At 42.7% G+C, this 144,179-nt stretch overlaps 4 protein-coding genes across 4 annotated transcripts; 3 read left to right on the forward strand and 1 right to left on the reverse strand.

Annotated features, from left to right (window-relative positions):
* The first annotated feature begins 19,247 nt into the window (after positions 1-19,247).
* On the forward strand, positions 19,248-25,839 carry spon2b (spondin 2b, extracellular matrix protein). The gene is made up of 6 exons (XM_062393179.1): positions 19,248-19,405; positions 20,322-20,585; positions 20,719-20,942; positions 21,381-21,572; positions 21,677-21,863; positions 24,768-25,839. The coding sequence occupies exons 2-6, from the start codon at positions 20,351-20,353 to the stop codon at positions 24,944-24,946; spliced, it is 1,017 nt and encodes a 338-aa protein (XP_062249163.1). The 5' UTR covers positions 19,248-19,405; positions 20,322-20,350; the 3' UTR covers positions 24,947-25,839.
* A 2,717-nt stretch (positions 25,840-28,556) lies between these two features.
* si:ch211-255i20.3 (transmembrane emp24 domain-containing protein 11) lies at positions 28,557-31,105 on the forward strand. Its single transcript, XM_062393747.1, has 5 exons — positions 28,557-28,867; positions 29,295-29,386; positions 29,537-29,662; positions 30,280-30,426; positions 30,520-31,105. Exons 1-5 carry the CDS (start codon positions 28,738-28,740, stop codon positions 30,667-30,669), a joined length of 645 nt encoding a protein of 214 aa, XP_062249731.1. The 5' UTR covers positions 28,557-28,737; the 3' UTR covers positions 30,670-31,105.
* A 687-nt stretch (positions 31,106-31,792) lies between these two features.
* Positions 31,793-37,031, forward strand: LOC133959314 (probable E3 SUMO-protein ligase RNF212). Its single transcript, XM_062394433.1, has 12 exons — positions 31,793-31,901; positions 32,658-32,719; positions 32,862-32,936; positions 33,066-33,122; positions 33,223-33,281; positions 33,380-33,439; positions 34,289-34,353; positions 34,554-34,614; positions 35,349-35,415; positions 35,588-35,642; positions 36,542-36,611; positions 36,902-37,031. Exons 1-12 carry the CDS (start codon positions 31,793-31,795, stop codon positions 37,029-37,031), a joined length of 870 nt encoding a protein of 289 aa, XP_062250417.1.
* Positions 37,032-44,351: 7,320 nt separating this feature from the next.
* On the reverse strand, positions 44,352-111,323 carry fgfrl1a (fibroblast growth factor receptor like 1a). Its single transcript, XM_062394202.1, has 8 exons — positions 110,907-111,323; positions 109,109-109,217; positions 85,534-85,806; positions 56,940-57,017; positions 53,113-53,400; positions 49,729-49,901; positions 49,451-49,631; positions 44,352-49,081 (listed from the first exon to the last, which is right to left on the reverse strand). Exons 2-8 carry the CDS (start codon positions 109,167-109,169, stop codon positions 48,645-48,647), a joined length of 1,491 nt encoding a protein of 496 aa, XP_062250186.1. The 5' UTR covers positions 109,170-109,217; positions 110,907-111,323; the 3' UTR covers positions 44,352-48,644.
* Between the last annotated feature and the right edge of the window lie 32,856 nt (positions 111,324-144,179).

Consider the following 144,179-nt stretch of genomic DNA (forward strand, 5'->3'; position numbering starts at 1 on the left):
TCTTGTGGCAGTGATGCAGACACTGTCCAGCACACAGGGGGTCACTGACTGGTCAAATCGTAAATCTAGTGTCATCGAATCAGACCTCATCCAATAAATACAAAATACATTGTATAAAATACTAGTAATCAAGGTATACAATATAAGGTAATAACTGCCCTTGCTTGTGAGGGGTGTGGAGCTGGATATAAAACACAGTGGTTTAAAGGTGAATCTGCTAGAATCCAAAACACTAAAATCTAGCCTGAATTGGACTGAACAAACGAGCAGTTACATAACTGTGCTTCGTATTGAATTCCATGCGTGGAAATCGATGTGGTCTGATTCTAGTTAGAACAGTAAAAGTTGAGTATAAACAGAAAAAATGATTTATGCAGCTTGTACACCGGAGTTTCCAGAGGCCTGGTCTCACACTTTCATGGTTCTTGTCACAGCACTCCTGCAGATCTCTGACATCAGATGCTCTGTGGAGGACAGATGTCCCAGATCTGAGCCGAGGGTTCCATCGGGACATAGTGTTACCATATGACTTCAGAAACCCTGACAAATTCATAACAGTTTTATACCCAGAGCGTATTTAACACCTGGACAGCGTTGCTCTGTGAAAACAACTGCAGACCATACGTTTACTCTTGTTATGTTGATATGTTTGCTCCAGTGCTGTCCAGCACACTGCACTCAAGATGTTATTTCCGGAGTTTGCCTTTCCACATATGATTCAGGCGAAGGGTGGAACAGCATGCAGACGGGAGGACAGGATGTATAAATTATGTTTTTGTTTACAGAATAAAATTGTCCATTGAGTGTTAGAATGATTCTCAACATGCCCACTCGCTTGATGGAAAAATGTTCAGGCATTTTAGCCATAGAGAATTAACTAGAGATGAAGCCTCAGTAAATATAAATTAAATTATACAATACATAAAAATCTGACAGAGCATAAATATTTAAAATCTATTCAGTGGTTAGAAGATGACATTTTGAGAGGCAGGAGCTTAATCTATTAGCTATGATTCTTCTGTGGAATTGGCTGTAAACCTCATCTTGAACCGACCACAGCCGACTTCAGACATTGGACATGGAGAGACTTCTACTACATCTCCTCCTCCTCGTCTTTATTTTTCTCTATCTCTGTTTTGCTCCCCGCACACACTCAAATCTCTCAGTTGCACTCGTTGTCCCTTCCGCTTTCCTCCTTCCACCTCTGGTTCCTCCATTCAGGGTTACAGCCACTGGAACACACTCGCCAGCAGCTGGAAACTCAAGATAGTTTAATCTAAATCTCAGGAAGCAGGATGGGACCCAGATGGAGTCGAAAAAATATATATCGGTAGAAACAGGTAGAGGGCGAGTTTTATTCAGTTTAGCGTGGAGGCCTCCAAAGGGCACCTTGCAAAGAGAAAGATACTTTTTCAGTTTGACTGTCAACGGACACAACTGTAAAGGTTGGAGACGTTTGTTGAACCCTGAATGTTCGGCGGTCACATCTTCCATTGTGAATCTCCATTGAGCTCGAAGATTTAAGAGATGCTGGCTTGTTAGGAGAAGAGGAAAATTTTGGGGAATAGCTGAGTGACTAACGCTTTCCGCTCCATCAGGAAATGCCTTCAAGCTGCCCCTGGGCTTCACACTTAGCATTAATCCGTGTTATAGCATCATACGCTTTAACAGGGTTCAAGTGGAAGAGTGACGCCTCCTGTCCTTGTTAAACCTTTGGCAGCCGGACAAGACAGAGCGAGCCATGAAAAGAACAGGAGACGACTCCAAAATGAAGCAGTACGTGCAAATCGACAAGTACCCACAAAAGATTTGATGGATGTTCAGGGTGCTGTTGCTCTGATCCACCTGTCTTTGCCTGGCCACTTACGAGATGCTTGCAAACATGAATGTAGACACAAATATTCAAATCTTGTTTGTCTTACTGGGTGAGCTAATAACCAGTGACGGAGAAAGTTCCTTCAAGTTAAAGTAAACCGCAACACACACACACACACAAAAAAGTTATTATATATTATGGCTGATTTAAGGTTGATTTTTTGATGCATTTTTCTTGAGTCTTAATGACTATGTAAAGTTTACTTATCCATACACACCCACTCTCACTCACACACTGCCAGCACCAACATCAGGAGAAATTTTGGGATTAGTGTCTTGCCCAAGGATTCTTCGGTATGCAAACAGTAGGAGTTTGGAATCGAACTACAAACCTACAAGTGAGTGGACGACACGCTCTACCGCCAGCCCAGAATTTTCAAAACATTTGTGTTTAGTTTAATATTGATTTAGTGACTTCACATAAATACACAACTCTAACTTCAGTAGCTCAAATCAGCAACATGGGTCTTTTCACTGTCTAGGTGTTGCTTTCTGCTTTTGTATTTCAGTCTGTTGCATCTGAATCAGTGCCCGAAGGTCTATGGAGGATTTCCCCCAGTTCCAGTAAATTCTTCCAGCGGGGACCACAGCCAGGAGCTGTCTCTGCCCACTCTTTTTGTCATAAATATAATAAATATAATTTTTAAATATAAAATAAATATTTCACCATGTCATTCAAGTTTTAGGCCTTGTTGAAAGTTGAGCATGGGACAGAGAAGTGAGTTCAGGAGGAATGTCCAGATGAACTGGTCGATGATGGACGTGTCGGAAACGGGTGGATTTTAGCATATCCTCTTTGCATCTCCCTTTACTGTCCCTCCGCTCTTCTCGCCTTTCCCCTCACATCTCCTCTCACCTCTCTGTGGTTTCTTCTTCATACATTTCCTCTCTTCCGCTCTCCTCTTCCCTCGACTAGGGCACAGTCCAAATAAACCCTCACAGAAGATGATTATCCACAAAAATGTGTTGGAAGACATTTGACGTCCTAATATTATCGCGTGATCTCCCCAGCTGAGAGATCACGCGATTTTCTTGACAACAACACACAGACACACAGACACTGGTGTCAACTCATATCACCAAAAACTCTCTAGACATCTTTGTTGGTGTCTTCTACGCGTGTCAATGGTTGTGCACCAGTAGATCGACTTCTCCTGGATTTCTACTGACATTCTACTTGGAGAACAGACGCAGAAGCTGTGGAGCGTCTCACTCTGACATTTGCCTTCACACATAAACGTCCTCTGGTGAAAATAGGGTTCAGTGCATGTCTGAAAACAGCTATAATGTTTCATATAGGGCTCTTCCACCTTGCCAGGAAAAATATTAACAACACCAGACACGCGCTTGTAAATGTCAGCTACTGCTTGAAAGGTGCTACCTCCATCGGCTGTTTTGGAAGGACACCATCATTCTGCATGTGGCAAGCAGAAATTGTGCTATTTGGTCTCAATTAATTCCTTTTTTACTAAATCTACTGGCCATGCCTTTTTCACATGTACAGAAAATGGTTTGTGGAACTAAAAGACGAGAGGTAGCTTGTAAATCCCTATTCCTTTGACCTCAGACTACTTTTACCAGTTCCCAAGTTAAAAGTATGAAGATGCAGTTCAAGGCTCCTGCTAGATTTTGTCCATTTTGTCCACAAGATATCTAAACCCTTTGACTGCAGCTGTCAAGCACGATGCCAAACACGCAGAGGTTTGTTGACGCTATGCCAATGAAAGCCAGTTTCTTGGGTTTTAACAAGGCACAAAGACTGGGCTCTACCTCCTTCACTGGATCTGTTAAAGACGATTATACTGTTATCACTGGCATAATGGGTTTTATGAGACCAATAATAATGATGGAAGACTGGCTTTGCAGTAGTTTATATGAAAAATAAAGAGACAGTTGGATGGGGCCTTCGCTGCTGGAGAAACCGCGAGGAGTCAAATGAGAGGATTATGAGAAAGACAGCTAAAGACACAAACAGAAAAGGAGGGAGAAAAGATGGAGAGAAGGAAGCAGGACGCAGAGTATGAGAGAGAGAAAATGGTGAACCGCGATTTGATGAGGTGACAAATACCCCTCTACTTAAACACTGTTGTGTTATTGAAGCGCAGCACATTAACCTGAAATCAGCTTTTTTCAATTATTCTGTTTACATTTTTTCAAAGTGAGTCCAGGTCATGTTTTCGCATTTCCTCCCCTGAAGCGTATTGGTGTGTTTTGTGTTTCCCATATAAGTCTGTGAAAGATGCTGACCCAGTTTCCGCAGCCAGGTTTCTGGGGTTTTCTGTTTAGTTTTCCTTCCCAAGTGAGTCTGCGGTAGGAGGAGCTGACAATCGACAGATGCCGTGTGGTTTGTATAAACACACACACACACGCACACAAACACAATGACAAAAACACACATTGTTGTAGCACTACATGCACACATACATACACATGCATACATCAATTAAGGGGGGGAACATAATATTTTTTGTTGCAAATATTCAAAAAGTATTTGTTTGTCTGCACAGCGTCAATGTCCTGCTGCTGTCTGAAAAGTGATTTAACTAATGATGTGAAAAGAGGGTCGACCTAAAACGCTCCTCACTGTAGGAGCTGCTGCTACCTGACCTCTGACCTCTGTGTGGACTGCTCCTTTCCCTGTGTTTCAATGGCAGGGATGCAGGAGCCTGCCAAACGTTTAACATATAGAGAAGTTTAATTTGGCGCCAGCAGCCACGACACAAAGTCTGCAAGCAGATTTTTACAAGCAAACAGGAGCCATGAAGCAGAGTCAAGGCCAATTTATTCATCTACACCGAATCCACTGCGTAGTCTCAGCCTGACATAGCTTTGTTTTCTTACATTTGGCAATGCAGACACACCAGTGGGGTGATTGTTGTTTATTCTAACAGAAAGAGGTAAATAGTAAATTCCTCCAATCAATTGAGTTAATAGTTTGAGCCTCTACACAATATGTGACAGAACTATTTTAGTTTACTATACAATAACTTTGAGCTGGTGGGTAAACTTAAAAACACGTAATGACAGTGTGGCTAAAATAAGGAAATTTCATCTAGCACAATGTCGTGCACCGCTCCTATGGAGTACCACAATGAGAGTGGTGAGGTGAAGCAGGTAGAGGGCGAGTCTTTGTAAAGAAGGGTCCACCAAAAGTGAAGGAAGGTCCAGAAACTCAAAGCTCAAACTATACAGAGTACAATATTAAATATTGTAAAGTTCTATTTAACTTTGTTACACATATTACTGCTGTACAATTGGCACTGTCAGTATAGCATGATTGATCAATGTCACTCAGTAGCTATATAAGCACATACAACTCTCCTTTTACACCATCTACTGAATATTCTGACAACATCAGAAAACTCTGGAGTCAGATCTTCAGCTTATCTGCTCATAAAAAGCAGTCAGAGTCGGCTGGGGGGGGTATCACAACTTTATATGAGGTTTAAAGACCTTTCAGATTCTCATTTCACATATTAGCCTCAAAACAAGAGCCTGTTTTTAAAGATTTTCTCCCCAAACCACAGAATCCTTGTTCAACTTTATCCCAAATGAGATATTTCCAAGAAACATTTAACCTCTGCAAAATCACCCGGTTTTGTTTTAACAAATCAAGGGTAGATTTCTTCTAGGAACCGAGAATAAATTCAGATGACAGGGCAGGGCTTCATTCTGTCAGAGATTAATAACAGACTGTTTTCCAAGGCGACTCCTTCACATGACTTAGAGCGTGGAGGCCATAGAGATGAGTTTAAATATAATACACACAGGGATATACAAACCAGACAGACAGGCGTACAGCCAGGATGATTGGTGGCATGCCAGTAATTGCAGGGACCAAAGATTATGCATTTATCCTGCAACTAATGTTAGGCCAGTGTAAAAAATTTCAAAACCAGTTGGATATTGAGCCAAACACCAAACTGGACCTGAGTCACACTTGACCCAGAAGATGAATAGAACATGATGAGTCGGAGAGCCAACGAACTAGACGGATTGAAATCCCAAATGTTGCTGTATGAGCACAGTTTTTGTTTATCGTGTAGCAGACAGCTCGTCGGACGTGAGTGGCTCCGTTTAGTGGTGTTATATGTTTGTTAAGGTCACATTGTTTCATGTCCAGTCCATGCATTTCAATACTTAAGGAAAAGTAGATCTATCTATGACAACCCAGACCATATTGGCTGTAAATTGTGTGAAAGCTAAAGCAGCAGTAGATATTCATCATAAGAGACAATCTGCCAGAACAAGTGCAGCTAATAACCAGAAGTTTCCAGCAGCCTTGCGGCTCTGCAGGCCAGATGTACATATCCTCTTCAGTGTAAAGTGAGGACAGTGTTATCTGAAAGCATGTTTTTCTATCTTTCTATCTCGGTTAGACTTCTGTTCGTTCGAGACTGTAGAGTAGACAGAGATTGTGATCCTTTACAAAGTTGCAAATAATTGCATAGCATCTTTGTGAATGAGTTTTAATCTAGTATCCCTGGACTTTCCATGAGAATAAGCTCAATAATAAGCCCCACTAACTGAGGGACTGTGTTGGTTACACGTCATTGACTTTGCAGAGTTGCTGCCTGTAGAGTTAAACAAACTTAGATGTTGTGTTTTGCAGTGGACAACGCTCTGTAGTTGGCAAACACAAAGTTTATAAATAAAGAACGAAAGCACGTCACTGCAATGCAAGGATGGATGAGATGTTTGCATGAATGTGACACTGAGATTGAACTGAAACTGTCAAATTAAAAACATCAGCTGAGGAGATTGTTTGCACAATTTGTGCAGCTAAATTCCTCCATCAACTCGCAGAACATGCAATCTTAATGAAACCATATCAATGCCTGATTCACGCTGAACCCTGATTTTAACCAGGAACTCAAAGATGCCTTTTTGCCTCATTCCAACCGGGCTTGGACCCCATGAGGTCGACTGGTCCTGACGAGACTGGTGTTTATGCTGGAAAAGGTCCTAAGGAGGTAACAAAAATAGGTACACACACACATACCTCTCCATTGATGGGAGACAGTGGGATGCAAACTACATCGCACAGCATCATTTGCATTGTTAGACATATACTGTAGATAGAATCTGTACACCTAATATGAGCAAACAGCTGCTACTCAAAGATCCTCACCATGTGCGGCGCTGCACCGACTTCTGTCTTCATTAACCTCCCAGCGTGGCTGAGGCCGACGCAGAGAGACAGACACACGGGTACAGACACCGAGGTGATGAGTCTTCCTCTCAATCACACCCCCCCACCTTGGCTGTCAGAGTTCTGGTCGCAGTCCGCACATCCATCATCATTATTTCATTAAACGGGAAACCCGAGACAGCGGCTGGCAAAGTCATTTACACCGAATATTGTGCAGTAACTTTGCACACCTATGAAAACAAAGTGCTGGGCTTATTACCCTGTCACAGGAAACCAGTGGTAGGAAGAAACGGATTATGGTGTTACAGTAATCTCATTAAAGATAATAACTTATCCTATTGCAACCTTTCACAAATTTGACTTACATAATAAGAGTCCGTTTTTGACTTGAATTTTTGTTTGACTTTGGGAACGATGACGCATACGTGATATCATTTTACACTGTGAACGTCACATAGCTTTCGATCCTTTGAGATAAAGAATTGTTTCAACATTGCATAATATATAAAGCCTGTAGAAATCCTGTGGAATAATAACCATCTGCAGTGATTTACACTTTTCATACAGGAACACCAGGGTGGTTCAGGAACCGACATTAATATCCCAATTGACCAGTGTGGGTGATGGGTCTCCAAAGATAACACAGACAAATTTGTTTTAGTCTGATGGTAAGTGTATTAAGCCAGAGCGGAAAAACATTATTTCTTATATTTCAGTTAAAAAACTAAGAAGCGTATGAGGGCTAATATACTGCGCGTTGTTGCACTCACTTTGAACTAAGTTTCCCAAATTGCAACATAAATGAAGGCGAATGCTTCTTTGGCACAAAAATGTCTCAGTGGTAGATAAAAAGTTACACATGACATTTGCCAGAACCAACTCTTGCATTGCAGCAGCCAATAAAATGAGAATGAAGTGTTGGCTCAGTTTTTTGGGGGCATTTAAAACGAAGAGGAAACTTTTCATGTGATCACGACAGCAAAACACAACCTGGTCTGCTCCTATTAATCTATGTTAATATGTATAAAGCCTGACAAACTTATCATCTATACAAATAAAAAGAACCAATGCATTATAGTGTATAGTACATTCCATGAGGTATGCAAAATGATTACTCTCTCAGCATTCAAAAGCCTATTTAAGTGAAATGAGGTATAACTGGTATTTGGCAGCAGACACCGACACGACAATTTCAAATTTGGACCTGAGTAGAATGTTAAGGATATTTATTGTCTTTACAGCTGATCCTTAAAAGGGTCAACCGGGGGCTGGAACCAATCCCAACTGGCAAGGGGCAAAAGGCGGGGCACACCCTAGATACACACAAACACACACACACACACACAAGCCCAAGCACGCAGGCACACGCACTCAAAGTCCATATTTTGTGTCTAGTTAAAACAATTTAAAAGCTACAAGATCTTGCTTTCAGCTGTTTTCAGGGGACAGACCCTAAAATGAAATCTATGCTTGAGCCACAGGGGCAAATAATAGTTTTTCCCAATGTATGAATTGTCAAAAGGCTAAAAAATCCTCCTTCCTCCCACCCGTTGAAATCCTTCATGACAGAAGGAGATTAACTGGGCTGAGCTGAGTGAGGGATCCCAGGTTTGTGGATACACCTGTTCAGCCAGGTTCATCAAGACATTTAGTGTAATGGTCTGTCCTTAAAGAACTCAGTATTTCTGGACAGGAGAGCAGGGTTACCTAACAGATCCTCAGAGACGGACAGTTAATCCCTGAACGGAGAGACACCAGAAACACAAGATGATGTTCCTGGCTGGATCATGAAGAGGCGGTGAAAGCCGATGAGGGGTGCGTGTGTGTGTGTGTGGGTCAGAGGCCACCTCTGGGAAATCAGACTTAAAACAAATCTATTGTTCAATTGGGGGGAAGCAGATTTTTATGGTTATGATAGGGAAACCAAGGACTTTATACATTTGGTGTGTGCATGTATGGTTGGCTAGTTGAGTTTTAAAATGGGGGAGCAAAGTTGGAATGGGACTAGGGGGGGTTCTCTCCCAGAAAAACATAACCTTTTGGATGAAGTCTAGTCACTAATCTAGATAGTTTGATTCAGTGTCCAATGGAAACCAAGAACAGTAAAAACAAATAACCGTGTGGATCAGGACAGGAAATTATTATTTCATGAATTGCTATTTCATATATAACAAGGACAAAACACTATTTAAGAAGGTTAAAACTGAGGGTTGTAACTCTCAATCGTCACAAGGGCGGTTTTGGATGAATGAACAGCTATTATGTCACTCCAGCTGTTTTCTTTTACAAGCTAATCAAGACATAACTTAGCGGAGCATTTCTCAAATGAAGGATTTTTAAATCGACAACTCGAAAGGTCACTTTAGCTCATCATGACATAACATGAGGTCGAGACCTTCCTGCGCGAACATCGTTCAGAGTGAACTTGCACCTCTTGATTTCCGCTGTATGAGAACATCAGAGAATGATCATAATAATGAAAGCACTGCACAGAGTGTCTGGATGAGAGAGGAGATACATCCTCATATTTGAAAATGCCATGTCCTGCTGCTCTGATCAATAGGCGACAGGTTGGACTGCAAATCAAAGGGTGTTCCAAAAATGAGTTATTTTTTTGTTACTTGTTTTTGTTAGTTGCTGAAATAATTGATCTATAAGCTGCTCAAATATAAACACAAGTTGACTTTATTATAAATAGTGAATAAGTGGATTTGATGCGTTTGCTAACCCTGACCCTATATATCGCTTTTAATTAAGTCTCTAATGTCTTGTCCTGCAATAACGCATTAAAGAATTAATTTTGATGAGACTTCACGAGTGTGTATGAATTTTTCTTCAGTACAATTCCCCTGCCACATAATAAGAAAAACAGAAAGTCTATAAATTATTCTTTGTGCAGACATCTGGTCTATTATCTAACCACATCTACGCTAAACGCTTTTGTATGTGTCCTTGCATTTTCATTCATCCTGTTCTTTATTCATTGGTGCAGTCGTGTCGCCGTGACTGTATGAACAGTGCACGATATCCACTGCTTTGCATGCACGGTTCTGTGCAGAATGTCATCTCAACAGTGGGTTGATCCCAGCGACTTCAACAGGCCATAAATCATGCTTTAAATTACAGAGGTAACTGGCCACAGTTTCATACGCCACAGTGGGGATTCAAAACAAAGCGTCACTGTTTAACTATCATTATGCAACCCCCCCCCCCCCCCCCCCCCAGTTGTGTGGAAAGCTTGTATAGTCAGTTTGGCTTTTGTTTCATTTTCACCTTGACTTTGACTGTGATATCATCCCCCAGCATGCCGAGGGAGTGATATGACCTTTGGGTCTGAGAAAGCCATTCGAAGCCTGTAGTGGATATTTTTTTATAATCCGTTGGCGTCACCTGGAAACGGGAACAGTTTTTCTCTGTCTCCTGCCCTGTAAAAGCAATCCATCTTGACAAGCCATTCAGTGTATTGTTGAGTCTTAAAATCCAATGTTGTAAAAGCAAGGGAGGCAAAAAACCTACCAGAAAGCAAACTGGCTTGTTTCAACATATCGTATGTAACAATTCTTCATTCAAATGTTGAAAAACGACAAGCCCTATGTTATAGGTTTTGTTGACCCAGAGATTGTGCATATTTTATTTAAGGTAAAGGAATGTTTCAGTTTGTGGTAAAAGACTTGTGGCGAAGGTCAAACACAGTAACTAGCCAGTCAGCTTGAAAGGATCACGCTGATCACGTGGTTTCTCCTTCGCTGCATAACTTGAATAAACTTGATTTCATCACCTCATATATGAACATGATTTACACCGAGAGACACTCCAGGTAACTTCAGGTAAGTTTTAATTGGCGATGATGGTGAGGAGAAAAACTCCCATGATCCCACACTGCTTCCCAACATCATCAAGTGAGGTCTTTATTGTTTTGATTAAAATACCCTTTGAGAGACCCGTGACACATTCTAGGTTTACATCCAAAACTTCCCTTTTTTTAAATGAAACAAAAAATAGATTTGGGGAGGGGGGGTTAAAAGGGTACTTCCCCAGAGATCTAAGATTATTTTAGTTTTTTTGACTCCAGTGATAATTTAATAGTAAATAGTAAATCAGCTGTATCCAGGCCTGACAGCTGGACAGACTTCTGTCAAGCAGATTCTTCTTGCCCTCCATCGCTCAAAGACGTTCCAACAATCACAAGTCAAGGAACAGAGGACATCACATTGGCCGGTTTTTCAGTTATGGGTATCCTCAGTGTCAAGTATTTTATTTAATATCCCAATTAGGGGAAAGATCGAGGGACCAATGTGCACTGTAACTCTCTTGCTATGAAATGTCCAATTGTGATTGTGTTTAAATCTCCATCTAAGAAAAAAAAAAAGATCTCTGAACACATGCTGTTCAGCTTTATTAGATGCTGACGTAACTGAGCAGCTCCACTGCTGTGTTCGAAATATGAACTCCCTCTTTGTGAGCTGTACACTTTTCCATTTTCTATGATAACCACAGATGTTCTGTTTTTAAAGCTGTCTTCATTCCCATTTATATTGACTCTTTATCACTGATGTGGAATCTACTCATTTGTTCACCTGTTGAATGTGTCATGTGACAAAGTAAAGCTCTTATTTTTTTAACTAAACTGTAAAATAAGGCCTTCTATCTCTAACCATGAATCTGCAATGGCACAATATCCTTGTATATCCGCATCCAGTATAACAAATATAATATACATATGAACAAAAACTGGTGTCAGATGTGATATAATCCCCCACAAGCATGAATATAATGATAAAACTAAACATTTTCAAATACACAGAGAGAGAATCACATAAAGAGATTGACTGATATGTCTCTTCTGGCTGTTTGCCAGTTCGCGTCACGGTCCGAACGCAGCATGCAGAGGTTACGTGTCACAGCAAGCATCATGGTTACCGTCAAGACAAGAAAAATGGATGTGGAAGGTTGCACAGTCCCAGAGAAAAGGATTAACAATATTATTGTCTTTAAGAAGTGAAAGATAAGCCAGTGTGCACAGTTTGTGGGGACTCACTGTAAGTAGAAAAACAAACAACAAGCTTGAAACGTGCTATCTGGAGGCCTGCAGGAACAAAGCACTTTGATAAACCTAATGTTCTTTGGCAGTTTTAATGTCCAAGATTAGATGAGAAAAAATCCTTACAGAGCCTCAGCCCTGACTGCAAATATCCCACTGACACCTCTTAAATCAGTGCATCAACATATGGTACAAAATTAATAAATGGAAACCCCCGGAGCCCAAATGGAACTTCAATATCCTATCAGTGCTGCTGATCCACATTTTCTCATGGGGGCTTTTTTTTTTTTATTGAAGGAGATTCTATTTTAAATTTGAATTTGCATATTTCATACAAACAGTGCCCTGGTTGTGGTTATGAAACTATTCAGGCATATTTATTGATGTTGTGGAATTGTCTGGACACTGACGCACATATGCACTGGTGTGTATCCAGCAGTGAGATTTATTGGCACAGCCTGTCACGATGTTTTGGTTCAAGAGCCCCGTCTGTCTGGGCACTGCTCAACTCGCCGGAGATGTGAGATCTACTCAGCGGGACTCGCAGTGCTTCAGATCCTGAGCCAGCAGGGTAACCTGTCCGTCAGACAGTCTCCATTCAAACAAACTGTTTACATGTTGGATTTCCGCAACAAACATGAGCCTGCATTTACAAAACAGACAAACACGCATACAATGATAGGTGCTGAAGGTTTGAGTGCTAGCTTTAATTGTTAGAAATAAAAATGTATCGTTGCTGTGATTCTATCTCTAAATGCATCCTAGTTCTGTTAAAAAAACTTTTCCTCCTGAGATATCAAACTGTATTGCAGTGAATCTTTCTTTTGGGACAAGCTGATGTGTTGATCACACTTGTTCAGAGAGAGAGAGACACAACAATCAAGTTTTTGAGTCTTGAATTGCAGCAATGTGCAAAGGCTTCAAACTGTAGGACTACAAGTGGCCAACAGGATGAAAACAAGCCAGACTTTAATTGGGATTTAACGTCCCACGCTGAAATGCTAAAACACTTCATTACAATGTGTCAGAGCCGCAGCCTCAGGTCTTAACTGCTGCTCCCACCTCCTCCCACCTCCTGCCTCAGACATGTCAACAAATCACACACGGAGAAAACAGAAATCAGCCTTTTGCAGGTCATCTCCCTTCTCCTGTGGAAATACGTTATGGTACTTTAGCAATCTGACAAAATTGGACCACAGCGTGTTGTGTCTAGATCATCTCATATTTCAAGTGAAAACTTCGAGGAGTGAAACCTGCGCCGAGGCAGAGAGCTACTGTGTTGGAAAACCGAGCTTCCATTTCGTGTTTTTTTTTCTTTCATTTTCCCATTTTTCTGCAGCGAAGGGGGCCCAGTAAATCATGTCCTTTATACCTCCGGCCGGGGGTTCACCGCCTCACCGCAGGGTGGGAGGACAGCATGATGGGAAAAACATGATGGGATCTCACTTTAGCGGGTCAGAGAGAGAGAGAGAGAGAGAGAGAGAGGGTCAAACCAGAATGAGGGGCTGTGAAGCAGGTAGGAGGAGCTGTCAATACTAAACAAGACAGATTGGGAGAGGATAGGGGGTAAAATACTGAAATATGGTCAGACTGAAAAAGAGAAATAAAAAAGAGGAATATGAAGATATAAAGCTGCTGTAAATGCAATAAAAAACAGACTTCCTATTTCAAAACCTGTTTCAGCGACCAGCAAGGTAACTTCATCCTACCAAAGGACAGAAACATAGAGTGAGCAGTAATAAATTAAGAGTAAATAAATAAACACACACTGGTCGTGGCTTAGTCACTGCAAGTAGGAAACGAGAAAAGGATTCAGTTGCATATAGTGTTTGATAAAATTCCAATTTACTTTCTTTAGAAGCATTTTTTAGGAGAAAATAAAACAATAAGCATCTGGACTCCTCCTCCAACTTTAACTGATCTCACATCTTACGATTCCCGTCCATGGAAGATAATTTATTAAAGCAAAGGAAAAAAAATTCTGACTATTGTGGGACGAATCAAGTAATTTTAAGATATCAACTCAGGAAATTGATGTATTATGTTTTATAGATTAATCCATCTAGTAAATAATCAATTGACAGATTAAGAGAATAAATGTTATAGTTGCAGCTTGTAAAAATCAAATACAAACTGTTTTCTATTGAAACACACAGGGTTTTTGCTGTGCAACATTGTAAAACAATAGTCCACGTGCCACTAACCTAATGTTTTCACAATTCGTCACCGAGGAGAAGTTGAAAGCTTGATTAAGTGAGTGTTGCTGAAAATGCTGAGTAATTGTATTTTGTCAGCGTATAATCCCACCACACCAAGAGAAAACAAGTCTTTACAGAGGGAGAGAGGTGAGGCCCGAGGTGAAAGGCACAGGTGCAGGCCTGAGCTGAGCTGCTGCATGCCTGCTGATTAGGTCTACTAACAACTCAGTCAGCAGATGGAGCAGGAGGAGCTGTGACACATAGACTCTGTAAACTCCCTCTCTGGGTTATAACTCAGTCAATTCTGAACCAACAAGCCCTGTTCAGACCTGATGTTAGCATCCGTCCTGATTGATCCACTCACAGAAGGACAGTATATCTCGGTCTGTTCACACCAGGCACTAAAATGCATCCTCCTGTCACCACTTGTGATCGGATCTCACTTTCCCGCTCTTCATGCAAATAAACATAGAATCTCTGTATGACGAGATTATCGGCCTGTATTACGAAGCGCGCTCAACAGACCCTGGATACCTTTCCCTAATCCGGCTTGACTTAACCTAACAAATGCAGTCAGGCTAAACGCTCACACAAAGCTGGAGTTAAGCGTCCCTACTCGCGCTCGCACAGAAAAGGGGCGTTTACTGCACATGACCAAACACTGACACGGGCAAGTTCTACTGTACAAACACGTCATCCAGGCTAAACTAAACACAGCTACAGCTGCTTAATGCAGGAAGGACAGCTGGTAAAAGCAACTCTGACTGTGTCAATGTGTAAGTTCCGGAGCCCCTGGTGACATTTGGGCGAAACTATATTACGTGACCACGACATCATAACATGTGGGAAAGAGATCAATAATCGTGGCATATGAGATATGATTCTGTTCTCTGGTAACAAGACCTCTGGAACTGAACTGAAGGAGCCTCTTGGAGGAGAGATGAAACGTTTCACTTAACCACATGATGTTGCCTCTTTGTTGAGCTTTAGTTTCTCTGCACAGGCCCACACTGACACGCTGTTGTGGAAACGTTTGCAATAGTATTCAATAAAAACATAAGGACCTATTTTCATTCGCCATGGCAGACGGAACGTGACTGTGCATTTGGTATTTTGGCGACTTGATGTGCCTGGTGCATCTGGAAACAGGGATTGAGATTTGGGGCGAGGGTTGAGTTAACCAACCAGACATTGTTTTAAACTGTTGAAAAGTGTTAGTTTTAGAGTAATCCAATTATAGCTTTCTGCACAAATACAGGTTTGCTTATTTCAATTTAGTAATATTTTGATGCTGCTAATTCGCCAAGTTGTCTCAATTTGATTTGAGCGGGGGTTTCCAAGGTCAGAATTTGAAACTTAAGAAAGAAATATAATAACATCAGGAAAGATTCATGGGGGAAATTATTAGCCATCCTGCCACAGTAGTTAATTTTCCCAAAGCAAAATCTGGCAAAGCTTTTGGCCACTCAAAACTAAACGGCCGTGATAGCTTACTCAGCATTGTTACAACTCCTGCCTCTCACTTGCGTATGACCCCTCTCTGTCACTTGGAGTTACCCACGTATAAATCTGCATTGCAGGGCTTTTCAAAAAAATCTTTCTTCTACAACCGAACAATGTAATCCAGGTGTCAACCGCTCGGCCAATCGCTACGACGTGAGGACGAGTGAGCGGGAGCGAGAACAGCCAACTCAGCAGCAGCGATTTCCTAATGTTGAATTTATATGCATGATGTTTTAATACTCTGCGGTCACCTAATACCCTGGACCAGCGCTGTTCATCCACATTTCTCAGATATAAATTCGCTTTTGTCTCGACATCTAATATTGGCTTGTCTGGCTGCGGTGGGTTTTGATGATTGATGACACAAACAAAGTGAGTTAGAATACCAGCCGTCTGTAACTGTGGAGTCCAACAGAAGAACTCAAATAAAGTATCATCACAGAGTTGAGGAAGGTCACACCGATTTATATGAGTGAAAATCTGTGTAACCAACATTTACAGGAGCAAATATTAAGTTTTATACGGTTGAAACCAGCTGTAACCTCACAGTTGACCGGGGAAAATATTTCATTATCACAGAACTAAGACGCAGACCCGCAACCGCAGAGGCAAGAGAGAAGGTCGCGCCAAACCTGGAGAGATCCATGTGTTGCATGCTGTACAATATCACCACGGGCCTGCAGCTTCCATTGGCGGAGACACGTGCACACAAATTCACCTACAATTTATCAAGAAATGTGCAAATGAATGCACACAGATTGCTCCCATACAGAGGAGTAAATTATTTCCAGTAATCTGGGGGTAATTTCTGCTGTAACAAGGCCCTGGGGGGTTTGTTGAGTGGAACTTGGGGGAGAGAACAGAGTGAAAAAGATTGAATGCCAAGACCAGGTGTCGACAGGAAGTGTGTGTTTGTGTGTAAGTGTAGAAAGAAAGTGACTGATTTATGATAAATGACTTGACTTCTGTCTTTTGCTTTACCTACCGAGCAATTACACAACTGCGTTGGAGGCTTCAACAGAAACGCTGCAGTATTCACTTTGATTGGGGTGACGTCAATGTGTTGCCGAAAAATAAACAGACAGAGAACAGACCTGTTGATGGTCACGATTACATCTTACCAGCAACATTATTAACTCCACAAAGGAGGTTATGTTTCACCACTGGCCATTGCATTGTTCGGTTTGTTTGTTTGTCGTCAGGATAACACACAAAGCACCGAATGGATTTCCAAACTTTGTGGAAGGACAGGACAGGGGCCAAGAATGAACCCTTTGAATTTCAGTGCCTATCAGATTTCTGTAAACACTGCAAAATAGGGTGTTCTTATTGACATTTTCACAGATTTCCCAGGGAATTATTTTGTGTATCTTGATGACATATTATGGGAGCATTTATCTATGATTGTGTGCAATTTGGCGGCAGCTTGATTGAATTTAAAGGAACGGTTGGGCCTTGACCAGGATATGTGCACCATTGGTTCCCATTCTAGTATAAAACTGACGCATTCCACTGCAGTTTCAATCTCTAGGTTGAAGGTCAGTTTTCCAGTGCTCTCTTTCTTTCTCACCCTTACCACAGTAAACACAAATCACATGACTGCTTTCAGGACTGTTCACTCTTTGGACAGCTCAGCGACAATGGACAGTGATTATGATTAATGAATCGTCAAAGACCCGCTGGCAGTGTGAGTGCTGCAGCAGATACGCTGCTGGTTTGGACACACAAGGCCATGCAAGCCACGACAGGTCAGAGAGGTACCCGACACGCAACGCAGGCAATGTGTTCAGGCCGTCAGTGTTAGTTCCTGACCTGTATTATCTTTGACCCTCTTCCCCCTTGGTATTTACGGCTTCCTTTCAAGCAACAGAAGACTGACTATTTTCCTACGCAAGAACCAATCAGCTCAGACCATACCAGATTGTTTTTAAATCAGGACCTCGGTCAGTTTATTTGTCATATGCTGAAAACACGAGGCAAAATTAGGCCAGGGTGCCGAGAGCAACACAGGTGGGAAACAATACAACAACACTATTGGAGGCCATGTGTATCTGTCTCTACATCAACAATTCCAATGAGTGGATGACTGTGTGATACCATCAACAGCTCCAGTGCAAGAAAGTAAGTCAATTCTAAAGGAAGATTTTTTTTTCATTAAGCTCAAACTCATTCAAGCCACATTGGTTCCTCTTCTTCCTTCTCTTATTCTGCTCTACTACCCTCCACCAAACTGTACAGCTCTGTTCTGTGTGCAGAAATTATGAAGGTGGCAATAAGTTAATTTTTCTTGTAAATGTCACGAACTGAAAGCAGACTGGACTCCAGTGTTAAGTTTGTGTTTGTAAGAAACGTGACCATGTGGAAATCATTAGATGTGGGCTGATTCAGCGCACTGGCAAATTTGTGTGTGTGTGCACGTGAGTGTGTGGAGTGACGTCTACCACCTCCAGGTTCAGAAAGTCAAACACTACACCAGAAGGGGACATGCATACAGGCGAGTACGAATAAACCTTCATTTAACTATGTTTTTTTTTGTTCAACATTTCTGATTATACATCTGCTTGAAATGGTTTGGACCCTTTTTTTAGACAAGTGCTATGGCGCTCAAAAGAAGATAAACATAAAGTCCTGCTTGGAATATTTGAAGGATGTGAGTTTGATCCTTATAAAGCCGGTGAATTATAAATTCTAAAACCCAATGTCAAAAGCAGTGAAGAGGGAATTTGTTGGAAGAGCTTGTTGCTGAGGATAACATGCAAGTGGTACAGTGTCTGGTTTAAATCCTGTCTGTTGGTACCAGTAGCATGAAAACCAGTCTGAACTCCTAAGAGACACAAGCAGGAGGCTCTGTCATGGAAAACTATGAATGCTACCATGAAGTTCTAGTGCACTTTTATGATTTCTTCTGCAAATTGTTCCTTCCACAACCGACTAAGTGGACTGAAAGAATCCAAGTTCATGCAACACATCTTAAATACCCTGACATAAAAAAAAAAAACTTTGTGAAGCTGCAAGATTTCTACTTAGCCCTGACTCACTGGAACCAAACACACTATTTCTTCATAACTTAAAATCTTTACTTCCTAAACAAAGCCAAAGCCTTGAGTTTTGCAAATTTACTGTGTCCTGCAAAATAAAACTTCTTACATGAGTTACAATATCTGCAGTGGGACGAGGTCTAGTCGCTCAGTTCCAATTCAAAAAACTTAACCAAGAGACATTGAGAAAATTCTGCACAGGACAACTGGCTGTGAATCCAGCACTGCTGAACACATAAGTCAGTTAATGGGGTATTTAAAAAAGAGTAGGGGAGAGGAGGAGGAGGAGGAGAGTGGTGGACGAAGAGCCAAAGTCAAAGGGGATGAAGGGGGCAGATAGTGAGGCTGAGAGGAAGAGTTAAGAAAGTTGAGGAGGGGCAGGGAGCGAGATGAAGAAAGGGGGAGACAAAGAGGAGGAGGGGGGGGGGGGACCTCCTGAAAGACATAAATAGGCGAAAGAGAGGTTGGAACTTTGCAGTCACTCTTCCAGACAGCCACATCCACCACTCTCCTCTCCCCTTCTCTTCACCTCCACCAGCTCCACCTCTCCTCTCATCTGCTGCATCCCTTCATTCCTCTGGACCCCTGAGCAAATTCAGTGAGTAGTTTCTGCACCACACCAACAGCACAGAGATTCTGTGTGACTGTTGTAGGACAGGAGGCTGCCAAGCTTGCATGTAACAGTGGATCTTAATGCGTTCACACACCATGTAACAGCTCTCGTGGCATTAAACAATAGTTAAGAAAAGATTTGTCCATAAACAGAAAGTCTGCTCGTTTACAAACTGCATGACACTGATGTAATTCATATGCAATTCTTTAAGATAACATTTATCTCAGTGCTTATGTTTGTCATGTACACGTACAAAATTTAAATGTATTAGCATTAAAATCATACTGCAAAGAGAGAGAGAGACAGAGATAGAGAAGAACCACACCAGTGAAGAGTTACTGAACCAGTTCATGGAGGTCGCAAGATGAGTCACCAAGTGACTGCAGGATAGTGAGGATGATGTATGAGGTATCCAGCATTAGGAAAGGCAGCTGGCTGAGCTTCATTCTCTGTGAGGCAGAACTGCAGAGCTCATCAGGTTGCAACAACAACAACATCTCACTGTGTTTTAATTAAGGCCAGATCACCCCGCCTATCAACCAAGCATTGTTTAACTCGAGTTTACAAGAGGAAAACACTGGAAGCTAAACAGTGGAAGGACTGAGAAACATCTCTTCTGACTCACACGCCCCACAGAGATGGTGCAGCCACACACTTTGCCATTTTCTCAAATTCTCATTTCATTTGGCCATGTATCTGATCCTCCAGGAAAATGAGAGACCTCACAGAAGAGTGATTTCCTCTTGGATCAGAGCAACAGCAGAGCAAAGAGAATTAAAACATACATATATTGTAATCTATTCGGTCCTTTCCCCTCATTTGCAGCTCGATGACTCAGCTTTCAAAAATACTGCTGACTGTTCTCCTGACATTAGTATTCCCTTTAATGTTTCTCATCCAGGTCCTTCATCCTCCCCGGCGCTCATTACCATGGACACCACAAGGAACATCCTCTCCATTGCTGCGGCGTTCTCCCATCTGGTCGTCATACTGCTGACACTGGGCCAAGGCTTTCAGGCAATGCCTGTTCCTACCGATGTCCCCATGTGCACGGCCTCTGAACCGGCCCAGTACAGACTAACGTTCACCGGCAAATGGTCCCGGGCTGCTTTCCCTAAGCAGTATCCTGTCTACCGACCCCCTGCACAGTGGTCAAACCTTATTGGTAAATGCAGAATGGAATGTTTCTATTTACAGATCAATAGAAATGTAGAAATGTTTCTTAATGACCCATAACCCCGACTATTGCAGACTTGAGCCCTCCTCTGATCCTTTCCTCTCCTCCTCTCTGCTCCCAGGCTTGACCCACAGCACCGACTACCACATGTGGCAGCGTAATGACTTTGCCAGCAATGGAGTGAGGGAGTTTGCGGAGAAAGGCGAGGCCTGGACGCTCATGAAGGAAGTTGAGGCGGCCGGCGAGCGCATCCAAAGTGTTTATGGGATCCTGTCGGCTCCTGCTGTTGTGGGAGGAACGGGCCAGATGAGCACTGAGTTTGAGGTCTTCGCCAGGCACTCCTATGTGAGTTACTCAACACCTGGTTGCCTTCGGGTCTGGAGCCGGGCTTCAGGCCGTCAGAGGCCTTCTGCTGATAGGTCAATATATAGAACAAGGCCTGGGTCAGAGGAATTGTTGCCATTCCTGACAGTAATTACTACTGGGGTTGAACTTGAGCTGTCTGAGTACTTGTGTATTTGCCCTTGTGAACCATATTGTGAGGTTATTTCCATTGAGGATGTCACAACAATAAAACATTTTTTATTACCAAGAGTGATGTTGTCCAAAACTGCTAAAAATTTCAAGTAATAACTTTTCTCTTCTCTTTCCCACACGTCTTTCTTCCCTCTCTCTCCTTATCTCCATATTTCACTCTCCCCCACCCCCATGTCCTCTTCTTTCTCCCTTTTCTCCCTCCACTCTCCATCTTCCTTCCCATGCTTTTTCTTCCTCCATCTGCAGCTGTCGTTTGTCGTGCGCATCGTTCCGAGCCCTGACTGGTTCGTGGGTTTGGACAGTGTTGACCTATGTGATGGCGACCAGTGGAAAGACAATGTGTCTCTAGAGCTTTTCCCATACGATGCAGGTACGGACAGCGGATTCACCTTCTCGTCTCCAAACTATGAAACCATCCCACAGGACAAAATCATACAGGTGGGTAAAACTGAGAAACTGCTTAGTGATGACACCAAAGATCTCTACCAAAACATTTCCATGTAACATCAACTATTCTTCAATATACATTTCCCCCTCCTCAGATCACCTCCTCCTTCCCGAGTCACCCTGCCAACTCCTTTTACTACCCCCGCGTGAAGCACCTCCCTCCCATCGCCAAGGTCACACTGACAAAGATAAAGAAGAACAATCAGATCATCAGCCTGCCTGAGCTGCCCACCGAGACCAACCAACTGCCGACAGGGAACGAGATTGAAGAGGCCCTCATAAGTAAGTCTGAACTACCTTGATTAAAGTGATTAATTGGTTTCGGAAGAGCATCAAAACTGTTAAATCCCTGCCTTAAATAGGGCCGCTATAAAAACTTGCTTTACAAAAGAAATAAAAAAATGTACGGCTGGAGCCAATCTCAGTTCAAATTGGGCAGAAGGACGATACAACCTGGACAAGAGTCAAATAACCATTCACACCTACATTCACAACCAAGGGCAATTTAATGTAATTTACCCATTGGCTTTTATTGTACATGGGCATAAGGATGTGCACACTCAACAACTGAGGGCAATAATGCTAAACAGCTTTACATCCAATACTACACAAATTCCACCTAAAGTGGCCTTCCCCCATTTTATTTCAACTGACTGAATCTTATAATGGAAACGTTAAATTAAAAAAGTAGGTGTTTCGAACTGAGGGTTTACCAGAAAAGTAGGGACTCGGTGTGTGTTGCTGACTCAGATGGACGCATTTGCAAACCATTACAGGCCACACACAAACTCAATTACTTCCAACCAGAAACCAGAGAAGCCTTGTGGGTGCAGGGCATCAAGAAATGCCAGGGGCACATCTGGCTTCCACCGGGGAAAGAAAAAGACAGAGAAAGTGAAAGAGCATTTTAGGAATAATATGTAAAAATTATGTAAAGCAGGATTTAGGTCATGACCAAACATAGGATGCGCACATGTGTGTTTTAACAAGGCCTGGTTCCATGATTTGAAGCTGGATTTACTTAATGTTGCTTCCCAGACTGTTACGTTTTAAGACTCCCTGTTGCACAGATGAGTAGCAACAGTAAAACAGTCTGAATGCAAGAACAAATAGAAAGACAGCTTGGAAAAATAAAGATGAGGAGTGTGTCAAACAAGAGTAAAGCCAACAGTGCGATAGTCTTACAACCTGTGTGTGTGTGGCTGATGTTCTCCAGTGGGACACGTTACCACAGAAAGTCTAAATAAATGACTCAACCGGTAAAACGGAAAATAGGAATCAGATAGCGTGTCAGCCTGGCATTAGCGCTGACATTGCGGTAATCAGATTCAGAGTTCAGAGGGACTGTAAAGGTTTGACTCAGCATCACATGTCTGCTCCCCCGACAACCTGTCTACAAACAACAGAGAGGTGCCAAGGACGTGTTGGGGTTTCCTGCCCTGCTCCCAACTCTCCATCCTTACCCTCCAACTATTCATCCTTCCACTAAACCCCCAGTCTCTGTTACTCCTTCTCCTCGGGGCTTGGAAAACAATTTGAATATTGCACCTCACAAATCGCCTGCTTTAGTTACTCAGCTTTGAGTCTTAAAGCATCTTCTCAAGTTATTCTTCTCCGTCTTTAATGGGCCTGCAAGATGAATGGAGAAGCCAAGATCTGTCTCAACTTGACCTGCATGCTCCACCTCTCCTTCTGAATGTCTGTTCATCGGTGCAGCTTCCGTACATCATTCTGCTTTTCTACTCTTTCACCTCTCACCACCTCTGCGACCCTTATTACCTGTACACAAACTCACAGCAGCTTTGAGGTAGAGGTAGTCTGGTGAGTTCACAATGTCGGAGAAAAGAGAGGTGAAAGCAAGGAAGACAAATTCCAGAAGTTTAAACTTACAAATAAATTGTAACATTGCAATTCAGAAATGAAGTTGTAGTATTATCTTCTAAGAAAGTGGACTGAAAGTGGTTCCTGTCTTCCACAAGAACCAATTGAGTCTCTTTTGGATCATTGTCCACACACGTCTCATCTTCATCATCCTGCCGGATGCCATCAGATTAATTTCAACAACTACCCGGTTCATGGCTCCATTCAGCTTTCCTTTCATAACATGGTTATCATATGATATCATATCGCTGCTACCTCCAAACTTGGTACTTTTAAGGCCTGATGCAGATCCATTTCTCAAATCAGTTATGTGATATTATTGCAAAAAGTCTTCCAGTAACTCACAGGCCATTCCAAATGTTGTCTAGCAAGCTTCTAACATGCTTCATCGTGCCTTTGCATTATAATGGAGTGAGTGTGCATGGAGTGCGTTGCCGATTGATTTCTCTGTGACAACTGTACAGCTCTCTCCAACTCTTTCTGGAGTGTGGCCCTTGGCTCTGTGGCTGTACTTCTGTTGCCCATCATCACTCCCTGGTCACATACTTTGTGAGGAGCTCCTGTGCAAGGCCAATTCATGGTGTGAATTAATGTTCCTACCATTTGTAGATAATGGCCCCAGTGGTTCTTACAGTAACATTTGGGAGTCGTGAAATCTGTCACTCAACCGTGCGTCAAGAGTAACATGCACACTGTAAAGGTCTTGGTTAAGTTATTTTCCTCAACACATCATGAGATGTTCCTTGTGCTAAAGCTCTGTGACAAATAATTTCTAGATGTGTATAAAGACTTGAGTAAGTTTTTCTAAGCAATAACCGAGCCAACGTTGTGAAATCAGTTATACTTGGTTTACTGCTTTTCCTTAGTGTGTTCAATTGACACTTTATGGATTGTAATGTGTGAAATTCAGGAGTTGATACCAATGTCTGGTCACAATTTAATGTGAATTGCTCAATTGGAACGTGAATACTTATTTCCCCTACTGTAACTCCAACAGCACAGCCAATGCCAAGAATCTATAACAAGAAGCAATGGGTCCGTAAAGAGCTGCACACGCAGCAAGCCACAATTTACAGGAATACCCTTTCATTACTGTATTCACTTTTATAAGAGGCAAATACACGTTTATGAGCAGTGGTTTTTCTGCTTATGACTTATTCCACCAGTTTCAAATTCAAATCTGTAAAAAGGAAACACAAATATACACATACAAATGTCAACACCACAAACACAGCACAGTGAAAAATGAAAAATCTAAACCCAGAATGTTGATGTCCCCCCTTTCCCCCCCTTCTGTCTGTGCAGATACCCCTCTGGACTGTGAGGTGTCAGTCTGGTCTCCCTGGGGCTTGTGCAAAGGCAAATGTGGAGAGGCAGGCGTGCAGCACCGCACGAGATACATCCGCATGCACCCTGCCAACAACGGAGCCCCCTGCCCCCTTCTGGAGGGGGAGAGGAAGTGCATCCAGGACAACTGCTTATGACTAGGCCAGGGAAGGCGGGAGAAGAAAGAGAGGAAGGAGAGGAGAGAAAAGAAAGATAGGACGTCCAGGAAAGGCAGGAAGGGACGAAGACGGAGAAACAACAACAAAAGGTCTTCACGTAAGGCATAAACATGAAGAGCCAGAGTCCCTTCTTTCCTCCCTGGCTACAGCCTCTTTCTGTGGAAATGGCAATTGTACAGAGTGACTGTCAAACTGTTCAATTGGAAGACTAGACTGCCAATAAAGTCTCGTCCTCATGTCACATTGACAGATCTGTCAGCACTACAGAGGTGTAGTTTGGCTACTTTTATATAGCCATTAGATACCGATTCAGTTTTGTCAGTTTGTCAAAATTGTCTGGGGAATGAACAACTTTTCTTTATTAACTTACCCATGAACTAAAAACATATTTTCACTTTATAATCAGCTTTGTTTTGACATTTCTGAAGATCACAAACAGTTGTTTGCCTCCCAGCAGCTTTGCTCTGACAGATTTGGAAACAAATCCAAGCAAACAACACGTAAGATCTCAAATCCCTGTATCCGAGAAATACTTAAGAGAAAATCCAACATCGGCTCCTACGCTGAGAAAACATGTTGCTTCAAGTCCCATTAGCTAAGGTAGTACCAGCAGAAAAGTGAGAGAAAGAAAAGCATAATGTTTACAGAGAGACATTGTGGTTATTTTCCTGAACACAAAGGATATATTTATTTACAGGATTTTAACCTGTTGTGTACAGTATATCAAATTTGATGGTAAACATGTGTAGTCCTCCATGTTACTGTTACAGATTATGGTACTTAGTTCAGAACAGAACAATACGTTTGGTATAAAAATATTGAAAATGTACAAAAAAAGACGTTTTTGTCTGAATCAATAAAGTGTAAATACATCTCAAGATAATGTCTCAACTGTTTCTTGAATAAAGAGATTATCTTTGCGATGAAAGGTTGATATTTGCATATTTATTTTAAAACTTCACATGATTCCTACAATGAGAAGTATATTCCTCCATATTATGAACTCAACTCCTTTACTACAGCACATGATTTTTAAATCTGAGACACACATTTGGACTTAATTGCATCCGGGGCTCCCATGGTAATGTTACAAACACTGGGGCTGCAGGATCAAATTCAGTGAACAGAGAAATGATTTCAACTGGATGACCTGGGTTCAGGCCCCAGCGTTGGCTCCAGCTCGTCCTTATGAAGTGTTGGTCATAAAATGGACAAATGTGCACACCAACTATTTAAAAAAAAGTTCCACAAATGTTGATTTAGATCACGAGTCATTAAATCTTATAGAGCTCACTTTGTGCTGTAACGTCCAGCGCAGCACATCCCATGATGCCGCTGGTGTCTCTTTTTAATGGACAGAGCAGACACCAGTTGCATGTAAAGTGACCTCTTTTTTCATATGTGAAACAGATAAAAATCACTTAGGACCCCACCCCCTTTCCCACCAAGCAACGCAGAAACCACACTGCAGATGACAGATTGAATAGCAATAAGAACCAAACATCTGGTGCAAGAGGGAGCTCCTTCCGTTTGGAATAACAAGGGCAGAGGAAAATTACTGAGATAAAGAATCAGGAGACGGGAGAGGAGCAGATCCAGGTTCTGGCTTTTACTCAACAACATTTTCATCAGCTAAGACTTCAGAGTGTGTCCTGAATCTTATGAGATGAAGAATCTCTGGGCGTCCACATCCTCAGAAAAGGGATTTACCATTGTGTCATCCAGGTTGCTCAGAATTAGTCTTGATATGTTCAAGAGAAACATAAACTGCTGAAGTGTCCTCAGAAGGAAACAACATCACACCTGCTTATCCATATAGTAATGTAATTAAACCAGTTATTTGGCATCAGTTATTTGATCTCAGTGACTTTGACCATGGCAAGTCTGCTGGTGCCAGAGAGCCTGGTTTCTGAAACTGCTGAAACAGCAGTTCTTCCAATGCAAACAACTTGTTGATGAGAGAGGTCAGGGAAGAATAGCCAGAGTAGTTTGTGCTGCTGTGGTGAGCAGAAGAGCCCATGTGGTGAGCAGAAGAGCCCATGTATATTTCTGAAGCCACAGTGGGTTCACCAAAAGTAGAGAGCTGAAAACTGGAAAAATGCAACCTGGTCATATGAATATAAATTTCTGCTGACACACACAAAGATGGTGGGATCAGAATTTGCCAGGAACAGCAAAAATGCATGAGCACAACCTGCCTTGGGTCAACAGTTCCGGCTGGTAGTGGTGCAATGGTGTGGAGCAGACTCACCTTGGGTCCCTCAAAACCAATCACTCATCGTTTGAGGGCCATTATCAATCTGAGTATAGCTGCTGACCATGTGCATCCCTTTATGGCCTCAATAAACCATTTTATAAGGGCTCTCCAAGCTGGAGAATGCGCAATGTCACAAATGCAAACGCTCAAACTGGTTTCATGTGCAGCTGATAAATATAAGAAATTATTTTAAAATCGATATACTTTTAAATGATCCGATATAAATTCATAAAAAGGAGGAATCTGCCCCTTAAGATGTGCCTTTTCCTGTGACTGTCCCCATTATACATAAGAACAGCAGCAGCATTTTAGCGAGTTAGGGAGTCGCTTCTATCATCTCAAATCTGTGTCGGAAGACGGAGTGAGACAGAGTTTTACGCTCACACAAACAGGCCCTGGCCCCGCCCACACTCACAGAGTGACAGAGACAGTGAAGGAGCAAACCCCATTAATGTGAAAGAGCCGTAGTGTGCAATTAGTGGAAAAACAGATGCAGCAAAATGTGAAAATATCAGGTTTAAACTACTGCAATGCCACTGCACAATAAGTAGTGCCACTGCTTCAGGGTCAGGCCAGACACAGCGGTTGGTTTCTACAAAGCTGGAGTGTCTCTCCTTTCTTTTATTGGCAGGTACAGTCGCATTCACACTTTCTGTGAAACTACTGAGGTGTGGGAGGAGAGGGAAATCGGACTCTTTGCTTACTTAGGAGATGATAACTTTTGCAGCTGTTAAATACGAGAAGGTTTCATTCTGTGTGTGGGCGTGTTGGGGTTTACGTTATAAGTGACCTGATGTAGGGCAGGCATATGGCAACTATTGGATGTAATGGTCTGGATTACATTTTCCACTCAATTTCTCCTCTGTATTGTAGCAACAGTCACGGTAACACTGGGAATCTCCACTGCTTTATAAGAGGTTAAAAGTTGAACATCGCATTTTCAAAAAGGACAAGAGAATCCTCAAGGAGTAAGAAACTTATTTGTGATGGTGATATTGACATGGTCAGTTAAATGTTCACATTTTCACACACTATAGACGCATGAGAAATGCAAGTTCTTACAATAATATTCTAAATGGTAGATAGTTGCTGTTTAAGGCCAACAAAAACATTGCATCTCCCAGAAAGGTTTATGAATTCCCATGCCATGTCGATGTGACCACACAGAAGTCACTGCTGATTATTCTGTATCTGGTGCAAGTTGCTAGATCCAATCAATAACTTGTCACAGATACGTGGCTATTGGCTCCCAGGTTAACCAGTCACAACCCGACGGGAATGTCTCGTCACACAAAACAGCACCTGTGAATTTCTCACACTCTCTCACACTATACTGCAGCCCTCCACTGTAAATATCTGCCTTAGCAAATGGCTGTTTGGCTGTAGTCCATGAAACAAACCTCAAAACTAGCATTTGCAATACGCTTAAGAGAAAAAAAAGATCAGAGGTACAGGCCAAACATTTGGTCGGTGTCAAGTGTATTGTAATCTAATAGCTCATTGTTTGCTGAAAATGGGTTTTCGAGGCATTGGCTTTCTGCTCCAGTGTTACCTGATGCTGGCCACTGCGATGTATTTTGATCTGGGAGAACAGGAGGAAAAGTGCATCATTGAGGAGATTCCAGAGGACACGCTGGTGACCGGTGAGTCCTGGAGAGGGAATACGCCTCCTGAACTTCAAACAGGAACAACGAATGTGGAATTATGTTTTAATAGGTGTATTGTGAAGTTCAATGTGAATATTGAATCACACACAACTGTTACATGCACATCATGAAAACAGATTTCTTCCTCAACAATAACATTTGACATAGAAATGTATAAAGTGGAATCAGACCTACAATAAGTGAATAGGTGAAATGTTTCTGTACTTTATTAACATTGTGATGAATGTATATATCGATACAGTCCATTCCCTCATAAAAGTTAAAATCTTGTCCTTGATAGATTAGATTCAACCTTATTGTCATTGCACAGTACAAGTACTTATACAACGAATTGACAACAACTAAGTGTTTGTGCACATATAGTATGTCTAAGCACACATGTGTGAATGTCTCTTACGTTTAGGTTATTTCTTGTTGGAGCCTTGGGATATGAGGTCGCTCCACAACTCCCCCCACTTTGGTGCCACTGTGACAATCAGAGACCCAAACCAGGAGGTACTGAACTCACACTACACTAAAACAAGGATAACGTGCAGCATGGTTTGATTGATAAGAATAATTCATACATATTAATAACCACGTATCCATTTTGTTGACTCGTACCTGAAGAGATGTTGGTCTAACAGCAGGTTTCCTTCTCTCTAGGTTGTGATGACCAAGCGCTTTGGTAAATTTGGTAAATTCACCTTCACAGCTCATGCCTCTGGTCAGCACTACCTTTGCTTCCAAAGCAACTCCACCAGGTTCTCTGTCTTTGCTGGAGAACGACTGGTGAGCTCTGTGGATACACACACACACAATTTAAAAAAGATAAAAGAACATTATACAATGTTGAGTATTTTCTGTGAATTGTGTGCAGATAGACATTAATATGAAATAAAAAATCTGCCTTCCCCCGATTACACGATCACGGTATTCCCTTATTTTTGCCATCATAAATCTGGACCGTAAACAATAAGTCACCAGTCAATTAGTACGGTGGACTAGTGGCAGAAAAACTTCCTGAATGGACACCACTTGGATCCGTCTAAAAATCCAAGAGAATATTGCCTACCCCACTGTCTAGTGCCCCTGAGCAAGGCACCTTACTCCCCCAACATCTGCTCCCCGGGCACTGTACATGGCTGCCCACTGCTATTTGGGATAAATACATGTATCTTAATCTTAATCTTAATAAGGGGTCACAAAAAGACACAGCTTAAATTTAAAAGGTAATAAGCCTAAAACCTCATCAGGAAGCACCATCTTATGTCATGTGACAGTCCAGTAAAAATCTTAAGGTCCTGAAGTGTTCAGAATTTAATTGAAACCTTTTGGGAAAACAGGACATTTTCACAAGAGAGAATAAGAGAATAATATCTTTATCTCTTCCCCACTGTGCTGAACAGAAGCTACATGTGGACGTTCAGATGGGAGAGCACTCGATTGAACCCGTTACTGACAAGACCAAAGACAACATGGAGACACTGGAGAACAGCCTCAGACACCTTGTGAATCAGATGATGTACATCAGCAGACAGCAGGAGTACCAGAGGGTAAATGAGAAGTCTTTTTCTGCAGTATTATCAAAACATCCAGACTCAATGTGTGTTCACCCTCCATCTTTTGTCTCGTCTGCTGCGACTCAGGAGAAAGAGGAGGTGTTTCGACACATCAGTGAGACCACCAACAGGAAAGTGCTGTGGTGGGCCGTGGTGCAGACGTCCATTCTGCTCACAGTCGGTTTCTGGCAGATGAAACGACTCAAGGCATTCTTCATTGCCAAGAAGCTGGTGTGACCTCTGACCCCGTCACCGCTGTACCTGCTGTACAGATCTCCCCCACACATGCTCCAGTGCTTCTAATAACCTGCAGAAAGGACGATTCATGGCCAGAAATACTGTAACAATTAAAAACTCTCCATCTGCCAAACATATGGTCTGATGATTACAGGAAATAGAGTAAAAATTGTGCATGTAAACAATAAATGGATGCAACATGTGGAGAAAATCCATTTATACCTCTATAGGGAATGCATTATAGACATTATTATATATAAATCTCTTTCACCATGTACATGTATAGCATTGTATTATACTTTAGTAAGAGTTCAAGTTTGGACATGTTATAATAATCATGGTTATCTAACTCCTTAATGAGCAAACATACACAATGTTAAAAAACTTAATAACCAGACTTCTGCAATTTCAATAAAGTTTGAACAGCTGTTTTGCATATACGCCTCTTTTCATTTTATTCTCAATAATAACTTACCTCCATCTGAAAGTGTCCTGCAGCCACAGCCATGTCAGGTGAGGCCTTAGCACACAGGCTACGATTAGCTAGCAGCTAAACTGACGTGCTAGCTGCTAGAGGCTAAAGGAGATTTATTATCGATGAGATGCGACCCTGCTTTTCCATCATTCATCGATAGAGAGCAGGTAAGATCATATATAAAACAACTAACTACTGGTGCGGACCTGATAGCATCGCCTCTGTGGAGCCTTATTTACCATTAACATGGGTACGTTAGCATTTAGCTTCCCTACCTACAGAGCTAGCTTGAGCAGTGAAGCTAATACACATGTAATTGACAGTTATAAGGGCCGAGCTGGTGGATAAGTTGCTATGAAGTCTTAATGCACTGTTAGAAAAACAGCATAGCATGTTTAAATGAAGCTTAGTTAACAAGCTCACACATAAACAGTGAGTTCTTCCTCAGCAGGTGTTGTGACAACTTTTGTTCCCCCCTTCAGTTTGCTTCCACCTAAAATGGCGTCTCTCCTCCCAGGTTATGTTCAGGCCCCAGTCAACTGGTTTATGTTTAGACTGGGGTCAGATCTGATTCACTGGTGAAGGTAAGAGATCAGGATTGAAAAGTACAACTATCGAATGCTGCCATTGTGTTCTGCAGGAGTTTCAATGTCTTTCTGGATCTGCTGCAACTGCTGCTTCCTCCCCCCCGGTGCCGACAGGAAATTGGCTCTGACGACATGTGGTCACGTCATCTGCAGTGTGTGTTTCCAGAAAGGTGAGTTGACCTGAGACCCAGTGTGCACGGCCATGTCTGCAGCTCCGTGCAGGTGGAAGCATGATGAGACAGAGACATCTGTTGGGTTGGGAGTGATACTACACATTGGATCCACTCACTTTTACACCAGTATAACTTCAGACAGGAGGGCTCAACTTAACTTTTCCCCAAAGAGCCTTTCTATTTCTTAAAATTTAGATATTTTCCTAGGCCTCTATAGAAATATATTGTCTTAGGATAATCCCCTTGAGATGTATTGTGTCGTTTTCAAAGGGGCTCTCGAACACTTTCAAATGGGAAACAGAGAAGTACAAGGGACAGTATGTAACACAACATTTACAAAAGTGAGGACAGATAGAATAAAAGACTAAATCTATATAAAAAGGAACGACAAGAAATTGTTGCACAGTGGCATCATTACTGAAATCACATTTTTGAATAAGATAAATGATGATGACGGAGACCAAATATTTAAAGGTTAACTTGCTCCAATTAGAGAGCAACGCTATTATACAGAAGAGAGTAGAAGTACTGCTCATCATATCCTTAGATTCAATCTTGGATGTGGTGACTTTCATATTCATAAACCACAAGTCTATTGACCCAGTTTGTCACTGTTAGATTCAGGGGATAAACATTTTAAAACCCCATTTTGTTGGTTATGTACTTGATTCAGTTTCCACAAATCTGCTATTAGCTACCATCCTGCTAAGATTGTGCATTTTATTTATTTGCTTTTTTTAATTTTAATTGCAGGCACACAAGGAAAATGTTTAATATGCAATATCAACTGCCAAGTGTCACCTCTCTCTGACAAAGTAAGCTTCTTTCTTCAAATCCAATTGCGTCATTGTGTGGTTGTGTAGCTGTCTGAGTTGAATAGCATTACACTTAATTGAACAGATGGATATCAATTTAGAACCATGATGTCATTACAGTCGTGTGAAATGTCTGTTTCAGAGCAGCTCGGAGGTTAAAGCCTTGTTTTCTGACGTCAATGTGTTGGCAACCAAGCACTTGACGGAAATCAGCAAAGTTTGTTCATTTTCTCTCTTGTCTCAGTAACTTTTATTAAAGCTGCATCAACATCTTCAACTGGCTGTTTTTGTAGAGTTATATATCTTTATGTATTTTCAGACATGAAAGTGTTTCCTCTCCTCTCAGGTTATAATGTTCCAGGCGAGACATCAGAAGAGACTGTTGACTCACTACCAGCAAAGGGTGAGAGGCATTTCTTCAAATGGCAGATAATGGTAATGACTATATTTTCCTGAGGTGCAGTCCAGCTGTGAGCATCTTTAACCATTTTAATCAATAACAGAATGAGAAATTAGAAGACGCATTGGTCAAGATGAAACAGGAAATGCAGCAGATGACAAAGTAAGTTATAAATACAATTTTATACAGATTTCTAAATTGAATGTGGGTGAAAATGTGGCAGATTTTTAATTTATTTGTAATTTATTTTCCCTTTAAAGGAAGCTGAATGAACAAAGTGCCTACATCGCAAAACTAGAAAACTGTCTTCAGCATCAGAGGTACAGTACATAGAGTAGATATACACACATACTGATCTTCTATTAAAAAAGATAAGTAACTCATGCCATCTGTTTTAAAAATGTATAAATCGATTTAATAGTTTGAGAGCAAACAGATGGTTGCTTGTAAATTTGATCTGTAACCGGTGAGTTGTACTTCTTTAACAGCCACTGTGCAGGGTAATCAACTTGTGTTTTATAGTTCCACAAACAAAACCATCCAGAAAAATGTTCAATTATCCAAGGAGTTTACCTACAAGCATTTGACTGTTGTTTAATTTCCCATATTTAAATTATTTTTAGTCTTCCTTAATTCACCTATGATAATCGTACAATATCAGGAGTCGTAGGGAATGTTCCTGGATCAGTGTTTCTAATTCTTGCAAAATAAACAGATGGAAAAAACAGACAAAATCTGGATCTATGAGGGCAGTAAAAGTTTTGAAGGATTTGGAATTAGATCTTGGAGTTTGGACTTGTTTGATTTGGCATTTTAGTTTAAAAAGTTTACAAAGAGCTGACTGTTATGCTTCACCTCTCACCAGGTGTCACTCTTGGCACATTCACTCCAGTTCGGATTCAGCAAGTCCAAACTGAATGAGTTTAAAGGGAAAGTGGAGTTTTTTTGCAGATGGCCAGAAAAATATATTGTGAACCAATTGTTTTTTTGAACTTCTGGGGAAGGGACCCTCGTTGATGAGTATTCAAAGATGATTTTCACTAAATCATATGTCAGTCCTGCTCAGGTCCTCTTCTGTCATTCAACACTAGCTCCAACTGTGTCTGAGGCATCTGTGACTTTTGTCTTGTTCAAACCGATGATTCAGGGATGTTTCTCTTCTCATCCAGTGTCAGAGCTTCATCAGTGTCTCAAATGAGTCACAGTTCTCATACGCCACATGGACACAATCCAGGTAAGTAATCCCACAGGTTAATGACACACATGCATCAGTCTTTGTGGTATTAATCTTAAACACCCTGAACAGGCAAGTGGTACAAAAAGGTGAAACTTTGATGACCCTGATTCAACTCGGCCAGACTCAATCTTTCACCTAATGTGTCTTCATCGATTATAGTGTAGTAGCTTCTGTATTAATTACATTTTTGCTGTTAGTGTTGCAGATCCCATATAACTCCCCCATCTGCCTCTCACGGCACTCCTCGTCCACGAACGTGTGAGTACTGAACCTCTCATTTTTCACTCCCCCTCTTCATTCTATCAACCCTCGTCTCCTCTGTTCGGCTCTCGACACCTTGTCTGAAGCTCTGTTTTTTTACTCTGCCTTTTTTTTGTCTCTCAGCTCTTTAAGGAGAGAGAATGTAGGAGGTATTTAACAGTGTAAACAAGCTATAACCTGGGTTCAGCCCATGGTGGCTTGTGTTAGCTTAAGCTTCTGTATAGCTTTGCCCTGCCCTTCGTCCATCTACACACACACACCTGAATAAGCTACGGTTTCTTTGGTTTAGTCAGGAATCCCTGTCAGGTCTCCGAGACACCGTTGACACAGGATTAATTGGCTGCCAGAATGTAATGGTATAAATGTTGTTTCATCCGCTGGGACTTAAGGTTTTCTGCTGCGGATATTAATCTTATTTGGAAAATTACCTGCAGGGTGAATTCAACCCATTGCAAAAGATAATGTTGGGCTGGCAAGACTGTTTTTAAACACAGCTCAATGTGATTTGTATAATAGTGATAATTTATTCATTTTATTTGGGTGCCCTTTAAAATACTGCATTAATAAGTATAAGGTGACTTAGATTTCAATTTGAGTTTCACCAAAGCCAAGTTAAGCCACGTGGACTGAAATCCTGCAGATCTTTAGGTTGGATAACAGGAGTTCAGATACCACTGCAGTGTTCAGCCAATAGAACCAAGACTAATGAAGTGTGCCTTCCTGTCGTGTAGCACCGAAAACCTGGAGGTGGATGAGAGAAGCCTGTTCAGGAAGGTAAGTTCAATTATATCGCCAAACGTTGATGTCCATATCTGCTTTTTGTATAATCTCCTGTAACATATAAGCTCTCACACCGCATCTTGGGATTGGATTTATTTCAGTAGTAGTGGAAAAATAAAAAGAACTGACAGGAAGAAGCAAATTAAAAGTCTTGATTTGTGCCGTTTCCCTCTGTCTCTCTATCTTTCAGCCGAAGACTGGACCTCGACTGTCATTAATCAGTCCTCCACAGGCTGAACGCATGGGTAAGCGCTTTGCTCCACCTGTCATAAAAGTGTACTTGTTAACTATAAAGAGAAATGCAGTCTGTGTGTGTTGGCTGTAACTGTGTATCTGTTTTCGCTATTACTCTGTCTCTGGAAAGACTATCTGCTTCTTTTACGTCAATGCAAAGGGCATCGTACCAGTATCGTGTGGATTTGTGGTTTCACTTCCCTCCCCGCTCAATGTGTACACAGGCGTGATATTAATGGCTCGTACTAAATGTACTTTTGAGGAATCATACAGACACGGATTAATCGCACTGTAAACATCTCACAAAATCATCTGGGAGTCCCGACCTTCGTTTGGAGGTTACAGACACGAACACTGACCACCCACAGTGATTAAACTAATGCAGATGTTGTCAGATGTTTTGTTTGGGATTACACAGGCTGAGTTCCTGAGTAAGTCTCTTAAGGGATTTGACCTCAGTTATGGTGGATGAGTTAGGTGACAGCCCTGAAATGCTATTAGCCTCACTCCAAGTGTAGATTCTCACTATATCTGTTGTGTTTCGTTGAGTAAGTATCATTTTGAAGAATACCGCAATTTTTTACCTGCATCAGAATGATTGGGCTATTTAAAGGCTTAGCTGCAGCCATTGCAACATGTGACATTTCTTATTCTACTCTTCACAGCAGAGGTTGAGTACATGTCCCTGTTATGTAACAACCTGTAAGTCTGTGTGAAGGGGAAAATAGGAGCTACTAATTACTCTGAAAGATGATTCACCCATTTATCTTGTCTTCTTGGAGGCTTTTCCAAATAAAACGTGACACATGAGCCGATAAAGACCCCAAAATATGTTTTGTATTTATCAAACCATTTTATTGTATTGTTTGTTATGGATTTATCATCAATCTACTTTGTGTGTCATATTTAGGCTCCGTCTCTCACAGATCATCCAATCAGAACACATTGGCCAACCACTCTGCTCGCTCTGCGACAGTCAGGTGAATAATCTCATAAAATACATTTTTGTGTCTGTCTATTTAATATCTTTAACAAATAATTTAAAAATGATTATGATTCTATTTCCGGATACATCTTAAAAATCATAAAGTTCTGCCTTTCTGTAAATGTGATATGGTAGGAAAGTTAGAAAGTACTAAAATATGAACTAATACAAGCTATTTCTTCTTCATAGGTAATTGAGGGCATTTTTATTTTTAAATCTTCTTTAATAAACCAGTGGGGTTTATCTCTGATTGGTTGATCATGTTGCTCATCTCTCCTCTTCCAGTCGTTTCCAGGGAACACCAGTGACACCAGACCTTTCATACGTCCAGAGCTCAGGATGGACGTCTCCCATCTTCAGACCTCTGTCCTCCTTCAGACACTCCATGTCCTCCCTGGTCGGCCATCCTCCCTAACTAACACACAGACAGAAACTGACATGAAACCTCTAGAGGAAACACACATGGCCACTGACGTGCACAGTACATAGAGGTATGAGAGAGGAATGTCTCTGGCAAATCAGAGCCACCAGCTGATTTGTGGGTTGTTTTTTATGAAGCATGTGAAATCTGACTTATTTAGCTTGAACCTGGGCCACGATGTAACTGTTTATTGATTAATAAATTCAACTTCAGTTTTATTGAATTTTTACTCTTCCAGTCTCCTAATGAATTTAACCTGTAAAATGAAGTTATAAGTCTTTCTTTATGAGTTTAAGTGTAGCTGCAGATATCCTGATGCAGTCACTTCTGTGGTGGTGGCTGGTGTGAAGTCAAAGGTCAAGTTAAACATTCGATTTTTCGTTCTTTAGCTGTTGTTGTAGTAAGAGTGAACTACTTTCAGTAATCCAGCAGAGAGACCTCCAGGCCTAATGTAACAACCTCACAAGATTTTAGCCACAGGCAAAAAATGTTGACGTTATGCTCACTCTGCTCCATCTCTTCGATTTACAGAGTTAAACTGGGATTAAGTTCACAAAAAAACTTTCCTTTACTGGATTCCACAAGGTTTTGCCTTCAGGGCCGACAGGCTGGTGTTGCCTTCAGGAAGCCGTACAGCCAACTACCCTCAACAATAGTTACTGCACTTCTGGCCTGATGCATGTAACCTCAGTAACACGACTCATGATTTCAACCTGACATCTTGTTTCAAAACAAGTGGAGGCAAAGAAAACTGTAGCCGTCTAGAAACATGATATCACCTGAAGTCATCTCGACGGGGAGAAGCCGCTGCGTGGAAGCGGGTGGCGAGGACGGCCTGATGTGTTCAGACAGGTTGACTCGCTCTTTGTGGACCTGCGTGTCTTGCCTCTATTGTCCCTGGTTGTCAGGGTGGTGAATGGCGTCTATTGAAGGGGGCTCAGGTGTGACTGTGGGTGTGTGTGGGTTCTGGGTCTGTGCACGCTATGCTCAGGCACTTACTAGTGTGTGTGTGAGGTTGAAGGGTATTGTACAGAGTCAGGAGGCTTGATCCCCCTCTCTGCTCCAGTGGGATCCAAAGTCGTTTCCTGTTTTTTAAGGTCCACTTAGAGAGAAATGGCTCCCTCGGGCAGACTAAGCTGTCATGGTGTCACACACTGACAGAGAGAGGACTAAATCAGAAAAATCTCTCCAACACACACACGCACACACACCCACACACAAACTGGAGGATCAATTGTGCTGGACAGTAATAATGTGCGTGTTAACACCATGTTTTAGTTCAGCCACAGTTCTGGATACTTTTCTCGCACACAAAGACTTCTCCCTTTCTCTTTGTGTCTTTATCGCTCTCACTTTGCTTTGCACACACACACACACACACAAACACAGACATACACACACACACACATCTCTCTGCATGGCTCCAGGCTGTACAAATGAGTCCTGCCACTTCAGAGAGCTAAAGAAAACTATTCTGATGTCAGTTGTAATTATTCAGCAGCGTATTCCCACAGCTTGTCCCCCCCCCCTCCAATTTCCATCTCCATCTTTCTGTGTGTGTGTGTGTGTGAGAGAGAGGGAGAGAAAGAGAGAAGCTTCTCTCTTAACCTGATCCAGATTTCACACTTTGTCACTCAGTATTTCAGTCTTGTGCCTTTGTTGCTGGAAGTGTAATCCCCTCCAGGCAAGACACGACATGAACTAAATGATTTCACACGAGAGCTATTTGTCTTCTTGAGGTGTGCAGTGAGTCCTTGTGTAGCTCTCCAGTGTCGATGTGTGTAATCTGTGATCCCCATCACCTTCATTGTTTGACTTCAGTGCTAAGAAAACACAGAGGAAGATTAGTGAAGATTTAACATGTTATTTAAAAAAAGCCACAAGGGAGGATTTATTTCTGAATATCATTTAATGAACTCTACGCTTACACCAAACCTTTATTACAACGTTCTGTTAGAACTCACTTCAGTGCAGTTTAGAGAGACACCACCTTTCATAGATCAATTTGTTTTAATGGCTTTCAGGATCCCCCCCCCCCCCCCCCCCCCGTTGGAAGAAAGGTACATAAGGCACATATATTTTTTATATTTCCTTAAATCCTATTTGCCATGCTTAAGAGTCCTAACGTTGTGAATTCAGTTTACACATGTACTGCAGCAGTTGATAAAGGGATTGCTTTGCTCTAATGGTTCAACAGTCTGAAAGTTGTTCCAGTGAATTTGTTAAAGTGGTATAAAACATAGTATGATGCTAGTGTGCTGCTATAACATATTTACTCATCAAAAAAGTAATGTTTAAAGGAACTGCAAATTACAAAATTAAATAAAATACATTTTCTGATTTAATGATAAATGGACTGTATATATAAAATCATACTTGTCTAGTCTTCACAGTGTCACTGAGTGGAGAAACTACTAAATCCAATGCTGTTGCATTAAGAACAGTACTTTATGTTCTCTTCATGATGATATGTAATCATTTTTAACATGTTTTAAAAATGTGTCGTCATCAGTTCAGGGTCAAGGATCAGGGTTGTCAGACTAATCCCCCGGCTTCTCTTGTTCGTCTGTGTCCTTGAGCAAGACACTGAAATCCAAATGACTTCCAGTTGTCAGGCCTTGTAAAATACTTTGCCTGTTAAATGGATTAGAGTTAAAGTTAAAGGGGTGAAGCTCTGTAAGTGCAGGACTCTACTATGAATAACTGATATCATTAATTGGATGGATTGGCCTGTAGGTGGCACTGTAGTCTGTGTCAGTCGTCTATCATGATAACTGCGATATGCATTCCTCCAGTGTGTGTGTGTGTGGGGGGGGGGGGGGGGGGGGTGTTTGTGAAGGTCTTTGGACCCCAGCTGCCTCTGATAGGGATCTACAGGATGAGGAAGGGACGCTCAGGAGGTCACACACACACACACACACACACACAAGCACATGCACATGCAAACGCACACACACACACACACAGAGGCATCCCACATGTGAAGGCAGGCTGTTGCCTTTGAAGGGGCCTGGCCTCCTCCAACTGTCCCATGCATGCTTGAATGATGTCAGCGCGACTGTGGAAAGATTCCTTTCCTTTCATATACACACAAACACACACACTCAGATACACACACGTGTACACACACTACTTCTTTATCACACACTACATCTCTTTTCAAACAAACACACACCAACTTGCCTTTTACTACTCTCCCAAACAAATATATACACACTGTTGCTTGTAAAACACTCTGACTCTGATTTTCTTCCTCTTCTTTTCTTTCGCCTTTACACACTCACAAACACACGCACACACAGACACACACTTGGCAGGATGTGCGGGAAGAAAAAGGGGCCGAAAGACAACACCGAGATTAGGAGGCTTTTGTCACGGCTCTGTGGCAGACTTTAAAGGCCTTGGCTCCCTTCCCATCTGCCAGACTTCTTTCTTTTCTCACCCTGTACGTCCACATCCCTCTCTTTTCATAGTGGTGGTGGGGGGTGAACAAGGGGTGCAGAGGAGAGACAGGAGAAAAGGAGAGAGGGATGGGTGGAAGAAGGATGGAAGCCGCCCGCTGCCCCCTTTTAGCCTCCCTTTACTGTTTTTGTTTTCCTGGCTTTAATGGCGGCTTTGTGGCCGTGTGGAGGACGAGTGGAGAGAGGGAGAGGTATGCAAACAGAGGAGAAGCCTCAATGCCAGCCAGGTGTGTGTGTGTGTGTGTGTGTGTGTGTGTGTGTGTGTGTGTGTGTGTGTGTGTGTGTGTGTGTGTGTGTGTGTGTGTGTGTGTGTGTGTGTGTGTGTGTGTGTGTGTGTGTGTGTGTGTGTGTGACGCGACGCATCTGTGCTTTTGTGTGTGCACCCACGTGCACATGTTGCATATGCACGTCACTAAACAGTCAATCTGTTTTCTCATTCTACTGCGTGCGTGTGGGTGTGTGCGTGTTTGTGTGCGTGTTTGTGTGCGTGTGCGTGTGTGTGTGTGTTTGTGTGTGTGTGTGTGTGTGTCAGAGCCCTTCATGGTCACTGACTCCATTCACCTGGGCGCTTCTTTTCACAGTGAAAAAAGGCGGTTGCCGGTAGAAAAAGCTCTTTGGACAGCTTCTCCTCATCACCAACCACAGCTGCTGTTGACTCAAGCTCACAGGAATCTCCTCCACTGGTTCACACCCTTCAAACCAGCCGACCGCACACTGGACCCCTCCGCAAGCGAGCAAAAGGTCCTGCAAGGCCTCGGCGTCCGAGGGACCAAACATTTGTCCTGGCAGCGCACGAGAGTTTCACAGATAATTGTGACGGCTTCATTTCTCTAACAGAACTTCTGGTAAATGAATGAATTGCTGCTTCGTGCAAGTGCCGCAGTGTTCAGAGAATATGGAGCATTCTTAACTTTCAGCTTCTTGTGTCTGGTATTAAGTGATATTGGTATTTAAAGTTTTTACAATTTAGATTTCTAGTGTTTTCTGAAGCTTTATGTGGAATGATGAGAACAAACAATGACTTAAAGTTAACGAAGGATTCCTCCTGCGTCTCAGCAGCTCAGGAATGTCTTCATTAGATTCAAACACTTCTGCTCAGCCTGTCTGACACTGTCACACACTGGAGGTGAGAAACCTGCACAACCACGAGATTCATTCACAGGAAGATTCACTGAAAACATGTCAAAAGTGCTTTTCTATGTTGTCTAATTCTTTGTAATAACATTGTTAAGCCTCTTCCTCATGTTGAATTCATCAGTCTACAAAAAGACAGCAAACATTTCCTCTGTGTGAAGGATTATTTGTATTAATAAACAGTGTCTGAAGGATTTCAGTACATTCACAGATTTTATTAAAACCAGTAGAAGTCTTTTTACTTGTCTTGCTTTTCTATGTAAAGTGGATTTTTTTAAAAGTGCTTTATATCAAGACAATTTATTATTATTGTCAAAATAAAAAGGTGCATGTTTCAACCAGGCAAGACACCAGATTTCTAAATAGAATTTTTAAGAACCATAGAAAAGTTGAATAAGCAAATGATTAAGGAAGTAATTTGTATTCATTAACACAGTATTCCAATTAACTTAAAGGTTATTTATCAGCCACTCACTTTTCTCTGCGAAATACCTTCTTGAACAATGTCACCATTCTCCCATTAGTCACAGCACATTGGTTTTGCTACAGATTATTTAGATTTTGTTTCTAATTCACTTCAGATGCTCACTTGAGACCTGATACCTGCTCGTGTGTTTCACCGGATCATCTCAGCTCTGGAGCCGAACAGAATCTCCGCCCTGATAAACTTTGTGTTTATTGTTGAGTCACATTTATTGTTTGCTGACGTCTTTACCCGACTTCTCTGGAGAAAGCTCATAATCCCAGTGAAGCTCTCACCTGGTTAAACACAAACACACAGTGGATCAGGAACCCGCGGTGCAGATCACACTAAAGAGTGTTACTTAAAGAAAAAAGGTTGAATTTCCGACTTTTGTTTGAATACACAATTTGTTTTGCTTTTAGGAATTAAAATGACAAAGTGGAAAAAGAAAGGACGGAAGATGTAAGACAACCTTTTCTCTTCCCTTCCTGTTCTGCACATTTCTTTCCCCTTTCATTCGACACTTCCTCGCTCTCCGCTGATCCCCCTCTCCATTTTCTCATCTCCTCTCCTCCGTGCAGAGCAGCAGTGAGATCAACACATCTGTCAGCAGCTCTGTATCATCTCCTCCTCCTCCTCCTCCTCCCTGCTTTTCTTCATCTTTTCCACCTCTCTCCGTCCTCCCCCTTCATCCTCTCCCCCTTCACTCTTCAAGTCAATCAAAATCACAGCAGCACACACACACACACACACAAACACACACACACACACACTCAAAAAGAAAAAGCAGGAAAGGGCTAACCTCAGAGATAAGAAAAGAATGAGAGTTGAATGTCAAGGATGGAAACGACCCAGCGAAGGTTGTTTTTTTTGTCTCACACAATCTCACACTTACAAAAATGTGGAGTGTGATATCGTTCACAGCTTTAATTTCTATATATCACTGGCTCCGCTGTTTATTTATCACCGGTGAAGCTTTCCAGATGCAAGGAAATCCAGAGGTTCCAGGATTTGCTAATCCCCCGGTCGGGTTTTACAGTCATGAGTAACTGTTGACTTTGCAGAAATTTCAAAACCACAAATTCCTGTTAAGGTATTTTCCTTCTTTGTATATTTTCTTTTTTTGTTCTTCTCAGACTTCTTTTTCCTTTCTCTCGCACATTCAATACCCACATTACATTTTTTTGTTTGCAGATGACCTCCCTATTTAGTTCTCTACATAGAAATTGCTTTATACTAAAGAAGGGGTTGGTGGGTGACTTAGATCCAGAGCAGTGACCTCCTGAGTGACAGGTTCTCATGCAGTCTGAATCCCACTGGTCAGAGATAAAGGCCCCAGGAGGCCCCTGAACCAGGATCAGTCTCTAAATCAAGAACCAATCAAGACTAAAGTTTGATCAAGATCATGAGGCCAAAGGTGGATCAGAGGTCACATGATCTGACCGGTGAGACACAACAGAGCTGGTGTGGGTCATCGGGAGAACCAGGAAGTGACCTGAAACGGGATAAGTTGTGAGTTTCAAAATAAAACACGACATAAGGAAACATGCAGAATAAACTTACCTAAAGTGGAGTCTGGTTCTTGTTATGTTTTGTTTGAATTCGTGCAGCAGGTATCCAGGGGGCGGAGTCCTTTTGATGACCTTGGTTGGAAGCTCCCGGCCCTGGTGCTCCCGTGGTTTAAAGGCATGAAGCGAATACCGCAGGTCAGAGTTCACCGGAGTTGAACTCCACGTGAAGCTACTCTGCGTCTCACCTCGCCACAGGATACTAAAGTTCACTCACTAAGGACCTAAAGTATGAACTTTTATGGCCGACAATCAAAACACGCACACTCACCACTGACTACCGATGTTTATCTTCTTATTCTGATCTCATGTCCGGCCTTGCTGCCTTCATCCACCCTTTCCCAGTGCCCCATCATTTCAACAGACTTTTTTTTTTCCTCATAGTCCTCTCCTAAAGTGAGTCACACACACAGAGAGAGAGACACTGGGCCTTCACACCCTCCGTCTGCACGCAACGCTTGTCCATCTGTCATCTCCCTCGACAGACATGTTGACAGGTCGAACGCCGGCTGCAGCCCTCACTATTGAAGGGCTCCAGCTATTTGGGACATTCGCTCAGAGACGCTCCCATGGTGCTGTGGTGTGTTGATCTGCACGCGGCTGGAATCCACGTGTGCGTCTGAATTACAGCCGCGAGGCAGACAGATCTTGGACACCGAGGAAAAGAAGAAGATCGACTCCCAGAGGCTTTAGTTATTTCTTTTAATGGCACCAGTAACGTGATTACAAAGGGAGAAAATCATTTTGTATCCTAAATGACGATGATGGGACTGTACAAGATTGTCGATACAAAGATTATCGATAAACATTTTGTATATTCTGTCGGCATATATAAATACAGTATCTTACAATGACATGAACATGGCCTTCGCTACATAGCTTACATTATGACTATAACACAAAATCCACTCATGCAGTATAATGCCCAATTATATGAAAAATAACAAACATGTTTTGAAGAAAATAAATTAGACGCACACTTGAAGAAGCACAAACCTTTTTGAACGTTGAGACAATTTAGCGTTTACAAAGTTTCATGGGCCGATGTGTTGCTCGAGCTACTTTACGGTCTGAAGCATTTACTCTATAAGCATTTACTAATATTTTATTTTTCACACTAATGCCGGTTCATGTACATACTAGTGGTGTGTGCACGTACACACAGTCTGTTGGCAGTCCCTTAGCTTTGACACATCAAACTCACAGGTTTGAACATGTAACATGAGAACAATGAAAGAAATGAGTGACGTTTTCATCCGTCCAATAACATCTGGGTTTATTTTTATCTTCATTCAAGAGCGTGGACTCCTCAGTACGGGAGCAGGACTAAGGTTCAGATTTGAAATGCAGTAGATGCTGTTAATGTTACCTGTCGTACAGATGATGTCTAGATTATCTGTGGGCTGCATTTACTTTATTAATAAAAAACATATCTGTCAGTACAATCACATCGAGAACTCCACAGGTATCAAACTAATTTTCTTGAGGGCAACTTCAAAACGTACCTGTGAGTATTATTTTAACAAAATGGGCGTATATTTATTAATCCATATTCATACACTTGTACATTTCTCTATTTAAGTTTAAAGATTTATGTGCAAAAATAAATGCTGAAGAAAACGATCCCATGTGCAACCAGGTGATTTCAATAGATCACTTCCTGTCACATGGCTGTTTAAAGTTCTCACTGTTGTACTTCAGACGTCCTGGAGAACGCCTGCTGTTTACTAATTACAGTACAAATATATAAAACTACATAACAAGCCTACAGCTTCTTTCATATTTCACATATATACAGTACATTTCTACATTTCCCCCACTTTTTGTATCTTATTAAAACGTCTCTGCACAGCTGCCTCACTTCTGAGTGAGGGAAACCTGTAACGTAAAACAGCTGAGAGCTGAATCTTATCACAGCGTATCGTTTTACACAGTTTTCATTTAGTGGTCAGATTCACGAACACACAGGAACGAGGAGATGGACACCTGAGAAAGAGCGGGTGGTGTGGATGGCTGTGGACTGTGGGGGTTTGTTCACCTCCACCGAGGACCTTTTTCACTTTTTCATCTAGTTTTGGGACTGTGGTGGCAGATTTTATATTGAGATATGTTTAATGAAAGAAATGACAAGTATATACTTATGATAGGTTTTCTGTGTTTAAGACTGCGAACATGTGGGGGTCAGCTTAGGAGACTCAGATGTGACTTCCTTTGCTCAGATGTGTATTTGCTTGGACAGGGGTCTGAGAAACAGGTTTCCAAACTTGGGGGACTGAGCAGATGCCTGATGACATTGTATTGTGTAACTTTCAAAGGGGTCCTCATTCAGATTGAAGGTGACCAAATCTAAGCCTGGTCACAACAAAGCAGAGAGCTGATTGGATAAACATTCCAACCTGCGTGAGGAGGGGTCTAACTTGTATAAATGAAATGTGATTTCATTGTTCAGGGCTCTTGCTTGAATCTTTCAGTGGTACAAGCAAATTGCCCTCAGCCGCAGCTGAGTAAGAATCAATCATAATTGTTATGCTGTGAAATGTATTAAATATTCTATTACAGGACATTTCCCCCAAATTCCAGGCAAATAATTAATGGATCTTGATGAAAAATATGTATGTATTTATGAGAGTGAGTAATTTGGTGCAGATCCTAACAAGAACCCGGATGTAGTGGAGTTTAAAGATGATTTAGTTTCTGATCTGAAGTGCTGGTCAATCTTAACAAGTTTAAACAAACGACCCAACAACTTCCATTTATCATCACAAATATAATATCCGGCCTCTCCTCCTCAAGCTTTCACTGACCAGTAAAACATCCTCAGATCTCCGTGCACTCATTTCTTTGGTCCTTACAGCTGCTCTTGACCTCAGTGGTGCGTAGAAGTCTCCACTCAGAAAAATAGATGTTTCCAATTTGGCAGATCAGAACTCTGCCGGACACTTGTCCACGAGGAAGAGCGACCTACTCAGTTCACCAAGTTCCATTCATTAAAGAAAGACCCATTAACTGTGCAGCAAACGTTGGAGAGGTCTAGATAGTTCAAATAATGAATTCCTCACTTGGCCTGGAGTAAATATGAAAACTTGGTGGGGTAGGGTAAGGTTTGTTCAATTGGTGGTAAATACGAGTTTATAAGTGAGTAGACGCACAGTGGGTGCTGCCACGGCTCTAAATGTAATGCAAACAAAACTGAAAGTCTATTCAGTTACCAGTTATATTGCATTATTTTACCTTTAAAGTATTTTTAAGGTGTTTCACAATAACACTTACAACTTTAATTCATCAGGGTGATTGAAGGCACTGCAGTTGAAAATTCAATATAGCGAAGAATGCATCTTAAAAAAGTGCAATAAACGTTTAAGGAGGGAAAAATCTATTAAGCTGAGTCAGTTGAGTTCAGGGGAGGATCAGGTATTTCAATGGGTGAACACAAAACCTCTGGCAGTGTCGGAGCTTTGGAATTCAGTAACTATGAAACCATGGTGAGCCATAAAAATCCACATTTTTAGATCTTATTATTTCAAATCTATCAAGGAAGTTTGTAAAGTAAGCGTCAACTCTGCAGACGACTGGATACAAAATGTGCCAGCCATGTTTATGAAATGTGGAGACACTCGATGTAATGACACAGATATTGGTTTTCCACTCAGTTACCAGTTGAAATGCATTATTTTACCCTTGAAGTGTCTTTAAGTGACATTTTCCATGTTATTAATCAGGGTTGACAGGCAGCCCTGCGCTGGGCAGTCTGTCGAGGCCCAAACACAAACAGCTCGACCTGTGAGGTGCCTGAAGAGTTTGCAAGTCTCATCCTCGAGTTAAATAGTTTAAGTCTCTTGTCTTTTTCTCAAGCCCTCTAAACCATATAGCAGATTAACAAGGACCTGTGATTTATCTGCAGAGCCGAGTGTGAGCCGTGAAATCTGGAAGCACTTCTCCGGAGGCAGCGTTTTGACACCGAGGCCTCGCCGATGATCCCTTTGTGCCTATGACACGACGAGAGCCGATATCCCTCAACCCCTCTAGCAAGGCTGCAAGCATCAGACACAAGCCGCTAAGGGAGACAATGCAAACAGGAAATGCCACCATTCTGCAGGAAGTAGAGAAAAGGGGGCGGAAAGGACTTATCCCGAGTCCGGAGAGATCTAATGATTACTTCCGCAGCCCCTGTCGGGAGAGGGGGGGGGGTCCCCGGTTTTATCAGAAATCCCATCGTAGCTGCAGAGAGATTGAAATCAGCTCTTTTCCAGCAGATAGAAGCTGGAACACTTATGAGAACAGCTGTCGGCCTGAAGGAAAACCCGGTGGGCCTGATCTCCGCTGGAGGTGCCGGCTCGGGGGAGTCAGGCTCCAGTCCTGGTTCTTATGGCTCAGTCGGGCCGATATACTCTGAAGTTACGCTATTACATTACACACATGCTATATGTTCTTTATAGATTATCCAGGAACGACGTAGCATGCTAGAAGCCGTATAATCATATTCCACTATATACACGAGTAGCTATATTTGGAGGCTGGTAGTGAACAGTGAGCTGTGTTCATACCGAGGAGGTTGTGGTTGTACTGAAAGAACAGAGGCAGATAAATTGCTGGTTTGCTGTAAAAAAACTGTGAGTTCCCAGTAGCTTCACGAGGCCTTTGAGCAACACGGTGAGAGATTTATACATGTACACAGGAGGTTCCATTCCACAGGAGGCTTGGTTCAAACAGGTTCTTTGGGTTCTTTCTCTGCGATGACGTGGTTCAAAAATAAAGATCTTTGAGTTCTCTCTTTACATTCTTCATCGTTTGTGTCTCGAGTCCACGGCTGCAGCAAAGTGAGGGAGAAATGATCCTGTGATCCTTCCTCACGGTCTCTTTGCTCTCTTCGTGGTTGTTCCGTATAGTCAGCAGTTAGTGTGGACTGTTGGGAGTCTACGTGCACAGGAACGAGAGTTGAAGGCGAAAAAAACACCCAACGCTCGCTGCCGTAGCCTCGCTGCTAACACTGGTAGTGAATGTGCTGGTGCTGGTGCACTTTCCCGTCCACGTGCGAGTGCGTGTGCGTGTGAATATCCGTGTAGATCTTCGGGTAGACCTTCGGAGCCGCCGGGGCCCCCCCCTGAGCCTGGAGCAGCTGCTGATGGGCGACGTAGTCCTCGTACGAAACGGAATCCTTATCCCCGTTGGCCGGCTGGGCGGGCAGCGTCGGGCACGCTCGATCGCGATTGGCCGCCGGTAGACGCTGGGTGGCGGGCAGAGCGGAGGAGGAAGACGGGGAGGAGGAGGAGGAGGAGGAGCAGGTGCGTTTTGATTGGCAGAACCAGAGGAGGGCGGTGCCTAAGATGAAGGCGACGCCTGCGGGTATTCCAATAATGACGGGCCAGGGGAGACCTGGGGAGGTCGCCGTGGGGAGAGAGTTGATTTGGGGCTTCAGATCTGTGAAAGATGAAAATAGGAATTATAAATCTGTTTTGTGTGTTTGTGTGTTTGTTTGTTGAGTGAAGCAGCATGTTGGCAGTCGGGGGAACATTCTGCTTAGCTTATATTTATCACATTTGAGCTCATTTGTTTGCTGTTGTCACCGTTGAGTCTGCAATTCATGATTATTTTCGTTGCCAGCAGCTGATGCTACAGCCAAGAATAACAAATAAACTGTATCCTGCCTTCACATAAGTAAATATGGTTTAAAAAACTAAGTTCACTGCCTCTATTCAAACCCGCTGGTCAACCATCTCCCACTCTGGTGTTTTAAACCAGAGGAATAAATACAGGTTGATGTTAATCTTGTCTGGTTCTTCCTCTGACCTGGTAGCACCGTCAGGTAAGCGCTCCTGAAGCTGTAGCCCATGGTGTTGGCTCCCAGGCAGATGTACATGCCGGCGTCCTCCTCCTTGGCTCTGGTTATCAGCAGCTTGTTGAGGTAAGAGCCATCGGGGCGCGACCACACCTCTCCTGTCGGCAGGACCACAAAGCGATGGTCTCCAACCTTTGAAAGAAAAGCAAACAAATGCATTGATTCATTCACTCAGATTACCAGTAACCTGTTGCAGTGGGGGGGTTTTCTTGGGAGCCGGTGCTCGTACCTCGATGGTGGTGTTGAATTGGTTCTCGTCACCGGGCTCGACTCTTTTAAGCCACTGGATGACCGGCTTGACGTCACTGTGGACTTTACACTGGAAGGACGTGGTTCCTCCGTAGTCCACGGTGGTGTTGACGGGGTGAGTGCCGGTCAGGACGGGTTTAGAGTTGGTACGCTCTGCAGGACACACACACACATACACACACACACACACACACACACAGAAAGAAAGAAAGAAGAATATTAATATCATTTTTCTAGACTGGAGACTGTGCTGCATGTGGAGCCTCTGTCCAGTATTCACAGACACTTCCTGCACTATTGTCCTTAACATGCATCAGAGGGTGAAGAAATACAGGTGGTTCCAAATACCTTTGTCCAGATGGTTGGTAGGTAAACCATCAGAAGCTGTTGTGATTTGTTTGCATTTAGATTAAAGGCTTAATTTATTTCCACTTCTACAAGAAAGCAGTAAATTGAGCAATTTCTTAATCCCCCAAAAAACGCCTGTTCTGTAAATAATTCCTTTGATTTTTCAGTTTCTTCAATAAGATTTCAATAAAATACTGTAAAACTGTAGGTCTCAGTCTCCAGAGTGTTAACTGGAAGAGGCAGATTAATTGTTGTATATTTAAAGTTGTCGATTTCAGCTGCGATCATAATTAAAATCACAGAGAGGAAAGACTACACTCTGTTTACTCAATGCATTTGAACCGAGTGAAACACACTCGGGTGCTGAGAGAATGTGATATGTTTTGAAAGCATTATTTGAACAGTATCTGCTGCATTCAAGCACCACATCCTCCGTCTCAGCTGAAGACACACAAACAGATCCCTTATCTCCAGCTCCGCCTTTTCTTTTCTCAGAATAAACACACCTGCCAGAGGCTTTCAATGGTCTCCTCTTCAGAATCTGTTCATGCAATCTCACGGGAACATAACACGAGAGAATTAACACGATTTCTCTTTTTTTTAGAGGATGAATTCATGAAGCTGGAAAGAACAGTTTCTAAAGTGCCAGGGACTGAAGGAGGAGGAAGAAAGGTGACGGAGAAAAGCTGCAGGTTTAACACTTTGCAGCGCTTGCTTGGTTTTCTTTGTTTGTTGACATTGTTACCATACCCCACATGCAAACAACACGGAGAACTCACTAAGGCAGAGGGGAAAGTAAAAATAAAAAGTTTATGTGAAGACTTTGGCCAATGATTTTTATTTTAAGGTAGGAAATAAATTCTTTAGAACGCGGATTCCCAAACTTGTTCAGCCTCTAACCCTCCAGGTGAAGCTGCCAGAGCCATGTGACTCCCATTATCCTCAGAGTTTGTCGAAACATAGGAAACTAGTTTTTCTCAGTGTTTCCTGTGGTGCTGCAACTGATGCTGTTGTTAATCTTTCAAAGTAAATTTCATGTGGGGATGATGACATTTAATTTTTTAAGGCTTTCTAATTTTTAGTTGATTTCCGGACGTCATCTTGCAGGAATAATTCTGAATGGTGCAGCTGAAAAACCTGCATTTCATTTATCCAATCCAAACATGATATAAATCCTCTCAAAGGATGTGTGTGCTGCTTAACCAGGTGCAAACCCATTCACCACCATCTGATAAGTTATTATATTTAAGAATTCCATGCATGTCGTTCAACTGTAACCTCTCAGGTTTTCTCCTGATCACGTTAGTTATAGTTTTCTCTCTAGCAGCAGTGAATGATTGACAGCTGAGTAGATCTCGACTGATAGAGAAAATATCACATTTGACATAAACGAGCACAAGTGTGTGCATGAATGTCTTTGAGGAGAAGACTACAGCTGTAGTTTAATGTACAGCAGATGTGGTGAGTAAAGTGAGAGTCAGGAGAGTTTGATTCTCTCCACAGAGCTGTAACACACAATAACCTACAGTTCAGCACACACACGCACACACACAAACTTCAACACCAACTCTCCACCAAACACCTCAACATTAAATCAACCAGCGTAAAAGACACTAAAAAAAGTTTTCCAACACGACCTAACACATCGAAAAACACTCACAACTCATCGTAACACATTCTGCTCTGAACACTCTCTTTAGAGTGAGGCTGCAGCTGGTTCATCCAGCTCCACATTCCACTCGCTCCAATGATGTTTATCGACAGAGACTGGTGGAGATCAATACATGCCACTGATGCAAAAGGAGACTTATAAAAACTGTTTAAAAACCTCTATATTTTGACCCTCATGCGCTCGGGGCACACGTCACAGGTTGAGGTCGGGACGGTGGTTCTACGACAGAACCTTGAGCACTTGAGCGTTTAGGATCATAGTTTAACATCGTGCTTGACACAGGAGTCCGGCAGAATCATTGGTTGCTGATAATATTGTCAGATGTGTTTGTTTATATGCGCTGATATGAAAACTGTACTTTTACAGAATAAGGAATGCAGGAAAAACAACAGAAGTGTCATTTCCGCTACGATGTTTGTGAGTCCAAGTCAACACTTTCCATGTGTAGTAATTTGATGGAGTAAGAAAACTGATGACTGACCATCGTCTCTTCAGGTCTTTTTCTCTTCAAACCAGATGGAATTCGAAACTCAGCTCTTTTCTGAGCACAAAGACACATCACTTTGCCAACAAATCATTTCAACGGTTGAAAAGTTAATGATGGGGCTCTCTACCATATGATCTTAGACGTTTTTTACATAATCACTGTATTGTGAGTCAGAATGGAAACAGAACCCTGCCATTAGGTCCGGCCGGCCTCTCTGTCAAACAATAATCTACATCTTGTGTACACAGTTGTGTACAGTATGTTATTGTTTGGGTGAGAGACGCAGAGTATCATGTGCCAGCCGGGACACTCCACAACTCACGCACCACAATTCCAAGAATGTACTTTCCGATGTGTCACGACATGAAGTTACCACATGCTCCACAGCCTTCACAATCTTACACACACATTTTCAGGATGTTTCAATAGTAGAGCTGAAATGATCGACTACACACAATAACCATTTAGCCTGTTATCTGCTTTTAACCTTAGTCACGTGACGTATATGTATGTACATATGTTTAACCTCATTGTGACGTTCAATTGGAGATTTAATTGCATGTAATCAAGATGGAGCTAAGAGTAAGTCACACTTTACGGGTGAGGAAGAACATTTGTGCTTCATGATTTAAAGGAAATTGATATAATGAAGATGTTGGATGGACGCAAATATGTTCATTTAGATCTTTTCAAAAAGGTTTCTGGAGCCTTGGAGATATGAGAGAGTGGACAGGAATATAAATGCGAATATGAATGGACCATTCTATATTTTCAAGTTCTTCTCTCTGAGGTACACAGAGATGGATATTTAATGGACTGACCCAATAAATGATGCACATAAATCACGGTGGACTCACGTATGACTTCCACTTTGTAGGTGGCGTTGATCGCTCCTGCTCGGTTGGAGACGTGGCAGGTGTATTTGCCGCTGTGCTCCGGGGTCAGGTTCTTCAAACTCAGAGTCCACCTCTTCTTCTTCCCGTCTTTTCCCCCGTCTTCTTCCGCCAGCGGCCGACTGTCCTTCAGCCAGACGATGTCGGGCCGAGGGTTCCCGCTGGCCGTGCACTTCAGACGCACCGAGCTGCCCACCGGGCGAGCGATGACACGCTTCCTCATCTTTGCCGGCTGGGTGAAACGTGGACGCACTGAATGATGGAAAGAGGGACACGGGAGGAGAATTGAAACACGGACCACAGATCGTTTAATGGAAACTAAGATTGACAGTTATTAGCTGCTTGGAGCATAAAGTTAGAATATCAACGACAAAAAAAAAGCCCCTCTTTCGACCGCTGAGCTGATGCAGATGCGAAAAAGAGAAGAGAAGAAAAGGAGAGAACAGAGGGAGCAGGAGAAGAAGTATAAACGGTTTAAAGAGAAGTTTTATATTAACAAGCACAGTTCAGTTCTTCAGAGCAGAGAAAGAACAACGACTGGCAAAGGAATTCACGAGATTCTTATTTGACACTTTTATTGGACGTAACAAGCGATCAAAGCTAAATCCTCTGAGGAGGCAGTGACACAATGGGACGGTCCACGCATGTTTCAAGCCTCCTGTGTTTCAGATTATTTAGCTTTTACACTTCCTAGACATTGTTTTTGATATAAGAGACATTAACATATTATTAGCATTTTTTAGAGACATTGCTTTTGTTGACTATTAAAGGTTTTACTCTATTCTTCAATAGCTAACCAATTGTCCACAATTTGCAGCAATAAACAGTTGTTTACTTCCATCGCCAACAAATTCACGACAATAACCACTGATTTGTATTCGGTTCACAAAGACATGGGTGGCATCTGATCGTGGTTGACTGCTGATCATGGACTATGATTACAACAATCCTTCTTGATATACAATATGTCTACTCAGATGCTCGACCATTACTGACAAACATTCCTTCACGTGCTCTCCATTACTCGTGGCATCTATTGCACTTCACTCCGTCCTGGGAGAGGGATCCGTCACATGTGGCTCACTCTGAGGTTTCTACGTTATCCCCCCCCCCCCCTTGTGTAAAAAAAGTCAATACATTTTCCAGTATGTGACCAAAAATGTCCACAGTATGTGACGTCGGCACAAGGTTCCTCTTGGATAGCATGGAGCCAAATAAAAATCACACACAAACACAAATATAGACACAGCAGATTTGTTATTTTCCACTGATCCAGCACCTCTTGGCCCCGGGTTTGTATGCTTCTGCTGCTCATTAAAAAAAGCCACACATTTGAACTTCAAATCCTTCCGCTGTGAAAGCTCACTGTGGAACCCACAGCTATGTAACATCACCGTAAATATCCGCTCTCGACTCTGTGCACAAGTCGCACAAGGCCAGACAGCGACTGGCATCACACACAAACCCTCCTTTCACCCATGCAAACTCTTTCTCTCAAAACACAAAGCCTCCAGTTAACCTCATTCACGCATTCAAGCAACCACATCCGTCCGTACTGTTGCACGACTTGATCCCTTCAAGCCATTCACGGACACATATTCCTCCTCCCAAAGAAATAAAACAGTCAGACAATAACCCCATGCATCTATTCACACACACACACACACACACACACACACACACACACACATCCCTCTCTAAAAGAAGTCCAACAATCAACGAGCAGTGAAAACACATCAAAGAGGGGAAAAGAAACTCTCCAGCAGGGAGGGTGGAAAGGAAATCATTCACAGGAGCGCTTGATTTTTACAGCCCTCATGTTCAAGCCACAGCAGATAGCCATCAACCGGGGCGATAAATCACCCCGAAACTACTGCAGTTGCGTTTGTTTCTTTGGACACAGTTATTATTCCAGCTCTGGGTAAACAAACACAGGGGAAGAGTTATGTGACGGCTGTGTGCGCTCGGGTCCGGAGGTTTAACTACGGCTGCATTGCTCAGCGGAATATCGGTCCGACCCGAAGCTGGGCCGACTGACAGAGAAAACATACCCCAAAGGCTTTTAAGTCTCACCTTTGTCCTGCGTGAGTCTTGAGAAAAGCTACTGGACTACTGCTGAACTGGAGTCAGTGCATCAGTACAACAGAACGCAGCGATTAATAGTTTAATGTTTTGGCAGCGGCTCACTTTGTCTCGACATAAATTCAACTGCACTAGCTTGAAATGAACAGAGATGAGGACGTGAGCAGCCGGAGCAAAGTGAATCTGATCTGAGGTGGATTGGATAAAGATGAGGCTAGCGAAATGCAGTGAGGCGCAATTTAAAATGAGCTGATTTATAACGTCTACGCCGAAACCAAATCAAACAGAGGTAGAGGAGAAAACAGATGGAGAGAGAGAGAGAGAGAGAGAGAGAGAGAGAGAGAGAGAGAGAGAGAGAGAGAGGCAAAGTTCGCATGGGGGTTAAAACACATGCACGGCTGACGGATTGCTGAGAAGCCGACGAAATAAAACGGGAGTGATGGCAGAAAAATTGAGAACAAAGAGAAAAGAGTTAAGACAGAGGGAGGAGAAGCGAAGGCAAACTGAGAAAGTTAAGAGCGAGGAGCGAGGAGAGAGGGGAGAGAGAGGGGAGAGAGAGGGGAGAGAGAGGGGAGGAGGTGAGAGCCAGAGCAGGCGAAAGGGCAGGCTTGTTCTGGGTCTCAGGGGCCACCTCAACGCCACACTTCACAGTGTAAAAATACTACTGACCCTCCGACACGCCGACTTTCATCAGGGTGCCAGGCAGAGATAGAGTGAACCAGAGTGTGTGTGTGTGTGTGAGAGAGAGAGAGAGAGAGAGAGAGAGAGAGAGAGAGAGAGAGAGAGAGAGAGAGAGAGAGAGAGAGAGAGAGAGAGAGAGAGAGAGACACTAGTGATTTCCAACTTTATATTCAGCCACTGAGATTATGGAGATATTAAGGTGAGGTAACTCTGGTTCATGTGGACTTCAGTAGTTGAGGGAAGAGCTTGTGTGGGTCCTTGCCTTAGAAGTGACATCTATACATGTCACCTATACATCTCTTCTGTGCATTTTATGCCAAATATTTGTATTCGCCCAATTCAAGTTCTATTTGTTTGGTTATATTTTTAACATTGTTTTGTCATAAAGGTTTAATAACCATGTCCAGAGATTTATTGACACTTTCTTGACCAATATATCGCTATTGGAAAATGTTGTATTCATAATAGTGGTATAGCTTCAAAAATCCAAATTGAATGGGTTCTAGTTTTGGTCCAATTTTTCAAATCCAATTTTAAAAATCAATATTGGTTGTAATGTATTGATAGCTGAACTTAAGATGGTCGGGTTGATGCCTCTCTCATGGCCGCGTATTAAACATGTACAACTGGACTAATGGCTTCATGGTGATTGAGAGAGAAGAGCACGACAACAAGAGTGGGTTAAATTACACGACAGGGAGAATATCCAGGGACACTTGGTGGGGGGGGGGGGGCACCAAGTCACACCTCACACAAATAGACTCCTCTCCACTCTGTCAGAGTCAATTACCTACGCAAACACCCACCCTGCTGTGTGCACGTGTGTATTTCTGTGTGTGTGTCCATGTGTGTGTGTGTGTGAGGGGGGGGGGGGGGGGGGCGTAGACACCCTCACCTTCTTGGCTCGGACAGTTTGCAAGGTGTTTATTGTTCGGTCTGCTACTGTATAACTTTAAAAGTCACACACTCTCCGCTATCCCAAGTGTCACCTCCTGGCTTCCTTCCTGTATGTGTGAGAGCACCCTTACCCAGTTTCCCAGCAAGCTCCGGGGCGTGTTCGGCGTCGCCATTGGCCGTCCCCGCTCCGCCTCTCGAGCCGGAGTCATCTGGCGAGGAAGACAAAAAAGTTATGAATAAAACGCAGCGTGGAAGGAAGAGTTCTGACGCAGGACGAAGAAATATTCCCTTGATCTTTAATTGTGCTGAATGGTCTTTGATGGGTTGATGATTTCTGCACCCATCTGTTGCTCCAGTGAGCTCACGATAAGCATGAATGATGTGCAACACACAGTTTGAGCTACGCACTGAAGGGTTGACACGAAGCCTCGGGGGTGGACGGGGAGTCAGGAGGAATTTGTCTGTTTTCTATCAGCGGCTGACAGTGGCTTTATACGTAGATGTAGCCGTTTTAATGCAGGGTCACGATGTTGTTCGCTCGCCATCGATTTGAAGAAGTTGCAAATTGGAGGCAGACTGATAGAGGTCAGAGGAGTGGGGACGTAAATACCCCTCGAGTAGGGAATGACAGGTGGATGAGTGGTTAGAAAATCTGACGGAGTGGCGACTGAAGCCTGAGCTTTGGAAAGTATCTGGACCATAAGGTCTGGAAACTGTCCGACCTCACCGAGCCCTTTAGAACCTCGTCTTTCCAGGTTCACCTCTTCGTCTGTGTCTTTTATGGACTCACTTGGACATTTTCCAAACAGTTTACTTGGAGGCTGGCAGGAAAATATCAGGAATTCAATGCATTGGAAGCTAAAGGTCGAAATGTAAAATGTGAAGCAAAGAGCTCATTAGAGCTCCAACTTACTTTGCAGCCAGAAAACTGCTCAACATGCATTTCAAACTTCTCAGTAATAGACCAGAATCACACAACAAAAAATCAAATGACAAATAATATGATACAGTGACTGTGTGGAAAAACGCTGCTGCAAATCACTTGTAATCAAATTCATACAACTCGCTGACTCATGCCTACGAGGAAATATTTTGTCTTAAATGTCTTGAAAGAGAAACAATTATTAGATTTTTTCCAAAATTGCCTACATAGGAAAAACAACTCGATACAGAGAAGAAATTCTGTATTGAAAACCTTCACTCGTCTAAATAATGTTCTCCAGGATCACATTTCTTCTAATCTCAGTTTTGTTGCATCACCATGTATTTCCACTGATTAACAAAAAGATTTAAACATCTGTCTGGACCTTCCTGCTTCATAGGCACCACTCGAAGATGGAACCAATGTATCCGAGGGGCCCTGTAACAGGAAGCTGGGGAGGGCTCATACAGTGCAACGTCAGATCTGTCATAATACATGTGGGGGGGGGTGTGGGGGTTGCAGTTAACTTGGCTTGAACCTGAGACTCCAACCAAAACCTCATGGTGATAGAAATGCAGAGAAACGGACTGGGACCACCTGCAGAAAGCACCGGGAGAGCGTGCGTGTCACTGGAGACGGACCTGCTCATCACGCGTGTTGCAGACGACCACCTGAGAGCTCACAGCGGTTTAATGCGTCACCGTTTGGATGATGGAAAAAAAGACGCATTTGAAATGAAAACACGGAGCACGACCTGCACCGCCGGGGCTGGTATTAATAGCAGGGAGGCCGCGTGGTGAAGGCCCCAAAGTGTGTGTGTGTGTGTGTGTGCGTGAGATATTTATTCCTGAATAGGTGTGTCCGTGCATGTGTGGGTGCGTGCGTCCTGGCGTTATTTAACTACATGGTAACTTGAGGTGCTGGTATTCCCTCCTTCCTGCCACATGCAGGCTGTTCTGAGAAAGGGCAGCGCGTTTGAAGCCAAGGTGCGCGGGGGTCTCATCTGAACGGGGCTACACGGTTTAGAAGCTAGCCCTCCCCCCCCCACACCCAGGAATGGTGTGAGCCTGTAAACCTGATTTGGAAGGGGGGGGACGCGGTTGGACCACTTCCACTGTCCATATACAATGCAGCCAAAAATCCACAGTATCAAAGTATTTTCTAAATTCAAAACATACTATAACCGTCTATGTATTAGCAGCTATATGTGGTGATACAGAGACAAATCAGCCTCATAAAATAATATAAACTACACAAATAGATGAATTTAAAGAGTCAAATTACCAGATAAATGCTTTTGAGATATAGTAAAGATTATATTGGTCCTTGGTCATAAATCCAGAGGGTTTTTTATATTCTTATTTCTTGATATTCAAATGTAGAGCTACTATTTCCACTGAGGAGGAAAACATCTCCAAACATGTTCAGCACCTCACTCTACATGTTCAGAGAAATGTGGCTATAGTTCTGTCTCAGGTTTTCACTGACATTTTCAGATCTGTAATATGAGGCCCGGTGTTGAAGAGGGGCCTCCCACGAAAACCCTAAATGAAACCGACTGCGTTTCAAAGATGAGCGACTGATTTCTACACTCGTAAAAAACTCAACCCAACAGTAGAGACCGCCGGCTCAGTGATGTCCAAACAGAGTTCAGATCAGCTGTTAACACGTGATGTCGCACAGACGACCAGCGGACTCCTCCATTGTCACCTCGGCCGTGACCAGGAGAGGAAGCTTTCATCCAAAGATGTACAGAGAGCGGAGAGAGAGAGGGAGGGAGAGAGGGAGGGAGAGAGAGAGAGAGAGAGATCAACGCGTGTGGTCGGCGCCATTAACACCACGTTCCACTTTGTCACCTCAGACTCCGGCATCAAAAACAAGTTCCTCTATATATACCTTTCTTTTATGTTTGGGATGTGACACCTTTTAAAACCTTCGGCGAGTAAAATAAAAAACAACGCTCGACATCCAGAAAACATGTCCGCCAGCCCGAGTCAGTTTCACACCTCTCTCCTGCTCTGTTATTCCAGTGCACGGTCATGGGGGGTGGGTGGTGGAGTTAATGTTTCACTGTTTGTTTCGTGTTGAACACTCACACGGAGTAGAAAACATATTCCTCCGTCCAGACTTCAGCTGCTTTCAATAAACACGTTTCTTGTTCTGATCCCGTTCCACCTTCTCATGTCCGGCCAGATACTTTGGCTGGAGGTTTTTACGCAGGTTTCACAGCTCTGCTCACAAGAAACATTCGCTAGAAATAGAGTAGTTTTAATTTATATTCATTTTTTGTAGCTGCGGTGCAAGAGGTTGATATTTCACCATCTTAAAGTTTGGCTTAAAACTCTTCTCACAGTTAGAGCTGACTCAGATGAGCCCTGATCCATTCCTTAGTTATGTTGCTATAGACGTATATGGACTGCAGAAGAACTCCCATGATGCACTGAAGCACAGTTTGTGCTTTTCCTCCCTGTCCTCATTCTGCCGTCGTCTACAAAGCTGCAAGAGCTTGTCTTTGCTTTTGTCCCACGTGTACCATCATGTAGTTCTACAGTACTTGGAGAGGATGGGATGTTTTGAATGTGTCCATGCAACACTGGTCATAAAGACAAAGGCAGGAAGAACACACTCACATTTGAGTGCAGATGCAGATTCAGGGATGAATCCATGAAATCTTACTGGAACATTTCCTTTTCTATTTTATATTGCTCTACTATATAAACTAGAACATAATGTGTAGGACTAATGGGCATTGGTGTAGGTTTACACTCCACCGAGTGCCATTTTAATTAAATCTTTAAAACTGAAGTGTTTTTCTCTCTCTCTCTCTTCACACTCATGCTTTGTATCCCTCCCTTTTTCATTTTCTGCCTGTTTTTCTTTCTTTTGTTTTTCATTCCTATCTCTTTTAATCTGCAGCGGGAAGTGGTTCAACAGTGCGCTACATTTCACACATTCACTGGCCGGGTACCCCTCATGTGAGCGAGTGTGTGTGAGTGTGTGTGTGTGTGTGTGTGTGTGTGTGTGTATATTTGTGTAACCCCTTCTTGTATTTGCTTTGAGGTCGGTAGAGAAACAGCAGTGATTGGATCTGAGCACGCTCAGAAATACGAGTCCCGACTGTCCAGTGTGTTACTGTATGTGTTTTCCTAAAGGGTCACGTCCTTCCAGGTTTTGATATAGAGACACTGGATATGTGGACAGAACCTCTCAGTGTGTGTGTTTTTGTTAAAGCTCATGTGTGAGGGGGATTGAGATGTTTCTGACGACTGATGGTTGGAGCCCCGGAGCCAAAACCAGCAGCCCTGACTGGAGACTGACAAACCCAGTAGACTACTGTTGGTTTTACAAACACTGACCAGTGTCTCTACTTCAACATGACATTGTTTGAGCCGTGAATATAGCGGACACACACTTTTAGCCTTAATGGTGACAAAACAAAGTGAACTTTTTTCACTATTGGAGTTTGACGTCGCAAAAATGGATGATTACTGTTTAATTTGGCTTTATCTTGAAATGTGGATTCATAAAACACATTTATAATCTGTTCACAAGAATGTACATCAAACATGACCATTTCTAAATCATCAATTTATACTTAATCAGTGCTGGTAATGATAATCAAGGTATATTTTAGTTAATAATTATTTCATTTATTGGATTATGCTCTCGGTAGAGACCAGATCAATTGAGTCTTTAATGCTTTGACATCTGGTTGCTAATTTTTTAGGCGTTTACTCTTTTCTGCCCGCTTCATCGATTTTGTGTAAGTGTAATAACTATTAGCAGATTTGTCTGCGCACGGTTTAATAATAACTTTTATGAAGAAATAACAATCCCTATCTCTATCCATAGTTTAAAACAATTGTTTTTCAGTTTTTAACCGGTGCATTAAAACTTTTCCAAACATGTGCTGCAGCGTCACTCTATCCTGGGATTATTAGCCAGCACAATGATAATCACTGAATGAGGAGCAACTCCAATTTGAAAAAAGTCCAAGTTCTTTTTTCAAACTTGTGGAAAGATGTGAGAGGAGCCTTTGACCTCTGACAGGACCACACAGACTGCTGATTACTCTTGGGCAGCAGAACAACCTGATAAATACTGACTGTGTGCATGAGACAGATGAACTTTGGAACCCCCCCCCCCCCCTTCTTGGCAGCGCTGCGAGGATCCATCCTCCTCCAAGAACCCATCGACTGCAACAAGCAGCAGAACAAACATCATTTGTCCTTCAGCAGTTGGTTGAACTGTCAGAGCCCCGACCTCCCGACTACAACACACATTACAACTCTGAAAACAACCAAACCACATGTGGCCGGGTCTTTCATGCCTCGTACTCTGGTGATGGAACAGCACGAGAGATGACACATTTTGGAAACTGGCGGGATAAAGAGCGGGACATCCCAACACCTCCCTCCCTCCCTCTCTCTCTCTCTCTCGCTCCCTCTCTTCCTCTCCCTCCTTCTATCTCTCTCTCTCTCTCTCTCTCTGCAAATTGCAACATAACACACAGAGTTATTGTAATGAACGATTAGATTTACAAGCTGTGGCTCCCGATCCAACATGTAATACCGTCGATGCTCTGTGGAAACCTTCTGTCTGCAGAGCGGCTCGTGTTTCACATGCAATTCGCGGCTCCTGTAATCCTCCACGGACAGTAGCTGTTTAATGCAGCTCGGAACAAGCCAAACCACTGATGACAGACTGTGCAGAGCAGGAACCGACACGGATATGAATGTAAAAGTTTTTTTTTTTGTATTAATTTGATTCAGTGAGACCCCACGGCAGAGGAATTAAACGGGGTTATGGTAACAAAACATCTGCAGGATGCTACTCATATTTCAGTGAGTCAAAGAGATATGTAAAAACAGTAAGTTAAGGCTTTAGCAAACCAAACTTAACTCTCAAAATTGTCAAATTTGTAAATGCTCTCTCTCAGGTTTACAACTGGATCAGATGCTCGTATTCTGTGAATGGAGTAGTGTCTCAAACGCTGCTTTCAGACATCCACTGAACTCAAGACGACTCATGGAGTCTCTCCTGCCCGCTCCCAAGAACTCTGGAGAATGATTGAATGAGCCCTCGTGAGAATACAGCAGGAGATTCAGGATTCACCCAGAGCGACTGGTATAGTTCAACTTTCTAAAACCTGACATACAAAAAACTGAAAAAAATTAAAAGAACCCAAATATAAAGAGGAACCATACACATCCAAAGTCAAATCTCTGGAGAAAGTCGAGACCCATTTGTGCGAGCCTTCTCCACAGATCATGTCTGAAAACAGCTTCAGAGGATCTGTCCAAGCGTGAGAAATCCTAAACGTTTAGGGATGAAACCAGAGCAGCTACTGTGTTGAGCTCATGTGTCAACAGATCCATCCAAGAAGAGGCAAACTAGGACATGATGAAGGTCACTGGATACAGCTACAAGCTCAGAGAACTCCACTAAGTGGCTCCTTGAAGTCTTTTCTCAAACTATGTCCAAGGTCAAAAAGGAATCTCTGAGCTCAAGGATGTTGTAATTTGTGGGTAGAACGATTGACTACTCAATTTTAAAAGTAACTGTCTGGAACACTGGCAACGTTTTTCATCATTTATTGAGCAAAGATTCATAAAAATGTAATAATTGCTGCGGTTTACATTACTGCACTTTATTTCGGGTGATCGGCAAATGAAGCAGAGTGAGGAAGGACTCTAAAGAATTTTATAACCATCACGTGCAAAGCTTCTTTTTTTTTTTTTTACATTTGAAAAGGCCTCTCTGATCTCCTCCATGTTTGATGTTTTTGGCCGCGTTGAACCTTCGCATTGTGCGATACAAGTGGTGAACTTTTCAAAAGATTAACTGACAATGAAAATAATCAAAAGTTTCACCCGCGATTTTACTGTGGTTTTAAATTCTCAGGTCCCTACAGGGGAGTCGTTTTCCTGTAACCTTTATGCAAGAGCACACACACTCACACACACACTCACACACACGTCAATGTGATTTACGCTCTCGCCTGTGGAGACGCTGTGCAGCCTTATGGAAACCATTATGACTTGCGCTGCTACACAGTCCTCAATTAACAGCATGAGAGAGAGACATTGAAAGGGGCTGCGACGGAGAAGGAGAGCGAACAAGACGGGATCTGACTCGACTCGGCGCCGAGGTCAAGAGGCAGCAGGAGAGAGATGAAAAGAGCCGAGAGCTGGAGAGAAGAAACGCCCACAGCGCAGGGAGATTTATCATCTGTGACCACGGAACGGACAATCGTACACTACAGTTAACGGCTCCTCGCGACACCACGGTCTAACAGGACGGATTAACAGTTTATACGTGTGTGTGTGTGTGTGTGTGTGTGTGAGTCTGTGTGTGAACCTGGAGTATTTAGTGGGCACCGATCACACTAATGACGTGTGTTTGAGGCGATGACTTTTTCCAGTGACCATAAAATCATTGAATCACAGCTACAGCTACAGCTACACACACACACACACACACACACACACACACACACAGACACAAACACAGACACAAACACAGACACACACACTCAAAACCAATTTCTAAGGTTGAAAATACCTCATAAACATCTTTTGCTCTGAAATGTTTTCTGGAACATTTGATCTCATTACTCTACTTCATTACACACTCACAAACACACAAATACACATACTTGACGGTGTTTTCTGTTCCAGATATTCACCCCCTCCTCCTCCTCCTCCTCCTCCTCCTCCCCCTCCCCCCTTGGCCCCCTTGGACCGGGCCGGGACAACAAACTTTTTACGAGTGCAACTTTACGATGCTATTTACAAATGTGATTACAAGTTGTGGCATTCTGAGCTCGGCCTCTCTGAAATATGATGAACACACGTCAACGTTTGGCCGGGAATTGCTTCCAGCTTTCTGACCTATTTGGTACGAACCTGCATGTGCGAATCAAACACACACACACAGACACACAAACACAGACACACATGCATTTAAGCAGACGGTGTTTCATACCGACATCTGGTTCAGTGTACGTGTGCTGGTTTAGGTAAGAACTAAAAGATAAGGAGAGATTCATGTGGCCAAATCCTCAGTCTTTTATAATGTTCTCTGAAATGTGAAAAACTGACCTTCATGTCTGTTACGTAAGAATAGATGATGCACAATAACCTTCATAACTGAACTATAAAAATATCCAGAATCGTTAGACGATTGCAAAGTGACTGATTTAAAGTAAGTTGGCAACAATATATCTCATTTTCCAGCCAAACATCTTTTCTTCTTCAGATCCTTGGATTCGCTGCTTCTCTGTTTTACATCACATTACACTCACTCTCCTCCAGTGCTGGACTGTTAATGTGCATCGGTATGTTCCCTGACCTTCCCTGAGCTTTTCATCAACTGATGACTGTGCTAACATTTTCGGAATAATAAGAATCCATTATCTTCACTGCTCATCCACTGAGGGTCGCAGGGTGAACTGCAGCCAATTTCAACCGACACTGGGCGAGAGGCGGGGTTCACTCTTGAGAGCGTAACACAGGTTCAACGTATAGAGACAAACAATCATTAACACTCACGTTAACATCTACAGTGAGTTTAGTGTCTCCAACTAAACTAACCTGCATGTCTTTGCACTGTGGGAAGAAGCCAGAGCACACGTAGAAAACACGCAACATGCAAACTACCCAAATAAATACCCACGAGATTCATACCGTCAATGGTAATCACCGCACCGCCATGCAATCCTAACAGTAAGTGGCTCTAGTTGTTCATCGAGTCATTGAACTTATTTATACTTTGCTTTATGGAACAAAATGTGCCACTTTTAATTTACAATTGAATCATGTTGAAGTCAGAAGTCTGACTGTGAAGCCCGGTGTAGCTTTGTCAAAGCAGAATTTGAACTAAGTTAAGTTGAAATTATAAAAAAACGCTTTTAAAGCTTCTTGTCATTCAGGTAAAAAACAAATGTAAAAACTGAGACTTCTATACTTGAGTTCTACTGGAGGACAAAAGCAGCATTTAATATTCGGAGTGATGACTGCCTCTCTTTTTCTGCTGCCAGTGTTTAGTGAGGCAACGTTTCAACCGACAACGTTTTCGCCAGTTTTTTAAAAAAAGACCTTGACAGTCGAAGAAGCAGCCAAATGAAACAATGCTCCCCGGGGCTCTCTCACTTTTTCTTTTTCACTTGCATGCTGAACCCACTCACGGCTTCATTACAAAACGGCTCATAGTTGTTGTTCGATAATTCCGGTCATGTTAGGATGAAGGTCAAAGAGACGGAGACGTTGCCTGGTCATCACAGTGAAGCGCTGACCTCAGAGCGCTCGAGGCTTTTCCTCATCAGCAGCATTATTACTGCTTTCATAACCTCGTGCCCAGCGGCTCGAGCTGCACAGGTTCTGCTTACCGCTGCAGCACAAAACCCAAGCGTGTGTATTCTTAAGTTTGCAGCATTTCGGGACTTATCTAACTCGTAATCCCCTGAACTCCCCCTCGGCTGTCTGTGTTCCCTGCCCGCGGAGGTAAACACTGAGTCTGTCCGTTTCTGCAGTCGAGTCAAACACATCTCTGTTTCACTGCAGACTAAACAAAAACAGTTTCAGGGGGAACCTTTTGTACGCCCGGTGAAGAGAGAACAAGACAAATAAAAAGTGAGTGTGTATGCATCCATTAATGTGTGGATATGTGTGTGTGTGTGTGTGTGTGTGTGTGTGTGTGTGTGTTGGGCTTTAGGGAAATACAGAGCCCTGCTTACACACACACACACCGCAGTTTGATGTTGTGCCATGAATGGGCTCAGCACACTAATTACAGCCACCTGTGTATGTGTGTGTGTGTGTGTGTGTGTGTGTGTGTGTGTTTGAGTGTGTGTGACTGTATGATCGAGAAAAACCTGCTGTTTCCACTCTGTCCACACACACAGGAAAAAATAATGTAGCGTCATACGTTAGAGAAGGTAGAGAGGCTGTTTTCCACTCTTGCGTTAACCCGCAGTGTGTGTGTCTGAGTGTGTGTGCGTGTGTGTGTGTGTGTATCTGGCATGTGTCAGACCTGCTACATTCACTCTGGCCTTGATCATATCTCTCGAACAGGCAGCAGAGTGTCTGAGTTTGTCTTTCAGTCACTCAGCGAGTCCACGAACAAACCGGAAGAAAGTTTGAAAATAAACACACAAGGAAACTCATCTAGTTCGGAACTAAATCCAGATCTTAAACGGAGAGACAATCAGCATCGAGACAGACTGGGCCATTTACCACTTGCTTTCTCACACTTATACACACATTGACACACAAGACAAGAGTCGCTCATTCGACAAAATGCAGCTATGGACGAAAATGATCTTCGGTTGATTTAAAACATTGAAACTAGTTTTTTCCAAGTTGTTCAGTTGAGTTTGTCCCAGAAGTGCAATGAATCATGGGATACGTTGGGCTGTGCAGGGTCCAGCTGGTGGAGCCTCCGCTGCTCGGGGGTGGAAGGATCCATCTGTTGGCTGTATTTGTCGGAGGCCTCGAATTGGAACAGTCTAGTTGCACCTCTGTTCCACAAGTGCAGCCTCCGAACAATGCGGCAAATTGAGACACAGCTTTTACACATTGATAAGAAAACACAGGCGTTTAAATGACATTACTTCGTCCGGCATTTTGTCTTAAGAAGAACATTATTAAAAACCTCCTCAGTGTTTGTTATTGTCAGAAACTCTCGACTCTGCGATGCCCTCTAGTGGATTTATTTCTAGCGTGCCAACATAAGGGATGCATCAAAGTATGTGAGCGGTGACGGTTACATTATTTGAAACAGACGATTCTCTTTTCGAGGGTAAATGCATCATAAATAAAACATACGTCAGCTTGAATGTCTCGTGCAGGATAAAGACAGCAGGTGATCAGTCATACAGCACATACACACAGTGTCCTGGTCGTTTTAAACTGGCGGTTTTATAGAAAAAGAAGGATATACTAGTCCGATCACAGCTCAAACATCTGGCGTTGTTCTGTTTTACTCATCAACAAGGTAATCGTTACGTTTCCTTGAGAGCACGTATGGCTCACGGTGAAGGTCAGGCAGGAAAGAAAAATGCCACTGAGAACAGAAAAGCCCCGTAATGTTCCCAGTTCCCTTCCAGGTAACTCATTTAAGACAGGGAACAGAGTCCTGGCTAAAAGTGCTGAGCAATAAAATCCTGGTCCAGGAAGAAATAGCCACACCCATAAGGCTGAGAATAGTTCCAGACCCCTGGACGTCTATAGATCTATTGTACAGCTGCGGCACACGGCGCTGGTCTCTCTCTTCTCACCCCGACCACATCCTTTTACTTTAATTACTGCATATTTCATTTGTGAGTGACACCATCATCCACAGTGTCCGAGGAGTAAAGCAGCAGAATCAACTCTTCAACACGATCTGCTACTTGTACGACACAGGAGAGACTAACCCGCTGCACGTGAACACAACTGATGAAGAGGAGATTACAGATTTAAATATCACCTATTCATTTCGTCAGGTAACGTGAACATCTGTCATGTCAGTTGATCTCACAGCTGCGTCCGACCAATCTCTGCGCCCAAACACCTCTCAGGCCAACGCCAGGCTGTGATTGGACAGCTGTGCTCAAGTAAGATTAGTAATATCGGGGCTAATTTTCTAGTTTCCTTCCACTAGTAATTCACATATATTTAGTGAATTATGTCTATTACTGGAAGAGAAATCCATATCTTCTTATGATAATGACTTCCTTACTATTTGTTGAACATTGCTACAAAACCCTGAATCTAGAAAAGTTTCCCGAAGGATGAAATGAAACAATATAAAAACCGATCAAGAAAAGTTAGATCCATCATCAATAGCAGCTTTTTTTCGGGCACGTGTAAGTGTGTGAGGAGATTCGTCCTTCAGTCGTCCTTGAGTTAGAAACTAATTACATATCTACTTTCCAGCAGCAGACCCCAGGCCCCTAACCTCACTGCAAGGACGCAGAGGGAAGGAATTTGTTTTCTATCGGGTCAATCAATTATTACATTACCGATTCTGACTCTGAATTCTTTTTTTCAGCTGCTGCCCTGGTGAACTGGTGTCAGGAATAGAGAGAGTTCATCTGTGCCCCATTCAATTTTTCAGATTCAAAACGTGTGATCAACCTGCCACAGCTTTTAAGAGGTGTTAATAAGTGCAGCGTCTAGCAGCACTCCAGCTCTGGTGTATTTGCAGACACTGTGGCCAGGCACGAGCCGTTCACCCCTTGGCATTCGGGTTAAGCTCAACTACAAGGCCTGGGTTTTGTAGTGACATGAAAAATGTTCTGTGAAGATACATCTAGAACCTTTGGCTCCTCCGGCTCCGAACGTGGACTGTGTCCGAGCATAAGACGTCAGCAGAGCGATGAAACACCAAACAGGGAACATGTGGGTTCCACACTCTCTCATAAACGACAGACAGTGATGGACTTTATGAGTTCTGAAAACACACAGTGAGGGATCAGGTTTTTGGGGTTTTGTGTGGTTGTTAATACTTGTCTGGATCAGCGCAAGTTAATTTAGTTGTTTTAAGCCAGGGTATAAAAGTAAAGCAGCCTCCTCTTTCTTCTGCTCTTGCATCATCTTTTCCAGATGCACATGTACGTGTGTGTGTGTGTGTGTGCGTGTGTGTGTCTGTGGAGGGGCATTAATCTTTGCATCTGCGGCGGGTGTGCTCATTCAACGTAGCTGTTTTACATCACTCTTCACACTTCATCGATGGAGCAGCCGGGGTCAAGCGTGCAACACGGACGGAGATTTCCCTAAAATGGAGAGGATGTGGACCGTGCACAGGAATCTGGCAAAGGGACAGCAGCAGCCTTCATCCTCCAGCCGGCAGACTTACGTGATGGAGGGGATGCGTTCAAGGACAGAAATGATTCAGGGGGAATTAGTGAATTACTTCATGTCCGCTTCTCATTGGTGGGGGGGGGGGGCTCGGAGATCACAGAAGTGGAAACACTGCGTGGGTGTCAACATATACTATGAAGGTCACACATGTATACATCTCAATTATCTAAACAGACGTGGTTTTAAAAGGCACATTTTAGAAAACCCATACCTTGTTTTTTTCCACTGTGCTTCATCATGATGTCATTCTGCTTTGCACCTGTTCACCAGGTGTGCATGACTCTATATTCGCCTTAAACCAGTGGTTTCCCAACTGGGGGGGTCCGACCCGTAGAGGCAAGGCTGCGCACAGCTAGGAAAAGCTTGTACAGGTTTCTGAAAGGACTGTCGGATAATGTCCAGGACACGATGAAGCTACAACAAATGTCCCAACTACCAAAACAAAGAAAAGTCAAGGATGGTCAGTCGAGGACAAACTACCGCCAAGTCCCAACAGTCCCCTTCAATCAATCAAGCTGCATCAAATTATACACTCATACACTACGATAAATAAAACAGCTGCTGATTGACACACGCCACTTTTTGCTGTGCCGATGATTTGAGGCCTTTTCTGCAAAATGTCAACTAACAAATCAGCTGTACACAAACTGTGCAATATCATCTACACGGACGTGAAGTGGAAGAACTTTGTGTGGGTGAATCTGGCTCCAAGCACAAGTCAAGCACGTTTGAGTTCGATGTCACGACAGCCATCACTGCCACTGTAAACTACATCAAAACAAGGCCCACCAAGGCCCTCATCTTTTCCACGCCATGCGAGGAAACGGGATCCGATCACACAGCTGTTTCCTCTCAGAGCGAGTCCCGATGGCTGTCGAGTGGTTTGATCCAGGGGGGTTGAGTCGTGGGGTGAGATCAGAACCTTCTTGGAGAAAGATGGGCAATGAACTCGCCCGAAAGATAACAACAACAACAACAACCTCGCAAACCACAGAGACTTGTTAAAAGCTGTAAAATGTGCAATCATTGCTTAACATGTAAGCTCACGCGGTGCACTGTCTGTTTAAGGTGCACCACGTCAGATATATTTAGTAATTCACTCCAACCTCAAACCATCTTGGCTTATTAAAAGAAAATCAAGCCTCATATCCCGAAAATAGCCGCTGTGCCCATCGGTTAGGTATTGCCTGCCTCGCTGCCACGTGAGAGTCCACCGCTCACCAGGAGGCAGAACCGTCACAGTAAATCCTGGTGGATGATGGATGTCGAGGCGTCTCACTAATGCTCGTGGAGCTCATAAATATAATCACTTAACGGCAAATATGTCTGAACAAAAAGCAAAGAGAATAAATCTTCATGGTGCATTCAAAGAGGTTCAAGGTTGTGGGGTTTGATGAAGAAAGCAACAGTTGTATAAATAAGTGTCTTGGTTATGGAGGGGAGATTTAAGTTTGTGTGTGTGTCTGTGTGTGTATGCTGCGTGTGTGTGAGCTGCATGTAACCTTTTCATCTTTATTTTTATATACATCCAAATTTATCATCGTGTCTCTGGGCGTGTCAGTCCCATTCACTGTGCGTGTCAGTGTGTTTCTGCGAATGAGCACATGTCTGAGCGCATTTGCACATATGTACACAATGTGCATCCACATGCATTTCTGTGCATCTGCCGTAATGTGAGGCCGCCGTCTCTTTCATCCAAGTGCCTTTGTGTGTGTGTAATCTTATTGTACCTGTCCGTATGTGTGTGTGTGTGTGTGTGTCCGTCCAGCTGCCGCATGTGTAACTTTAGTAAACATCAAGGCAGCGCTTTGCTTTGCCGAATTAATGAATCTCTCACATCCATCGCCACGCGCCGCCTTTTGAAACATACCGCCGGGCCTCGGCTCGGCACTTTGAACTCTCAATCATTCTCTCCCTCGCGCCCACCCTGCTCTTCCCTGTATCAAATTATACTCCGGTTAAATAGCTACTCATTAGTACTTTAGCAGTTTTCTCCCCGTTTGACCTCCGACATTCCTGAATTCATTTCTGCAGAGGACCATATGTGCGATCGCAGCTGCCGCCGGGTCGCATGGGACGGAGACGACAGGAGGAAGCAGCATTTTTATTCTACTTTATACACTCATCTACTTTATCACTGACTATTTAGCCATCAGACTTATCTGTATTCCCTTTAACAGCTTATACAGCCTGATTCTAATTAACCCTCCTTCTGTTTCTCAATCTGATTTATCGTCCTACTTGTTTTTTAATCTGCTTTAGCTTTCAACCGGTTTAACTTTTTTATATGTTTGTTCTGCACAGAAATACAAGGAATTTATGATTCTGATTCAAATAGATCAAAGTCAATCCAAGTTGTAAGGGACAATACATTCAAATTCAACAAATCAAAAACACAGTTAAATACATTTATAGTAGCAGATTTGTAACAACCAGAGAAACCAGACATTCTACATGGTTGTTTGTCTCTATGTGTTAACCCTGTGACCCTGTGACCCTATCAGTGTGATATATGGATTCGTCCTGAGGCAGGAACTTTATCTAAACATTATAAATTATTTAGCAGCTTCTTTGTGACCCAGGTCTGTGCGGCTCTGCTCAGACTCCACCGGGATCCCTGCTGGAATGTACGAGCGGCCTTAAAACCAGTCGCACTTCAAAGCAGCTCCTGAACCTCTTTGCTGCGATTCTGTCACATGCAAACGCACAAACAAGTGCGAGTGCTTGTTGTGTGCACACACTCGCACGTACGATTAGTTTCTGCATAAATCTGCATACACGCTCACGAGAGTCGACAGGCACCAGACATGCCTGTTGTGTGTTGGCTTTTTCGTGTGTGTGTTGAGAAAATGCGGCCGACCTGTATAACTTCAAAGACGCTGGCAGGCTCTGCTGTGTGAGGCTTCACGCTGACAGACCGTCTTTGATGAACAACTATTTACAACAATGGAAAACCGACCCGCTCATCGTGATGCACCCGCTGTGCAACGTTCCAACATGACTCACCTGGATGGAGGCTTTGTTCAACACGTTTTTTTTGTTGAGATGTTCTTGGATTATTAATAAAGCCACTTTTATCTTACTCACGTCAAATAGTCACGGTTTTGCTCGAGAACATTTCAGCAAGGCAGGTGATTGCATGTGTTCAGTCTTGTAGTACACAGCTGCTCCAGGTTTAGACTCTGAAGCAGTGAAACAGGATGTCTCACACAATATTTGCAGTATGTCCAAGTGGTAGATTTGTCTTTGGATTTTCATAAACCTAACTTTTACCCATAGTTAAAAATACTTATTCTTAGTTTCTAAAATTGTTGCCTTTAAAGACAACACATGGCCAGAGTCTCCGACGGATAGGAAATCAGAAGTACAGTAGGAGGAGAGGAGTTGGCTGACAAGGGGTTTAACTCTGTGGCTTGTTCTCATCGTTTAACGACACGTCTGACAGCAACTACACACCCACCGCTCTCCCTTTCTTTCTTCTTACTTCTGTTTCCACTTGTTGTGAGGGCTTTGGGCTTTTGGGCAAAGACCAAGAGGACACACTCGGCTTGTCACGGCGGCTTACATCAGACGCCTTTTGGCACGGGGCGCTCCGATGTGCAATCAAAGCAACACCGGCGTACAGAAAAATTGTCGTAGATTGTTAGCCTTGAATGAAAGCGGGGGGGGGACAAGCACACAACAGCCCCAAAATCTCTGGGATAGTCAGAAGAGATTTAAAAAGGCGTCAGTGTGAAAGATAAAGAAATAATCAGATGAAGATCTTTCATCTGACAAAATGTAAAATAGTCAGGAGAGAGGAATGTGATGAAGAGATTATGGTCATGGCCACAGTCGTTGTGTGTGTGTGCGTGCGTGTGTGTGTGTGTGTGTATCACTTTTCAGCATGCTGTCACACTGATCAAACTTCAGGGTGATAACGGAGGCGCCACAGAAACATCACGTGTTTACCTAAGAACCGTGGGGGGAAAACTGCACACACACACACACAAACACACACAGACGCACAATCGAGACAACAAAGCAAAAGCATGTTGTGCATGCATTTATGTGAAATATAATGCGGGGGAATGCAGTGATTGTCTACAAGTAAGGACATGCACACACACACACAGACACACACACCTGATGGATCAGTCTGTTGGAGCTCATTTCTGACATAACTACACAAGCATAATATATAATTACATGCAATTTTGATTTATTTCTGTCTGCGGCCATTTTTTGTTTTGTCTCCGTGTTTTTCACCTCAGTTGTTTTTCACCTCAGTTATGTCAAATTATAAAAATACAAGAGATAAAGCGTTTTTAACAAACTTCCTGGAGCAACATGGTGAACGCATAAAAACACCAGTTGAGTCCGACTGCCTCCCACAGCCACATGGCAGGAAAACCCTGAATAGAGGACAAGGTTTATCAAATCCAAATAAAACACTGGCTTTGGGATACAAAGCTGAAACTCTGATAAAGCTTTTGATAAGTGCAGCAAGTTTTTCCATCGCCTGCTGCTCTCTTTTTATTTTTCTGTCTGTATCGTCCCTCTCAGTGCGAGTGGTTTTCCACGCTTGCTCCTTCTCAGTGTGGAGCGAGATTGGAAAAAGCCAGATGCAACTGCAGCGCTCTGAAGAGTGACAAAAGAAGAATGAAGGGGTGGGCGGGTGGGGGGGTGGGGGGGAGCTCGGAGCATAATTCGCTCTTCACATCATCATTAATAGATCAAAGCGGCTGCAGGAGATACAGGGCTTTTTTTTTTTGGTGCTGACACAAAATGCATTCTCAGGCAGAAGGGAAACAAATGAGAGGAGAACAGGAGAGAAAAGAGAGGGAGGAGGGAGGAGGGAGGGAGGGAGGAGGGACGCTGTGTGCCCAAGAACCGGACTTTGGCTTTGATGACAGCACAAGAGTGAAGCGGCAAAAAAAAAGGGGGAGACAAAAGTTTCTAAAACTTCAAAAGGAGCCTTTTTGAAGGTCCCCCCCCCTCTCTCTCTCTTTCTCCTTGATTTTTCCATTCTTTTTTCCCTCGCCCCCCCCTCTCTTCAAACATGTCTTTGCTAATTGCCGGACCCCGCTCTGCCCTCCGCGGGCTCTCCACTGCTCTCAGGGGGGGTCGCTACAGAGGGAAGGCCTAATAGCCAGCTCTGAGTGGGGGGGGACAATGGAGCCTGCAGGGCCAGCGACAAAATCCAGGGCCTAATGAGAAAAGACTCCTTCAGCGAACAAGCAGGTCTGTCACTGGACCGGCCTATTATGAAGAAGGGGGGGGGGGGGGGGGGGGGGGGGGGTTTAGGGAGATGGCGTCTGGGCGTCTTTGAGTTAAGTTATAGATCAGTGATGGGTTAATTGTTTTATACGTGATAAAGAAGTAAAGGAACAGAAGTGAATCAAATAGAAAACAAAAGACGAAATAGGAGTAGAAAGTGTATGTGCGTATGTGTATGTGTGTGTGTGTGTGTGTGTGTGTGTGTGTGTGTGTGTAAGGTTGCATGCTGGTACCTCCTGGGGTAACAATAGTGAACAGGACTAATCCTCCAGACCGTATAATAGCCACTAAGCTGTCTATTCAGAAGTGCACGGCTCCCCTGCTAACTGCTGTGATCAGACACGAATACCCGCACTCACACATCCTTCCCTTCCTTCTTTTAATCATCTATCTATCTATCTATCTATCTATCTATCTATCTATCTATCTATCTATCTATCTATCTATCTATCTATCTAGCCATTATTCACAGCGATTTAACGCTTTTTTTGTTTTTTTTATGTAATATGTTATCTAATCTTCATATAACTCAAATATTTATACTTTGACCATGTTTAGAAACGTCTGTATCCTTGTCAGAATCAATTCAAGACATTGACCTATAACATTCTCTTTTAATTGTCGACCATTCCAGCTGTTCTTCTTTTTCATGAATTCTTTGACACTTAAAACAACAGGAAGACTTTCAAATATTAAGTGAATTCGAAAATGTTTTTGTTTCCTTTCATAGAATTTTTATTTTTTAAAACTGTTTTGTTTTATCCTTTCTGAAGCAGTTTTTAACTTGCTCCAAATACAGTTTATCATCATCATCATCATTAGTTGTAGAAGTAATGATAGTAATCCCCTCTGCTTCTTGCCCCAATCCTATTTTCTCCCTTCTCCTCCCCCTGTCAATCATTTTTTGCATTGTGTGTGTGTGTGTGTGTGTGTCGGTGTGTGTGTGTCGGTGTGTGTGTGTGTGTGCATTGATGAGGTTATAGCGAGGTTAAACCCTCTCTCGTGAGAACGCGGAGTCGTTGGAGTTTTGCGTGAGAGGGACCGGGAGCTACGCAGTGAAGGATGCTGAAGAGCCCTGTTTCCTTTCAGATGGAGGTGGGGGTGAGGATGAGGAGGGTAGTTGTTAAGTGAAGGGCTGCAGGACACGTCTCCATTAAGAGCAGTCCGTGTCTCCTTGAGAGGATTTGTCTTTCATGTCTCTGCTGAACTTTCCCTGCTTGATCATTACCTCAGTCAGTTACATAATCAAACTTCAGCTGACAAGGCTACAGACATTTTCTAGAAATTTCCCCGTAAAATACAAGTTCAATAGTTTTCACAGATAGGTGCAGCACTACCTCTCCCCTCCTTCACTCATCCATATATTTCCACTTCAGTTTTGTCTTTCTTCTCTTAATATCATCAATAATTCTCTCTGCCACGTTCTCCTCAGCTCCTCTTCCACGCGTCCTCTCATCTTTGTGTTGCCGTTGGACTCACACTGAGCAGCTCAGTCTTAATTGCATTAAACAAACTAAGGAACTGAGATACTTTTAAGAAGCCCACAAATATTCCGTTTCCCACAGTGGTACTCGTGTTTCAGGACAGCGTGCGTTTCGCGATGTGAGTAATAGTACACTAAATGACCCGTGTTAAATTCTGCTACATTTGCTACTTGTTATAATTATACTTCTTAGCCCTACGGATGCCCACGATGCCAAAACACACAGAAGTAGAGTTATACCTCATATTAGCTATGGGAGAGTTTCTGTGGAAACGCAGAGTGAAGACGGATTTGACTTTGTGAACAGCTGGTCGATGAAGTTAAAAGGTAATTTCCAGCCTGAAATGAGAATTTAAGAAGGATGGAGGAGACAGAGCGAGGAAAGGTTTGAACGACGGCATGGATGAACTCAAATCAAAATCAAACGGAAAGGTAGAATCAGACATGGACAGTCTCCCCTGTTCCATATCCGGCGTTTCACAGCTAATTTGACTCGTAGCATGACGGCAACACTCGAGTGAGCGGAGCTGGAGGATTTGTTGAGAGGAATGTGAATCTGGGAGATGAGGTGGAGAGAGTTCAAGGCTCAATGAGACAACAGCAATGAAACTGTCGCAAAATCATAAAAAACAACACACACACACACACACACACACACCACTTGTTTGTTTTGTGTTGGATTTCCTCGCTGCCTGGAGAAAAAGGCTTGTTGACTGACAGAAGGCATCTCGCACGGAGGGATGGAGTCAAAGCTAGCGGAGGGTATTTAAGACCCATTAGGGGTCTGTACGAGAGCCTGGCTTGGCATCGAATCAGGAGACGCAGGCCATACTCACTTACTCACTCGACTCACATGCACGTACGCACACATATACAGATGTTAATGGAGCATGAAGGCAGATGGGGGGGGGGGGGGGGCAACGAGGAGCTGAGAGACGCCTTAAGAGAAGAGATCCCTTCGATCAGCCGGTGGAGCGGAGGGGAGACAACAGGAGGCTTGTGAGAGAGGACGAGAGAGTCAGAGTGTGGAAAAGAGAAAGAGACGAAGCGAGTGAGAATATGACAAGCTTCACTTTCTAAACTGTGTACTCGCTTTATACAACAACAATCACTTCCTCTAGCAATTACGTTCGTAGAGTTCCTCCCGCAATCAACAAATTAAACTTAATCCCTGATACGAGCACGGCCGTCTTGCATATTTAGAGCCTGAGTCTGCGACCGGGGGACGGAGACATGGTAGAGAGCACCAGACGATTCATACGGTTGACCAATCGTGAGTCATGTCTCAGTTGTCAATCATGGTGTTTCGCAGCTTGAAACAAATTTAGTCGAAAAAATGTAACACCTTTAAAAAAACATCAAACCCTCTTCGACAAATATCTTTTTAATTTGACTTTTGAGTTTGGACCATGTCCCGTCCACTAACATGAAGGAGGTTTAGCCCTTTATACTGCAGCTAACCACTAGGGGGCAATCGAGATGCTCTGCCTCACTTTTGGATAAAGGACATTTTGTCAATCTGTATTTAGAGTCGATAGTTAACGTTGTGTGTTGCTGCTCCATGTTGCTCAGTGTTGGGCTGTAAATACACCGCACTTTAAACAGACCACCTATCCATCAGTGTGTGCGTGTGTGTGTGTGTGTGTGTGTGTGTGTGTGTGTGTGTGTGTGTACTGTAAAGTCTTTTCTGTCTTTCTTCCGTTAATGGAGCTTCAATAGAGAAACAGCAGATACACCTCTCTTTATCCTTCATCCCCTGTTTTGGCTTCGAATGGGACATCTCATCCTGTTAGGACACAGATTATTATTCTCTCTTCTTTCTTCCCCAGACTTGTTGACGTCTTCGGACAGAAGCCAGGAAAAGAAAAAAACGTGAGAGGCCTTTTTACTCTTTTCTTTCTCCGTGTCTCCATCCTGTCCATCTTCTTTCCGTGTCTTTGCTGGAAGTGAAACGAGGCAGAACGAAAGGATGTGGGACAGACAGCCGTGAAATGGAGGCCAGGGCCCCTGAGGAGTGCGCAATCTTCTGCATGTGTGTGTGTGTGTGTGTGCATCTGTATTTGGTTCACATCTGTCAGTGAGGTGTGTGTGTGTGTGTGTGCGCTGTTTTTCTGTCCGGTCTTGTTGATTTATGTAAAAGATACAGGACATATATCTTTGTGCATCTGAGAGCATTTGTCTCAACAGGACTCAACAACAAGATGGAAAACATCTTTTGAAACTCGACTCCACAGTCGCCCAATGCTATTTCATATTATCACCCTAGCCCACATGCGCACACACACACACATACACACACGCACACATACACACGGACACACAGAGGAGAGGCGGTGGTCTAGTGCCAGAAACTTGGACTACGGGCAGAAGAGGTCTCTTGTTCGACTCCATGGAGAGACAACAAAAGACGAACCTGGATTGATCTGACCAAAAATCCAAGAGGATACTCCCTACCCTGTCTAGTGCCCCTGAGCAAGGCACCTTACTCTCCCAACATCTGCTCCCCAGGCGCTGTACATGGTCGCTCACTGCTCTGTGTGTCCTGCACCAGATGGGTCAAAAGCAGAGGTTGAATTTCTCTACCTGCATGAGTGTGCCTTTGCATGTCTGTGCATGTGTTTGGGACAAATAAATGCATCTTAATCTTCACAGACACACAGACACCAGCATGTTTACATCTCTGCTCACCACTGTGCCACCCTGATTTCCGGAGAGCCAGCTTTGTCTACTTCTCTGTGCGGGCAGCGTGTTGTTGTTACAACAGCAGGACCCACCTGAACCTAACATCTGATACGGAGCCTCAGGGGACGACAGAAAAACAGACCTTACCCTCCATTTAACTGTATCTTTACTTTTTGCAATCCTTGAGAAAATCAATAATAAAGTTTTGTCGAATTTTGCCGGTCATGCAGCATTTACGCCCATTTAAGATTCATACTTCTGCAGAGCCAAAAGTATAACTCTTATTGCTTTAACGCTTGAGAGCACAACAGATGTTTTTTCTTGGACTGAGAAACGTTAAATCAGTGTTTTCCAAACAAGGGCTGTGGATCAAATCACTCTTTAAAACTCTAAAAACACTTTATTTCACTCTTTTCAAAAGAAACACTTTTTGGGCTGCACACCTGTCTGAGGTGCGTTCACTGCACTTACTGAGTAGAAGCTGCTCCAAATTTCACACACTCATAGTTATCTGTTACCTAAATGTGCCCGATTTATTTTCTCCACCAACATCCATGTGAAATTCCCAGAGAAAAATATAAAAGTTTTGTTTCTCACAAAAATCTCAGATAAAAATCTTGGATCCGGCCCCAGATCGGCCCCAAATACTGACACCAGGTTTCATGGAAATCCTCTTCAGCTGCTCTGGTGTGATCATATAGGAAACAACCAACACGAGAACAGGGGTAAAACATAATCCTATTGGAGGACTTAATGAAAGTTTTGACTTTATATACAGTTTATTAGAAAATTTGAATGTTAAAATTGAATAAAATGTCTATTGCTCTTATCCAAGTGGCATAAGAACACAAAGAAACACACGGAGGAAACTTCTTCAGGGATGTTCAGGTCTACTGACAAGCAGGGACCACTCTATCAACTCTCTGGCCCTTTTTAAAAATAACATATTTTTGAATGTTTCTGTATATCAGCCCCCTCAAGAACACAGACAAAAGAAATCCCCACCGAGGCCTCAAACCCTCCACTGAGCACCACCACAACCAGTGAGCTGCAGCTCCACGTTCACTCTATGCATTTCTCAGCCATTAGTGAAAAAAAGTGGTGTGTGTAACCTGAGCAGAGGAATCTGGCAGTAAAAACACTAACTCCACAACACACACACACACACACACACAGACTTATGCACACACACACACATTCAGTAAAACACAGCTGCCCTATGCGTTTATCAGGAGGTGGGTAAGGGTGTGTGTAAGAAAGAGATTGAGTTATTTGAAATAGTTTTGTGCTCCATGCTGACACACACACACCATACACACATACATGCACACACCAGTATGACTCATACTCATTAGGCTGCAAACCTTGGCCACCTCTACATCCTCTCCAGATGAGGCACCAGATATCTCAATTAAAAACTGTGAAATGTGAGAACACGAAAACAGACGTGGAATCAGGACAGAGGGACGGCGGGACAGAGGGACGGAGGGACGGAGACATGATGTGAGCCTGCAACCTGATCGCATGTGTTCGTTTCTGGCCCGGAAGACAGCTGCAGTCTCACACGTGCGGGACAGATAAACAGAGAAAGCATAAACCCGACTGAAGGAGTCATTATGTATCAGTTGCTCAGTGAAAATAAATAATTTACAAATCATTATTCAAACAATATTACGTCTCCGGTTGTGGCCAGTTGTCAGCTGCAGTGGTTAAATGTTTAAATCTCTTGGTGACTTCATAGGTTGTTACGCTGACATTCATTTCCTGGTGACTTTACAAAGTTTTCTTAACCCACTAACCTTCACCAAAACCTGGCTTTACCCTTAGATTTAAACACATTTAGATGAATCACTTCATGATTTATGTTGGGTGGGTGGTGGTGGTGGGGGGGGTTAAAATGACAAGGCCCAACCTAGGTCCCCACAACATGAGGAATATTTAGACCACACACGCACACACAAATATATATTGATGAACATTATCATTCAAACTAAAAATTACATTCTCTTCATTCACATGGACCAAAAGCAAACTCAAATACAAGCACGCACACACACACACACGCACACACACACAGTTACTGTTCACACAGCGACGTACACACGCGCGACTCCAAACCGCTTCCTTCCTTCCCTCTTACGCACGGCTTCCCAACTCATGCTCCAGACACGCTCCCATTGTCATCACATCTGGTTTGAACTATAAATTTTCTATCATTAATCTGGGAGGAGGGAAGCAATTTCAGAATATCACAGAGACCGAGCGGGCAAAGACAGACGGCTTAGAAAAGGGAGAGAGGAAAAAGAAAGAAAGAGAGAGAGAGAGAGAGATCGTAAGGAGGAGAGTGGGAGGAAGAAACAAGAGCTCTGCTGGCGTTCAGCTTTTTGAAGGACTACGAGTTTTCAGGATGAAAAAATACATTTTACGCAGTTTGTTGCTCCCATTAATCTACGCACACCAGTGTATGCATGCACAAGTCCTCAAATCCTCAGATAAACAAGCAACACACACAGGCTATTTACTCACCCATTCATTTGCCAACCCACACATTATAAAAGCAAAAAATACTTCAAGGAATCTTTTAATTTCCCCCCGCTAACAGAAAAACGCCTCTCCATCACTTCCAGCCCCTGGGCAGCCGTACAGCCGGTGTTTCATGGCAATCAGACGCTATGACACCCTTGAAAAATTGGAAACTGAGAAAATATTGATACAAATTAAGACGTGGTCGGGGAAAAACGAGCCGGCCGAGCGAGGGAGGCGGAATGAGGGCGGAGATTGAGTGCTAATAGGAAAAAGGTGTTAAAGAGAGTTTGGGTTAGAAATTGAGAGGGAAAGACAATAAGACGCGGGTGTGGGCTCATTACTGTGAAACGGAGCGGTCGCAGTGTAATTACCGCAGGACCACACAAGAGAGGAGCGGAGAAGCAGGCCAGGAGGAGGAGGAGGAGGAGGAGGAGGAGAGAGGGAGGAAGCTAAACAGTGAAGCAAGCAAGAATAAAACAAGACGATGCTGTCAAAATAACTCTAGAATTTCATCCCGAGCAGATGAGGACAGGCTGTCAGGAGTGCACGCACGCTTTGGACGACAGATTGCTCCAGAAAACACATCTCCACGCTCGCTGCCTCTCAGAGGAGATGCTTCAGCAGGATTCCTGGCTCTCTCAGGGGTCGTCTGTGAAGGGTGGAGCGCGAAGCACCATTTGTGCTGCTGCCCAGGCACCTCAGCACAGGAAGAAAGATCAGTCTGCGTGACTTGACACCCGAGTCACTGAAGCAAAGGAGATCTGTCCTGCTGCTAACTGTCTTCACCTTTCTGCGTGCATTCTTCCTGGCCGGCTACAAGTCACCAAACTCTTTGACTCAAAACTTGAACTTCCTGATTGTGGAAAAATCGACAGCCTTGGCCACTTCATTTCCCAGTTGCTAATAGGCCATGTGAGGACACAAACCCCCATTGAACTGAGCAGTGTTCATAAAAACATCCATTTTAACTCAAGTAACTCCAACACATCTTTCCTTCCATCTACTGTTCTAGTCATTTGTATCATTTTACCCACTTCTGTGAGAATCATAACATGAAACAATCATCTAATCAATCATTGTCTGGCTCATTAAATCACGATTCTACTGAGCTTCCACTTCCAACTTCTCTTCTTTGCTCAGTTCTGTCTCGACTGTTCTGTGGTCCGTCTTCCGGCTTCAATTTTTCTGGGCTTGTTGACATCTACTAACACGAGGTCGACTCTTAAGCATCTACACAATGTGAACTCTGTGCATGTGTTTTTCCTGAAGCTATAGACTATGGTATAATTAGCAAATTTAGATTCTTCATCGTTAAAATGTTTCATAAAAAGTGTGATAGTGAGTTTAAACGTTAATTTTGTCCAAGTTGTCATGTGAGGTTGATTTTCGTTCTTCAATCCAAAACTTTGATCATTCTGCTCAGAGAGAGTTCTTAAAAGGCTCAATTAAATATATTACACCATTGAAAGCTTCAGAACAGTTTGTATGTTCACTTTGAGATCAGATTATTATGTCAACTGCACCTATAGGGACTTTGGTCCAAAATAAACATCTTTAAACATCTTATAAAGCCTCAATTTAAATCTGTTCATGCAGGCTTGAGGTGAAATTAGTTGGTCTCCAGTCAAAGAGAAATCTCTGAGATGAGCCTGACACACCGATGTAGGTTTGCCCAGTCCATTGAATCATGTGCATGTGAGATGTGTGTGTTTGTGTGTGAGAGAGTGGAAAATAGTGAATGAAAGAGAGAGAAGAACAGAAAGAGAGAGGGAGATAGACAGGGAGAGAGACAGGGAGAGAGAGAGCGAGAGAGAGAGAGAGAGAGAGAGAGAGGCAGCAGCTGTCTGCATGGATGACCTCAGCTGCAGCTGTTGCCCCCCCCCTGCCCGGCTGCCCTCTGTATGCCAGCCCGACTTTGAAGTTCAGGTCAGGACCGATACAGCTTTGGATCACATACCGATAATGATTAGTGGAGAACGGACCTGGCAACATGTCAACGTGTTGTGGGAAACTAAATATATTTTTGTGACTGCTGCTGGGATGAGAAACTTCACAGGAACAGAAGGACAAACCGATTTCTTCAGTGCAGTTTAGGTGATATCACATTTGAGACTAAAGTTTAATTAAGTATAATATTATAACAACCTGGAACAAAGACATGTTTATTGATGACTTTGTCTGTAATGTATAAAATCGTTCAGTTTTCTGCAAGATTCACAAATCACTGCAAATATTTTATCTAAATTCCAAGACTGATTTAAACACAGTAAATGATCAACAGTAATTTCGATGCAGAAAGTCGTGGCAGGTCATTTCTGCGTGGGAGCGTTTTACTTGTGCCCGTCTTTGAAGAAGCCGACGACGGGCAGAGAGAGATGCTTTAGTCAGATTCTCTGGACGGCAACGCTGCCGTAATCTCCCTGTTGGCATCTGCTCTACTGACTGAAACCTGACACACACACACACACACACACACACACACACACTCACACACACACACACACACGTCTCCATGACTTCAGACGACATTACATTAACTTATGCACATTTACTGGAAACTTGCTGAGACCTTATTCATAACTGCTCTTTACCACCAACCTGACCTTAAAATGTAATAATTCACGTTATATAGACAACAACATGCGTGATACCGAGACCACACACACACATACACACACACAAAGTGCATGTGCCCAAACACATGGAATGAGAGGGTTGTGTTGCAGCTCCCTCAGACACACACACACACACATGGATACACGCACAGTCACACACACTGACTGTCCTCTCTGGCTATTTTGTTTACAAGCTTGAGAGTTGAGGGAAGCGGCTATTTGAGTCCCGGTTCAGACAGAAACGCACACACACCTGTATTTGAGCAGCAAGGTTGTCATAGTCCACAGGGTCACAGACCCACAACAACCACATAACAACCCAGTGTTTGTACAACTGGAAGAAACACACGCACATGCAAACACCCAGGAGTTCTGACAAGCGCCTGGAAAATGATAACATAGAGAAAAAAAAAAGAACAAAACACAACAATGTCTCTTTCATTGCGACGTCTGAATCGAGCCCACACGCAAAGACATGACATTCCACACTGCACTGACGCGACGTCCAACATACACACACAAACACACACAGCAAAAACACTAGCATCTCTTTTAACAAATGCATCATTCATAATTACACAATCATTGTGGTCACCGACACACACAAGCATAAAAAAAACTCAGACAAAAGCAGAGTTCCATTGTCTGGGGCCCTACACAGGCTTTAGTACAGTATAATGGCCCCGCCAACCTAACCTGGCTAATTATATCCCAGAAAAAACTCACAGGGCAGAGTCAATGGGAGCGAGAGAGCATGTGAAATCCCAAAGAAAGAAAAGAACAAGAAAGAAAGAAAGAAAGAAGACTCCCGTGTAATGAAGGGAAGAAGACGTGAGTTCAGAATATCGAGTGCAGAGTTAAATTAGAGGGGAAGAAGGGAACCGAAAACGAGAGAAATAAAAGAGTGATATACTGGTGAATGTGTGTCATCATCCATAACCACTCGGGAAAAGAAATACACAACTCTGAACTGCTTCTACGTGACACTTTTCTGTTTGATCACAAATCTAACAACTCATTTTTGCCACAGTAATATCATTATGGAATTATTACCAGCCAACACCAGTTCAACTGAGCTAACTGAACGCAGTCATCATTTGAACATTCAGCAAACCCTTGAGCCACCTCCTCCTCCTCCTCCTCCTCCTCCTCCTCCTCCTCCTCCTCCTCCTCCTCCTCCTCCTCCTCCTCCTCCTCCTCCTCCTTCTATTGACTAATACCATTTCCTGCAATCGGTCTGAAAGTCCACACTTTCCAACAAAGTGATTTCCCATTACACTTCCACATCTGTTATTTTGATTTGGATAAAACTGAAAAGTCTGAAGTCATAAGCCTGACCCAGCCAGGAAAGTGTGAAAGCCCCCCCAAAGAGCTTCACAATAAGACACTTACCTATGATGATAAGCGTGTAGTTGATGTTCACGCTGCCGAAGCCGTTGATGGCCTTGCAGACGTAAGTCCCCGCGTCCTCCGTCTCCACCTCTTTGATCCGCAGGCCGTGCTGCAGCACCCGGAACCGCGTCCAGCCGCTGTGGATGTTGCGGCCGTCTTTGGTCCACATGATGAGCGGCGGGGGGTCGCCCTCCACGGGACAGGGCAGCTTCATGGTGCGGCCGATGCGGATGCTCTGACGGTGGGCCACCTCCTCCGACACCCTGGGGGGGCCTGGATGAGAGAAGACGAAAGAGAGAAAAAGAGAGAGAGAGAGACTCATTAGAACTTCTTAACGACTACTCCCACAACAAAGAACCGTACAAATAGGACATGAAACCAACAGGAAACATCCTTTAACCTCATGTGATTTTATAATGGCTGCACTCAAACGTTGACATTTCTACAAAGACAACGATTAAGTCCCGCGGGAGCAAACACTCAGCCGAGCGGTGAGTTCAATATGAACTGAGACGTCGCGTTGAGACATAAGATCAGGAGTGACCTTGACCAATCAGTAGCCGGCCGACGGTGAAACTGCACACTAGAAAAACAAAAGGTGCTGGAGGAGCAGACGGGGTGACTGGAAGAGAGGGAAAGAAAACAGGAGGGAGAGACGGAGAGAAGTAGGGCTGAAGGAGAAAGGAATAGGAATGTAGGGGAAGAGGAGAGGAAGGAAGGTAAGGAGAGAAGAAGGGAGGGAAATGAAGTGGACGAGGAATTTAAGGGAGTATATGTCGGAGGGGAGAAAGGGGAATAAAATATGGCCGAGTAGGAGAGGAGCACAAAGAAAGACAAACAGGAAGAAAGAGAGAGAGAGGGATGTGGGAGTGCAGCGTCTCATTACTGCTTCTGGGTTAAAACAATAGCCTCCAAATATAGTCCTGAAAACACAGAGTGGCCCCGAACAGAGTGTCCCGACTGGCCACAAAGGGCAACTGTGTGTAAATGCATCAGAAAACCAGCGACTCGGGGTCACGTCCTGGAGGTTAAACGTGTGTCACAGGAAGGACAAAGGGAGTGTGATTTGAACAATGTGCCTGATAGAGGCTTATCAGGCTGAACACACAGGCCTGATAAAGACCAGGAACACACGTAAACACATGGCTTGAAACGTACACATCTGAGGTTTGGTTCTTTCTTCTTATCACAGAAAACTAACACAGCCCGATGCCAGGTAGTGTATATGGGGACGTTTGGTTTGTCCTTGTGGACGACTGGTTTAATAAACAGCTGCAGACTGGGAGAGGGGGTTGTTTTGAAGAGGATTGAGCCGGTTTCTGCACGAGGAAGTGAAAGAGAAGTTGAGGTGTGGTTGCAGAAGATGAACAGGTGGTACTACATCCATCCATCCATCCATCCAACAATCCCTCCCTCAATTTCTCAGGCAGGATATTCCAGACATCAATAGTTAAAATCTATAAGGAACCGTTTAAATTTGCCATTTTTAAAACCAGGGAAAGAAATGATATTGCCAGGAAAACTTTTCTGCCATCAGCAAATTGTTTGTCTACTTCATTTCTAGTATCACTTACAGAGGAGCTTCTGGAAATTCTGACAAAGACTTTCACAATAATTCTCTTCAATGTGCAACTGGAGATATTGGAAATAATTTCTATATATATATAATATTGGCTAAATTAATATGATTTTAACAAGGGAAAGAGTTACAGTGGCAGTCTTCATGTGTTTGCTGCTGTTAAACCAGGTCGACACAAAGATGGATGAATGGAGGGATGGATGCAGATGTGAATCAAGGTGAAATGTGTGAAAAACACATTAGTCACATGGAGGTATTCACATCAGTCTCTCCTCCTCCTCTGTCCTCCCTCCATCCTCATCGCTCCTGGACAGATTATTGTGCTTGTTAGGCTGTGTGGTTTTCTCATCAGTGGCCTGACAGCTCACTTGTTCTCATTTGATTTCTTTCTTTCCTCTGCAGCCTGGTTATTAATCCTGCGTCCTCCTGCTGTTCTTTCCCCATTTCTTTCTTTTATGCATCTCCCTGAACACATACATCATTTTTCTTATTTATGTTCCTTTCTACCTATTTTTGTTCATTTTCTTCCGTCTATTTCTTCTCTTCTCGTCCTCAGACGGATTGAAATCTCATTCCCCTGAACTCTCTCTACTCCCCTGCTACCTCTCTCTTTCTTGCCCTTAACCCCTCGTTTCCTCGGCCTCCTCCTGTCCCCTCTCCCCCTGTCATCACTCCCATCGACCTCTCCGCCTCACTCCATTTCACTCTCTTACTCCCCGCTCTCTCTCGTCACACTCGTTCACACCAAATTCTTTGTGCTGTGCCATATTTCCTCTTTTTTTTTTTTTCTTTCTTATTTTCTCAGAGCGTGATTTACTCGTCCCCTGCCCCGGATTTGCACATGCGGAGCCTCAGCTTCCCCCAGAGGATCACAGGGGCAGGACCTCGAACTGAACCTCTCAACTTTCAACAGTTAACCTCTGCTACACTCTCCCTCCTCGCCCGCCTCTCCTCCTCCCCAGTGCTTATCCCCCTCCTCCTGCTTTTTGCACGGTCCATGACCATAGAAATGTCTTTTTGAATCTGTCTCCTGAGGTGAAACCGAAGCGAGTAAAAAAATCTATTCTTCTCTTTCCTGAGACACGAGTGTGAGTTTGTGTGTCTCTGGGTGTGGGGGGGTTGGTGCATGTGTGTAGGTCCTTCAGGACATGTATTATATGTGCAGCTGAATGTTAGTTTACATATGAAAAGTGGCAGAGTTACTTTATTTAGTCAATTTACACTGATTATGTGCCTTTGTGTGCTTCAGCATCTTTGTCCGTTTATCTGTTGGGTTGCCTGCATCTTTGTGTGTGTGTGTTTGTGTGCGTGTGTGTGTGTATAGGGGGGGTAAAGCAAATTGCAAGGCTAGAAAACGTTTGTCTGTTTAGTCCATTTGGGGCTTATGGGCGCTCCTTTGCTTAAAACTGACTTCCCACAACAATAAAAAGTTGTCTCTGCGCCTCCAGATGCTCGCACACATTCCATGCACAGCCTCCCTCTCCCTCCCCTTGATGTAGCAGGGAGTGTGCAATAAGTTAGAGGAGCATACCTAATACTATACAGCTTAATGAGGAAAATACAGCTCGAGTCAGAGATACACTTCTCACACGTGAAGCAGAACCTACCAGCTCTGAACTGAACTCATCATCCTCCTCCAGCTTGGACCGAGGGAGAAAGTCTGAAGGCCAAATAAATCAGTTCATATGCTCTGTGCTCTTTTCACAGCTACACTCACAATGTACTGCTCACTTCATTTCTTCGGACAGATTCGTTTTGGTGCCTGAATTTTCGGGAGAATTGTTTTTATTTTGAAATATTTTATAGAGGACTATTACCGCATAGTATATTATATTGTGTTTTTAACCTTGGAAATAGTAGTTTAACTTAAAACAACTAAAAGTCCACTTTCTAGTTTTAACCATAGACGGAAAAAAAGATGGACAGCATGACATCTCCCCAAAGTGAAGCCAAAGCCACTCAATCGCCCCCTGGTGGCTGGCAACAGTGTAGATCATAAACCCCGCCTCCTCCATCATAGCAGATGGGACATGGACAAAATAAAAAACTCAAAATACACATCAAATATTCTTTATAAAGATATTTCTCTCATTTCAGGTATAAAAAGGAAGTAAAACGTCATGAGTGAATTATCTCGATATCGTGGCTCAAAATTACATCATTGTGTGTGAAGTGTTTGTATCAGGGCTATTTTGGCTTTGTTTCTGGGTAGTAGAAGAGAAGGTTTTAACTTGGACTCATTTAAATCGTTAACTAAAAGTATATATTAGTTAACTAAAGTCTCAGTTCACTAAAGTCTGTCCCATCAGATTCGAGGGACTTTATGCAGACTTTATCAGCGGGGGGGCCAGGTGGAGAAAGTCCGCAGATAAACCCGGAGGCTCTCTCTCGATCATTTGCAAGAAAGTGTGTAGAGTCTCTGGAGTTCAATGCAAGTCTGAAAGCAGCTTAACAAATCCAGTATACAATGGTCCAGTGTGTATTGTGTAATATAGTTTGGTCTAATCTAACCTAGTTACAGTACGTCTGGTTCTAGTTACAGTTGAGCAGGTTGAGTAGATTCCAATTAGATCAACCCACACTTTCACTCTTTTCTATGGTTGTCCATTCTGCTGCTTTTTGAAATTTAAGCTCCACTGCCAGCTAAGGTCTGAGCAGTGAGGTTTTTTTTTTTAAATCAGTCAGTAATGCCTTTCCCAGACATTTCCCTGAGAGAAAAAAAAAACTTAATTCCACAATTGGCTGACAATGAAGGATTTGTAAAATACTTTACATTTGAGGGAGAACAATAAACAGCCACTCTCCATCACAAGGACACATGTGACACTTCTAGAAATCAGTTTAAAAAACCTCTTCAGTGTCTGAACACTCAATACCTGATAATTTGGTCAATTTATGTGCTGCCATATTTCGCGTGACTCTTTACGTTTTGGTTTTGGATCCAGAGTTTGGTCTTTTAATCCCCTTAACGTTCCACTGGTCTCTGAGTCAGATGGGTCCAACACCGAGTTGTTATTGGCAGGGAAGTGAGACTGGAGCTGGAGGAGAGAGCTGAGGAATGCTTTTGATGGAGAGCACTTAACAGCGGGACACAGTGTTGATGTACTGCGCAAGGTAGAGGTGTGTGTGTGTGTGTGTTTGCGTGTGTGTGTCTGTGTGTGTGTGTGTGTGTGTGTGTGTGCATACCCAGCTATGTGTCAATGTGTGTTTCTGATAAGACTGGAGCACAGTTACACAAAAGGGTCCTAAAGAGGTCATCATTATTATCCCATCAGTTACAAAATAAACCTATTTCTATGTTGTACTTTTAACTGACCCCAGTTCATAAACTTGGCAGAAGGTTTATCCCTTCACATTGGGCTCCAAGGAAAATTTCTGCTTGCTGCTAAAATTACCCGAATACACGTAAGTCTGATATTTATGCAACACTTTGTTTAAACCGTGAAATCCTCTGCCGTTCAGCTTGTGTTTCTGAACTCTCTTTAAAAAGGCTGGATCCAGTTATCACATTGTATTATGACCAGTCCAGGGAGATGTTTGGTTGCGTAACACAAAATTTGAAAAAACTTGTTGAGTTAGAGCATTTACACACCTGAGGGTCCGAACTAAGGACATCTGATCAGGTAAAGTGTTGGTTTCAAGTTGGAAATATGGGAGCGAGCTAAAGACTTTTGTTTGATATACATTCGTCCTGTCGTCATAACCTTGGTGGCTGGAATAAAATGCTTAGGTACTCAACCAATCCTCAAAGATTTATGTGTTTGTAGATGGGCGTGCATCAGTCATTGGTGTGTTGCCAGTTCGGCTGATGCATTAGCAGACTTATTAAATAAAGTGCATAGGAAAAAAACTGTCTCTCCATTTGAATGAACCATGGTTGAGTTTGATCCGGACCGAGACCACCTCTCTGGGTCGGAGTGTTTGGTCGAAGGCACTTTCCACACCTGTTATTTTGGTCCAGACTAAACTTAAACAGTCTGGGCAAATCAAGGTGGGAAAGTTATCTGAGTTTTTATCAGGCAGTCTGTCCCATTCCCTCTCTGTCACTGAGACACACAAACTCCGACATACACACTCCGTTGCCTTTCTCGGGCCTGAGGCAACAAGCGGAGTGACGGGAAGACATTAAGTTTCCTTCCTCTGTCTCACACACGTGCTCACACAAAAACACACTCGCTCCACCGACACTTTCTCATTTTGACCCAGTCACTTCCACCTCATCAATAGGTCAACTGCTGCTTGTTACTCCGTCCTGACAGTTAACACTGGGCCCGAGGCCGGGGAGGATACATCAACGTCACTGAGGGAGAAACACAGCAGCAAAAACCCGAAGGCCGACACTTGTCTCTCTCTCTCTCTCTTTCTCTCTCTCTCTCTCTCTCACAGACACAGAAGAAGAAGAAAAAACACAGCAGCCAGAAAAACGTGGAATCTGCTGAGTGGTTTTAACGACTACCTGATCCTCAGAGTTACTCACACCATCGGCTTCCTGAGAGCACACACTCATGAATGTTTAAAAACCTTTTGTATTCTTATTCTTATTCATTTGAATCAAGGTATTTTATTGCCTGTTTATAGAGAGTTATATGGTTTATTCCGTTGCTACTTCCTTCCTTATTCTTTCACATCCTCCCCAGTCTATCCACCTCTTTCTGCTTCTCTTCTATGAGTCTGGATTTATTGTTCCACCTCTCTTCTTCTTGCTACAGCACCTGTCTGATTTTCACCTTTCCACAAGTGAGATTAAGAATAAGAGCCCAGGCTGTTGTATAGAGGAAACCTACCAGGCAAGTTGAGGAGGAGGAGAAAAACCTTAGCTCACCTCATTCAAACAAACAATGCCCAAAATGTCCCCCCGAAATAGAGTGAAAAAATGGTTCCTTCCAAAACCAAAGAGCAGTGTGAACATTTCATCTCAACATCCTCTGAAACCTGCAGCGTGAAGTGCAAAACGTACCACAGAGCTTTTCCTGTCAACTTTTATATCTACAAGAACAATAAATTCACTCAGTTTAGTTCCTGGCCTGCAAAACGCAATGAATCATTCCTAATGCCATCCCCCCCCCCCCCCCCCCCCCCTTTAAATGAATCACAGAGAAGATTTATGAAAACGAATCATTTACTCAACTTGGACAAGAGGAAACTGCTTTGATGGAAACAATTGGCTGTTTCACACTGTGGGAAAAAATGTGTAGATTCGCAGTAAAGGATCAAATTAAATCTCAACGCCCACAACTCATCGGTGCAGCTTCAACCTGAAGTTCTATCTCGCGGCCGACGCACTGAGGTTCATTCATGCACTTTCAAAAGTCAGATTCATAAAACTGCTTCCAGCCCTCAGGTCCCAAAATAAACACTACACCAGTTTCATTTCATAAAGGAAAGATGGAGGATTGTCAAACACTGGAAAGTGGGAACAAGGTTTTTGAGGAAACTGAGACCGTAAAGCTGCACAAACCACCAGGAACCTGAGGGCAGTTGGAGCCGAGAACATTCTTTCAAAGCTTGTAAAGAGCTTTTCGGGAAAAAACCCACATCATGCACAGTATGCACTTGTGTGAGGGTAGTAACACGTTGGGCCAAATTAAGGAAAGTGATTAAAGTACAGGAAGGGAAGAAAGACGAAGTTGTGTGTGAAAGACAGAAAGTTAGGCGTACACATGGAGACAGACGGCTCAGGAATGGAGAGACGAAGGGATTAAGAGACAGAATTAATCCACTCAAACAACTACCTGCTAAAATTGGGGATTTGCAGGTCAAGTGCAGGCTGGACAAGGAACTGACATCTTAATGACTACCTGCGATGAAGACTGCAACAGAATGTGCTTTACTTTCCATGACCGTGTATTACGTTGACATCCTGTGAGACAAAGAGATTGACAGAGCAAGAGACATCCTGAACGGTCCATTAACGTCTCGCAGTCACGACTTGTTTAAACCTGAAGACACAAAACCTGGTTTTCTCTGTTACTTCTGTCTTTGGATGGAGAAGGAGGGGAAATGACATTTTGCATGGTTTGACAGTGAGCATATTAAAAGGCCACCTGTCGGCTTTGATGACGGAGCCGCCAAAGCATCCACGGGACCTGGCGTGGGGTTTTTTAACATTATGGATCAAGTTATAAATACACTTCCTACGTCTTAACTCCCCAAACTACAAAACATGTGTTGAAATAAAGAGGAGACTGCCTGATGACGTAATCTCTTTAAACTGAAGATGGAATTGTTTTTTCTGAGCTGCAACTGTGATCATCTTTGGCTAATAGATAATGGGATTTAAGAAATGGGGGGGAAATGAAGATAATCACATTATATTTCGTTAAGTGGAAGGGGGGGGAGTGGAAAAGACCAAATAAATGAGGGAAGGGGGCCAGCTGGGGCTGAAAGTAGGTTAAAGGCCATAAGTACTATTCCAGTTCAGTGTGTGTGCATCTGTGTGTGTGTGTGTGTGTGTGTGTGTGTGTGTGTGTGTGTGTGTGTAGGCTGGGGACTGGGTTACACTTTAAGGCAATATAAGACCTGAGACAGACATGGAACAGACGTCCTGATCCACAGCCAATTACTGACGTATGAGACATACGGTGCTAAACTTAGCTCCATCATAACGCACTGAAGTTAAAAAAGTTCACAGAAATAAAGTTTAAAAAGAATAAAGTAAGTTTATCTTCCAGTGAGAAAAATCTCTCCCAGGCTGTTATTTACAGGAAACGTTCCAAATGAGCTGCTGTGCATGGAGGGGGAAACTTTAGTTCCTCGTGTAGAAGTAAAACCTCTCATTTGTAAACAGTCTAGAGTTTAATAATAATATAAAATGACCACATAGATGTTTTTCCAAAGTTAACATTTAGTGTTCACCTCCTCTGAAACCTGCAGGGTGAAGTGCAAACTGTGCCACAGACCTTTTCCTGTCGGGGTTTTACACTTTGCAAAACATTAATCTGCTCAGTTTACTTCCCGACCAGCAAAATGCAATGAACCATTTTGAATACCTGCCTGCCTGCCTGCCCCCCCCTATAATGAATCAGACACAGAAGATTTATGAAAATTAATCATTCACTCTAGTAAAAGGAAAATCTTCCAATACGGACAATTTGCCAAGAACAATCTGAAATCCTGTGTCGGTTTATATTCACATTTGTCTTTCTTTGCACAAATCGGTGGTGCAGCTACAGATATTAAAATATAAACACTGTTATAATAAAGACACTCTAAGAACAATTTAAAAGAAGTAAATGCTCAGATCGACTCTTTATATCCATGCATAGGCATTCAAATAGAATGTAATTACATCAGGAAACTGGTGAAGAACTTCAGTTCTTAGCATTTCAAGTTTGACATTGCAGAAATGGAGATGTTTGGACAGCTTCACCGTTTCATTCATGTTTACTTTTTCCTGTGACATTTAACACACTGAAAAGTCTCCCCCCCAAAAAACCTACAGCTGCTGCAGGTGCTGTTAAACATATGGGAGAAGTCGGAGGTCGGGGTCAATCTACTTATTCCGTCACTGTCAGGTTACCGCAGCGGAGACAGGTTAGCGATGTCCCCCTGAACAAGGCAGTGGCCGACATTTCAAGCCTCCCTTTTTTGGTGGCAAACCTTTATATTTAACGACACTGTACTGCCCTCAACAAAATGGTAATCGTAAATACCTCCATTTGTATTGTGGGTGCGCATCTTCTGTGTGTTTGTGTGTCTGTGTGTGTGTGTGTGTGCATGCAGAGCGCCGCGTGCCTTGCAGATAAGGCCAGACATAGCTGGTGCGAGATAAGAAGTAGTTAACACTCTTGAGTGTGTGTGGATGTTTGTGTGCACGAGGAGCCGCGACCGGTGTCCTCGACCTGACTTTTATCAGCGTTCTGGAGGCAGACACTGTTACACATTAACAGCAGTGAAAACACACATACACACAAGCACACACACAGAGATGTGCTGTGGTGCCCTTCAGTGATAAAGCTACGGGTCTTTCATATTGACCTAGCACATATAAAGCAGGAGACGGATTTTATAAGCGCCTGAATAGACGGAGTTACTCTCGAGGCAGTTAAATAATCGTAGATTAGATATAAATCGTCTGGAGCGAAAATAGAAATGAGAAGAATAAATCAACGGGAGCAGAAACTTTGTGTTGAGCATTTAATTAAATTTGGTTTTATGATATTCAACAATATAAGAGGAGGTATCCTCACCTTGGCTTCAATGTGTGAGTTTTTTTTCTTCTGGATCATTCATTTTAATGAATGATGTTTCATTACACAATATGGTAACAATCTTTAGTTTTATATTTCAGCCACAACTTAAACTCGTCTGTTAACATAAACAACCATTAATAAGAAATGTCTAAGAGCAGGAAAGGAACTGGGAACCTTCAGATTCTTGGACCTTCTGGTTGTTGGCTGTGCTTCAGGAGGTGCAGCTACGTTTTTCTAACAACCATTTTCTAATTGGCTGAATTTTTGATGTTGGCTAAACATGACCTGTTAATCTCAGAGAGGGAACCTGGGGGAGGAGACTCTGAAGGAAGCTGTGTAAAGTTCAGTGCTGTGACCCGTTCTTCATGCAGATCAATGCAGAATAACTTTCTGCTCCTAATGATATTCTGTGCACGTTCACGTGTTTCACCAGATTTGTTGTGGTTTTTGGCAGCGATGTATTTTACTGGCATCAAGCCTGATAGAATGTAGACACACTTTTGACCTCTTCCATGTAATCAGGCACAATTTATGTCTTTAAGTTCTGCATGTTAAGTAAGTAAAACATTATTTAAGTCTCTAATAGTGAGAAAAAAACAAATGAAGCACTAATAACAAACAAGCAAAGAAGACTGAAGAAGTGAATTAGTTAATCAACACTTCTAAATCCATATTACACACTTGTTGTTGTGTGTGATAACCCAGTCCGCCCTCCTTCTCCTCCCTCCATCCTCCTCCTGTATTTCCTCCTTCTCTCCTCCACCTGTGTTTTCTGGTTCACTGGGTGGAGAGTTAGACATTCCAAGCATGCATGTAACACACACAAACCCACACACACATACACATGGACGCACGCACGCACGCCCCCTCCCACATTCCACACCAATCCTCAGCCGTGACTAAGTCCATTTGTTCAGCTCAGGTCACTGTCTTTCCTTAGCCTACTGTGTGTGTGAGAGAGAGAGGAATAAAGTGTGTGTGTGTGTGTGTGTGTGTGTGTAACTGCATGTGCTTAACCTACATCTCTTTCTGTTGACTGACGTACAAATCTATCAGCAAAATGAAGACGTTTGACTCAAACTTCACATGAGGTCACCTATAACCCCTTCACATGCAGCTCACACGGGACTGAACCTGCACACACATCATGGATACACAAGTAAAAACTGATGGAGTCAAAGCTTGTGTTTCTTTCATTGTGACCTGATGCCACATGAGCATCGAAGGTGATCAGGTAAAATCCTTTGAGGCCCCATTAGATCCCTCAGATGTAGGAAACCTCTATAAAAGATGTGTTCAACATTTTTCATGAGGATTTAATCTTTGATATTTAAACATGTTGGAGAGTTTCACAGCTTCTGAAACTAATGATTGATTATGATCAGAGAAAGTGTTTCAGTTCATCATAAGATCATTGGATTTGCATTAATATATTTAACTGATTGATACTTTATGCAAATTCAAGTCTCTCTTGCAAATGAGATTCACATTTAAACAGGATTCACCTGAATAAATAACGATATTATGTGACACTGGCAAATCAAAGTAAAGCCTGTTACAAAAATGTAAAATACAAAAATAAATCTTCTCAACTCACGTTCATGTAAATGCTGAGTACTTAAAAACCCAGTGAGAGAGACAAGTTTAAAAACTGCTTTGACTTGCTCCACACATTTGCACATCTGGCTGATCGCTATGTGAAGTGGTGGATTGTTGGTTTTGGAAAGTGATTAAATGTCTCCACACGATTCGTGTAGTTTCACCACCAGAAGGTTTGTGAGGGACTAGGATCCATTAAGACTCATCAAGGACAGAAAAACTCTTGTTCATCCGTGTGAGAAGCAAAAAGATTCAGTGGTTGAATCATAACATTACGTGTGTGTTTGTGTGTGTGTGTGTGTCACATGCGGAATTGGCAAAGATACACAAGGCAATCTGGGAACAGAGCATGTGAAGTGTTGATTGACACACCACACACACACACACACACACACACACACACACATACACATACACATACACATACACATACACATACACATACACATACACATACACATACACATACACATACACACACACACACACACACACACACACACACACACACACACACACACACACACACTCTTGAAAAGCACACACATGCATTCACAGGCGATTCCAGAAAACCGGCTGAAATGAATCAGTCATCATGTTACTTGTGGCTGTCAGTGTGGACTAATCTCTGCCTCAGTCTGCCTCCCTCATGTTCTCTTCAGCTCTTGCACTTGTTTTTTCCTCTCATCATTCTGCACATGTGTCACTGTGTGTGTGTCACAATAAAAGAAAACGCAGACAACAACAATACGCTACTTTTTTTTTGCAGTTTTAGGCTAAGTTGCTGGATCTTGCTTCTATAATCTGTTTACCTTAACCTTTCTGTCAAAATGTGACCCCAGGCTGCCTTGTGAGTTGATCTCGTTCTCAGCCAATCAGGTTTGATTAAGAACAGTGGGAGGTTCCCTAAAGCTGTTTTCAGACATGACCTGCGGTTATGAGAATTGGGTCCGGACTTGGTTTCACACACCACAACATTTCTAGACATCTTCCATCTGTGTCTTCTACGTGTGTATCACCACTTTTCACCCGATGATATGATTTTTCTTTAGTTTTTTTGTGTTGCGTCTATTGCGTGTTGGAAGCATCATCAACCCCCCCCCCCCCCCCCCCCCCCCCCCCCCAGGCAGAGAAAGTCTGCAGATAACCTGGAGGCTCTCACTCAGACATCTACATTAACACACTGCTCCTGAGAGAGCTCGAAAGCAGCTAAGAGTTAAATGTGGACATGTGTATTAACAAGTGTTAAATCATATTACTCTCTACCACTGAGGGCGACATGCAGTTTCCAGATTAAACCCCAAACTTTTTTTCCTCTCAACTAAAAGTAACCACAAGTAATCCAGTGTGGTGAAAGCTGCACACCTAAAGTCTGAAAGCTCGGCTGCACCGCTGATCTGCGAGCTTTCCTCTCCCCCTCCTCCTCCAGCGCCATTTTCCAGCGGGTCCCACTGCCTCCCCTAAAGCTCCACCAACACAACAGTTAAATCCCAGAAAGCAGCACATAAGCACCTTTGTTAATTACGTGTGGAAGAATAGGCCCGTTGTATCCTGGTGTGATAACGGAGCCAGCACAACAGAGGGATTACCTCCTGATAATGCGTGCGCGCTGAGCTGACCAGTGTGATGAAGTGTAGAGCAGTGGGAAATAATTAACGCAGCTAACTGGTCTGCAGGCTGTACGTCGGCACCTTGTGTTACTGGCAGGGGCTTAACGTCCCGGGTTACTTCACCGCAGCTGTAACCGATATCTGCAGATACTCTGTTTTTGTAATTTTCTGCAGATCTGGTCAATGTTTTGCCTGTTGCTTTGGGAAATATGCAAGAAATACCAGTCATGCCTTTCTGTGCTGCTTCTCAAATTATTAACAATAATCAACGCAGGATGCTCTGTCTACTTTGGCTGCATGTGAAGTCCTGAAAGAGTTGAATCCCACTGTGTCCGGCTCCGGGAGGGGGACCGGTGGCTTTTCGGCGGTTGTCTATGTGAGCTGAGATTCTACTGCGTTGGTGACACATTTTGAGTCAAAACTCAAGGTGCTTTACAGTGTGTGAAGCAAACAGGGTCGTCACATTCAGACCTTTGAGTTGGAAAAGCAGTTAGTCTAAAAATAAAACGTTTAAAAATGTATAAACCTCAGAAGAAGCAGCTGAGGAGGGCTCCCTCTTCCAGGATGGACCAAGAAATAGATATATGCCAGAAAAAAGAATTAAGGCAACTAACGCAAAGCCAAAACTTAAAAATCCAAGTTTCCAAAGTTAGATTTGAATCAACTATAAATCAAAATAACTGCTTTTACAGAAAGATTCAACAAGCGTCCATGTATAGAATGAGGACTAAATATTAGAGGAGTAATTCCACAGCAGCAACTTAACCATAATGAGCAATTCAATAAGTTCTTTGATGTTTGGTTATATGTTTTTTGTGAAACTGCACATCGTGGGATGAATTTAGGAAGAATAACTCTGATAATAAAACGTAATCTTATCTTATTTCATCTCATCACTTATTGTCTTGTGATGGTGACAAACACAATGACATACAAACAGGTTATTGGACAGTGACAAATACTACGTTCTATTTCATTTGAAGGAAATAGATCAGTAATGATCAGTAGATACCAGATGACAAGAATGCCCTTCTTTGGCCACACAGCCACATACACTGGTATATGTCCCCACCAGAGTTCCCACCCCCACAACTCTCACAGTCCTCTCACATTCCCCCTGAAGTATGGATTCCACACTGACAGCTGGCACTGGGGAGAAAGAAGAGTGCATTTGTGTCTCCTCGTGTGTCGCGGTTTTCCACTCTGTGCCATGTTTAAAGTTTTTTCTGATCTTGAAGGAAGACCAACCCCAAACAGTCTCTGAGCCCATTGTGTTCATTGATATAAAGTCGCTTAAAAACAGACTTTAAGTGGGTTTCCTGCTTTAGTGGAAAGGAAACAGCAGAGAAAAACAAGAAAGAGACATAATATTCCTGGAGAATAACTTTTGAATCCTGCAATTTCATGCAAACTGATATATGTGAAACCTGCAAGAACAAAATCAAGTAAAGTGTGTGTTCATTTTGTGCGAGCAAATGTTTGAATTGAGACAAATAAGAACTCAAGTGTGTCAAACTACAGCAACAGCTTACAAAAAGTATTTCCTAAAGCTGCCTGCCTTAACATCCTGCCCCTGATCAGCCTCCACTTCCCGAGGTTGAAGGTCACCTGAGCGTCTCGTAAACAACCAATAGGACGAGAGCGTGGCTCACTGTCCATAACATGTCAATCACATTCGAGGCTCGGGTCACAATGGTGGTATTTATAGGTTTTAGGGTTGGACGTGTGTGTGTGTGTCTGTCGGTCAGTCTATCACGGCCAATGACACACACACAGCCACACACTTACCCACAAACACACAGCTGCCCTGAGAACTGCATCATCTCCACCCCCCCAACCGCCAACCCGACCCGCACCCCCTCAACAGACCCAATCTGACAAGCTAAAGCCCAAAGAAAACAGAGGGTCTACGTCTCCTGTCGCAGCGATCACCTTTCAGCATCTCATTTGTAACGCCATCAGGAATAACAGCTGGAGACTGTGTGTGTCTGTGTGTGTGTGTGTGTGTGGTAGGTGGGGTTAGGAAAAAACAGTTGGAAAGGGTCTAGCTGAAGGGCAGACAAGAGAGAGAGAGAGAGAGAGAGCGAGAGAGGGAAACCAGCGGAGACAAAGAAAGTGGCAGAGGAATTAAACTGTCAGAGAGGGAGATAGAGAGCGACAAAGAGAACAGACAGATCAGAGAGGAGGTGAGATGTAAAGGCAGAACAGTACAGACAATTAGGTGACTGACACTCACACAGACCTCCCTGTAGACAAGCTTTAACTCCATCTTTCCCACCTTGAAAAAAATAGATCCCGGTGAACCATTGAGTGAAAAGTGGTGATTAACCAAAGGGACCTGGAACAGAATAACATGCTCCCGGGCTTTTTACATTAGCTCTAAAGTACTATTTACTGAAGTACTTAAAGTTTACAGATATTCAGGATTCAAGACTCAGGAAATGTATTGTCTTGTGTATTGTGCCTGTTTGAAAAAATATAATAATAAAAAGCAACCATATGATAAAATACTGGAAATCAAAAGCTCCATAATAAAAACAATCTATTAAATGTTATCTGTCATATTGTTCTACGCAATATTTGGTTTAAAAAATATACCAATATAGATCATTTAGTTGGGTTTGGATGTGTTAATTAGTGTGATTCTGTCATACATGACAATGAAGTGATTGACCTGAGGGCGAGTGAGACACAGGGACTAGATAAAGCAGTGAAAGCAGAGTGTGTGTTGTCCTGTGGGGTTCCTGGTGTGTTATTGCAGTCTCCTCCGGTGCGGGCATGTGGTTTCTCTGACCCCCCCCTCCACACACACACACACACACTGTCCCTGACCCCCCTCCCCTCCCCTGATCCACAGGCTGCCCTTTGACCCGCTGTGCTGTAGCACTGACCAAACATACCCCAAACCCACAGAGACCACAATACAGCACTGTGGCGCCATGACCCACACAATACAGCTCTATGTAGGAGAGAGGAGACACAAAAGCTGGGGAGGAAAGAGTACGAGGAGGAGCGGAGGAGAAAGACATATGTGCAAAGTGTCATATTTTAAAAAAGGGATGATGATAAACCTGCATATGTCAACAAATACGACTGTAAAGCTCAAACACTCCAAAATATGTGAGGCTAGAAGGAAAAAACATATATTTGAGGATTGAAGGAGCAAATTATGAATAAGAAACTCGAAACTTTTGTAACCTGCTTTAACAATAACATGACCATAACCCCTGCAATTATACTGTTATGAACATTACATATACTTTGCATATATATATTTGTCATTATATACTTTGTTTGCAGCTTCTATAACTATTTCTAGGGCCTTTAGGTATAAACTCATGTAGTCAAACATTGTGGCATTGGACAGAACTTTTCTTTATTTGTGGACAGCCCAAAACTTTTAGAGTTAAAGCCTGAATCTCTATCTATAAAAACGTGGAGTCTTGAGTTCAGTGTTACATCCTCCAGCTTAAAGAACCAGTTCGATAGAGAACATGTGATACTATCAGACTGGGCGGATGAATTCTGAGTCTGCCTGAGGTTTAGGGTCACTTCCTTTTAGCCTTTCTTTCCTCGTCTCTCACCATTTCTCTCCCAAAAGCCTCTCTTTTGATATCCTATCTCCTCCTGTTTCTTTCTGCCGTTCCCCCCCCGCCCCCCCTCCACAAACACACGTCACATCTTCACATCACCCCGACACACAGACAACCCCCACAGAGAGAGTCCAGACAACCCCATTACCACCCTGCCATTAGCGATGTCAAAGCAAACGTTGACTTTATCTAAATGTGGGCTAATAGCCTCTAACATTAACAGGCCCTGTAAAGCAGAGTTAAAAAAAGGGGGGGGGGGGCGCCTGGCCTTAAGCTCGACAAATCGGTTTCCTGCAAATGGCTTCATGTCAGAGCAGGTTAAATTCTAAGAGCAGACAATGCACAATGATTACGTTTTTTAAAATTTTAATATTGTAAATATAGTTTGGAAGAAAAAATGGTTTTGGACGTCTCACTCTAGATTTGTCATTTCTCAAATACTTCATCTAAACCTCAAGTAAAACTTAAAAAAAGGAGGAAGACTTTAGATTTAAAGTTGCATTCTGGGATATTGGGACGACAGCTCTTCTTGTGCAAATAGCCGGCGAGACAACATTTGGTCCTGACATTAGGATTTAACAAGAGGAACCCAGAGCGTCATCTGGGCTCTTTGAAGCCGCCCTTTGTCTGCTAATCACCACATAATCAGCAGACACACACACACACTGGAGATTTCAGCTTTTCTGTCATATAAAAGACAAAAAGATTATCACCACACAAAAAAGATTAGGTTGGTCACCGAAAAGAATGAGTCTTCTACTGCACCTTCCAGTTAACAGGCTGAATTAAGAGTTTTATTTGATATAAGGTAAAAGGTATAAAAATGTTCTTTCTTGAAGTTTTGATCCTTATGCTTTAGTAAAATGGCTTTTCTGTGGAAAATGGAAACCTTAACGATGTATAACACCAGCAATGATGGAGCCGGGATCCAGCAGCCAGATGCCCATCAGCCACATCAGGCCATATAGAGTCTATCAGTCTGTCAAATGGCGTTTACGATGGCGAGCTGTGATTTAGGACGCGTTGCATTGCTCAAACAAGAGGAGCGGAGCAGAGGAGATTTACTGATGAGTGGGTCTGGTCACTACGAGGCAGTTTCAAGCATCTGTCTGTGGTATGCAGTCGTTTACTCTACGAGGAATCAAGATGCTGCCCCTCTCCTCCACCTCTCTCTCCGTTCTCCACGTGGAGAGACGTGCAAATACTACCGTTACAAATATACTCTGTAAAATAATGTAGATTTTAGTTTGTTTTCCTTTAAACACAACTATATGGGTTTAATTTAAACATCTAGAATTCACATAATGTGTCAAAAATTAAGCCTTTTTAGTTAACTACCATCAAAGCGAGTGTTTTCAACTGTGACGTCTTTAAAAGTCTGAAACCCAAAGAATTTAATCTACAAATGACAAAATAATGGTTCCACCTTCACAACTGTAAATATTTCCTTGTCTACAAGCTGCATGTTAGGATTCCGGTGGTTAGACCAAGCAAAGGGTTCGTACACATTAGTTGAGTTTGTGGGAACTTTGGAATCTTGCCCAGTTTCTTGATATTTCATTTACCGAACACTCAATTAAATCAGGACAATCAGTGAATAAGTAAAACTAATGATTGGCTGTAGCCCTCCTTTTCTTTTCTGAAACATTTCAAGCTCTACTGTCGATCCGTTGTTCTTTGTGCCCGACGACAATTCTCTCCTACATATCATTGTTAGTGTTGGCCTGCTAATTACATTCCCCAGTCATGAGTGTGTGGGACAGGAGGTTGTTAAGTTACTGTGGTATGTGTGCATGTGTGTGTGTCTGTGTTTGTGTGTCTGTGTGTGTGTGTGCGTGCGCTTACATGTGTTTAGTCATATTTATGGTTGTATACATTTCCAGCATCTGTGTGTGCGGTTGTTTACGCTCCCCACTGCCTCTTTGTGTGTCTCTTCTCCTGCTCCTCCATGTGCATCCCTGATTTGGCAGCGTCGGCGCAATGAAGATGCCTTTTTAATGTTTGTGGCCCTTCGACACTTCGTAGAACAACAAATAAAAACCCTCTCATCTCCGCGTCTGTTCCTGTCCCCGACCGCACATGACGGGTGGTCTATAGAGCAACATCACCTGGAAAACATTACATTTGTTTGGACAGAGCAGAGCATCAGGAAACCATGTAAACAACCCACACTCATCAACTGATTTCTGGGTATATCCTTCCTTTTCTCTGTTTGCTTCCAGGCAGAGTGCGGGTGGAGGAGGAAACAAAGAAAGATGTGAACAAGTCTTTTCAACATCACAGGTAAAAGCAGAGACAAACTAAATTCTGCTGGAATCCTGAAAGGACGTCACTGGGGTATATAATTAATACTGGTTTCAATCCCAGATGGTTAGTTGTATGGTTTGGATCTTCAAGGTGATCGTAGCAAAACATGGTGGTGGCCATGGTGGTGGCCAATGGCAGCAGAGGAGCTCAAGGCTCTGGCCTTGACCTGCAGCTGCATTTTTCAATATCTAGAATCTGTAGATGTTGCTATTGAAGTTTCCTTTCTTTGTTTACAGGATTGAGACCCTCACATCTGTGCCTTCAGTAGAGAGCTACAGCCAAAAGACAGTTTTCTTAGTTTGGCACAAAGACTGGAAATGATGATCAACACATTAAACTACATTTATCTCTGATGCACTAAAGAAAACCCCAGCAGGTTGTTGTTATACGAGGGATTATGTGCAGAAAATCACTGCTCCGTGCCAAGAAATAGTCCCTCACATAACGGCCTGTAGCTGCCTGGGGGCTTGTTATCCTCCCTTAAATTAACCATCTCCTGGTTGCAGCTTCATATTTATCTCACAGACACAGAAAGTGCAATCAAAGTTCTTATCAGCCTCTCTGTAAGAAAGCAATCAAGCAACCTGAATGTTTCCTGAAAGTATATGTTCCAAACTGGAACAAAGTCATACGTCCAGAGCAGCAGGTATCCCAGAATGCACTGTGACTCTACCACCAGTGTTTGACCCCTGTACTCGAGCTCAGTGCAGTTCAACCCACAGAGGAGAATGCTAATCTCTCAGCTGCTCAGTCTCATGCTCAACTACACACACACACACACACGCAGACACACACAGGCCCCAGACACCAGTACAAACAGTGCGGTTGTGTAAGCCTCTGGGGAGCAGTTTATGGGACATCTGCTGTAATAAAGGCATAAATGTTGCGTCTTCATCTATTTCTGTTTCTCTCTGTGTATTGCCAGGCTTATCTCCGTCTGTCTTCCTTTCTGTGTCATGTCTGCGCCCTGTTGCTTCTCTCCTTTCTTTCTCTTCACCTGTATATCATCCTCTCTCTCTCGCTTTCTCTTTCTCTGTCCTGTTCCTCTTCTCAGTTTTCTCTTCATCTCCGTGCCGTGCCGCGGGGTCCAGCGAAAACCCCTCGGCCGTTCCAAGGTTCCCTCACTTCCACTGGCCGATCAGCGCTAACGGTGGAAAACCGACTTCGCTGCCATGTAACGCTCAACTCCGAGGACACCCAGGGAAACGTAACTTCCAGTAACAGCCTTTCAAACTGTTCTCGGGGGTCTATCAATTCACCTCAGTGCTGCTGCCATTTCACTGAAGCGAACCATACTTCTCATTTCAGAGACATGACTTCCTGGATACATGTACAATGGCTGCCTTATATTTACTGCAACCGAGCGCTCCGTGGAAATAAAAGCAGAAAAAGTTCATTTTTTCGATTTTGAAATGTCCTGGATTGTCCTCTGATATTTCACGTTTCACTGTTCATTGTTTGTGCAGCTGCCCGGGAGCGAAACCCTTTCGCTGCAGTTTGCATGTTCATCTGGGTGATCGTCAAGTGACTGATGAACTGATTCGGTCAGAGTGCAGTGGAGAAGTCCAGCCATGTAGAAGTTTTCAATATAATCTATCTGAAATTAAATTAGAATGTTGGTACTAAAGACTGGAAAACTGTAATCACCACTAGATCTGAATGACTTTTCTATTCAGCTTCAATTAAGTGAATACGACTGTGGTGAGCGATCCAATCACTGGTTGAACTTCCAGTCCTGAACAAGAAGATAAAATCTGCCTCCGCTTTGATTTGAGTTTCCTTTCTCTCCTCTAACGTTTGGCCCACACCCTCCTGAGAGCCCGAGACACTCGCCCTGCTTCCTAGAGGCCGTCTTCTGGGGATCTTCAGTGTAAACAGTCTGATATATGCTCTGTTTTTGTCCTCCTGACATTTACGGGGTTATTTACTGTATTCCAGCCATAGTGGGACGCCGCAGACTTGTGGTTTGTTCCTCAACATATATCGTGCTGGTGTCACAGAACAAAGCCTGGGACTACTCGTATGGTAAAGCTGCTCAGAGGCTTAAGGTCGATCACAGTGGTGGCACTTGGCAACTCCCACCGCAGCTAAAGATTATTCAGTTCCACCGTGACCTTGTTAATGTGGCCCCCTGAATTAGTGCACGCTTCTCTGAGGAATAAAGTGGAGTTTGTGGCATTTTGTGCAACTTTTGGTTGATTTTCATCTTTAAGGATTTAAAAAAAACTGTAACAATATACACAAGAGTGTTAAGGGGAGAAGATGAGTAGTTCTTGAGATGTGCGTTCCACCAAAAGACAGATTTATGGCATTAATAGATGGATGATTCCTCTGTTGTACGATATTACACTGTAAACAAGGGATGTCAAAGATGAGCTACAGAGAACCGATGACACGCTGCATTACTCAAACCCACAGATCCACAGCAACATGGTATGAACCTCAGGCACAAGATCCACCAAACATGCAAACGTGGAGACAAACAAAGCTTTTTTGTTGCATTTCTGAAAACTGATTTCCACAGTAACTTTGGTTGAATTGCTCAAACACTGATACTGGACTCTCACCAAGAGAAACAAACCAGGTCCAGGCTCTAACTAGATAAACTGCAGCTTCTAGTTGGTAAACAATGACAGTTTGTTCCCCGTGTCCTTTTCACCCTCTCCTGTCCTTTCTCTCTCAGTCGCTCCTGTGATACACTTCCTTCTCTACTTCCTCTCTATTTCCTCTTACTTCCCTTCTTTCTCTTTCATCATCAATTATAACTCCTGTCCTCTAATGGCCTATATCCTCTATTCCTCTCCTCCACTCCTCCTTCCTCTCTCCTCCATTCTCCCACACCTCCAGTCCCTCTCTCTGCCCTGCTCAGTCGACAGACTGCAGGCAGTGAGGGGGAGGAAATGCTGTGGCATTGCACAGCAAACTTCCCTAATAGGCTAATCTAATCTCATCTCTTTGCGGTCTATGACCCTGTGTTTACTTTCAGCCCCGTGTCTGCACACAGGCCTCGCTGAATGCAGCTTTGTTCCCACTGGAAACCCATCACTGGTGTGATCTGGGCAACGGGCATCAACTCTGTGACCGTCGGCCCATGATGCCGCCTGAGTGTTGATCGTTCGCATCTGCGTCAGGCTGTTGTTGTTGTTGTTGTTTTTTGTTCTGATGTTAGTTAGCGCGCTGAGGGAACTGAGCTGTACATGATCCTAATCAACGACCTCCATATGGGGCTGTTCAAATACTGAATACCGCCTAACGGAAAACTTACTGAAATCCGAAATGCTCAATTTTACTCACTGTTACTCATTGCTCACTTTACATATAACCTATAAGTAATCTATGGCGTCAAGTCTGTACTAGCGGCGGTGGCAGGGACTCATTATCACGACAACAGCCACGTTCACAACAACGACCTCTGACTCTCCAGGTCATGGTTCTGCCGGCTGACACGAGCTCAACTGGACTGTGACCAAACAGCTGAACAGCTTCTCGTGCAGCAGCAGTGGAACAGTCTCAAGTTCTGTTGGAGCTGCAGCAGCTCTTCACCTGACTGCAGCTCAAATTCACAGCTTCAGAGAGAAAGGCTGCAACCAGCATCACCACAGGTCAAGAAAACAGCCCATTCCAAGCAGGCAGGTTTTGAAAGGGCACTAGTACTCCACGCAGTTATGGTATTCATTCAAACATGGCAGTATAAATGCCAGTGTTCTTAATCAATCAATCAATCAAATTCTATTTGTATAGCCAATATTCACAAATCAAAATTTGTCTCAAAGGCATCCTCTGTCCTTAACCCTCAACAAGAGAAAATAAAAATTACCAAAAAAAACTATTAACAGCATTGAAACCTCAGCTAGAGATAGACTAGTGCTGTTGGATGGTTAAGAACTGAGCTAGAGTAGAAATTCAGCATGATTTAATATACCTTATATATCTTATTTATACAGTATACCATAATATACAACATTTCCATATATTTGGACTTTTACTACGGTTAATTCATATTGCTGACTTAATATTGCATTGGCCGCATTATAAATCGTATGTTGTGTGGTGACAGATTTGAAGGCTTAAAAGGTCAGACAGGCTTTTGGTGTGTGGTGCCAGGTCCCCTGTAGACTCTGACCTGCCAGCACGGCTCGGGTGGGAAAAACAAATTAGGATCACCGCTCGACAGCAAACAAGACAGAATCTTTGCAAAATAGCAAACACCACTTCCAGGTAGGATCGAGACGACCTGCCAAGAGCAGAACGCTGCTGAACAACGAGTCAAAGTTCAAGGACTAGTCTAAAAAAAGTTGAAATTCATCCAGGGACACGTGTCTAATGCGTCAGTTAATAAACTTGTCTCCAAAGCGTGGAGCAGTTTCAGTGGTAGAAAATACAAAGTTGATGTTTGTCCCTGATCCACTATTGTCCTCCCATCATGCTTCTGGCCTCAGACAGTCAGAGGAGTCAAACCACAACATTTCAAAAACCACACTATGTAAAAACAAAAACAACTCCTGGGGCTGGAACAGCAGCAGCAGCACAGCGAGGATCCAACAACTGAACATGACGCTTCAAATGTCAAACAAAGAAGGATTTTTTTTTTTGCAAGCACTGCAGAATAATGATACAGACATTATTTTCCCTGACAATATGATAAAGACCGTCTTGTTTCGTGTCTCTGTTGAAACCAGTGCTTCTGGTACTCACCCCTGGCAGCAGCGGACATCAGGAGCAGCTTCAGAAACACACACACCAAGAAAATCTCCATTTTGGTTGAACTTTTTTCAGGAAGACGGATCAGCTCAGACTCGTCAACCTGAGGGGGAAAGGAAATGAAGTCGCTTAATGAAGGATAACAGGTGAAATATCTGTATTTAGCAGAGACAGAGGAATCACCTCCCATCTTGAGGGAGCATTCAGACGACATGTCCGTGTATAAATCATTCCTTTATGATTTAAACAGCTGTATTGTTTGCTGTCACAGTGCGTTTGATTCCAGCCACACTCATTACTGCCCCATCTGATGGGGGCGTTTGATTTATCGCGGCCCAAATAGCTGCAAGCGCGATGGAATTAAAACATGATTTACTAGCGACTGGCTGACAGCTGGAGAGAATGTGAAACCTGCACATGCATATAATAACACATGTGCCGCTCATAATGAGTCCTCTCGGGTTTTAATGCTTTTCAAGCTTCTCTGGACGGGTTTCAATCATTTAATTTGTCTTTTCAAACACTGACCAGCTTGAACTTTGAGGTACAGGACACATAGAAGCTCTAACTTACAAAATGTTGCGTTCTAAGTTCTAACCTCCAGTTTTTTGGTCTCGTGTTCGCTAAATGTTTTCTCCTCCGCAGAAGAAAGTGTCACCGAGTGGTCACCAGGATAAATCTGTCCAAGTTCTTCTGGACAGCAGCAAGAGATCTTTCACAAGTATGAAACAATTTGTCCCTCGCAGATTTATTCCGTCCACCTGTCCACATGTCTCCCCTTACAGAGGTTTTCATCTTTCCGACACATAAATTCTCCCCTGGACCTTATGAGGTCTTATTTCTGTGCGTCACCTGCTGCGTCTCTGATCAGCATCTGTCAAAACCTCCACGTCTCAGAATCACACTCACACATTACACAGGGTGGGATAATTGATATGTGACAAACAAGAGGAGAGTTTCCACCAACACACAGGTTTGTACTGGTGAAAAGCAGTTTACTGGTGTTCCTATGTTAATAGATCAATCTTTATTTCATGAAATCCAAATAGAGAGTCAAGAAACTAAAAGTTCACAGTAAGACGCCTTTTTAAAGCTGACTGTTTTTTATTAGGATGAACCAAAACTGAAAATTGAATGTATCACTTCTTTAAAATAATTTACTTACAAGCCAAATAAAAAAAAAAAACTTATTTTAAAGCGTAATGCTTTTCACCCAAACTGAAAGGCAAGTAAACATGCACTGAATAAAACACTTTATTCTAGGTTGATGTGTCTGGGCAATAAAACAACAATAAGAATGATCCCAATACAATTTTCCTCAATAGTTATATAACAAAGTACTACATGTATAATATGCTTTACTGCTTTTCTTCAGAGTTTTAAAACTGTGTATCCAGTACCAGTCGTTCTCTGCCCGTAAAGACGAGTTTAGAATCACAAGCTTCCCTCAGGAGTCTTTAAACTTAACATGTAATAATGTGACATTTATGGTCATAGTTCTACTGAAATGTTTATCTTGATATGAGCTTAAAACCTTGAAACGAAGTCAAAGTATAGCTTGTGGATCCTGTTATGTTATAAAATGTATTTGCAGTAAATGTTAATAACAGCTTCAGTAGATTAATATCAATGAGGATTATATGAATGTGGAAAAAATTACACTTTAATATGTTAAAGTTAAAGGAAAGATTGCAATATATATAATAACTAGTGTAAAAGTAATGAGAAGATCAAATCCACTTTACTGTATAGACTTATATTATTATATATAGTTAGGTGAAGTCGGACTTACTGTTTCCACGCAGAGATGAGATCCCCTCAGATCCGCACGTTTCTCATCCCGCACAAACACGCAATTCGCCTCCTTCCGTTCCTTTAGCACCGCGGGGAGATGCGCGTGTCACCGCAACACCGGACACTTCAAAAAACCTTCTGAGGGCTCGAGGAAACTCAGCGCGCGACTGAGGAGAGAGAGAGAGAGAGAAACGTGGAGCGGAGAGAGAGCACAGTGAAAAGCTGATGGTGGAAACACGTGAGTCCGCTGCAGAGTTTCTGAATCACGGAAAAGACCGAGAGGAGTAAAACAGTTTCTGCTCTGAGGACACGAGTTCCCTCTCGGTGCAAAGAGCCGGGGTCCGAATCCTCTGAGTCCGCGTCGCCTCCGGCTGCTGCGGCTGCGTTCGAACTTCAGCCGCAGGCGACAAAACAAAAAGTGACTCCGCCGGAACCGTCCCCACGGCGGAGCTCTGGACCAATCACAGCCCGGGCCAATCAGCCAGCGGGCCAATCAGAGGGCGGGAGGGCGCCGGACAAATTTGGAGCGGTTTAAGGAGGCGAGGAGGAGACGAGAGTCAGATCAGGTGAAATCATGATGAAGTGAGGGATCCTTGAAGAGAAGCAGGAGGAGAGCTGCAGGGCTCATTCATTCATTCAGTCATTCATCTTCATCATCATCATCATCATCATCATCATCATCATCATCTTCTTCTTCTTCGAGTCAGATCCTGGTCAGATCAGGTAAAATCATGAGTTAGTGACAGATGATGAAGTGAGGGATTCCTTAAGAGAAGCAGGAGGAGAGCTGCAGGGCTCATTCATTCATTCAGTCCTTCATCTTCATCATCATAATCTTCCTCCTCTTCTTCGTCAGAACAGGTAAAATCATGAGTTGGCAACAGGTGATGAAGTGAGGGTTCCTTAAAGAGAACCAGGAGGAAACTGCAGGGTTCATTCATTAATTCACTCTCTACTTCATCATCATCATCATCTTCATCATCATCTTCATCTTCATCTTCCTCTTCTTCTTCTTCTTCTTCCAGTCAGATCAGCTGAAATCATGAGTTAGCGACAGATGATGAAGGTCCTTAAAGAGAAGCAGGAGGAGAGCTGCAGGGTTCAGTGGGAAAAGTTAATTCATTCATTCAATCAATCATTTGTTCAATCAAATCTTCCTCTTCATCTTCTTCTTCTTCTAGTAGTGGTAGTTCTGTAGTAATGGTAATATTAAGAACGGTATCGTAAATAAATATGCAGTGCAAGACAAATATTTTAGTTTTCATTATATTCTATGTTTGTATAAAGTTTGACACATAAAAAAAACATGTAATTATTATTCATTCATTCAAACACAGAACTATTTAAATGTTTTTATTCGTTTTAGTAGTAGTATTATTAAATATTACTTTTGTGTATTTTCAAATATTTTTATTTTTAATTGTGTGTATTTTTTGCTAATGTTATTTATTTATCTATTTATTTATTGATTCCTTCCATCAATCATTCAACTTCAATCAAAGCCAGAACACTTTGATCAGATCCAGCAGAGCTTGCTCCAATTATTATAATGGACACTGCCACCTGCTGGCAAACAGACGTTATTACAGTGATGTGATATTTAAACTACCACTCCATTCACAGTGTTGGTGACATGAAGATGCTGCGTTGATAAGATGCTCATTAAATACTAGTTGACAAGATGCTTATTCAATACTAGTAGTAGATGTTTTACCTTGTCTAAAACTAAAAAAGAAGCACTGTGTTCTTAATATTCGAAGATCAGATGTTAAGGTTCTTTACTCAATGAAAACAGTGTGAGTCAACAAGAAGAAAAAATGTTGTTAATCTTACCATGGCTTTTCCTCTTTTCCTTTTACAAGATGTCTGTCAATATCAGACCCATCGCTGATCCATATGTTGATCTATCTTCTCCTCAGAGCTTCAGAATGTTGCAGCGCCCTCTCCTGGTAGTGAGAAGAACAGCACCACCTTGCAGTTTGACTCTATTGACAGGATTAAGATTAAGATGCATTTATTTGTCCCAAACATATGCACAGACATGCACAGGCACACTAATGCAGGTAGAGAAATGTAACCTCTGCTTTTAACCCATCTGGTGCAGGACACACAGAGCAGTGAGCAGCCATGGACGGCGCCTGGGGAACAGATGTTGGGGGAGTAAGGTGCCTTGCTCAGGGGTAGTAGACAGGGTAGGGAGAATCCTCTTGGATTTTTGGACAGATCAATCCAGGTTCGTCTTTTTTGTTGCTTCTCCCTGGAGTTGAACCAGAGACGAACCAGAGACCTTTTCTGCCCATAGTTCAAGTTTCTGCCACTTATAAAGCTTTATAAAACCTTATACACTGATCTCTTCTGTATTGACTGACACCATGAATCTGTCTTGTACTATTTATTGAATATTCAGTATTGAGGCTCGTGTTTGGTGATGGGTTACGGTGTGAATTTCACATTTTCAATTGACCTTAAAGTCATTAAACTCACTGGACACAAAAGAAGCAATACATTAAACTTACCAGTTATTCGATTATATATTTTTATTTTAAAATGCCTGAACGGAATTGTTTTAAAGTTTGTGGTAGTGATACAGAAGAATGTGTGGGTCAAAGTAAACATGAAATCTGGCCCAGAGGTTTCATCCGTCCCCATTTTATCATCTGTTGACAAAAAGACAGGCTTAATGTTTTATCAACAATAAGACATGTATCTGTGATGTCTCCATCCTCATTAAATGAGTGAAATCAGGTTTGTCTGAATGGGACCGAGGGACCTTACATGACATCCTGAACTCTGCATCAGCCGAACACGTCATTGGACGAAACCATGTCACATGATAATTTGGTTTGACTTTGATATACAGCAGAGTGTTGTCTATGGCTGCGTTCCAGTGCTATGGCCTCAACCACTGTCTTTTATTTCAGCGTCAGGAGGAGGCCGACCAAGCTCCCCAAACTCCCCAGAGCTTCACAGAGTGTCGAGCAACTGGGAGTAAGTATCTGCAGATTTCTAAACTTTTGATGCGACACAGAACTAAATGTGTGACTGATTTAAAAAAAACAAGAGAAAATAAACAAACATTAAACATAATCCAAGTTTATTTTTGTAATGATCAAACAACAAGGCAAAATGTGTTCCTTTATAAGTTGTTACAGTCCTACACCTTTTATCCTTTAAGGGTCATGAGCTGGAGCCAATTCCAGGTGATACTGGGAGAGAGAGAGCTAGAGGTCATTAGAGGTCACCGCAGGCTGTGAGCTGTGTGTGTGTGTGTGTGTTTTACAGGAACACTAAGGATTCTGGGAAACATTGACCTGAGGGTAAGTTCTGGTACAAGCTAAGCTACCACAGCTGTAGGATGCAATAGCTAGATTGTGTTTCGTTGGAGCCAAAGTTTAATACATGGTCGGGGCTCAACAGCATGAACCAGTGAACTGCCTCACACTCGCCCATCACCCCCTACGTGCAGCAGGAAGCTAAAGTTCCTGTTGAAAAACAGACAGACACACACTGGAGCACCTGAACCTTCCTGCTGGGAGGCCTCAAGAACAACCACTGCAACAACCTCCTGATTTATTCCACTTGATGGCAGCAGAGGATTATATCACTCATATAACATTTACACATCTGCACACACACACACACACACACACACACACACACACAGTCTTTCATGTTTCAAATACAGATGTAAATGTAAGAACATGCTTCTCTTCTAAAATGATCATAGCAGATGGTGGGAATAGGAGTGAATATGCTCCATTGAAATCCATGAACTGTGACAGGCAGCAGGCTGGAACAACTTCTGGTAAAGATCACTCTTAGTGGGAGTGTGTGTGTGTGTGTGTGCGTGTGTGTGTGTGTCTGCGTGCGTGTGTGTGTGTGTGTGTGTCAGGAGTGAAGTGACTCTGCCTTTAAGAACTAACGTTTATATCTAATCAACTTACAAATATATTTCAGACATAATTCTGTTAATTATCTATTCAATAGATCTGTTCAACTTCTATAATTTAATCACACACATGCATTAATAACTGTTTTTCAACTTGTCATCTGATGAACATCTCGTTACATTAGGATTTCCCTCTGCTTTACCTTCTGCTGTTCTCTGCCTCAATGTGAAACTGATCATCAGAAGCCAGAAATCCGATTATGTTCTCTATAAGTAAACTGAGAGAAGTCTTCAGCTGTGATCGTCACTTGTCTGAGAGGAGCTGGAGATCGTAACTCAAGCTTGTGCAGAACATCCCTTGTCAGCTGCAGATTACAGATTCTTATTCTCACACGTCTCGACTGTCGCCACAAAACTCCCACTCTGAGAATGAATCTGTCACTTGGGACTCTGTCGTTTCTCTGTTCCGGCTCCTTCTCTCTGACTGGGAGGGATTTATGATCAAACTGTAGAATTATTACTGGATTAGCCCTTGATTTTCTGCACCATATTTCCAGTGACTGTTGTTATTGGGCTTGTTCAGTGGTCACTCTCTACAACTCCTGGGATAAATGTTGCATATACTCAAAGACCTATGTTTAAAGTAGGTTAAGTTATACATTTTATATGAGAGATTTGGGAATAACGTGTCAATGAGCTTTGTTAAAAGTAATATATATAAAAATATAACATCATTATTATTGTGCCAAGCAGGTTATGTTTCCTTTCCATTTATTTGTTCTGTCCAAAATTTACTGGACGTATAAACCTGGTACACACACTTTTACTACTGTCAATATTTTAGTTGTGTTTTTCTCAGTGAATAATTCTTGAATCTAGACAGATCAAATAAAGCATATTTAGTGGACTCTTATCTTTGTGTGTGTGGAATTTGCTGCAGCTTGATTGAATCCAAAGGGACTGTTGGGCCTTGGCAGAGGTGTGCACACACATAGTGATTATTATTATTGTTATTTGATGGGTTTTACTAAAATATAAAAATACACGAATGGAAGAAATCTGGAAAAATTTCAATTCAACGAACCTCGACTCAACTGAAACAACTTGAAACATTTGATGATATAAATGCTCTTTTATACTTCTCCTCCACATTGGCTTAGGGTTTGATGAACACTGTGTTGTGTATGTGAGTGTGATTGACCCTCTGCACTCGGAGCACGCAGGACGTCCGTCTCGTGATGATTCAAAGCCGACTGATCCGAGAGAACTTTCATCTGTTAATCACTCTACCATGGCAACACAACAACAGCACGATACACAATTGAGCAGAAAAGCTGCAGCAACAAAATCTGAGTGAGAACTTCTCTGTGTTTTCCTTTTTTCTCATCTGCGGGTCAGTGAGACAGAAACCTGTGAAAATAGCCTTCCAGTTCAGTTAAAGCAATGGTTAGGACATGCTGGTTTCCATTATTAGGTTTTACTGGGTTTCAGCCAGTGCACCAGGGCGTTTATATTCTGCCGGCACAGCAGAATGTCACATTCAATCTGCACACTTTGTTTTCAAAAGGTCATTATTAGCCGGCAGTTTTGAAACAATTATGGCCAAAGTGCACCAATTTCCCTCCGAAGCAAAACATAGAATAACTCACAGAGCTTGAAGCTGAGCTGTGAGTGTGTGTGTGAAGCACTCGTGGATTTGGTGTTGGTCCGTTCTGACGCCTGAGTCAACTACACAACTTCGGTGTGGTGAGGAGAGGGACTGGCTGTCCGCCTCCATTCTCTAAAGAAACAATCTTATCTGAGCTGAACGCTGCAGGACTCGAGCAGTTTAACACTTTTACACGAGGGAGCAGCTGAGAATAATTACACTTTATTATCCAGGTTGGCGCAGGTTTGGTGATGGGACGGCACACATGAGGCAGATTAAAGAGCAGCTGCACAGAAACAACAAAGTGGGATTTCTACAGCATCATCATTCCTGCCCTAGTTTTTTCTGCCAATTCAGACGTGGAGGAAGGAGAAATCCAGTGAGGTGTCCAGGTGGGCTGTGGGCAAGAAGAGGCTTCAACCAACAGAAGATAAACAACAGCATAAATCTGTAACATGGCTTTGAAGCAGCACCTCAGGTGACGTATTCAATTTATTTTTACATAATGTGATTACAGGGCTTGAGAGCAGATAGAAGAAGAACGAGGAAGAAATATTTCATTTTTATTTCGCTGTGGTCAAATGAGTGGTTAGGTTAAACGGCTCTAGTTAAAGTTTGAATGAAAGAGGGGGGGGAGAAATTGTCTTTGTTTTCTATGAACATGTATGTAAGTATTGACTGTTGATGTGTGTGTGTGTGTATGTGTGTTTGTGTGTCTGTAGGGAATGCATTATGTCAATGATGTCAGTGTCCTCACAGAAAGACAAACATCTTAATCTGAGCCCTGAAGGGACCTGCAGGTGTGTGACTTGACTAGTCCGTGCTCAGCACTGCCTCTACAGGCTGGAGCAGGGACCTGCTAGCACCTTGTTTTCTCACACACCTTCGTGGTGTAAATTGAATTAAATTAAAGTTCTTTGATTGTTTTCTCTGGACACTGAAGTTTAAAATGAAAGGCTCCCTGTAGGAAATCAAGCAATTGACCTAGAGGGACAGAACTGAAGGACCAGCTCCGCCTCTCCTTCCTTCAGTTGTATGTTGGAGTCAAACCTGATCCTGATGTGTTGGATAATTAATATAGTTCAGTTCACGTTTTAAAGGCATCACACGTGTCGGTATATGTGTGTTTGTCCCATGCTACACATCTTTAGATGTTTTACAACTGACAGCAGCAAGGGTTGAAATTTGACAATCTTGAACAGATTTGTATAAAAGCTGTTCTACACGTGTACGTGATAAAAGACATGGAATGAAAAGGTTTTATTTGTTTTTTTTATCAATATGACACATATAGTGATTCACTTTTTTTCAGCTCAGTCTGACATTCGACTGTTGGTAAGGTAAGAATGTACGTGTGTGACTGTGTGTGTGTGTGTGTGTGTGTGTGTGTGTGTGTGTGTGTGTGTTTGTGTGTGTGTGTGTGTGTTTGCTGTAGTACGGCGGGCTCACCTCAAGCCTGAACCCAGTGTAGCCGCCGGGAGGGTTGGGCATTTATGAAGGAATTCTGTAATTTTCAAAACTGTGGTTTGAGTTTCACTCTTTTTAACAAGCTGGTTTGGGCACTGATAATGGAAAACGGCTGGAGAGAGAGAGAGAGAGAGAGAGAGAGACAGAGAGAGAGAGAGAGAGAGAGAGAGAGAGAAGTGTGGGGGGGGTGAGTGAGACTTTTGGCATCCTTTGCCTTTATTTCCCATTTTTCAGAATACAGTGTGTTTTTGAGATGTAGTTTTTTTCACATGATCATTTCCATTCTTGTTATAAACTCTCTAACATGTGATGAAAAGGTATTTAATAATGGACGTGAGATCCACACAGGTTCATACGTGAAGTCCTTGAATCCCAGTGCACCTCAGAGTTCAATCTGAAGACTTGTCTGTTGTATTATTCATGAGATGTTGTTGAGCTGGGATCTATCAGTGAAAACAGGAATCAACTGTAAGTTTCTCTTCACCTCAGCAGCTCCATGATGTTAACATCTAAACAAAAAATCAACACAAAATCAACTCATTTTTAAAACTAAACATGTCAAAATTGTTTCATCTGGTGTGTCAAATATAAGAAAATAACCCCCCCAAGCCCTTTATTAGTCTGAGAAATCGAAATGTACACAAATACAAATGTTGCTCGACAAGCATCACATCATCGTGACGGATATCAGCTCTGTTAGAGGAAATGTCTGCTTCACTCAAGTCTTACAGTTGTTAGGACACAATGGTTGTGTTTCAAGCAGAACGTCTTGTTCCACATCTGGATGCCAGGTAGCCTGACCCCCCGCTGCACTCAAACACACGCACATTCCCACACACACCCACGCACACACAAACACACACACACACACGTATATATTGTTATTGGTCCAGGCGACCATGGGGGCCAGTTAACCTAACGGGACATATTTAGCCCCCAGACTGGGAAAATAAAAAGTGTAATGTGATGGAGCCAGCTGTGAAAGCACAGAATGGCACAGAGGAGAATCCAGCAGGACGCTGGTGGAGCTGAATGTGCCCGAGTGGAACCAGACCTGCGCCGGGACTGATTCTGAATCAGCAGTGATCTGCTCAGTGGTGACACAGTTCAAGTTTGACAGCAGGTTGAACTGGGAGTGAGGGGGTTGCTGATGACAGAGAGAAGTTGTGGTTGAAGCGGATCTCTTGGTTGTGAGTCTCTTTAGATGCTAAATGTGTGAGTGTGATTTGTTCATATATTTGTTAATATATTATATTAACTCAGATCTAAATTTACACTGGGACACTAAAGCACCTAAAACATGCACTTTTCTATCTTTTATAAAATGTAAATTCAGATTATTACCTTCTAGTAAGAGGTTATGTTTGTAGGATTACACAAGAACTGCTGATTTCTATGACATTTTTTTTTTGGGGGGGGGGGGGGGGGGGGGGGGGGGGGGGGCTGGGGCGCATGACCCATAGAAGAACTCATACGATTTTGGAGTAGATCTGGATAAAGGCAGATCTAGGAATACTTATTTTATTTTAATATATTTTCTTTTGATGATCAGGCGGTACGAGCAGGAAATGGGGATGACACACAGCAAAGGGCTTGGTCGGAATCGAACCTACGGGCGCTGCAGAAGAACTCGAGCCTCTGTGTATAGGGTACCCAGACTCCCACTGTCACTTTCTTAAACATGGTGAAGTAGTTTCATTAGCTGAGTGCCCTTCTAGTTTTATCATACATTTCCTCAACGTTTAACTTTTTCAAATGAATTTTACATAAGATAATAAAGGTCTGTGTATCCGTGCAACACGAGTTATTCAACATCCTAATAAACCCACATTCTCTACTCTCAGTCCAATTAAACCCATCTGTTAGGATATTCCTCTGTTTGTGTTTCCTGGTTGTGTTTTCAGTTTCTTCTGCTCAGGTTTTGCTTGAATGCGTCAATGTGACTAACCTGAATGACTAACGTTGATGACCCTGGGTGAATCATGTTCATCATAAGAAACAAGGAAAAGGAGGAAAGCTCCCCATGAGGAGAGGGAGGAGAAGCTGCCTGGACTGTTGAGTATTTACATGCCAGTTGTGCCTGTGTGGCCCTTTTGGCACCGCAGCCAGTTATGTTTAGTATTTTTAGTGATGCTGTAAATTGTGTGTGTTGCTATGTGTGCGTGTGTGTGTGTGGGGGGGGGGGGGGAGCTGGTGGTGTTCTGAAGTGTTGTTTGGTATGTTTTCCTCTGCTCTCCTCAGCAATAGTTTTTATTAAACCATTAAAAGTATAAGTTTTAATAACGGTTGTATTATTACCTTAATGTCTCTCTCTCCCTCACACTGAGGTAATGCAGAGAAAAGAGGTTGTTTTTATGAGCAGTTAGTGTAACGCTGCCGTCATGAGCTCATGTCCTGAGCCCCCCAACCACAACCACCAACTCGACCACCTCTCACACTCAGCTCATATATAGCTCACTTTCTGTTACACCCCCCCCCCCCCTCCCACTGCACCGTTAAAGGTGTTGAACTTTGTTGTAACCCAGAGCTCTTCAGTTTCCAGGCGATAATTTACTATAAATCCAATCACCGTCGACAGTTTTGTTCTTAATCAAATAGTCAAATATTATTTATGTGGCCTTTTGAAACGAGTTGGAGTTGAATCAGACGTCAGATTTACTTCATTTACAAATGTTAAGGTGCAAACTTTGATTTTAAGACCTTTTTGCTTTTTAATGATTCTCAGCATGTTTCACTTTGTGTCTTTTTTAAATATCGTTTCTTCTCCCGACATCTGCTTTCTATTTCATCTGTCAATTTATTCAGCTTTCTCTCCCTCTTCAGTCTTATTCTACAAATTCTGACTTTGCCACCTCTGTCTATTTGCTGCCAAGATAGCACAGCGCTAATATCATACTTAAAGGTTTCATTGCTGCTTTCGTAAATTTGAATGGATGCTTGTTATTTCAGTGAAGACAATGAAACGATGGGTGGCGCGGTGGTTCAGTGGTTAGCACTGTCGCCTCCCGTGTTGCGGTTCATATCCCGGTGGGGAACTTGTATGTTCTCATCATGACTGCAGGCTTTCTATCCCACAGTCCAGACACATGCAGAGTGTGGTTATGTTAATTATTAATTGTCTGTAGGTGTGAACGCTTGTTTGTCCGTGAGCCCTTTCTGATTCGCTGTCGACTTGACCCCGCCCCTCGCTCACTGTCAGCTGGGATTGGCTCCAGCTCCCATAAAGGATAGATAATGATGGATTGATGGAAAGTGAAATAATCTGACAATAAGGTGAGAGGCTAAAGTTATTGTAGCAACCATTGTCTTTGATAAAAAAAGTAAAGATGCTGCTGAGCTTCTTAATGTGACACATTCAAAAAAGGATTCAAGAGTCAAAGATGTGTTTTGTGGTTTTTATTAAAACTTCAAACTCAAAACGTGACGATCAACAACAGATTGAAGAGGTGAAAAAGAAAAGAGACACCACACGCAATAAAATAACAAATATCTTTAGCATAACAATCACAAACACGGGCCGAATGTAAACAGGTTCCTGCAGATAGTACCTGATATTCACATGTGATATTCATGTCCCAGAATCAGGACTGGGTCTGCAGCTCCTCCTGCCACCGCTCACCTCTGTGACTGTGTTCTCACCAACCACCAGCTAATCTCACAACCAGGAGTACAACTGAATAAACCCCCCCCCCCCCCCCCCCCCTGTGTGAGAGCGCCAACACAAAAGCGATCCAGCTGGCTGTGCTGACTGTTTCAAATGGATCCGTCACGTTTCATCCCCCCCCGGTAGGACGCCTCCACTCCACTAAATCTTTATATAAAAAATAGTTGTTGGCCCCGATGTTACTGTTTAAAAACTAAAATATACAACTTTTATTTCCTCTTTAAAAAGAAAGACTTGATTTAGTTCAGGCCATAATTATACAGGAATCATATCCAGGTCAGAACCATACCATTCATATACACTATGTCACAGCTGAGGATTTATCGTCTTCTTGCACTTTTACCAAAACAAAGACCAACGGGCATTTTTCCAATTTTACGAGTTAATTCAGAAAAGTAAGTTCAGGACTTTCGGACTGTAATTACCTCACCCGCCTCCTTCGCTGTGTTAAGAGCAACAGAATCTTTGTTAACTCGTAAATTTCTCTTTATCTGTATTTTTTTCCGCACTAACACACAAAACAAGCTCCCCCCCACACACACACTCACACACACACACACAAACACACACGCACACCCTGAGTTACCTTGTGTTTGTCCACCTGTAAATCACCGTCCTGGACTGAAGTGATCAGCCGTGAATCAACGGGCTGCGTTTCCCGGCTGCTGCGGGTCCACATCAGAGATTCCTCATGTAGACTGCACGTATGACTTACCGCCTGTTGCTCCTCACGTGCACGCGCACACATGAAGGCAAAGTGAAGTCACACACACGAGCACAAGCAGGGAGCCATTCAAACACTGTTTACCATTCCTGCAAAGGCCCTAATCAGTTGATTTAGAGCTTCCCCTCGGCCTCTATGTATTTCATGCATTCTCTTTTTATATTACACTCAGGTTTCTGTTATGTCTTACTTTTGTTTTATGGGCCAATTTAGAAGCACTGAGCTGCCCCCCCCGTTAATGTCTCAACATGGGTCGCACTCTGCGTCCAAAGCTTGTTTTAATAAAACCTCCACAGGATTCCATTCAGCCCACAGGAGGAACCACCCCGACACAGTGTTTGGATTAATATTAGTTCATATTAGTTTATGTAACATCGGAATGATGTAATCACCGTATAGAACCATAACGTTTGGAATGGCAGGGTAAGTAGACAAACGCATTAATCACTCAACAAATAAATAAAGGAAGGAAGAGGTGTGGAGGAACTCTGGGTTAAACTGGTGACTTGAAACTGAGGGAAAAATAACATTTGCGGTGAAGTTATTTTTTATGATGAGCCCTAAAAGAAGAGGCTGAGTGCAGTTTGGAGTTAGTGGAAAAGCTGCTTGAGTTACAGTCGTTACTTTATTGTGAGAAGTTTGGTTAATAGCTTGTCTTGGCCTCACGACAACATGACGCACCTTCATTGGAATCATAGAGGAATTTAAAACTGTGGAGGAATACGTGATGATGAAGATGTTCGGTGGAGGTATGTTGGCTCCTGGTGGTGGAGACCTGCTGCCCCCGTGTACTCAAAACACTGATTTATTCCAAAACTGGCAAAAATGTGCAAATGTGAGTCATTTTTAGATGAAGCCAAAGAAAGCTCATTGCTTTTTATTGCTTTATTAAAAGGTGCAACTTTAGGCTGACGTGTTGGCTGCATCCTCATTGGCTCACCTGGTTGAGAAGATCTGTATTCAGTACTTTAACTTCATTGGCATCGGCTGTGAGGGTGTTTGGAATTGATGACATGTCAGCGATATGTGATAATGTAGAAATATGAAACTATTCAATTCAAACATTTTCCACTGAATATTCAGATTTTAACACGTTACAAAAAGCCCAGCTGTGAATTATTGGACTATATATGAGAATAAAGCAGCCAGCCAGTTTCCTATGTAGAGATAAAGTGTTCTTATTGCAAACTATACAGACAATAGGAAGAGTATAAAAAAGGACAACATGACAGCTTCCCAAAGGTGAAGCCAAGTTATCTTGATTGCCCCCTGGTGGATGGCTGCAGTGTTGGTCCTGCAGTGAGGCTTGTTTACTGTGGACTTCATTCTTTCTCGGCTATTGATGGTTTGGCTATGCAGTTTTTTCACGTTTGCTGTGAAAGAAGTCGACCGCCATGCTCAGAGCCTTGATCTCGACCAGTTTAACACCGTGTCGTAGACTGGGAATGTGGACTGGTCGCCAGGTCTTATCACCCGGCATCGCTCGGCCTCCGTTCTGCTCTTGTGTCTGGAACAGGGCAAATTCCTGCAGTCGTGTAGCAAATGATTGTGGAAAGCTCCTCCAGAAAAAGAGAAATCTGTGACAGAGGCATATTGATACAGCAGCATATGGTTCTGTATTTAAATTTCCAACAATCAGACGTTAGTGTGTGGTTAGTCCCTGGGAGAGTTCACACTGATCTGAGCCTGAGGGAAGTGTAATCTCTGTGTGTTTGTTCACTTCTCATCTAAATGAAAGCCTTTGTTCTGTTAACTCGGGAAACAACAGGAGACCTGTGATGCTGCACAGCTCTAATCTCGTTTTCCACCTCTGCCCCTCATCTTTGCACACAATCACAAAAACAAACACACACACAAAGAGGCTGCTCTGCAGTAAGATGAACATCTCTGGTCCTTAACGCCACACCTCTCACAACACAACTCCTGTCTGCTCCCACGCTTCGCCCTCTCTGAAGCGATAGTTGCCAAGCCACTGCCTCAGAAAACATCCTTTCCCTCTGATGGTAAAGTGCGGCGGCCTCTCAGATACAACAACACAAACACTTGTTGCCGATGCATGAACACAAGAGCGACAGACAAAAGCTCACAGACATGACGTCGAGGGAGAGATACGACCTGTTCCACCCACTGGTCAACACCGTCTCCTGGAAATGAGATAAATACACAAGTCGTCTGCAACAGCAAACATGTTCTTTTAGGAATCCTCCTTGTAAACGGGTTATAATGCTCATTAACATATTGAGGAAATTTGAAATATGCTGCTTTTGATAATTTATGTTTGCACTTGCTGTGATTAACCTCAACTTTATTGAGCTTTCTTCTTGCTGAGGCTCTCTGCACAGAAGAACTGGTTTAGTTGAGGAAAATATCAAAGTGGCTCCTGACACAACATGTTAATTTAGTTTATAGTTTAATTTATTTAACTCACTAATTAACTTAACATTAATTTGATTTTGTCCATTGAAATGTTGTTTTAAACTTATTGTTGTCATCTTATCTGGACAAATACAAATTAAAGATTTATCAGAAATGATTATGTGAAGGACGACACACAACACACAACAAGCACATTATGTCATTGTGAGTTTCAAAATACATTTCCACTGTATTCTCAAACAAGAGGAAAACATGGAAACTCAAAAAACACCCCGATGTGTGTGTGTGTTGCTGATTCAATGGCGACTTCTCGTTAAACCTGAAGGAGGTAGGTTCTCCAGCATCCACACAAATATGTTTTATGTTTCCTTTATCACTGTTGCTACAGTTACACCTGCAGGCCTCATTACTCTGGAGTTTTCAACAAACAGATTCGTGGAAAAGCCTAAGGCCCCAGGCAGGGCTTCAGTTTCAACAGGCAACAACTCAGACATTTTAAAATTTACTATTCCACAGTGTTACACCTGTTTTCACTTCCAGATCTTGTTTCCTAACTGTGGTAAAGGAAAAACAGTGCGAACACTTACTGTTGGTAACAAATCTATCTCGTCATAATTCCCGTGAAGGAAAACCCCTGCTCTTAGTTTTCACTATTGTATCTAAGTTATATTTTCAGTATGAAGAGGATTGGATTAGAACTACAGATTAGTATTCAGCTGTAATCTCTGTCCATACTAACACACGTGAAAACACACATCATATGATGCATGTGTGGTCATGTGCGGGCCAGTGAAAAAACAAGGGATAAACCCGATCAGGAGCTGAATGCAGGGGACTACAGTATTTTTTGTTTGTTTCTGACTAAAATGCAGTCGTAGATTTTTAACAAAACAGGATCAGCAGCATTTCTAAAGTTCTCTGAGGTTCATTGAGATGGATCTGGAGAGGTAGGGCTTCCAGACATTGACATAGAACATATAGTTTTAAAACTAAAGTGCAGATTTAGCCCCACTTAGCAGTTTGGTATTTTCAACAAGTTTTCCTGAACGCTGCCAGTGACCTGATCCCTTATCCTCCTCCGTCCCACTTCAAAACTGTGACCTCCATCAGGTCCCTCTCGTCCCGTTCAGCATAAATACACAAAACACTGCTGAGGACAAAATCACAAAACATTACAAATCACCACACACATACTTCTTATTTCTGGGGTTTAACTTGGCCTGGATAGTGATTCCTGAGCTTTCTCTTCGTGCCAAGTAAAACCTTCACAGTAAACAGCAAGTGTCACATTTCTCATTATCTGAGACAACGGGATGGAACACACACACACACACACACACACACAGACACACAGCGGTCTAACGTGAACTAACCTGCGCCCAAAAACACAAGGCATGACAGAGCCGGTTTGAACCCCCCCCCCCCACACACACTGCGAGACAGCCAGCACGTCCACGTTCTCTCTAAACGCTGACTTGTCCCCCGCGCACTGTAATTGTGGTCCCATTTTTCAGACCATGTCTAGTTTGTCCCGAATGTTATTTTTCAAAAAACACTTCTGGTGAGTTCCAGTTCACGGTGGAAAAAGCAGTATTGGATTGTGCTCTGTCATAACAACGTTTACTCAGTGTCCAGCTTTAGATTTCACAGAAAGAAAATCGTCTGAAACCACAGAAGGATTTGAACCAACACGGCTCTGTTTTCTGTCCTCATGGTTGGTAAAGACAGTATTTGAAGATTTTCCAGATTTTGTGTGAATACAACCAACATCAGGAACCTACATACAGCTGTTGTTGCCCCCTGGTGGCTGTCAGCAGCATAGGTCCTAAACCCTGCCTCCTCCATGGTACTGGATAGGACATGGACAAGATAAGAAGTCAAAGAACACATCAAATAAAGATGGTTTCTTTCATTGTAAGTAGCTGTGATGACACCTGTGTAGGTTCAAGGGCTATTCTTTATTGGTACGTTTGGTTTTAATTAGTTATGCATGTGTAATTTGAAAGGTAAAAGGTCATGATTGACAGCGGCCTCCTCCCCTGATCCCTACTGCGCAGACTTCACCTCCTAATGGACAAGATGGCTGCATTCACATTCAGGATATTTTGGCTTCATGTCTGGACAGTGGGAGGAAATAGAGGCGTGTCTTCAAACTTTATAAAGAATCTATGATATTCAGTAGCTCTGTTTCTGTGCGTATATGACAAAGCAGAATCTTGCTTTCCCCCTTTTAGACATCTCCTCACTTCTCTGCCTTTGAAAATGAGAATATATGAAGAATCATGCAGCAGCTGCTTCATAGAGACTCTTGATAAACATATGAAATTGGGTAATTTATGGTTATTGTTTCATTAAGTTTCTTTCCGAACAGGTTTTTGCCCAACTCACTATTTCAACGTTTCATTCGTTGTCACATCTTTTCTTGAGCCTATTTGTCTTTGCTCTTTTACAATCACAGGTGCGTGCACGCAGCACGTAACACTGACATCATCTATTTTCCATTTTTACATTCTTCATCTTTCCCCCATGTTTGTCTGCTTTGATCCTGTTCCCATGATATTTTATGTGCTTGGCTAAATGGATTCCTTCTCTCTCCCCGGCCTGTTTGTTCCTGCTGCCTCGTCAGACCTCAGACTGTTGTTGTCGCAGCGCCGGCAGCTGTGCAATTAAACTAGTCCATAATGTGAATTTTAATGAAGAGTACTTCATGAACCATTTGTTTATATTACCCGGACTCTGACAATGCATGAAACCTGGTCGGCAAGACTTTCCACGACTAATTAGTCCAAATGTTACCGCGGGCGAAACATTTTTCTGGGGATTAGCAGAGCCTCCGAGGAAAAGTAATGTCGCACACATGGATATATGTTATTTGTGTTTCTCTAATTGGGAGTAAATCTGCTCAATATCTGTTGCACCGCTGCTTTAACCCTGAGTTCTTACATCTGGGTGTGATCTGTTATTTTTTCTTTGACGGTCATAATCAATGGAAAGCAATGAAACCGGAGATTGTGCCTGTTGAGTTGAGCTGTTTCAGTTTTATGTTTTAGTCAATACATGACGTCGCCTACAACAGCACAGATGTACAGCAGAAAAAAATATCTGAGCGCAGAGAAAACAAGACAAAGATTAAAGCCATAAATTAAAGGAAACAGTTACTTTAACTTTAGTAAAAGTATCTGGAACAAGTCTTCTGTCTTTGAGGGCGGTGATTAGTCCCGCCCGATGAAAACAGAGACAATCAAATGGAACTGGAGGGAAAAACAAAATAAAACATGTAACGTGTGATTGTGGATGTAATTTGAATGTAAATGTGGAGACGGTCTTTTTGTTTATGCACCTGCAGCCGCCCATCCATTTAATCACTTCATGTTTCACAGGCTCCTACATCTGCAAACACACAATCATGCATTTACATGTTTGTCACACACAGACAGAAATGCATTCTTTTTTTTATGTGTTTCAATATAGAATATGTTCTCTCTCTCCTCCTTTCATCGGAGTAAATCTCATTCAAATGTTAGTTTCACTTGTCTGTTAGTTCCCTCTTCATCTTCAGTTGTTAGACGCACTCGAGCCAATCAACACAACCAACAGTCGAGTTTCTCAATCGATCTAATTTACTAAGCTTCGTTTTGATTGGTGCTCTTGTGATGTGGAGGAAAGAGAAACATCAGAGAGGAATCAAATAAATAACAATAAGGACATTTTTGGATCAAAAATTACTTCAATCAATGTAAACTTTAAAGTTGAACAAACTCATTGTGTGTTACCAAGTGAAGTATTTTTATGGAGTCTTTGTTATATTTGCACTGTATTTGCACTTTAGTGCTTTTTCCTTGAGTTGGTCGGTTCTGTGATACTTTATATCCTGCAACGCCCTGTGAAGCAAACAACTTGTGATCCCTTAAAATAATTTTGGGAAAGATTACTCAGAAAATGCATGCTCCATTTAACTCGGACAGTCTGTGACTGGTTTGGAAGTATAAGGGAAAACATTAGGGAAACATTATTCTGGTTTCATTTTAAGAACCGCAGCATTTATCAAAGTGAAGTAGTTCATCAACATCTCATCTGAGCGAGTTCTCAGGGTGACACGATGGGAGGATCTGCTGTGTGTCCAGAGACAGGTGAGATCTCACAAGAGCAAAATTCCAGTAGAGTCTTTGAACTGACTTTTCGGATCAAAGACTGGAGGCAGTAATCATAAAAGGGGGGAAGGGCACTAAAGACAGGAAGTGAAACACACAAAGAACAATAGGCTCCAAAGTAAAACAGGAAATAAAGACGTTCAGTTAAAACAAAGATATAAAATCCAAAAATCAAGGAACAGAAAAGGGTTAAAGTCCAAAATTGAAATCTTTTTTGATATTTTTGATTTGTTCCTTCTTTCGTCTGTCGCATGTTAGAAGCGTCACCAACACTCACTCGCAGTGCAACGCGCAGAAAGTCTCTAGCTGTTTTCTCATATCAGGCTCTCATTTGCGTTCTCACATACTTCCAGAGAAGTGCGCAGGATCTCTGGAGTTTAGTGCGTCTCTGAAAGCAGCTTACGTGACCTCGGTTAACCTCTCATCTCGACCCACCACGAACAACTTGAGTAATAACGCTCCGATTCCGAGCAATAAATAAAGTGGCTTGAAGTATGAATGTCGGCGTGTTCTCCACGCCCTGATCCAGAGCGGGAGGCGGCGGGCAGCTGTTACTTCTCTAAATATGTCGGTTGTTGTGTGAAGAGTACGAGTGCTTTGATTTTCCAGATAGTTGCCGAGGTGCTGTTGTAAACGAACCTCCAATAGAGTAACCGTTGGCCGGGTGGTCAGGAAAATCCCTGCAGGAGATATCAAATATAAATGGAGCAGAAATCCTGTTTGGTGTCTGGTTATTTCATCTCATCACCTCCCTGATGGAGTTAAAACATGGAGTGATCTCCTTTATCCTGTTCCTCTACGTGTCAGCCTGTCTCTGTGCTCAGCTTTAATCTTTCTGGATGAATGTGCACCGACGTCTCCAATAATACTATATTTCACATAGTGAGCTTGACAGTTGTTGCTGATGTGTCTCGCTCTTTGGCTCGAGTGTCTCGCGTTGTTGTGCGTCGCTGCCAGTCAGGTTACAGGCCAACGTGCCAGCGTTAATGATTCCAGTGTTTTTTTTTTACACGCAGTTCCTAGAAGTTCACGTGGCTGACAGCTCCATAACGTCGTGAAGTATTAATTACTGGACCGAGTCTCAGTAGAGTCGTTGGATTTCCAAACTTTTGGATCGAGACTTGTTTTCAACCCGAGATATTGTTTTCCTGGCAAGTTCAGTTCCTTGAAAGATGGCTGGAATGAAAGTGCACGAGAAAACCTGGCTCTCTGGGATTGTTTGTAATTGTTTTAATCAAATGAGTCACATTTGAGCTGGAAGATGTGTGGATCTGGCTTGAACTTTTATTTAATTTTTAAAAGTTGTTCAAATGGCCAACACATTTAATCTCATAGGTGAAGGCAGGGAATGGATGTTCTTCACTCAGGGTACGTTGACCGGGTGTTTTCTTCTATCTGAAGCTTGAATAGGATTTGAGGGTTCATGCTGCTTTCAGACATACATCCTGAAATCTTCTAGAGGGGCTGGATGTGAATCAGAGTCAGTTGCTCTGGAGTTTTTCCGGCAAGTCCCCTGGTAAAATATCCGTAACAATACCTGAGTGACGATACAGCAGGAAAATCCTCCTGAATTAGTAGACGTGTTGGGGATGTTTCTAATACGCAGAAGCAAAAAACATTGATAATGTCACAAATAACACAACATGCTGATGACATAGTTGTGTTCTACACAAAAATAACAAAAATACATCAGATAAGAGGGAGATGTGTGTGTTTGTGTATGTGCACTGAAAATCTAAATTAGTGTATACAGAGATTAGAACAGTGGGAATGTGTGATACCAAGTGGTGAGTGTGTGCTGTGTGTGTGTGTGTGTGTGTTTGTGTGTGCGTGTGTGGGCTCTCAGAGTTTGACTTTTCATTATTTAGAATGGATGTAGAACAGAAAAATTTCCTTCCTATGTGGTCCGTATCACTCAACACACAGAAAATTAGACACTAGCTCGAGACCACTGAGTGTGTGTGTGTGTGTGTGTGTGTGTGTGTGTGTGTGTGTGTGTGTGTGTGAGTGCTGAAATATATATTTTCTGCATGTGTGTTTTCATTTATTTCCCTTCATTGTGGAGGTCCAGTCCTCATCTGTGTGTTTGTGTGAGAGTCACGGCTTATTGATAAAGCTTTGAAATCGATCCAGAAAATCACGAAAAACACGAAAAGGCAGCTTATTTTTCCATTTTCTAATAATTTCAGCTGCGATGGAAACATCATTATTCATCCAGACATCAGCGCACATTAAATCTTACCCGGGTAGAGGTGGGTGGAGGAGCCATGAATTCTCAAAAACATTCTGACAACCATGTCATTTTTCACATATTTTGAATACAGCAAAAAGAATATTCAGACTTGGGGAAGATAATCTGTCGGTTGGAGTTTTTGAATAAGTGCCAACGTTTACAGCAACTTCGACCTTTCTTGCAGGAGTTTGTTTCTTCTCATGTCTTACCCTTCTTCTGCTTTCTTTCCTCCTCTTCACCTCCACCTCCTTGATAAATTCCTCCTTCACTTCAATATCTGTATTTCTGTATTTCTCTTCCTCTCTCCTCACCTGACTCTTCTCCTCTTCCTCTCCTCTCTCAGCTGGTTTCTTTCCTCCCCCTTGTCCTCTTGTAAAATCATATCACTGCATCCACTTGCTCCTCCTCCACAGGCCTCAAGCAGCTCAAATCAGGAGGAAAAACACAGAGAGGAGGTCACGGAGGGAGAAAGTGGAAAGATCCAAGGATAAAGTCAGACAACAGAATCTCATGGAGAGATGAAGGAGGAGTGGAAATAGAGACGGAGGAGAGGATAAGCGGGAGACACGAAGATGAAGCTGAAATGAAAGACAGAGGGAGAAATGGGCATCGCTCTAGAGGACTTTGATTTCTCCCGGGACCGAGGGAGGAGATTTACTGTTTTCACATTAAATCAGTCACTTTACAGATATTTAGAAAGCAATGAGATTAAATGCAGTTGAGTTTATCTTATTGGGAGCGACAGATGAAACAGATACACGAGTGAAAAGAAAATCGAGGGCGAAGGCCGCAGCGATGGGACAAAAGAAACTAATCGAAAGAGAGAAAAATGAAAAAGCTCTTTTTGATCCTTCGCAGCGGTCACAGTCATCTGAGGACCTGATTGAGGACACTCCATGCGTACGGAGTAACGTTAGCCCCCCCCCCCCCCGACCTCCCGGAGCACTTAACAAGGAAATGACTGCCACACTCTGGGTAATTTGCGCCATTGGCCACCACTGATGTCAGGGTATCAGCTGTCCTTTAATCAGGCTGCAGGCATCATCCCCACTGATGCTGGGAAATGTGAGGACTTATGTCCACACATCGAGTCGTGGAGCAGACACAGCTACAGTGGACATTCCCATGATGACCTCAGTGGAGCAGAGAGAAAAACAAGAACAGATTGAATGTCTGTGGCATGTGCATTATGTCAGGGGCTCATTTGTTCTGTAGTGTACAATGAGATCGTACAGGAAATATTTGGTTATTGCATCTGTCTGGTGGCACGGTGGTGCAGTGTTTAGCACAGTTCCTGGTTTGAATCCCGATTTGACCAGGGACATTCTGTGTGGAGTATGCAATGCATTTGGTGCTGTATCCTCCATTTGACTCTAAATGGGACCATAAGCTACAAAGTTTATATCATGCTGTATTGAAGAAAACTTGAAACTTGAGATTTCGCCCACAGTCCTAAGGGAAATATTTAAAATCAAGTGACAGGTGGAATCATCGTCTCATAGACTTTAATGAAACAGTTTTTTTTGGCATGATTTGAAATCACTTATCATCAGTTTTCCTGGGGAGATGAAATCCTTTTAATAATTAATAATGTATAACTCATAGAAAATCTATCTGGTGCTGCATTCCCCATCAATGCCATGTTGAAAACGATTGCCAGCCGGTATCATCTCCTGCAGCTCTCTCTGTGATTTAGCATCAAGCTGCAGAGACACTGCTGGGGTTCTTCACACCCACAGAGAAACGCTTGTAAGGTGTAAAACAGAAAACGTTTTACAGTGAATCACACAAGTGCTGTTATTCAAAGTGACAGTTAAAACCTCTGGGAAGCAGGTAGCTGTTCTTATCGAGGGAAGTTACCAGCCCTCGTCTTTCTTATTACTTTTCAGAACACGCTGACATGCCACAGGAAGCAACTGGGGGGTTTAACGGGAAACGTGGTCCTAATTTTGAGAAACCAAAACATTTTACAAGTAGCACCTTTAATATGCTTTATGAGATCCTGCTTAACACTATTGTTTTTTACCCAGTAAAGCCGACCCGTGTGGTTTCGGACCTGGACGGACGCCAACGCCATAGAAGCCCCAAAAAAAGGTTTTGGGATTTGGAGCCTTGAAAAAGTTCTTCATCTTCAGCAGGATTTCCCCGAAGTAAATAAAGGTTAAAAAGAAACCATTACAATTCCAAAATTTTCAGCCGCAGGTCTAACTCATCTCTGCCGGGGCTGGTTGTACTCTTCAGCTGGACTGGTGGGTGCAGCGGGGGGGGGGGGGGGTCCTCATTCTCGTCCCCTGCCCCATCCAGTTTTCATTTTCGTCTCAGGCCACATTGTCACAAATCACTACATCAATGGGAGTTGATGGTCTGTCCTTGCATATCTATATTTAGGCTACTTCAGCTGTTGATCTGTCCCCAAGAGACATTGACACACAGAAGAGGGGGGGACAAAGACACCCCCAAGGTATTCCCAGTCTGTGTCTGTCTCCCCTGTTTGCTTCTGTCCATTGTGGTGGAGGGGAAGTGGGTTCTGCAGGGTGGCCCATGAATGTTGGCTACAAACACGAGAGACAGACACACAATTGCACTGTCAGGCTGGGGGAGATCCTCCTCTTGTGCAATATGCGTGTGCATGCAAACAAGTCCGTGCTAATGTGTTATTTATTTAGAAGTGACAAGGTTTTAATGAAAATCAGCTCTTTTCACACTCAAAATCCAACTGGACCACAAGCATTTCACAAAGCCTTTTAACCTGATCCTGACTCAGACCTTTGTGATGCTTCACACAGACAAATCCTAAACGTCTGAACTTCCCTGGGAGATCTCTGACTGTTGCTTAACCCCCCCCCCCCCCGAGCAGGACGGGGGTCTGGCCCTTAAGAAGAAGAAAGCGACTCCAGCACGGCTCCCGTGAGAATCTCCGGAGCTGATGTGGCTTTTCAACACGTGACACTCAGCGTTGGACCACACTGTGTGGCACCATAACTTCTCAGGAGACAGTCGTGAGGAACACCATGTACGCTCCGCTGCAACCCGTCGGGGAACCGTTTATTCACATGGAATCCAGCGGTTACACAGCTTTTCGGGGAATTGAGAAGTTGTACCGCGACACAGATGAAGAGTTGATAAAGTTCCCAAAAGATGTTATTGAAATCAAGTCAATAAATGGCATAAATGTTGCCTTCCCGCTGTCAAGGGAAAAGAAGTGCCTTTGAGCACAGGGATTTACGGTGCCATGCTCATGTAGTGTTAGTGTTTGCTGCAGCGTGTGAACATTTATTTGTACTGATAAACATCTGGAAAGACCGAGCGCACTTAACAGAAAAGAGATGCTGCAGCGTTCATCTTTCCAATTTACACTTTCAGTTATAGGGTAAGACAAAGAGGAGCATCTTATATTTTGTGACAAGAAAAAGATTCAGTTGTTTCTCTCCTTAGGATTTTATTTTTTTAACAAGGTTCCATGTGGCAAAACGTTTTGTTCTCATTTTCATTTTATTAATACTGAGGGTACTGAAGATGAAAAGATCAAAGCAAAACAGATATATGAAATGATTCCTCCTCTCCCGTCGCTGTGTTTCACATTATATTCTGGATTCAATTTCATTCTGGCACCTTTGATTAACGGGTGGTACTTTCTAGTGCTATACTGTATCTGCTGCTATATCTGTTGCTGTATCTGGTGCTATATCTGGTGCTATATCTGGGTGTGTGCCCAGTCCTCTGGTGTGTATTTCTTACCTGTTCCTGGAGCCTGATTTTCGCACTTTGACAGTGTGGAACAGATTCAGGTGTTGTCCGTCCAGGTATGTTGTTTTTGTTGTCAATCCGTGGATTCGAACCAGAGACCACCATCAGATTTTCTGCCCACAGTCCAACTTTCTGCCACTAGTCCACCGCCTCTCCGGAGCCTGTTTTCTTTTGTTTTCAACTACACAATAATCATGAAAAATGTTTCTATTAATCAGAACCTTGTTTTTACAAGTATAAAGGCAAATAAAGGTTTCCACTCTGCTGATTTACTCACTTTACTTGCTGCAGTCTGAAGCAACAGATCATATGTTGTTTGGCTTGTATGTCACTTAACAATCAACCTTTATGAATATTACATTTTGATATCCTCTGCTCCATCTTGTTTTTTTTCCATTATTCCGTACGAGTAATAACATGTCACAGGCCTCACGGAAGCTGCCTTGCTCTCAGGAGCTGTGTTATAACTGTTGTTCTGGCCGTCAGGGTCAGGGACTTGTCTCACTCAGGTCGTGGAATGAAAAATGTTGTGGAACCTGATCTAAGCCATCATTTGTGTGTCTAACTCTCAATTTTTTTCCGCTCACGATGATTTAACCAGCCGGCCCTAAACAAAGCTCTCCTGTCAGCCTGATCAAACACTGGTAGGAAAACAGAGTGGGTGCTTTTAGGCATTAGAGCCAGGCCGAGACCCAGCACAGTGGACACACACACACTCACACACACACTCACACACCAGGTATGCCTCGGCTATGGCTGCATACTTTCAATTCACAACATACATAATTCACACATGCACCCTCACAGTGGCCTTGGTTTCTCTAATCCTTGTGATTCACAGCTCGGGTCTCACAGAACAAACAAAACACGGGAAACTCTAGAACCTCATTTTCAGGACCAAAGATGATCAGAAAATATGGATCCACCACACGCATCACATTCGTTATACATGCACAGGAGATTATTTCTTTACTCTTCTTCGTTTGTTTGTTTGTATGTTTGTTTGTTTGTCAGCCGACAAATGCAAAAAACACTGACTCTTATTTTATAGGTTTTTTTTGGTTCTTTTTTATCATACACCATTATATTGCGATATAGGCTTTGTTTACATTTTCACAAATTTACCAGGGAATATTTCAAGGTTGTTGAAGAAATAAATGAGGCATTTTTAGGGGACTAATATTTTAGTGGATCAAAATCCAGATCTAGCATCATTTGGTTTCATATCAGAGAGTTAGGTCTTAGCAGAGGTATGAACTCTACTGACTGTCATTCTGGTTCGTTCTTTATTGTCATTTAAGACATTGGTTTATTTGGATATGTCCAAGTTGCATTGTTGGACTAGCTTGTTTAAATTCTAACTAGACTTATTGCATTTCCTTCTTCCTTCTTGCCAAAACCTGGTGCCGTCATTAGCCCTAATAAAACCCAACTGCCAATCGTAAATTCTGAGATTCAGATGTGTTTTGTTAGTTGCAGCTAATGTAGCCTCCAGCAGCTCCACTCAAGCAGAGATGAGGAGTTGTTAAGCACATTTCTTTCTTTTCACCTCCACACCCAAGTCTTTTTATTTCATTTTTGTGTTCTTTAGGTCCCAACGTCACATGTTTAGTCTGACTCCTGACACATTGGACCAGACTCCTGAATTGTGAAATGTAAGAGCAGCTTCGAAATAGAAGCTTTTATCAACATTTTATTTTAAACTGTGGCATGTCTGAAAGTGGAAGGGGAGTCCATACCTCTGAGGGTGGCAAAACATTTCCCTGAACCAAATCTGGGTTATTATCTGGATCTGAGCAAAAGTGTTCAAAGATCTCAACACCATGAATATGTCAGATTTTACAATGTTAAGGAAGTGATCTTGATCTGCAGCTTCAACTGTATCTGCACAAAAATTAGGTCAAGTACATTTGTGTGAATTTGCTGATAAACAAACAATGACTAGCACCATTAGCACTCAGTCATGCACATCCCTCCTCAAAGGACAAACACATCCAACTTACACTCAGTATGTCTGTCCCCTAAACATACCTGGGTTTTATTTCACCAAGATCCATGAATAATTCCCATTGGTGAAAATATGAAGATCATAAAAAGAAATATGCTTCCAATTTTAAAGATCCACCCTCAAATTGATTTAGTTCTTTCTTGGTCCATTTCCCTTCCTTCCATCCAGTTTTGTGTTAATCTATTCAGTGGTTATTGCATAATCCTGCTGAAAGACAAACAAACCAATAAACAGAGGTGAAAACATAACCTCCTTATTGGAAGAATATAAGACACTGGCTCTTTTCTGCAGTCATCTGTTCTGCTCTGACCAGTTGCTAATGGTGAAGCTGGTTATTGCTAATTCTAACTAAATATTCTAACTTTTTTTAAGTGGGCCAACGTTTTAAATATGGATGTTTCTGTTTCGAAAAGTCCTATTTTTAGGGTAGCCTGGAGCATAGTCTTGCTGCAGAAATGATATAAACACAATGTCTGTTTCTACATTTGGACATGAGAGAAATAAAGTTGGCATTCGTTTACATTTTTCTTTATGTCAACAAATCCCGAGAAGCAAGCGACCTACATTATTTCTGTCTGTGGCTTTAAGTTTCATTCCCTTTGGTTTCTTCTGTATATCAGGATGTGTCAATTATTAAAAATCAAATTAATTTAGCTAATTATGCCATCTAAACACTAATTACTTAAAGAACTCATTATAATGGGGGATCATGTCAGAGGGAACAATTTGGTCGAAAACACAGGCAATGTTTCTCTGTGCATGTCTGGTTTTAGGATTTAGATGCTGAATATAAGCAAACCTGAATAAGACATTGAATAACATCAAACTATGACTCTGACGCTGGCTCCTCTTCAAACTACTGATCCCGCTGCTCTGTCAGATGGAGCAACCCCCCCCGTGCATTATCATCTGCGGTCAGGGAGATCTCTGCCCGACTCATGTGCTATGCATGACTCTGGCGCAGCTTATCTCGTGTATTTATCCAGCGCTGATCCACTGTAGCTCTGCCTGGAAGCTGTAGCCTAGTCAGGAATTCAGAGTTGTGACAAGGTTTACGTTGGCCAAACCGCCTGAAACTGGAGCCGAGCGCCGCAATGCAGTCAAATAAATCATCTAAGGAGAGGGACGGGGCAGGGGAACACAAACAAATAGCTTCGGCTTTTTTCTGTTCTACAAAACACTGTTTCCAGCAATAGTCTTTTTTTGGTAAGAGGCAGCGAGAGTGAAAGAGAGAAAGGTTGAGAAAAGACACCGACGGGAAGAGAGAGATAGGGTCCACAAACTCTAAATACATGTCAGCTCCTTAAGTGAATTAATAGTAAAGGCTTTATTTGAATATTTGATTTATTTATTTGAAATTCCTCTGTGTCATTATGTGGTTTGGTGGTTTCATTCATAGCCTTAAGCTACACGGCACCAACGAGTGAGAAAACCAATCCTCTGTGTGTTTAAATGATGCTGGAGTTTGTAGGAATCACAGACCGATGGTGTGAGCTGAGGTTAAACGAAGAGAAACTGACAAACACATGAACAAATACAGTAAAAAAGAAAGACATGGGAGGAGAGGTGAAACAGGAGAAGGGAACGAGGGAGCAAGGAGAGATTTACATGTTGCTGTAGCCGTTAGTGTGTCCACCAGACATTCAGAAAAGCAGGGAGTGAGAGGTGATGTATGGGCTGAGGGAGGGAGAGATAGGAGAGGGAAGTGACATGAGGAGGAAAAGGAAAGGTGCAGACAGACAGATAGAAGGAGAGGAAGGGGTGAATAATTGTGAATGGCACAGCCGAACCCGGGAGGCTGCTGTAACAACAGCAGGTCTGATTGGAGCAAATTGCTCCTCTCGTTTTCAATCAGCTTCAGGATGAATTAATCTGCTCCCTCGGGGTCTCCAGCCACCAGGAGGACTCAACACAAGATTTAAACGACAACGCTCCCCACTCATCAAATGTTGTTGTCAACGTGTTGATTGTTTCAGTGAAGCTGTTCAGTGGGAAACGCTGTGTGGCAGCAACATGGCTACAACATGTTGGGGTCTTCGCATCACGTGATGAATAATACTTTGAAATTAAAGTTTGTACATGTTTTATCATCTCTGCACAGCCACAAAGCAAACACTGCACACAGCACACTGATCAGTGTCATTCAGGTTCAGCAGCTGCAGTACTTGCCGTATTGACCAATAAGTACATTTACAAGAAATACATTTTACCCCAAGATTTCTTTTGTCATTTTAGGAAGTTGTAATCAAGAGTGTTCATTTTTTCAATAATTCAATTCATTGTGACAGTTGAGACTAACTCACGATTGGTTGAGATGGCAGCTTCATCCCCCGCCCGCTAATGTGTGGACTCCGGTTTCAAATGATGTCATCACCACAAGAGGGCAGCGTTTGTATCAGAGATATTCTGGCTTCATTTCTGGATAACGGAGGAAGTGGAGATGTGTCATCTCTCTTTATACATGGTCTATGGTTGAGCCCAGAATACAAACGCTGAAATACTAACATAACAACCCTAAAAATAAAATATCACAAAACAGTTTCTATTTATTCATCTATTTATTGCATGTAAAGGTACATTGTAGTTTAACAGCTGAATAAATCTCCAGTGTTGGAACCTCCTTGATTGGACCGTCACCAAGCGCTTTCAAAATATTCCCTGCCGGCATTGGTCAGGATACAGAGTGGATTCCTAACAAGCCTGATTCACTGTCATGACATCTCCTTCGTGCCTGGAGGCAACACTGTGCAACACTGTCCAGTTATTCTACCTCACTGTTTAAACAAAGGCTGATTTTCTCCCAAACATCTGCAGATGAAGGTCCGGAGAGACGGCGAGAGATACCTCAGCTGCTCCCAAACATTATTGTTCACTCGACACCCAATTTAGAAGTAATTTAACTTCCTCACACTGATGTTGACAATCCAGCCACATGTGTGCATGACCCATTTAAATAAAGCAAGAGGAGCGGTGGGCGGGTGATCTCAGGCCACGAGTGGATACACAGCGATGTGGAATACAACCTCCAGGATCAAATCTCAAACAACTGCAAACGTTTAGTCTTAAGTGAGATGATTACATTTTGTTAATGCTTTATTCACCAATTTAAACTTGCTGACAATAAAAGATAAGAATGCATGGCGCTCCTCCATCGTCAGAGACTACATGTGTCCTGATTATTTAATTGAGATTAAACTCACAATCCCAGGCTCACAGAGAGAGTGGTCCTCCTCCATGTATCACTCAACTTTTATCTCAGTTTCCATTTGACTCTCGTCTCTTTATGCATCTTTTCTTTGACCTAAAACAGCGACTTTGTTTCCTCTTGTGTAATTCTCTTTTCTCACAGGTTTCTGTCATGCCCACACACACACAGTCTTGTATCATGAGACCTCCACATTACTGCTTTCTTTCTCCCTCAACCCACTGACAGGCAGACATTAGAGGTCGGCTCACCTCTGATCCCTGATTGGTTCATTTCAAGGACCTTCTGACAAATGGGAATGACAGCACCAGAGTCTTTATCTTACATGTTCATCCTGCACTTTTACAAGATTACTGGGACGCCAAGGAGGTATTCTCAACTATTTATTCTAGGCTCTGTTAAGTTAAATCAAACCGCAGCACTATACAAGAGCTTGTATTTCATGAAATAGCTTTTTAACCGTAGCTGCTCATGATATATGTGAAAAGCTTTGCCAAGGATGAACCATCCTACACATGTAGATCTTCTAGTATTAATATGAAAGTAAAGAGGATCTAGTCTGATAACATAGAATGATTTATTTGCCATAGAACACAGTTAAAGAGAGAAACATTTAATCCTGGATCCGCCTCTTAATCAGAATCCACAGTCAAATGTGGTTGGCTCTTCCCTGACCCAGGTCCGATGCTTCCACTAAGTTACATAGAAATTGGTTTAGAAGTTTTTGCGAAATCCTGCTAACAAATAAACCATCCAACAAACAGAGCATAGAAATAAATAGCCCAACAAAAGAATAGCTGTTATTTTACTTTTAGTGAGTTTTAGTTTTACTGACCAAATCGTTTATGTATACATTCATTTCCTAGTATCACGCCCCTGCTATACTTGCTTTTTTATTCCACATGTTCCATTGTTTTGTTTTTGGTAATCGTCAGCTCGTCTCAACATCTTGGAGTTCAGCGTTCCAGGACTTCATTGATGATTCAATCAAGGACCAAGATTTTGAGCCTGATCTGGCTTCAGCATCTGCATGTGAGTCCTTTGCCTCTGATCAGTGTGATAAAGATCCTCACTAAAGACTTCATGTTGTACCAATGTGTGTGTGCGTGTGTGTGTGTGTGTGTGTGTGTGTGTCTAGTTCCAGTCATGTATTTTTTTTCTCTCCGCCTTTTCCGACATTGCTACCAGACCACAATGGACACAATCTGGGGCAGAAAAAAACCTGGTCTTAAACTTTATACATTCTACTCAATTAAACGTCATTACATGTGTGTAAGCAGTAAAAGTTAATAGAAAGTGTGATAAACTCCGTGTGCAGTGCTGCGCTGACCGAGCTCCCACTGCTGTAAACTCCAGTCGAGGTTGTGATTTGCAGGCAGCGCTCGGAAGGAATGTGGATGTGAGTTAAGACTGAACCCGTAAAAAAACATGATTGATCTTTATTCTTATAGAAACGCATTAATAATCTATTCATCTAACTCATTCTGGACCTTAGTCACTGGCTGAGAAAACAATTAACCAGTCCCCTGCCTCACTATTGGGTACATTTCTTACCATTACAGATTTAAAACACTCTTTTACCTGTCTTGCATTCGAGCAGCACATATTATACAGTATGTTTATGTTTAATTGTCATGTTAGAATAATATGTTCATAACAAATAAAACCACATAGGTTTCTGTGCCTCCTCTGTCACACTACTGCAAGTTAAGCAAAGTTCAGGTAGATGAGTGATTTCTTCCACAGACGTTGTATTAAACTCAGTGTGTCGGCCGAAGTGGAAGTGAGGCTGGAGCTGCAGCCTACACGCTGTCGCAGGAGGAACCAGGGGGTATTTCTTTCTTTCTTTCTCTCTTTTCTTAGCTTTCTTTTCACGCTTTTTCTCCTCCTAACTCAAACCATTCCGCCTCGGCTGCCGGCTACCAGAGAACAGAGGTTGTTAATTGTGCTGTATAGGAACATACCGCGCACATGCACAGATGGAAGAACGGGAGCACATACAGGAGTGCATGTAACGACCTCCCTTCCAACACACACACACACACACACACACCACACACCACACACACACACACACACACACACACAGTAGAATGATAGTAATTGAAATCCTAAGTGCTGGGTATCCAGGAGCGAAAGCAGGAAGAGAGTCTTAAAATGCAGTTCTCCTGAGCATTCTAAAACACATTTATTGACTTTTATTTTGCATTTGTGTGTGTGTGTGTGTGTGTGTGTGTGTTTTTGTGTCTGTGTGTGTGTGTTTGTACTTTAAGACATGGATGCACTCTTTTATTCTATTTTCCCATGCAATGTGCTTTGGCATTGCTGAGTGGCCATGACACCATTTGGTTGTAAAGTAATGTAAGAAAGGGCCTTGGTATTGTTTGAGGGCAAACGAGAATGTGTCCCTGAGGATCATGGGATTGACTGAGGAGGTTGGCAGAGCGGCTGAATTACAGAGCGCGCCGCACAGACCTCATTCTGGGGCTCAAAATCATTCTGAAAACAAATGATGTAGCAACATTTTGCATTTCATGAACCCACAAGCTTATGGCTACAGCCTGAAGGAAGTGGCTCGGAGTTCATTTATCACAATACGAGGAATATGCTTTTTTTGTTCTGCCTAATGCCACCTCGTTGCAGTTTCCATGAGGAAAAATAAAAACTTTTTTCTCCCACAACAACACATAAAGGTTTCTTTCTGTGCACCCCCCCTAGGTAACTTGATCACATCTACATATACATGTCCACGTATGAATACAGGGATGTAAGGACACTCACACCGAACTTGGCCTCACAGATTTGCAGTTTCTCAATCGCAAACTCAGCAGGCTTCGACGCTGGAGCTCCACCAATCACAGCTAACGTGTCCGAGCTCTCGCAGGGAAACGCAGCCAATTAGAGAGACCAGTAACGTGGCCCATATGAGCCAGGGGCTACTGGGTAGTCCCAGCAGGTGTCGTGTTGATTATGATCTGACACTTTTGTTGGCTACTAACTAGAAGCATGTCTGACACGGAGGGGGAAGTTAAAAAGGGGAAAGAGAACTCCTGATGTGATGCGTCGAAGGATCTCGGCTAATGACATCTCATCTTTCATTCGGTAGGATTTGGGACCACCCAGAGTTTTGCAGCCTTGTACACAAAGTCCGACTTTAACACATGTTGCTCTTACACAAACAAAAGTTGTGTCTCTCCAAAACATTACAATTTGCATGTGTTTTTTACAGAGCAACTAAGGGTTAAAGCTTCCCATCCTGCTGTCTATGTAGCATTGGGGATCTGATCACACAGATCTGTTTCTACATCCCACTTGGGCCCTCGATGTCTCACATTCATCTCCTGCGGCTGCTTTTAATTAAATGTGTCTCGGCATCGCTCCGCCGTCGATCACGTTTTATGTCCTACGCTGAGTTTAGAAGCGCCGCTCTCTCAGCTCTTTATGGAGGAGAAAACAAATGTCTGCTATCACTCCCACGCAGCCGCAGCGATAACACACGTCGCTCTGGAGAATATTTGCAAGAATATGAATCTGTTTTTTTTTTTCCTTCCGCTCACATGGTTCTTCTACATACGCTTTCTATTATTCACGAGGCAAAACTAATATGTTTCTACCCGGTGGGTTTTGCCATGCATGTAACAAAGAAATAATGAGTTTTTGTTTAGATGCTGTTTTCAATATTTCTCCCCACACTGGTGCGGGTGTGTGCAAGGATTTTTTTTTACTTTAGGCAATCTGTCCTCGCCTTTTATTTTCTCTTCATGTCAACACATTCACTCAGGAATTGCCATTAAAATAAGAATGAAACAGGTCAGTGTAACTTTTTAAGATGGAGATGCAGATGTTTTAAATGTGAGAAGGTGAAAACACATTTGAAAGTAACAAAGGTCTTCAAATGACATGTAAATAAAACAAGTGATGGATCAACAGTTTCTCACAAGGATTCTAAAATACAGCTGTGAAGTGGCTGTAAATCCTCAGCTGTGAAGACAGTTCTGCATAAGTAGGACCTGAGGAGCAGCGCAACCTTTTCAAAAATATGATAATCTAATTCTTGCCACATGTTAGATTCAAAGATTGATGAAACTTTTAAATGTAAATTCCAGCCCACAGCGACTGAAACATGGAGAACATCTGAAGTTTGTGATGTGGTAAACAC

Source organism: Platichthys flesus, chromosome 8, assembly GCF_949316205.1.
Source record: "Platichthys flesus chromosome 8, fPlaFle2.1, whole genome shotgun sequence".
In the NCBI taxonomy this organism is placed as follows: domain Eukaryota; kingdom Metazoa; phylum Chordata; class Actinopteri; order Pleuronectiformes; family Pleuronectidae; genus Platichthys; species Platichthys flesus.

Bases quoted from the DNA above. Each gene is read 5' to 3' on its own strand.
- spon2b (XM_062393179.1), top strand. From the start codon at position 20,351: ATGGACACCACAAGGAACATCCTCTCCATTGCTGCGGCGTTCTCCCAT. The intron at 20,586-20,718 runs GTAAATGCAGAA...CTCTGCTCCCAG, and splicing joins ACAGTGGTCAAACCTTATTG to GCTTGACCCACAGCACCGAC. The intron at 20,943-21,380 runs GTGAGTTACTCA...CTCCATCTGCAG, and splicing joins TCTTCGCCAGGCACTCCTAT to CTGTCGTTTGTCGTGCGCAT.
- si:ch211-255i20.3 (XM_062393747.1), top strand. From the start codon at position 28,738: ATGGGTTTTCGAGGCATTGGCTTTCTGCTCCAGTGTTACCTGATGCTG. The intron at 29,387-29,536 runs GTACTGAACTCA...CCTTCTCTCTAG, and splicing joins TCAGAGACCCAAACCAGGAG to GTTGTGATGACCAAGCGCTT. The intron at 30,427-30,519 runs GTAAATGAGAAG...GCTGCGACTCAG, and splicing joins GACAGCAGGAGTACCAGAGG to GAGAAAGAGGAGGTGTTTCG.
- LOC133959314 (XM_062394433.1), top strand. From the start codon at position 31,793: ATGTCTTTCTGGATCTGCTGCAACTGCTGCTTCCTCCCCCCCGGTGCC. The intron at 32,720-32,861 runs GTAAGCTTCTTT...TGTCTGTTTCAG, and splicing joins TGTCACCTCTCTCTGACAAA to AGCAGCTCGGAGGTTAAAGC. The intron at 34,354-34,553 runs GTAAGTAATCCC...TTTTGCTGTTAG, and splicing joins GCCACATGGACACAATCCAG to TGTTGCAGATCCCATATAAC.
- fgfrl1a (XM_062394202.1), bottom strand. From the start codon at position 109,169: ATGGAGATTTTCTTGGTGTGTGTGTTTCTGAAGCTGCTCCTGATGTCC. The intron at 49,632-49,728 runs GTACGAGCACCG...TTTCTTTCAAAG, and splicing joins AATTCAACACCACCATCGAG to GTTGGAGACCATCGCTTTGT. The intron at 49,082-49,450 runs GTCAGAGGAAGA...CATCTTTCACAG, and splicing joins TTACCTGACGGTGCTACCAG to ATCTGAAGCCCCAAATCAAC.